This window comes from Tauraco erythrolophus, chromosome 5 (genome assembly GCF_009769465.1).
Source record: "Tauraco erythrolophus isolate bTauEry1 chromosome 5, bTauEry1.pri, whole genome shotgun sequence".
Classification (NCBI taxonomy): domain Eukaryota; kingdom Metazoa; phylum Chordata; class Aves; order Musophagiformes; family Musophagidae; genus Tauraco; species Tauraco erythrolophus.
In genome coordinates, this window is record NC_141469.1 from 82,033,430 (window position 1) to 82,164,821 (window position 131,392).

The following is a 131,392-nucleotide window of genomic DNA, read 5'->3' on the forward strand; positions in this document are numbered from 1 at the left end:
CAGCAGAATGAGGTGCCTTTTTGAAAATCAGTGGATAGTTTGGTTTTCTTCTCGTCTCCTCACATCCGTCAGTCATCGTAAGCCAAAGTGTGACTGAAATATAAAAATAAATAAAAAATCTTGAAGCCTTGCTTGAATAACTGCCCCATCTCATGAAAAAACAACCCAACACCAAACCCTATTGTTTTAACTTCAGGAAAACTGTGGCCAGCAAAACAGGGAGGGGAAAGCCAGTAATGATGGATACATATGTAATTATCCCTTGTCTTCTGTGTCATGCTAGGTTGGTACAGAATGCCATAATTACCAGCAGGCTTTAAACTCCAATAAATGCTTTTACATTGCAGCCACTAGGTCTCTCAGGCTAGTAGGTGCTTTCCTTTAGAAGGTGCATTTGGAGATGATGTGCCTGTATTTGGGCAGAAATCGTGCTATCACTTGGCGAGGTTGTATTGCACGTGTCCTGCAAGTGGTCAGGTCCTGGGATCATGATGGTTCTTCCATGTTTTCAAGGTTTTACAGAGCAATTGCTTAAAACTACTTGAAACGGTTTAAATTTGTTCAGAATTTAGGCCACTAAATTGCCATCTTCTATTCAGAGAGGTGTAATTGTGTACTTGGGTTTCAAGATGTATTAATGTAGTAAAGGAGGATTTGGCTTAGATAGCCGTGCAGCTAATAAAGCTGGTAAAGAGACATGATTGCTGCAAAAGTGTCATCACTCCAGTTACTTTCCAGGAAAGAATTGAAAACTTTAATTTCTTTCTTTTTATCATTTCACCTCACCTTCTAATAATCTGAATAGATTCTAGGTAGCTGTGAACCACCCAAACAAGCCCTAAAGGGAGTGGTTTCATCCAAATGACATGAAAGGAACGGAAATATCACAAAGCCATCGTTAGCACTACTGGGATGAGGACCAGGTTGGGGTGGAGCTGTAGCTCATTGAGGGTTTGGACCTGTGGGATGGGGTTTGTCTCCACACTGAGCAGCAGCAGGTGCCAGGAGACTGGCCTTTCCTGCCGACCGCAGAGTGAAGCTGTAGGAGCTGCCGAGGGCTCTCCACCACAGCGCACCTGGCTGCCACCAGAGTTACCAATTAATTTATTCCTTTTCAGTTAATTGCATCTGGCAATTTTGCAGGGTCCAAGACTTCTAATCCCTATTACACTTGGCTATGATCCCAAGGGATACCATGAAACCCACTAAAACAACTACAGAAATCCTTTCACTGGGTTCACCTGATTCTTCCCTTCTGAATGTGTCACAGTTTGTCTTGGATTGTTTGTTGAAAACAATTTTTTAGTTGGAAAACACTTGACATAGTGGATAGCAGCATAGTGATAAGTTTTCTTTGTAGATTTGGAGGTGACTGAGGCATGTTTATTTAATGTGTTCCTAATTTCCATGGTCAACACATTTTCAAAACATGCCAGCTAATCCTGCGTTGTCTGCAACCTATTCAGACCGAAAACATTGAACAGAGGTGAAAAAAGGGATGTGAAATTACCCAGGTTCTTACGGAAAAGGGGCTCAAAGACTATTTGGACAACAGGAAGGGTTGCTCCTCCTCCATTTTCTCCTACAGTTTGGACTGGGCAGTGCCTCTGTCCCTGAAGGTCGCTGTAGTTGTGTTGCTGTGAAGGCTCATTCCCCAGACTTGGGTTAGGACCACATCTCCACCTAGGTATGGCAAGAGATGCAACAGCTATGTCTTCCCAAGCCTTTGTAGAGTTTCCCGCCAAGTAGGACGGGCACAGCCACGTCACGTGTGAGTATGATGATGTATGGGATCCCAGAGATTCAGCTTTTGAAGTCTCTTAACTCTGCCCTTAGTAAAAAGACTCACATTCCCCGTACTCTTAAAGATGTGATTTTTGGGACCAAGTGTAGTTAGCATTTCTAACCATGTAACACTTTCTCCTTTTGTTTGTTCGGGAAATTCAGCTACCCCTTTAGGGGTAAGTAAAGGAGGATTTTTTTCTGACTTGTGAACTTAAACAAGGACATGGAAATCAGTACAGGAAGCTTCCCTTGATGCTTCCCGTGGTACACAGTCCTTGCTTGCTGCGTACATAACCAAGAGCTGGCACACATATATTTTGAGATGATAGTGGGAGATTAAATGCCTCTTGTTAGAACAGCTGTGTTATTGCCTGGGGTTCGGTTTTCACGCATTTAATAATGTGGATAATGACGTGAAGATTACATGTTCCTAGCTTCAGTTCTCCAAGGAAAACTTTCTAGGAACTTTCACAATCCACTGTTTGATGCATACATGTGCTTGAAGCCTTCAACATGTTTTTCAGGTCGCCTCAGACACAGCCAAAGTGTCTTTAAAACTTCCCACCTTAGAGCAACATCATTCTCTCTAAATAGATGGGATGTGTTGCAAATGCTTTTTTCTGTCCAGCCAAACCCCAAGATAATATCAAGAAATAAACCCAAACATCTAGGAATTATCTATAAATGAGAAAATGTGAGTTTCAGTGGCTGTTAGTGGCAGCACACGTGGGGAGGTGGAGGAGAGCAGGTCTTGTTGCCAAAGGCCAGGGTGAGGGGCATGTGGATGGAGCGAGGCAGCTCTTCTTGTGGGCTGCGTGGTGCCTTGAGTCAAGTGACCTGCCAGCAGTAAGGTCTCTGTCCAAGAGGCATCACGCCTGGCTGGCAAGTCTGTGCACTGTGACTACCCGGGAATTAAAGATGTAGAGAGGAGGAGGCTCTCTGAACAACCTCGGATCTGGATCTGTGCTGTAGTGATCTGAAGTCGGGAACAGCATCAGGGTTGGAGACCTGAACATCCTCACACCTAGAGTCCCACCAGGGATTGGTGCTCTTCTCTCGCTCGCTTGTGAAGCCAACTCATAGCTCTGTCCTGCAGCAGAGCCCAGAGTCCCAGCTCCATGTTGTAATGAGTTATGGCCCTCACCTGACCACAGGCTCAGGTTCAGATCACATTTGGGATTGTGGTACCTGTCTGAGGTGCTTATACTACAGACTGCTAGTGCATCCAGAGCGTTCCTGAACACAAACGCTGGATGTATCCGATGATATGCGAAAAATTGATGGAGAAAGAGCATATGCTTTCAGGCTTAGGTAAAAGTATCTTGAAATACAGAATGAAACTCTTTAAACTAGAAAGGAGGTCAGGAAAAAAAGCTGAGAATAGTTTTACTTGCTGTTTTGTGAAAAATGTTTTATGTGCGATCGTCTTACAGCTCATTTACATAAGTCTTGTCTTCTCATTTCTTCTCATTTCGTCTCATTTCTTTGAAATTTCCCAGTTTGGCTTCTTGCAGCTTCAAAGTCTGGGTTCAAATAACATATGAAATGTATGCGTGCACTATCAAACTTGAGAGCCCAGTCACTTTATGCAACTATTTGTGGATTCAGGAACGAACTTTGTGAGTAACACTGAGAGCTGAGTAGAAAGAAGCTAGGGAGAAAAATTATTTTACCCAAATAAAATTATGTTACGTCAGTAGCTCAGAAAACCTTGGAATCATTTTGCATTTTATGCCACCATTCCTGCATAAGCAGGATACTGAGAATCTGGGTCAAAAGGGGATGTCCATTACTTTCTGAGGACAATGATTGCAATTGTAGTGCTTTTTCCTTGCTGGGGAAATGTGGGTTAATATACTGCTCACATCTGTGTAACAGAAACCCAGAAGGCATCTTGCTGGAATTAGGAATGCCAAGCATTTTCCAGAGGCTTGTCAAAAGCTCAGTTCATTGTCAGTTGCTAATTTAAAGCTACTTATGCCCCATGGCAGGACAATCTTTTTCTAAAAAGGATGAGAACCTAACCTTAGAAAGGGTGCAGGTGCTTTATGGTTAATATTTCATGGCCCGTAACCGGTTTAATTTGTGTTCAGTGTGCTGCAAATGCCTGGTATTGATGGCTTCTTCTCTTACCAGCACATGGTATGAATGACCATTTGCAAGCCAGCAGCAGTTTCATCTTCCATCCCGTGTTGAGGCATTTCATCAACTCTAAAAACCAATACTTTGTCACATTAACACCTGAGACCAGCCACCTATCGTGGTCCAGGTTATAAATAGAGATCCTCTCCAGAAGCCTAATCTTACCTGAGACATCCATCTGCAAGCGCCACCAGGCGTGATCCTTGCGTGCCCGCTGCCGGGCGATCGTGGTGGATCTCTCCCGCAAGGGGAGGAGAGGTTGCGCGGGTTATTGCGCATGGCACACTCTCCCGGGTCAAAGAGGTGAGAGCACGTGCTCTGTTGGTTTCGCTGAGCGGAAAGTCACGCTCGGGTCATCTTTGGAGGACTGTGTGGAAGGAGGACGGGGCATGGGAGGCAGGCAACCATGCCGTCTTCTCCTGCAGAGCCTTCGGAATGCACCAGCCTTGTTCTGCCAGGGCGGTCGCTTTTCTGCGTTTAGACTGCAGATATTGCCTGGGTTTTTGCAAGGCGAGAGCAGTCGGCCAAGTAGCACAGTAGGTGGTATTAAAAACCCCTGCGTGACCGCGCCGCTTCCCCATAGCTATTTATTGTAGCATGGACTACAACAGCTGCGCTGGGCTCCCACGTGGCATACATGTCTGGTCCGTGCCAGCGTATCAGCCCGCCCGTCAAGTCCTCTTATTTATATTGCGACTTTCACAGCCGCAATCTCACCCCGCTTCACGTCTTATAATTAGACCTTGAAAACCAGTTCAGATAAACATAACTCAAATGTTAAAAATCTCCAAACTGATCGACATAAACAAGTAAGGTAGGGAGGGCCTGGGGACTTTGGGTTTGCTGTGTCTTTGCCAGAATGACTGTGGTGTAGTGGTCCAGCTCTATTTCGGGCAAAATACAGCTTTCATGTAGTGATGTCACTTTGCAGCAAAGAAGTTTTCCCCCTTGGCTAAGCCGAAGACAATGAGCTGTGCAAGGAAGGAATATTGCATGGCGTATTTGCAGAGTAGTGGCCATCTGCTATGGTTACATTACCCTACAGCAGAGCAGAGTTCACTCATGTTTATCTGTTGCGAAGTTGGAATAGCTCAGACCTTGTCAACACTATGGGTGTGCTCCAAGTTTAGCCACTCATCTAATTTCGTTGCAGATAGGCAAAACTAATTAAAAGACAGTTGTATCCTGCAATACAGATGACTGAAATATAAGCTGTAGCTGAACAAAGACAATTTCTATATGACCCGAGAATAAATCAGTGAGGATTTTTCTGGCTGAAGAGCAAGAATTAAGGAAATTGAGATGAGAGATGCAGACCAGATACTGTAAAGAAAATGGAGGAGACTCTTAGAAACATGAAGGTTTTATTGTTATTATAGACTGATTTGATTTCAGAAAGTTGAGAACCTCCTCTTCTGACTCAGAAATTCAATTTGCACAGTCAATGAGTCTGCTTTCTTAACCACTCCTGATAGGCTCTAAGATGTAATACCCAGAATTGGAATTTGGGAACTCTTGTTGGTCACCTTTATGCCTTGGCATTTCTCCAATTTTTACATTTAGTGCATGGATTGAAGGGGAGATGGCTTGTGTGTGGGCTCCCAGGAAATCCGAAGTTTGAGACAAGAAGTTCATGAGTGCTAACTCTCAACATCATTATTTTTATGAACGTTAAAATTTAATGAAATTCTTCCTTGCTTTGAAAGCATTTGACAGTCCGGGAGTCTGTTTGCCAGAGGTGGAATAAAAGCAAAAAAACATGGTCTGTAATCTAATGAGAAGTTTAATCCTGCATAAAAGCAAACCCCACCAATTTATATCCAGGAAATTTTAGTTATTTAAACCACATTTCTTGTCTATAATAACCCAGATCTTTGTACCCTTAAAAAAAACATAGATTGTCACTTTGGCCAGTGCTGGCCAAAGTAAATATGCTATACCTACAGAAGTAATTTTACTAACTGGTGTAAAAATTATATATTGCACGTGTATAAGTTACTACAAAAACCGTAAGAGCTTCAGGTACTAAGCAGAAGACTTCGCTGCCATATTTCTGTAGGGACCATAGGATCCTGCTCATAGTAATCGTCCTCGTAGTCCTGAAAGCCAGATACAAGTCACGCTCCAATGTGAGCAACAAACGTGCAGAGAAGCAAAGTGGATCACTCCAGAGCTGCAGAGGCCCTTCAGGAGCTGTTTCACACCCAGAAACCTGCCATCCGAGGGTTTCATGGGGTGCACCAATGTCAGATGGAGATTGGTGAGCTTTCACGCTTATGGTGTTGTTCAAAACTGTGCACAAAATCACAGCAAATATTGGAGATACATAGAAGTCCAGATGAGCTGCGTGGTTTGGTAAGGCCAAGCAACCTGTACCACAGCTGGGAGCAAAACTCGAATCCCTTTCTGTGTTCACTAATGAAAGTTTGCAAAGCACCAGCTTCTGGGAAGGAAATGGTATGGCAATGAAAAAAATTAATGAGATTGAAGCTATTTTTAAACTGATAAATCAAGCTCGTTTGTTTACGAAATGCTGCTGAAATTCATAGTTGTTTCGGTGCAGGTTTAATAGCAGTCCTGAGGCTAATAGAAATAGACTGAAATTCTTTAAATGAAAAGTCCATTGGACAAAACCACTCTGAATAAAAAATGCAGTATTGGTGTAGACATCTCAGAATAAAGTAAAATGTTTATCTGCTTCAGATAGCGAGAATTGTTTTGACTTCGGTATTGGTTGCATGTCAGAGTGTTTCTGGCAAAGCTGCAGGCAAAGAATTTACATCAATTCCATCTGGATGTAACAAAAAATATAGCCCTGAGAAGCTGGACGGCATTTAATCTGTGGCATATTTTGCGAGTGATAAAAATCCATTTTGATAAGAGATGCATGTTCATAACCATGTTCATCAAAGGAGAGCTGCACATCCAGCATTCCTTGGAGATGTCTCACCAGAGCACAAATAGGGATCACACTCAGCATCTCCAGAAAAAAACCTGTGGAGTCAGATGCGGGGGTGGAGGTGGGGGCGGTTTAGTTGATGCCAAGAAGGAAAATGTCACTTTGATTCTTTGTCTGATCTTACCCTCCCAAATCTGATCTTACCCTCGAGAACAGTTCACTCTCGCCTTTCTGGCTGCGCGAGGGGCTCAGAAGGTGCGACAAAAAGTATTTAATCTGTGTGCTGGAGTGCTGCTGAGAAATCCAGCTCCCTGCAGAGTGGTGGAGTCAGAAAATAAATTGTTCTTGTGGGAATCGTAGCAAGCAGGTAAGCTGCTGCATCCGTCACCCTTCTTCAGGAAAAATGCTGTATCCTGAGTGAAAAAATAGAACAAAGTACCCTTCCTTCTTGAGCAAGGAGGGGTACTCAAGCATTGCTAGACCAGATGGGAAGAAGCTCCCCTAAGTCAGCTATGTTTTTGCAAAACCCTGTTGCAAATCCTCTGTTTGTATGAGGGATTCTTCCCTGCTTATATTTTATTTCAAAGGTTTCATTTGGGAATAGAGAATTGTAATTTATTAATAGAGAAGAAAAAAGTCAACCTGCAGAGCTCGCATTTCGAATTCTCACTGATTTCACTGCTGAAAGACCCTATTCAGAGCCAGCTGAAAATATTTGCCTTTAATGTGTGTTGGGAAGAAACTAAACATGTCACTGAGAGATGCATATCCAGGAGTTTTTCTTAAACAAGCATTTCCATTTTCCAGTTTAAACAGGGGTGTGTTTCGAGCTGCCATCTTAAAAGCCCTGTGGCTGGATGTTTAGGTGAGAACATGAACCTCTCCTCTCCTTCTGGCAGAGCCACAGGCCTGCTGGGTCAAGGCAGTTTCTCTTTGCATGGCATTTCCCCATCTGTACGACAGGGATGGCAGCTCCAACCTTATCTGCTGAGTGCTGCAGGCTGGTGGGCATGAGCCAAATCATCACTTTAGAAGAAATAGTTACATATTTATTATATTTTATGTAATAACGCAAAGTGCTGCGGTCAGATATAGAATCATAGAATCATAGAATGGTTAGGGCTGGAAGGGACCTTCAAAGGTCATCTAGTCCAACCCCCCTGCAAGGAACAGGGATATCTCCAACTAGATCAGGTTGCTCAGGGCCTCGTCCAACCTGGCCTTGAACGTCTCCAGGGTTGGAGCATCCACCACCTCTCTGGGCAACCAGTTCCGGTGTTCTACAACTCTCATGGTAAAAAATTTTTTCCTAATATCCAGTCTGATTACCTCCCTCTATTTTAAAACCATTACCCCTTGTCCTATCACAACAGGCCCTCCTGAACAGCCTCCCCCCATCTTTCCTGTAGGCCCCCTTGAGGTACTGGAAGACCGCTATAAGGTCACCCCGGAGCCTCCTCTTCTCCAGGCTGAACAGCCCCAACTCTTTCAGCCTGTCCTCATAGGAAAGGTGCTCCAGCCCTCTTATCATCTTCGTGGCCCTCCTCTGGACCCTCTCCAACTGGTCCATGTCCTTCTTATGTTGGGGGCTCCAGAACTGGACGCAGTACTCCAGGTGAGGTCTCACGAAGGCAGAGTGGAGGGGGAGAATCACCTCTCTCGACCTGCTGGCCAGGTTCTTTCATATGCAAATGAAGAACCTCGTCAGCTGAATCAAAGCATGAGAAACAGGCTGTTAAAGGGGGGAAAAAAATGAAAAATCAGTTCTTTTAACCTTCCTGATCTCCACTCTGTGGCAACCCGCTGCTGAGGACAGCTGAAGGAGATGCACTGAATCAGCACGTCTCTCAGCTGCTTTGGCCACTCGCCCTCCTCGCCCACTCTCTGGGCTTCCCTGGCTATCGCTCCGTCTGTATTTATACCGCGCTCCTCGGATACTGCCGTGGTCACTGTGGTATAAATACTGCTGGGCAGCTGTATATCACTCCTGTTGCTGAGAGATCCGAGTATGGTACAAATACGAGTTAGCAATGGCTTTCTGTGGTGGAAGGGAGGGTTTTGGGCTGCTTTCTGACACCACGACTTCTTCCATTGCTGAACTCCCTCCTTGGGACTTTGTGCCTACGTGTACGTTGAGGGAAGTTGGGATAAACTTGGGGCAAACCTCTTTTCTTAATGATGGTGTTGTTTTGAGCTGTGCCACGGTAGGCACAAACTGTAAGGCTTGCTTGCTGCTCCTATAGTGTCTTTTCATTTTTTAAAATACTTAACGTTATGGATACTAATGTAAGTTCTTTACTTTCCTCGTTGGGGTAAAGTTAGAGGTCCAACTTTAAAATACAAAATCTGGGTTTTGTCAGATTATATGTTTATCGTGTGTATTGTTTCCACGTTAAGGTTTACCTTCCTTCTTGAGAGAGAAAGAAGACAGTTTCTGTTTTCTCACACCTCATGTAGAATTTGTTTTAATTCATAATGTTTTGGAGAACCAAGGTTTTATGTTTACTTGGAATAAATATTCCTTCAACTTCAAAAAAGAGCATGTGTGTGAAGGCTGGCCTTGCAGAAACTGCTAGAGGTGAAAGATACCTGTAGCAAGTCAATACTCCATCCCTGGAGGTGTTCAGGGCCAGGCTGGATGAGGCTTTGGGGAACCTGGTGTAGTGGAGGGTGTCCCTGCCCATGGCAGGGGGCTTGGAACTAGATGATCTTTAAGGTCCCTACCAACCCAAACCATTCTATGATTCTATGATTCATTGCAGGACAGCACAGGGCTTCACGGGTCTGCTAACATAGCTGTTTTGTTTTCAGACAAAAACCAGCTCCCCTCCAGGTGGTGCAGAGTGAGGGCTGGAGGCAGCCTTGCTTCATCCGCCTCCACTTCTGCAAGCCCATGCCTGAGTCTGAGCAGGGAAACCAGTTGCAGTCAGCCCAGGAGGGAGGTCACGGGCTGCTGGAGGGGTGATGGTGGTGGTCATGGTCAGGGTGGGGGGGCTTAAGCAGGGGATACCCTGCTTTTAGCCACATGGACACTGGTTTTCACACTTGGCAGGTTCAGGGCATGGAGAGATTTGTAGCATAGGAAAGTTTAAACAAGTAAGTTGCACAGCGCTTGTGTGCTGAGCTTCTCATCTTATTTTGTTTCATTTTCCAGAAAAACACCCAGCGTCTTTTTCCATTATGATATATGCGTGGGACTTGGAGTAGCTTTTTTGAAATGCTCAGGCTACTTCAGGAGTCTCTGCATAGGAAAATGTGTAAAACTTGTAACAGAGTTAGAGGAAAAGAAATAATACAGGGTTCTGCTTTGAATCTCTGGAAGTGTCCCCAAGGGAGGTGAATATAAAACACTGGTTTAATTTTGGAGGAAAGTTTCAACATCAGAGCTGTCAAATGCGAGAACTCAGGAGGTTGATTATTCCTTTATCAACTAAAAGCCTGAGACTCTCCCCTCCAACATCACTAAATTTGTTTGATTGATTCCGTTAATCTAGTTGAGCAATTACACAGTGCAAGCAAGGAACGGAGGCTATTTTTAGTGAAGCTAATTATTTGTTGAAAAAGCTAAAATTTCTTCTGGTGCTTCAATTATGAAGCCAAATGCAAAACTGCAGGAGTAAATCGTCTGTTTGGTTTTGTGCTGAGGCATCTGTGGGGCAAGTTGGAGAATGGTATTTTAATTTCTGCTCTCTGAGCTCCTTTGGGAGTGGTTAATCAGAAAGGCAAACATGGTCTTCACGAATGAAGGCACTTACTATTTTGTGAGTAATCCTGAATATAATTTTAATATAGTTACATGGAATAAGTCTAAAGGGAGTCGACGTAGAGTAGAGGTAGCAATGACAGTTTGTAATTTCTGCAGAAGGTATGAAAAGCATCTGAAAATCTTTCAGGTGAGACTTAAAGGCTCATCTACTAAGCAATTGTTCTGAACCCCTTCCCTTCTATGTAGGATAGCCTTGCAGCTGTCCAGATGGGCTGTAAAGGTGGCCTGTCACCTAAATTTAAAGACCAAATTTATTCTTCCGCAGCTGGGGTTAGCACATGATATCTGAAGCCAGAGGAGTTGAAAAATGCAACTGTCTTTCTTGGCAGGGCTTTGCCTGCCAGCCACAGAGTTGCCTGGTTTTTCTCATCACCTAGTCTGGATTTTTTAAATTTTCTTTTTTTAACAAGGAGAGAAATACAGACAGCATTTCAGCTAGCAGTTGTGCAGTTGTCATATGGCAGCATCCTTGCCTCATCTCAGCGTCTTATGAGCAGGAAGAGAAAAAAAAGGATGCATACTGGAGACCAAACACACGTAACGTGGCTGATGCTGTTCTTGACTTTGCATCCAGACCTCCGAGCCGCCTTGCTTTGGGCTGTGGGAGGTGAGTGGAAAGAACGAGAGGTTCAGAGGCACTTGGGGATTCGCCAGGGACTTCTGGTTTGCCTTTTTAATGAAGGGTGAGCAGCTCGTGCCCCTACATTCTCCCTGTAGGCAGGATAAAGCGTACCTTTCCAGTCAAGCCACTGTAAGTCATTCATCAAAACCAGTGCAAGCACCAGCTTTGCTGAGGAGAGGGAAATGCATTACTGTCTTGCTCTTACACATAAATTTTCTTGGAAGAAACTGACAGGCATTTCAAGAGGGTGTCCAGGAAAGAGCAGCGAGCGGGTGCCAGCGCGGCGTTCTCCACATTGCTTCCTGCCGGTCAGCGGGGCTCCCAGTAGCCTCTCGCTTTCCCTTGCTCCCCGGTAAAGGTTGCAGGGGTTGGCATCTATGGAGAGAGCCCAGGAGCTTTTCCTCCTGCAGCCCTGCAGAGTCGAGTTGGCGGAAGGGACATGTGTTTGGAGAGAAAGAGCAGGAGGAATTGGAATCAAAAAGACTTTTCAGCTCAGTCACAGCTTTACAGTAGAATACATCTTTTGATTTAAAAAAAAAAAAAAAGTGGTAACATTTTTTACCTCTTCTAGCTTCTAATTTTAGCTTTAAGAATCAGTCTTTTCCCCTAGCTGAAAAACATGCAGGCATTTTTTTCACATTGAAATATTTTCTTCCAAATGTCTTCCCACCAGTTCTGTTGCCTGCTCTGTGGGCTCACACTTTGTCAAGACTGTGCAAACATCTGCAGCCTCGCTGGTGTGCAAGTTGTGCACACCACAGACCTTAAAAAACAACCATGTTTTGGACTGTTAGCAGAGTCCAGGCCTTTTGAAACCAAGAGCAGGTTGTTCTCCTCGGCTCGTGTGGATACAAAGCATAAAACAACAAAACCAAAGCCTTTGAGTGGTTCCGTGGCACTAAGAAAATTAGAAGAAGTGAAGGAGGTGAGGGCAGAAAATAATCTTTCAAGCACACTCCTTTTTGATACTTTTTTTTTTTAAACTAAGCACCAGAAAAATATTTTGTTCCTTGTTACTTTAGAGTAGATAAAATATATCAAATTCTGAAATTGTTGGGTAGAAAAATCATGTGCAATTGATTTGTACTTTGAGATACCACATGGAGAAAAGAGCCTTTAAGTCACTGAAGCTTTCTGAGGTGAGCGGCAGGTGATGCTCTGGAGATGTGTTTCTATAATGCCAGCAAAGAAAAGATGGACAAGAGCAGCCCCAGTTACTGAAGCTTGCTGGGGGGTCTTAGGTGCTGGAAGCAGGTTGTGAGCTGGGGGGGCACGTGAGGGCAGAAAAAGGGTCAGGTGTTTTCTTCCAGCATAGGACATGCACCGTCAAACTTGGAAACAAACAGGCAGGAGCCAGACAAAATAGCGAAAGAATAATTACAGGGCAGATAGAAACTAAAAGTCCTGAAGAACGAATGATGGAAGAAAGCAAAAACCTAGAGTGGAGAGGGTAAGAGGCAGCAAAAAAGAAAGACCAGAGCCTAGCTGTGGTCCTAGCAAGCACTTTGTCTGGACTATATTTAAATAGCTTTCAGTATCTGTGGGTCATGGTATAAACAGCTGCTCCTCCTCAAGGCTAATGTCACTGAGGGGAAAAACAAAATGGGAATTTGTAAATGCGTGTCAACTTGGGTGTTCCTAATGCAACCTATATGTTAAGAGTATCAGATGGATTCGCTTCTGGTTTTGAGTAGGGATTAGTATTACCATTTCCAGAATGGTAGTAGGGAATATATATTTTCATTAGAATGAGAACGAAAATCTTAATCTTAGACTTGATTAAAATGATACAGCTCTGTAATCTTAACACAAAGCATGTCTGGAGCGGTACACAATCTGTGGTAGGGAAACTGGGCCTCCACTGCAAATTTGTAGCTTAGAAAATTATGTTGTATAGAAAAGAAGTCCCTATGTGAGCATATACATATTTGTGTGTCCAAGAGGTGGAACACACCAGCAGACAGGGGCCAAGGGAAGCTGTTTGAGGTAGATACAGGCATACTGGCCTGCCTGCAAGGTGCTGCTAGGGTGCTGGGCAGGTAGTAAGCTGGTGGGTATTTGGAACATGAGAATTTGCTATTTTTAGAGTTTACATGTCCAAAATGGACTGTGCCTTGGAAAACACAGGGACTACACAAAGCTTTATTGCTTGCATGGTTGGGGAGCAGGATGGGGATGGCGTTAGCTTAACACAAGGTGAAAATGGTGCCCATCATTCTCTGTGTCACACTGCAGAAGAGCCAATCTGGGAGGGACAGTCACTTTTAACAGATGGAAGCGACCCTCTTGCTTTTCTCAATAGCTGAAGCGTGAATGGCTTATTTCTGTTGTTTTATGGGCCGGAGCGAAAGGATGAAGGATTTCAGAATCGTGAGGGGGCCAGAAGTACTCGGGCTCCATCAGAAGCATGGTCTGGAGGCCACTGACGGCTGTGGTGTGGGGGAGGCAGAGGGTGAACACAAGAGATGTATGATGGCAGGGGGTAAAGCAAGCTGGTGAGACCCTGCTCGGCACTCGTTATCCCGAGCGTCCACCCATGCTGGAGAATTTCATCGTGGGTGGGTGTAATGATGCACAGCAGCACCTCAGCTGAGGTCCTTGCCCTGCAAGGAGAAAGCGAGGCTCAGTGTTCGGAGGAACCGTCTCTGGGGGTCATTTCAAACCAATAGCTGCCAGGTCTGTGCGTCCATCCTCCCAGATGCCACCGCTGCTGATCTCCCCAAGGATGGGGCTCGTGTGTTATTTAGAGAGCAGCGTATCGCCTTTCCTCAGAGCTTGGTCTGGCAAGGCACGGGAGGTGATCTAGCAGAGGAATTTCAGCCTCCAAGGCCTGTCTGCCCTGTGGGGGTATTTCTGTTTGGATGAACTGACGTACAGAAGGGTAATATTAAGTGTTGGCATATAAGCGTACATGTTAAAATGTCGTAGGAAAATTAAAGTTGGAAGGGGCCTCTGGAGATCATCTAGTCCAATCCTCCATCCATAAGGCTCTTGCCTACCACCTGTGCAGCTATCAAGGGCTCTTGTACACGTTTTTCAAAACAGTTTTTGTTGGTGCAGTAATTGTATTGTAATTATCTGATTATGTAACCATAAAAAGCGAGGATGATCAGAAAAATTGAGAGGAGCGAGAAGACAAAATGACATCAGAGCTCTTAACTTCTAATTCCCAGCAACATTTGAGTTAAACCAGAACTTTGATATTACCCATCAAACACTAATGTTACCCACTGCTATGTGCGGGTGTGCTTCTAATCTTTTGGTTAAGTATTCAAAATATGTATTCGAAATTAGTTACGTAGTCAGAAAGCATACTGCCTTAATGAGTTAAATAGTGCTTGTTCACACTGGATTTGCAGACTTTATTTTCCAAATAGTGAAGAGGATGTGGAAAAATGCTATTTTTTTTTGTGAGAATAGTGCAAGCATAATGGCAGAACCTTGCACCGTGAATAACATGATTATTTTTGGAAAGAACTGGGGGTCAAACGGCTCTTTAAGACAGGAAATGTGAGACAACAGATAACCAGTACTGTCCATAGTGCATGACACGGGAAGAACAAGAAAATATTATTAAGGAAGCCTTGCAGAAACTTCTTTCTTTCAACATAACACTCCTCTGTTTGTATACACGTATATTCACCCAGCCTTTTCTAAGACTCGTGTGTTTGCTACGTAGTACAAGTTTTGTTGCTGATAGAGGAAATATTGGGGAGTTTTTTATGCCTTGTACTCCATTGTCCATCACGAATCCTATTAAACTGACCGGGATGCCGACACATGAAGGAGCACGTTGCCTTTGTGTGTGGTGCAGCAGGGCTGCGTGGGATCCAGGGGCGAATAATGTCACGCAGTTTAATGCAGACATGAGTGCCCTGAGGAGCTGGAGCAGAAAAGGGCTCAGCCTCTGAAAAAATAACCCAGGCAACAACCAGAGGTAATTCAGACAAGCCCAGTACAGACCTTTGTGCTCCCCCAGTGGCTAATCCACTGCAGAGGTTAACCAGAGCTGCCTGCTTGCCCGCTGCCAGACTGCCCAGAACTGCCGCAGCAGGAGCGAGCATCCATCCACCTCAATCCCTAATGCGGCTCCTGCGTTAGATGCTTTGATAGCCCTGAGGCCAGCACATCAATTCCCTCCCTTCTGCATAGCACTATTCACTCAAACAGGAGAAATGTTAACTCCAAAAAAAAAAAAAAAACCCACACTAGCAGGGAGCACAAAGTACTCTCCTGGGAGCCGAAAGCGCGGAGCCAAGGAGGAGAGGGCTGCAGCCTTGCTCTCCCATATTCTCTCTTCCCTGCCCAACACCTCTATCCCAGTGAATATTTTGCTCCCAGAGAAATCAGGTTCAAGATGTAAATTAAAGTTTGGATACCTAATAGCACGTCATAGCTCCCCATGTGGCAAAGGAACACATAGTCTTGGATTTGGGTAGACAGCCATTTGAAAAAGCAGCACTGTAGTAAGCTCTGCCATGGTATCAGCAGGTAGCTCTGATTTATGTGTGACATAACTACTTGTGGTTTCTTCCTGGAGGGATATCTGCATCTAAAAATAAACGTGGCACAGTTAGTGTTTTTGGCAAGATGGCACAAATAGTTTTCAAATTACTCTGTTCACTAGAAAACAATTGCGCTTCGTCCTCTGACGGGCGCCGACACCTGCTGCCTTCTGAAGTTTATTTGCAGCGTGAATCATCAGCGGGGCCTCGAAGTGCCATCAGTCCATGTTAGGCTCTGGAGACCCGGAATGCACGAAGACCTGGCCTTTTATGGACTCCACCTGGAAGCCCTTCTTCTGCTGTAGCATCTGAATCTTTGTTTTGTTTCTCGCCCTACGTCCCTCCCACGGGAAGGGAATATAACCTGCATATCCAAACGATGGAGTGCCTGCTGCTGTGGTTGTGATTTCTGTTCACTCAAGGGCACGGGGCGCTTCGTATGGCTCTACCCGTCTAGATGCTGAGGACGCAGCTTTCCAGCTTGTCATCTCACTGTGCAGAAGCCAAGCACCAAGCCATCTTTGCCACCCTGTGTTCTGTAAAGGAAATCAATGAAATGTGATCATGTCCATGATCTAAAAGAGCAGTGAAAGGACACTTCTGTACAAAGACACGTAAGCTTTTCTCATCAAAAACGTGGCGAAAACGAGTCTGTCCTGTTAGTTTCAGAGGACTTGCATGTGTTACATTATTCCCCAAACTGCCAGTGGCTCTGCAGCCATAATCTGGTCTCTAATTCCTTCTGCATGCATTTCACCATATTAAAAAATTATTTACAACATAGAGTTATAAGGATCAGAAACGTCTCCACCTCTGAGTTGCAGAAACTCAATACTTCTGAATGCCCTTTGGGTGTGAACAACTCTGGACAGTAGGTACTAAATGGTATTATGGTAGCATTTACTCAGCTAGGCTGGCCTATTGAACCACAAGGGGCATGTTAAGAAATATACTGGTACTATGAGTTCCTTAGGAAAGGGAGCAGAAAGCAAGTCATTGATGTGGCATGGTTTCCCAGGCTGTAGGGAGAAAAGCTGCATAAACGCCACGTGTTTGTGTGCCTGTCTGTGGCTGTTTGCATTGGCAGTAAATTCTGGGTTTCCTATGAGTGAAGAGCACACATGCAAGGGAGTGGGGTGTCGAGATGCTAAAGTTACCACCAGATAAGCTAGCTCTGGAATCAGAAGCAATACAGCCACCACACCGAAGCACTGTGCTGGAGGTAACTGCCTGGGCTGAGATGCACGTGGTTACAGTCTGGTACAGTCCTTGCCTCTGGAGTCTGTGCTGCTGTACAGCAAGGTCGTGAGGTGGAGGTGTCTGTAAGGATCGAGGGGGTCTCACCCTACACTGCCTTGCACAGAGCAGGCATGTTCTGGGTGTCCTTGCGTACCTCTCGTTACGCACGCTCTTCCCGTGTGCGAAGCCAGAGCCTCTCAAATAGCTCCCTGAGGGCTGTACACGCACCCCGCGCTCCTGCACTGAGACAAGACAGCTGCAACTTGTCTTTCTTCCCCTTTGCCACCTATGGCTGGCAAGGGTTTAGCTCTCCTTAAAATTCCCATATGTCTTCTGCCCTGAATGAACGTGACTCATCTAGACCTCGATTAGACATCTACCGCCCCCGATCCTCTTGTGCGTGGCATTTCGATATGACTGACTTAAACCCCGAGGGCTTCAAACCTGCTCTTCCTGACATGGATTAGTGCTGCTAAAATATGGGCACAACAGATGTCTCTTCTGTCTCACAGGTGCCAATCTGTCCCTTAGGTGCCCCTAAGTGCATCTCCCTTGTTGCCATTTAACAAGAGACTCTGCAAGGTCCCCGCAGACGCTGGCCCCATCTCAGAGAACTGCTAAAACTCTGCAGTTCACCATTAGCTCGTTTCAAATGTGGTTACAGCAGGCAGCATTGCAAGAACTTGCCTGTAAAAAGCAAGCACCTCACCTGAACCTAAGCTGTAAGTTACAGCTGGGAGACAAAAAGGTGTTGGAGCAATTTCTCTGGGAGTTTCCATGGGGCTACCAAACCAGTTTGAAAAAGTTCAAATTAAGCAAGTCGCCACCCTTACTAAGCAAAAGCAAAAGGAGCCTGGCTTCATAGAAACATAGAATGGTTTGAGTTGGAAGGGACCTCAAAGATCACCTAGTTCCAACCCCCTTGCCATGGGCAGGGACACCCTCCACTACACCAGGTTGCTCAAAGCCTCATCCAACCTGGCCTTGAACACTTCCAGGGATGGGGCATCTACAACTTCTCTGGGCAAATTCTCATTGCAGACAAACTTCTACAACTTCTCTGGGCTTCGCCTCATTGCAGGCAAAAGTAGCCAAGCTTTTGGGCAGAGGTCACTTCTAACTTAGGACCAGCACAGCAGAAGGATAGTGACCAGCTGATGAAGGCTACTGAAGCCTCACTGGTACCTTCTGGCTAGAAATGTTTCATCTGTCCCTCCTCTGTGCCACTGCACAAACAGACCACCCGAAGGGCCCAAGCACAGCCTGGCCACGTTCCAGTGAGAGAACCAGACCAGCCATGCTCACAGTCTGCCTTGAAATGCAGAACCAGGGGCAATTGTGCTAATTGCCCCACTGCCAGGGGTGCACAGGCAACTCTGCTGCTCCCGTGCCTGCCAGTGTTCATGTTGACATGGGTCCTGCTACTGTTTGTAGATGCAGATGGGGTTTTCTAGATGAAATCCTTCATCATGGGAATGCGCAGGAAGCTTCAGAATCTGAGAAAATTGTATTTTGCCTGAACACAACATCCACTATCGTGGTCTGCTGCTCAAACCAGCAGAGAAGGCTCATTTTATTCGAGTGGTTTCTTTTTTCTTACAGGCTTAATTGAAAATGACAAAGAGAGGAACTGGGTCAGATTGATTAAAGCCAAATTTAAAATAAAATGTCCTCAGAGCTGCCTGTTTGATGCCAGGTTTACTCTGATGACTTTCTCTCCTTGCCACTTCCGTTTCAACGCCCCAGAGCTTTTGCTGGAGCTCTTCTGTGAGGTTTGGGCTCTGATTTTGCAGCACCCAGCCCAGCTGGGACCCTGTCCTGAACAGAGCCTTTGGCAGGGACCGCAGCACGGGCAAGGACAACTCCAGCAGGGCACCTGTTCTGCTTAAAACAGCCGAGATACTTAATTTCAGAGGTCTGCTAACATGTGATGTGCAGAAATCCTACATGAGTTTGATGCGCTGCCATTCAGGTTAATAACCTGGAATAAGTGTGGACAAAAAGGAACAGAAAATCCTATGTGGTGTTTTGCAAAATGCCAAGTCTGCATTTTGGGCGTCACAAAGAGCATTTGGAGCCAGAATTTTAGTTCGGTGCCTTTAGTTTGGCAGTAAAACTCTTAAAATTCCACTCCTGACCTGGGTCCTAGGAGGTGTTTCAATTTAAATCTTGAAATTCTGAAATCGGGTATCTTGTTCTAGGCTGCCTTCAAGTGCTGGAGGTGAATTTTTTCAGGATGCTGGTAAAGTTAACTGCTTCTGGCTCAGGGCTTTGTGAATGTCTAATGAAGGTCAGAATATTCTCCCTGATGGTTACCGGTGCTGCTCGCCAGATGTAATGGGAGATGAGCGAAAGCACAGGCTCTGTTCTGCTCCACATGCTAAACTGAGAGCAGGGAAGGTATTGTACCAGATATTTCCTCCCATCTGGCAGCTCTGAGAGCGCACTCTCTATGGAGAGCTCACTTTCCATATAGAAAGATCACATGAACTTCACACTTACTAGATTTTATTAGCTGTTTTTTGACATCCTTCCTCATGGCTCTACCACATGGCTTGCTTGAGCTCTTCATCCTTCATTAGCAGTGATAATGATGGTCATTTTCACTCGTTGCTCCCAGCCCCTACAAAAAAGCTTTGACCCTGTAGATGCCTGATGACTTCTCAGCCTGCACTACTTAATGCTTTTGTGCAAACATGGTGTGTGTACTTTTCCTGCGGATTAAAGCACTCTGAAATAACTTACTGCTTAGACAGTTCATCCTGAAAATTAGGCGAGTGTCTTTGGCACCTGTAGACCCGTAGTTCCTTTAGCACCTTTAGCACTAAATAGTGATAGGATAGTGATAGGACAAGGGGCAATGGATTTAAACTGAAAGAGGGCAGATTTAGGTTAGATATAAGAAAGAAATTTTTCACTCTGAGAGTGGTGAGGCAGTGGAACAGGAGCACCTCTGCTATGGAGACAGGCTGAGAGAGTTGGAGCTGTTCAGCCTGGAGAAGAGAAGGCTCCGGGCTGATCTTATTGCAGCCTTCCAGTACCTAAAGGGGCTACAGGAAAGCTGGAGAGGGACTTTTTACAAGGGCATGTAGTGATAGGACAAGGGGCAATGGATTGAAACTGAAAGAGGGGAGATTTAGATTAGATATAAGGAAGAAATTTTTCACTCAGAGGGTGGTGAGGCACTGGAACAGGTTGCTCAGAGAAGCTGTAGATGCCCCATCCCTGGAAGTGTTCAAGGCCAGGGTAGATGAGGCTTCAAGCAACCTGGTGTAGCGGAGGGTGTCCCTGCCCGTGGCAGGGGGGTTGGAACTAGATGATCTTTGAGGTCCCTTCCAACCCAAACCATTCTATGATTCTAAATAGGACTGGGTAAAACAAACCCAACTTCAAATATAAAACCAATAATTATGCTTTTATACTGACTTCACTGCAACTTGCCTTGGGAATATTTTGCAGTCAGATGCTCACCAAAATACGCCTCCTTTTGAAAGGAATACTTTGTGCTTACAATGCGTTTTAGCAAAACCCCACAGCTGCATTGTAACTTCACCATTACAGTGGTAGTATCAGTGCTGTGTTTTGGTATGTGGGTTATTTTTCAGTGTTAGCTTTTATTAAAAAAATTACCTGTCATTTAACAGTAGATTTTGAGAGTGACCAGTGGATTACATCTATCTACAGTGTTTTAAAAAATCTGATGAATTTGAATTTTCAATGTTTGGGATTGGCAATATGATTAACTTTTAATCTAGTGCCAAGAATTTAACATGTACCTTGTGTGAGGAGGTGTTGCCGTGAATTCTTGACGGCATCATGACTTTTGGCTTGCTTTTTCCACACTTCTATGTTTTAAATCAATATTGATCAAAGATGGAAGCAGCTTACAACAGTCAGACTAGAACAGCAATTAACCTAATTTGAGGGTGGTGAAACACTGGAACAGGTTGCCCAGAGGAGCTGTGGCTGCCCCATACCTGGAAGTGTTCAAGGCCAGGTTGGATGGGGCTTTGAGCAACCTGGTGTAGTGGAGGGTGTCCCTGCCCATGGCAGGGGGGCTGGAACTAGATGATCTTTAAGGTCTCTTCCAACCCAAACCATTCTATGGTTCTGTGATTCTAATGACCGGTGGATCCTCTAGAAAATCTGAAGATTCTGCATAATAGTTTTTTCTAATGCTTCAACTTCTCTAATGGAAATTTTTGCAAGTAGCCATTGAAGTACACGGCTGTTCTGAAAACATCTGTTGATCTTTATACGGTGCCTCTATAAATAGCCAGTGCAGCTACTGCATTCTCATCTTAACGCTTGTGTCAGTATTAATGTGACAAAAAAAAAAATTCTGTGGAAGATACCAGGTTCTTAAGGCAAAAAAAATTCAGATGTCTCACTTCACCTTTCTGTCTTCTCCTGAGACGTATTTCAGTCCTGTCCATCTGACAAGGGATGATGGGAATTATTGCTGTGGCACACTGCACTTAAAATTAAGCTGAGGAGAGCTGTTAAAATGCTTCTTGATCAATACAAATCCAGCCTGGTACGTTGCCATGCTCTTTTGTTTAGAAACTTGAAATCCTCTTCTGCTTTAGGGAGGTCAGATAATGTCCAGCTGGGAGGAAATACCCATCTTGTGCCTGGTGCAAATTCTGGAGCAGCACTGCAGGTTGTTCAGCAGGTGGAGTGATTCTGCTTTCATGCTGGTGTAAATCTGGGGATATGCTGTGAAGTCAACAGGCCAGCTGCTTCTCTGGTCAAAATGGGAGAAGGTTCGCCTTGTACTGATGTCAGGGGCACCCGATCAACGGGAACTGCCAAGATATTAGCCCAGGACCTGGTTTTATTTCTCTAGTTTTGCAAATAAAAAAACAGATGAACTTTTTGTTAAAAGGAAGTTGCCTCCTCTCTCTGTGTTTTCAAGAAAAAGTTCTACTTTGGACTTCTGCCTATGCAACCAATTGCACGTTATTTTAAATGTTGTTAATTTTTATTATCAAGTCTGCTCTTTTGTTCTGCATTGCTGACCAGCCATTACAAGCCACAAACTACTGACAACCACTTTGCATTTAGGAAGACTGGATAATCCATATTCTGGTGGGTCAGCTGATCAGTCAGGAAACGACAGCCTTATTTTCTCAGGGGTTATTGATATTCATATCCAGAGAAACACTGCACAGGAACAGCAGCAAGGTTATACAATTGCAAAAACCTTTATAATGCACTACCAGGAATATGACTAGCTCAGCTGACTGTTTTTATTGCTAATGGTGTTTTGGGTTTTTTTCCCTAAACCAAAGTGACCATATTTGACCTAAGTCATATACTGTATCATCTGCTGTTTAAGAAAAATCTATTTCTTGAATTTTCAGTGTTTTCCTTTTTTGGATGCTCTTTTAACACAGGTGTGTTTTCAGTATGTTCTTACTAAGTATTTGTTCACCACTGGTAGTACTTAAATTTGTAAACATGGTCTCTGAAAATAAAACCTGTGCAAAATGTAGGAGAAGACAAACATGCCTCCATGACTTTTGCAGCAGCGTACTGTGACCGTATTGAATTATCAGCTACCCGTTTCCTGAGTAACAAAACTTGGGGACCGAACTAATTTGTTAAAAAGGAGAATATAATGAACTTCCTCCACACTTGTACCCAGAGACCTCTCTGTGAAGGCCCAGTGTGACTCGTCTTCAGAGGGCATTAATGCACGCGGGGGCAGGAAAGCTTTTGTATGTGTATCTATGTCTTGTCTGTTTGGCTTTTGTGCCAACTTCAAAGCCATCTGCTCTGGGGTAGAAAAGCCTGCCTAACAGACGAAGGCAGCTGCCATGAAAGTTTTTGCATGCTGATCTCTCAGCTACTTCTCCTGTAACCTTGGATGACCATCTTTTCTAGGTAAAGAGAGAGAACATGAACCTCTGGGTTAGGATCTGATAAATCGTGCCTTTCCCCTAAACATACGTGATTAGTTGTATTGCTCCTGGTGAGCAGCAGCCTAAATCACGTAACTTGAGAGCCTGGCAGTGTACGTTAGAGATCAGCATTGGTCTGGTCAGCTCAATCTATGGGCTATACCCTCTCTGTCGCCGCACTGCTCTTCTCGGGTTGCCATCTTATCCCCGTAATTACTTTTTGCTGTATCTGATGACTAAAAACAAATGTGCAGCCCAAGCAGGATACGCGTTAACTAGGGCTTTATCGTCAAGCGGTGCTTGACTTTAGCTCAGATCGCACTAAACGCCCGCCCTCTTCAGCGAATTCATGGGAGAAAGTATGGAGGTTTCAGCTGAGAGCAGTGCTTTGTCCAAAAAGATAAGCGTGTGCTTCGTTTTATCAGCTGGCGACAGCAAATCATTACTCTGTGCTCTCTGCCTGCTTTATATTCCCTTTATGTGACTTACCACATGGAAAGTCAACTGTCTTGGACCGCTGGCGTACCAGAATAACACCTTCCTGGACTGGTCTTTTTCCAGCACGGAGATGAACATGCACTAGTTGAACACATTTGCACCAGGGCTCAGGAGTTCATTCAAGCTAAATATATCATTGCAGTGCTGTTCGAAGTGTCAAGCACTAAGCTTATACATGACTACCTTTTTTCCATATGAACCCATTTGAAGGCTTTGACACCATTCACAAAACCAGCACAAACTGGTTTTCACTTGCTTTCCCTTTAACTATATAGGCTCAGCGAGACCACCGATCCCAGTACAGATGGAGATACTCACCTGGCAGATCTTTTTACTGAAACCCAGCAGTAGGTTTCTAGTACATCATGTACCTCTCTGAGTCCCTAAAAAAGACTCAGGGCAGCAGTACCGCTGGAAACCCCGTTTGCTTTTCCTCGTAAATGGGGAGCAAGGCAATTATATTATGGCCAGATGGGGAAGTTTGTTCTATACGCCTTTATGGACCAAAGTGACTCGTCTGAAGTAAGAAGCTAATTACTGTAGGCTAATGAAAGAGTGACTGGGACTTTAGGTGGGTTAAATTCCCCCTTTGCTGGCTATACAAAGAGCCTGTGCTCCCAGTCTGAGCAGCTTGAACAAGTTCCTGGCACAAAGTAGGATGAATTACAGGTTAGTGAACATCAGCAATTGGCCAGAGAGGCATTAAAGTGGAGGAGTCTCCCTGGAGTCTTTTCCACCTTAAAAATTAGGCTGGGAAATCTCTAAGGGCATGATACCTCTTTGTTTTGAATCAGACGATTTTGGATTTAGGGGATTGGAGAGGTTGTTGTTGTTTTTGTCTTCGTTTTCTGTTCTTTAAGGTTTGGGGAAGAGAGTCTTATTGTGGGAGCATTTTCTTCCATCTATTCCTAGTCCTGGTGGGGTCAGGAAACAGGAATGAAAATACATAAAGTAACTGTAGGGGGCTAAAAATCCTATAAAGTTTCAGTTTTCCAGTTTTCTAAAACACAGAACAGCAAGTGAGAAACAGCTTTTATGAAAAAATCTAGGCTTTTTTTTTTTTTTTTTTTAGTCTTTTTCATATCACAAATGCTAAAACAAACAAATAAAATCTTTCTGACAAAGAGCATGTTCTTAGGTTTGGCCCTTGAGGGTCTTTGCTGTTGCGGAGGGGACTGTGCCGTGGTGATGAGATGAAAACGTTCACACACGGGTACCTGAAGATGAGATATCCCAGCCCAACTTCACCTCTTTGCCCTTGCAGATGAATGAATGGCCAGTATCCCCACTAGCCAATTTAAAGCTAGCTCAAGTATCTCTGTGCTATGTGCTAACCTCCAGCCACAAGCTAATAGAGTTGTTACTCGTGTCACTGCGTAGCAATCTTTTGTGTCATCTGGGCTTGCACCAATAGTATAAGAAAGAAAACCATTACTAGAGTGTGGCCAAATAAAATTTCCAGCTGGTTGCTTGTTTAGTGAATGCTTCAGAACTATTTGTTAATTTGGGTTAAATTCAGCAAATAGTTTAAGTTGCAAAGAGAGAGGAGAAAGGTGCTTGGTGTTTAAATTTTCTGAAACAGAGCGGGTTTTGGTTTCATTTTCTCCATCTTGATTCACAGGGAGGCTTGGAAACCATTCACAGACAGGTGAGGGAAGTCCTTCCCTCTGATCTCTCTCAACCTAGAGATTTACCCAAAGCAGAAGCCGATCCATGCTCAGTGGCGTGATTCCCTGGCTGTGGTGTGCCAGTGCGGGCAGAGGGCTGGGAAGCCGCCTGGCAACTGCGAGAGCCTATAAGCAGAAGAGGCTTGTTTGGAGGAAAGTGTTGCCTCCAAAGTGGAACCGTGGGGTCGGTTTGGCCCAGGGCTCTGGGGCTGAGGGAAGGGAAACACCCTGCGATGCCCAGCTGGGCTGTACGGGCAGCCCGTCGCCCCAGCGGGTTTGCACGCCAGCCCTCTTTGCTGAGGAGCTATATGCAAATGTGCTCTGGCCAGAAAGTGGACAAATGCATCAACAGTTTGGCAGAGTGGTCTCCAAAGCAGCTGGCATTTACCCCAAATTCACCCTGCCTTGTTACTGGGATGAACAATTTATTAATTGAGAACCTCCATGAAGGCAACACTGGAGAACGAGGTGGATGCGTGGTCCGGAGGGGAGGATTCTCAGGAGGGTATCAGGGGAAATGTGGTCAGCATCTGCCTGGCCCGGGGATCTGAATCACAGGGATTTCAGAGAGCTCATCGCTTCCCGGGAAGCGCTCAACACCTCGCAGGATCAGGCCTGCGTGCTCGGCGCAGGGAGCCCTACTAAACCCCGTGCTCCCGGGTGCTGAAACACCACCTGAGTTTTCAAAATGCTGCCTTAAAGAGAAGTAGTAGGCCTAGTCAGAGAACCTTGGGCTGCTTGGAGAGAAGAGGATAGACAATTTTTATGTTTAAAATATTCCTATTTTTCCTAATCACTGCTGATTAAAGGACCTGTGGGAAAAATGGAACCCAATAAGCAAAACTCCAGCATAGCTATAGATATTGTATGTTTTACGTAACTATAGATATTATGCTATAGCATATCCATATAGCATAGCTATAGATATTGTATATTTTGAGGCTGAAGCTTGAAATTGCAGTTTAATGGAAATTGCACTATGCTTCAGCATGACAAGAACTGCCCAGCTGATGAAGAATGTGTCCAGGGGCTTGTGGTCTTCTAGACAGTGAATTAACTCACTGCAAAAGGATTAGGACAAAACGAAAAAAATAACAGATTGGGTGTTGACACTGATTTTTGAAGAAACAGTATAAAGATGAGAGAGATTTTTATGTTGCAAATGAAAAAGTACTTTTGCTCTGGTTAGATACACAAGTGCCTATTCGTAGGGTGCACAGCTAAGGTTGTGCAGGCTATGCTTGCCTGCATCTCTGTTAAAAGTGTACATTTGACTACAAGCTTTTCTGGACTACAACAGAGAAATGCAGTTTCTTTAAGTTCAAACTGCGTTAAAGTTTGTGTAACAGCTCTTATTATTTCTGTTTCTGAGGCTAGCTATTAAGAATTGATGTTTTATATCTTTTTTACGAAGTATAGACATTAAAATTTGTATAACTTTCAATTACATACACTGCAGAAAAATATGTAAAACTTTTGGAAGATGAGATCACAGAATAATGCCTCACTTACATAAATAACCTTTTCTTACCTCAGTTGTTCAGCTGAATGTGGGGGCTACTTAGACGAGTAAGGATTTCTCATCTCAGTGAGATTTGGCAGGATCAAGGACAAAATTCAAAATAAAATAAAAAAAAAAAAGTAGTCCAATTTAAATAAATCCCTTGCTCTAGTGTTACTCAGCTTCAGCCAAGCTATCATTTTCCAGCCTCATAAAACTGTCATGTCATTAGCATTTTGGGATGGTCTCCTTATAAACCTGACCTTTACAATGGATTTTACACCTGGGTTTAAAAATCTCATTCTCACTTTCCCCCGCGGTTGCCTCGTGTACTGACTAAAGGAGTTTGTTGGATGGGAGCTGGTTGGATTTCTAACTCCTCGTTACGTAGCCAGCTTCTCACCTGTAATTCTTTAATTTGCAAGCTAAGTGAGCCAGTGGAGAAACATGTACAAAAGTACGTATGTGACCTTAATTCTGGACGGAGGGATCGCATGCAGTTCATAATGGTGTTTATTGAGCTCCCCTAAATATAGAAACTCCAGCCCGAGAGAGGCTTCACTCCCAGGGCTGCTTGATCCTCCTTTTCATCGCTAAGCAGTGGGAGGCACTTTAGCTGGCTTTTACTGTAAGCCTGGTGAGAAATATCCCCAAGACGTTTGCTGCACGAACTTCTGCTCGGTGACCAAACATAGGCCCCGTGGCAGGGAGGTGTGCATAACCACCAGGGATCGCTTTTCACGTGGCCCTCCAAACATTATTTATTGAACGCTGCGAGCAAATTAATCCCAATCCGACGCTGGCTGCTCTCCAAAGCATGGCAACTTCATGTTACAGTCTCACGATACCAGATTGGCAATTTACTGCATCTGTAGGAGCTCTTCTACGTCAACAAATTGTTGCCAGAATTCAAAGCACCTCTGGGAAGCAGTTGATTGCGTAAAGGGATGGTATGATTCAATAAAAAATCCAGCCTCCTGTTTGTGTTTCTAATTCTAAAGTAAGTGAAAAACAATGATACTGCTTTCTGTTTTCATGTGATGGCCCCTGGCCAGTTAAAAATAGATATTTTTAAAATAGATTAAAATAATAAAAAGACATTTCATAAAATCTATCAATAAAAAAATAATAAAATATGATTAAATTAATAAAATTGTTAAATATAAATAATAACATGCTCTTTAAAATATAATAAAAGCATAATAAAAACACAATAAAATATAATCCAGTTACATTCACATTGCTTCAAGAGACCATTTCTTGTTTTCCCATGTCCAAACACCCTGAACTATGAAGAAGACAGGCTTTGAGCCTGAACCTTTCAGCTCAAGTCTACCTCTATAAATAATCAGTTTTGTGTAATTTTAATGAATGGTCATAAATCAACTCTCTTGTCCCCCCACCAGCTTGGCTGATAACACCTCAAGGAAAGGTCATGGTTTCAGGTTTTATGGCAATCGTAGCCACAGTTCCAATAATCAGATGCATCTGCAGTTCTCAGGTTACCCGATAATACTGTACAAAGAATAGGGTCACTGAGGAAAGTTCATTTCCAAAGGCAGGCCCATGATGGGAGACTTGAGTGGACCCAGTGACCTGGGAGAGGTGCCCTGTGCAAGAGGGATCTCGAGAGACCTGGGGGAAGCAGCAGCAAAGTTGAGATCAGTCGGTTCTTGGAGAAATACTGGCATAAACGTGCAATCTGTAGGCCCTTAAAATATAATGAACAGATAATTAACTGCCAACAAGAGTTTGATAGGATTTGTTCCTAATGAGTCCCTCCAACTTCCTTCTAAAATAGGGCAATGGGCTTTGCAGAGAGATCAGAAATGGCGTTTGGCTTTGGTATGGCACGGCATGATATTCTTCTTTTAGCCAGCTAGGGAAACACTGTGCAGGTGAAATTATGAGGTGAGAAATGACTGCTTGGATCATACTCAAAGGTCAGTTACAAATGCTTCATCATTTGCATTAGTAGTGAACTTACAGGGGTCAACAAGGTTGCGTTTGTTATGTATTTTCATTAGTAACTGACGGATGAATGGAAAACGTGCTCGTGGTAGGGCCTGAGCTGAAGGACACAGTCATGCCAACATGAAAACGGCGGATGTTACTCAGGGGTGTGTGAGCAGGACACAAAGTCATCCCTCCCATCTTCTCACGAGGGGTGAGGCTCCACCTTGCATCTTGTGGCCACTTCTTTGCACTGTACACACCGACGTGCTAAAGAAAATCCCAAGTGCAGTGATGGGAGACCTTGCAGGTATATCCCATGGGTAAAGGTTAAATGAATTAGGGATTTCAGGCCTAGCAAAAAGATGGAGAGTGAAGGAAACCCACTGGTCACCCTTAAATATGCAAACAGCTGCACCATCGAGAGCGGGAATCACCTCTTCTTCCATTTGTGGCAAAAATGACGGCTTTACAGCAAGAAGTCAGATAGACCCGGGGACCGTCTTTCTGATGGTAGATGGATAATCAGGTATCAGAGGAAATGGCTCAGGGAAGCTGTGAAGTCTCTGCAAGCAGAAATTTGTCAGGTTGGGCTGGACAGGCACCTGTCAGGATGTTCATGAAGGCAGTAAAGTGTTTATAAATAGCCTTATTCAACATGTTCCCGCAGTTTGCATGTGCTATCGCTGTCTACGTGCAATAGCCACCAGAATATTCTCTTGTATCAGTGACACTGTAGACACTGTTCAACCTGACATATGCAAAATTCAGCAACTATTTATTTCGTCTGAGTAGCAGACTCCCCACATAAATACATGAACTCATATTTAGACCGTATTTGCAGCACGACTGAAAAGTGCTGGAGAAATCTAAACTCGTTCTGGGATTACGTTCCTGCCTGTTTGTTTTGGCATGGGATTTGGGGGTCTGGAAGAGAAGGATGGGTAGGAGGATCCGTTTTAAAAATACAAGCATCTTCTGCAGACCTTGTAAGGCATCCAGCGGGAGCCACTTATAGCGAGGGCTGGAGAGAGCCACGTTGATTTTTTGTTGTTGTTGTTGTTTAAGAAGCCCTTCAGCCACTGATTCTTGCAGGGGCTCAGTTACATGGGAGCGCACTGCAGAGCGTAAGGCAATGGCCAGAACATGATCCCATCTCATCCTGGAAGGAAAAGTGGCCTCCCATTCCGAGCGCCACGCCAAGGCCTTTGAATCCTGCAAGCCCAAGCATTCAAGTTAGGATCTCGAAATCCACCCAGCTCCACAGCTTTTTTCCCTTTGAAAGGTCTGACTTTCACTAAAAGGGAGAGGTCTGCCAGGAAGGAGCCCACGTATGGTTTACATTTGCAGTTTGAGTGTTTAGGAGAGCCCCTCAATCTCTCCAACAGGCTCAGGATGGAAAAGGAAAGATCCCCTGGGCTGGCGTAGTCTTCTCTGTGCAAGAAACGATTGACCCATCCAGGTGTCCTTTTTCACTTAGAACTCAGTACTTTGTCAGCCAGGCCCTTGTTAAATCCCAGAACAGACACCATTTTAGTGCAAGCTACAAAAAAATCTCATTTTACTTCCACTTGGGTTTGTTAGAAAGTTTCCATACCAAAGTGCATGTGTGGGTATTGTATTTCCTTTCAAAATATCTGGTAGTACTTCAGAGATTTACACCATGTGCTGGGCTTCACTGTTTATTGCTAAACCACAAGTCCCCTTCTCCTTTCCCAAAGTGGCTTTTGCTCCCTCCTTCTCGGGTAGTAGTCCTGAGGGCAAGTCAGGGTGCTGTTTTCAATTTTCGTTCTCCTTAACACACACACATCTAAACTCTAGCCGAGCGTTTGCTTTGATTTCAAAGACGATGTCTACCACAAAGCTCACTTTGACAATGTGCAATGTTATCAGAAAACTACTGAAATCAGCCAAAATTAAAGCTCCTTCCTATGACTGTATCACTCTTCATCTCTCTCTGAACCTATAGTGAAATGAAGTCTTTCGCTGTGTGCACCAAATGCAGCAGAATCCTTCTGCTATTCCCTTCTTTTCTGCAAAAGCCATCCTTTTTGTCCATGCAAGAAGCATAATCCCTCCTGCAGGCCATCTTTGTTACTGGAACCGCATCTGTCTTCTCTGTGCAAATGATATTTTGATTGTCCTTCTGTATCAGCCTGATTTTATTCATAGAATCATAAAATCATAGAATGGTTTGGGTTGGAAGGGACCTCAAAGATCATCTAGTTCCAACCCCCCTGCCATGGGCAGGGAAACCCTCCACTACACCAGCTTGCCCAAAACTTCTTATTAACTTCTTTGTGATTTTTATTCCTACTTTTTAAAAAACTGTGACTCAACACTGTAAGAATTGAAATGAGGACTTGGTATTAACGTTTCTTAATTAAAGTAATATTTTCCCTTTCCCTAGTCAGAGAAAGCTCAACTAAATCCCTCCCCTCCTGCTATTCCTCCACCAGTTGTTCACTTTTCTGTCCACATCTCAGTTGCAGGAAAAAAACCCTCTGCCTTCTTCTGCATGGTCTCCTATGCAGAGTATAGTTACAGTCTCACTAACCTCATCCTTAAGGCTTTTATGCTGCTTTTAAGTGCCCCTTCTCAAATCCCTTTTAAAATCCCACTTCCCTGCTACTTCCATGAGTGATGTGTTTTAAGGTACACAGACAATTCAGCCTATCTGAATTTTTCTCATCACTTTTACCTGTCTGATCTAACCATATATTAGCAAAGGGCAGGATGTGGCTAAATAGTGTGTTGTTATTTTTAACAATAAGAGCTTAAAAGTAGAGTACCTATTACCTTACAAAAGACATTAAACATACAGATTTTGTGTGGTTGTCAGGTCAGCCTCAGTAACACTTCACAACAGATTTGGATGCAGAAATCTTAGACATTGGTAGCTTTAGTGAGCGGGAGAGATTTAAAGGTGGAAAACAAGAAAGAGGAATTGGTGTTAAAGAACGCCTCAACTGAGTATCGCTAGGATCGTAAGGATGACATGCGTTAGTTACTGACAACCAACATTATTAAGCAAAATCACATTGATCTGATTCTCAATCAATGGAGATGTCTTGCCAGCTATTTGGAAGAAGGTGTGATGGAGCCACAGCTTTCCTGTGTACTTTTGACTGGGAGCAAACAGATCTATCACTTTTGCTTGCTGTAGGGTTTGTCTGGCAACAGTAATAGATACAGAAAAACTCGAAAAACAAAACATCCACATCTTTGCAAAGCTAGTGAAGAACTTTGATCCTTTGTAAGACAGCCCTACAAGGGAAGCAATCCCGGGGAGTCAGTCCCTGGGTTCAAGCCGTGCACCCGAGCTTTGGGTACAACGCATGGCGGTTATCCGGCACCTCCGAAACAGGCTCTACCAAAGCCAACACTAAGGTAGCTAAGTAGTAACGCTGAGGAGAAGGAATTAAGCTGAAACGCCTGTGGAATTTTGCACTTTGCTCAAGGCCGGACTCACAGCAAAGAACCTCTGAGGGGCTGGCACTGCGTCAGTGCAGAAATTTCTGATACAAAAAAAAAGGAGGAAATCCTTCTCGTTTTTTCCCCTTCCTCTAACACACACATACAGAGATTAGAGCACTTAAGCTGGATGTTAACAGATTCACTTTTTTCAAAGGGCATTGGGGTTTGGATGGCTCTGTACCCCGTAGCAACCTCTTAGTGCCACGGGAAATACACTGATCTGACTGCCTAAGGCATGCAGGCCTCCAGGCATAGCCATAACTGAAAGTGGGGAAGAACAGGTGTGGATTTTATGTATGTATTTTTGTCATCAGGGGCACACATTCCCTGTGGTGGAGGCATAGATATGTTATAAACATACATGTATGAGTGCTCCAGCCTCAGTTGTGAGAGTCGTCGCCTGGTTTCATAAGATTGAGTAGATTCAGTTCAAGATAACACCAAAGGAAAATAGCAGAAAAAAGTCTCTGAACCGTAGCTGGAAAATAGACCATGGAAATGGATAAATAGAGAGTCAAGTTTCGATGCTCATTTTGGTGGGGACCTTGTCTGGGGATCTTGGCAGGAGTATACAAACAACTGTTACAACTTCAAAAAAAGCAACAACACTTTTAATTGTGCAGGTATCAGGAGCAAAGATCTGATTTATTGCATATTCTTAACGCAGGAAAACCAAATGCTAGAGAGGAGAGTAAGGTGTGAGAGACTGACACCCAAGACCCTGGTTTGGGGGATCAGAGGATGGGGCAGTAAGAATGTGGAGTGGAGACCTTGTCTGAGAGGAGGCATCTGGTAGAAGACAGACAGAGCAGCACGCAGGGATGCTGCCTGTGTTCACCCAAGTACAGTGAATGATCAGGGTTTAAAACCCAGTACCCCTCTGCATCCCAAGCATTTGGAAAGGTCTGGATTCGAGGATTTACTCATGTCCCACTGCCAACTAAAACCAAGATGTCTCTTTAATAAGATGCCAAAACATTTTCTTTCTCTAGTTATGTCATATTTTAGTTCTGGCTGCTTGGGACAGGGGGGTAAGTCTAAAATGTGTGTGGAGGGGACACAAAACCTGGTGAAGTTGTGTTTAGTGAATGCTGATGCTATTTACCACGGCTCTGTGGAGAACTGCACAGTCGTCGTGCGTACAAGGGGAATTGAAGCTAAGTGAACCTGGGCTGAGGAAAGATTAAGGCTGGGTAAGCCCAGTATTCCTGAGAGCTGGTGCCCAGCTTCTCATTAAAAACGCACTGGTGGGAGGACAGCCTCAGCAGGGATGGGAACCAGTTAGCCCTGCTGCATGGGGAGAGCCTCACTGCGTGTGACCTGACTTGGTCCAAACCCTGCAAGTTTGGAGGATGTGTCTTTCTCTTAAAATATCACCTGGTGCTTCAGCAACAGTTTTCATGCTGTCAGTCTGCAGCCTAAGAAACTACCATGTGTCTATTTAAGGTACTAAGAGCTGGAGCCACCTCGCTTGTTTTCTTCCAGGCAGCAAAGAGACCCTTACCCAAAACGGGATGTGAAACCTGCCATGGCTGAAGGGACCCTCAGTAAAGGAGGGAGGCCACTTTTCTTGGAGGCAACAGGAACACTGCAACCCCACAAGGGAGGATGGCAGTGGAGCAGCCTGGCTATGGGGTGGGGTGAGGAGCTGGGAGCACTGGGAAACCCTTATTTTAACATGGACAGGGCTGGGGAGAAGTCTGAGATGGCATTTGCTTCGTGTCTAGGTGCTCGCTTTGGGGGTTTCCCCAGCCCTCCCCTACCTAATGTCTGATGTCATCAGTCCAACTTCAGCTTGCTCACCCAAGCATGTGGATGCTTACTTTTTTTAGGCTGTACATTTATGCTGTTACCTGCATTGTACACCTGAGGGCTGCTCCTCAACGTTGCTTGTTTTTCTCTGTTTCTCCTCCTCAGTGCCTTTTCCTTCCATGGCTTTGGAGTGATTTTTGGTGTGTCATCTCGGGGACCGCTCATTAAAGCCCTCAGCCACCAAAGGTCAGGTGTGCCACAGAAATGCCTATTAATAGGTCTTGGTTATGTCTAAACTGGCATTTCCTAGAAAAAGGCAGCCTGGGTCCCCCCGGCCAGTGGGTCTCTGGACTGCTGCGAAGGCGCAGGGCCAGGCTGGCATCCACGGGGTGTCCCTCTGGGGACACGGGGTGCAGGAGGGTAGTTTAAGGAAGAAAATAGCTCTTTAGCCCCTGCTGCATGCGGGACGAGGGTGCGTTTGGTGTAGACAAGCCTGCGTGCTCAGCCGGTGCCCTGGGAGCTGCCTCTTCCAGCCGGTGCCGCCGGCTCCCCGGGGAGCCGGGCAGCAGCAGCAGCATCTTCGCAGGCAGGGGCGGCTCCCCCCTTCCAACGGGTGTCCGGGCGCCTTTATTCCGGCAAAGACAGACGTTTAAAATAGGGTTTTGTTCAATCGGCATAAGTGACGCCGGCTCTATGTATAGTCCGCGCCAGGGACCGGCCAAGTGACGCCCGTCTCGGAAAAACCCGAAGCGACCTGGGCCCGTCCCGGGATTCCCCGCAGGGCGACCAGCCACCTCTTCCCGGTGACCAAGTGGGCCCCCCCGGTCCCGCGGCGGGCTGCGGTGCGGGAGGAGCCGAGCCCGGCCCGGCCCGGCCCGGCCCGACCCCTCCGCCCCCCGGCGGTGATGCCCGGCCGGGCTGGGAGCCGGCGCGCCGGGCGGAGGAGGGGAGGGACGGGGAGGGCAGGGGGTGGGCGGCCCGCTGCCCCCCCCGGCCCCGCCGCGCTGCCCGTCCCTGCCGGCACGTGCCTGCCCGCCCCCTCGGGCCACTGCCGCGCCCCGACGGCCCCGGCATGGACGCGCCCGGCCGGCCGCCCGCTGGCCCCCGAGCCGGCCCCGAGGGCGCGGCGGCGGGACGGGGCCCGAGCCCCGAGAAGGCCATCGAGGAGGAAGAGGAGGCGGCGTACGTGGAGATCCGCGGCTCGCCGCGGGGGCCGGAGGAGAGCCGCCAGCCCCCCGAGCTGGCCCCGGACGGCAGCGCGGAGCGAGCGGCCGGTCCCGCACCGGAAAGCGGAGCCGGCGGGAGCGGGGATGTCGGCGGCTCGGCGAGCGGCGGGGCTCCGGGCGAGGCCGCGGGACCAGCATCCTCGGACGGCGGGCGGGACCGTTTGCCCTCCCCGGGCGCGGCGGCTGCGGCGGGATGTGGCGCTGATTCCGGCCCGGGCTCCGGAGGAGCGACGGGGAGCGGCGGGCCGCCGGAGGCGGGAGGCTGCCCGGAGTCCTCCTCCTCCTCCTGCCCTTCGCCCGTGACCAAGGCGGGCGGCTTTCCCGCAGTGGGCGACCCGGTGTCGACAGAGGGCAAAACCTCCTCGTCCTCCTTCGGCTACGAAAGCGAGGAGGAGGACGAGGACGCGGGGCGCAAGGCGGCACCCCCCGCCCCCCCCCCGGGAATCCCCCCCGGCGGCGGCGGCCGCGACGAGGCGCACTATATCAGCACGCAGGAGATCCAGCTGAGCGAGGTGGACCACGACATGGACTTCGACGCGGGGCTAGCCGCCCGCTGGGACTTCGAGGACAACAACGTGATCTACTCCTTCGTGGACTACGCCTCCTTCGGGAGCGACGAGACCCCGGGGGACACGCCGACGGAGGAGGAGGAGGAGGAGAATAGCTGCTACCTCAGCACGACCACCAGCGACCCCAACAACCAGACGGACAGCATCGACAATACCAGCAGCACCGAGATCGTCAGCCTTACCTCCGAACACGACACCCCCGGCGGGGACAAGCGCGCCAGCTCGGGGGAAAGCCGGTCCAAGCAGCCCGGCCGCCCCGCCGGGAGCCCGGCCGCCCAGCTTCTCCTATCAATCAAAGCCGCTTCCCGGGCTATAAATGAGTCTAGCAACGTGCGCGGAAAGCAAAACACTATTTACGCTGCCAAGCATGAAGGCGACATGAGCCTCCGCGTCCCCGCGGCTCCTGAACGCAATGCGAGTTTAAAACCGGACGCGGTCCGCGACCACGCGAAAAAATTCATCGCGGTCCCCGCGCGGCTGCAGACCCGGTGCGGGGCCGCCAGGGCCGGGGAACACTCGAGCGGCGCCTCCAGCGCCGTCAGCGAGCTGGACGATGCCGACAAAGAAGTGCGAAACCTGACGGCCAGGGCTTTCCGCAGCCTGGCGTACCCCTACTTCGACACCCTGCGCCCCGGCTCCCGCGCCTCCTCCGCCTCCCTGCCCGACAATGCCCTGGGCATCAACCGCTGGTCCACCTACCTGGACCTCAAGTGCGGCAGCCTGGGGCCGAGAGCCGAGCCCAGCCTGCTGCGCTCCGGCCGGTCGCAGAGCAGAGCTCTCGAGTTCGTGGTCAGCAAGCTCGATGGGGAGATCGCGCACGTCGAGGCGCCGCGGCGGCTGCGGGCGGGCTCCCGGGTGGTGACCCTGCTGGACCTCGGCGATGGCCCCGGGGCCGGGCCGCCCCCCCCCGAGGCGGGCAGCGGGGAGCCGCCGGCGGCGGAGGGCGGCGGCGGCGGCGGCGGGGGGTCCAGCAAGAAGTCCAAGTTCGCCTCCAGCCTCCTCAAAAACGTCATCTCCAAGAAGATGCAGCTGGAGCACGAGTTCAAGATGGAGCGGGGCGAGATCACCGACACCTCCTACACCGGGCTGAGCGCCGGCCGGGAGCCGGAGCCCGCCGGCGGCGGCGGCGGCCGGGAGCGGCAGCGGGAGGGCGGCGTGCAGCGGCAGAGCTCCCGGCACTCGGAGGGCGGCTCGGACTGCACGGCGGCTACGGCGGAGGAGGCGGGCGAGGGCGGCGGCGGCGGCCGGTCGCCGGCCTCCAAGGCGTCGACGCCCCGCGAGGGGAGCCGCAGCCTGGACCGGGCGCTGTCGGAGGAGCTGTGCGAGGTGAAGCGCAGCGCCTCGGAGGCCATCAAAGCCACCTTCCTCCGCAGCCAGAACAGCGCCTTCAGGTCCTGGAAGGAGCGGGAGGCGGAGAGGAAGGAGGAGAGGGCGCCCATCGGCAAGCTGAAGCTCTCCCCCAGGCACGACTGGCGGGCCGACCTGGGCGAGATCTCCGCCGGCAAGTCCACCAAGATGTCCCGCCTGTTCGTCCCCGCCATTCAGCACAACCCCCGGGAGAAGGAGCCCGGCAAGCGGGCCACCAAGTGCTCCGCCGCCGCCCCCTCCTCCTCGCCCCCCGCCGCCAAGCCCAAAGCCCCCGAGATCAAGATCAGCCTGGGCAGCCTGCAGCAGCCCCGGGACGCCGCTTTCAGCATCGCCCAGCTGCTGACGCCGCAGATCGCGGGCCGGCCGCCGGAGGAGGGCAGGAGCCAGCAGCCCAAGCCGCTCAAGGCCGGCGACGGCCCCGACAAGGTGCCGCAGTTCCTGGTACGCGACGTGAGGGACGGCAAGCACCGAGCCCAGGGACCCCTCCACCAGGTGCGGGACGTCCGCAAGCTCATCAAGAGCTCCTACAGCTGCGACTCGGGGGATAACAGCAGCGACAAGGGCAGCGTCGCCTCCGACCAGGGCGGCGCGGAGCAGAAGCCCCGGCAGCAGCTCGTCATCGCCGGCGTCCCTCGGTCCCTCTCCCCTGTGGTCATCACCTGCCAGGCGGTCGGCCACGCCAGCGCAAAGCCCACCGAGGCGGGGGCCAAGGCGGCGGGCAGGGCTCCGGCCTGTCCCCCGGACGGCACCGTCCTGGTGCACCGCACGTCGGGGAGGCTGCCGGTGGCCACCATCGCCCCCAACAAGAGCGACCCGCGGCAGCCGGCCGTGCTGAAGATCGTCTCCAAATCCGCCGCGCCCTGGCGGCACCAGCCCCCGCCGCCGCCCGCCGAGAGGGGCCGGGGAGCGGAGGAGGACCCGCGGGATGAGGGCAAGGGGGCGCCGGTGCAAAACGCGCTGGAGAAGCTGACGGCGGCGGTGCGGAGCATGGAGGAGCTCTACAGCTTCAACAAGCGCGAGTGGAAACGCAAGAGCGACCCGCTGCCCATCACCGACAGCCACGTCCTCTCCCTCATCGCCAGCCAGGAGCGGGACGCCGCACCCCGGCCGACCCCCCCCGCCGCCACTGCCGCCGCCGCTCCGCCCCCGCCGCCGGCGGATAAGGCGGAGGAGCCGTCGGGCAAGAGCCCGGCCAGCGAGCGGCTGCCCCGCCGTCCCTCCAACAACGCCGCCGACAAGGTCTCGGCCAAGGCGGCCGCCTTCGAGAACCTGGCCCGGCAGCGACAGCGCGGCCCGCCGCCCCCCCGCGCTGAGCCCACCGCCGCCCCCCGCGCCCTCCTCACCCTCCGCGGAGCCGGAGGAGCCGGGGCCGGAGTCGCGGCGCCGGGCAAGCCCCGCTCCGAGGGCGGCCTGCGGGGCCAAGCGGCGCCGCGCTCCCCGCGGCTGCCTGCGGGCGGCGGCGATGCGGAGCGGGGCCCGGACTGCGGGAACTACCTGGCCCTGCCGCTGAAGGCTTCCGCCGAGCCCCGCTCCCCCCCCTCCCCGGTGCCGGTGTCGGGGGCAGGCGGCGGCGTCCGCCCCAGCCCGGTGTCGGCGGCAGCGGCGGCGGCGGCGCTGTGCAGCCTGCAGACCTTCGGCGCCGCCAAGCGCCCCGGCAGCCCCGGACCCGCGCCCGGACCCCAGCCCGCCGAGGAGCCCCCCCCCGCCGCCGCCCCGCCGCCCGCCGAGGGTCCGCCCGCCGCTCTCTACCGCCCGCCGCTGCCCTTCGCCGCCCTGCCCGGCGCCGCGCCGCCGCCGCTGCTCTGCTTCTCGCCCTCCGTGCCCGCCGCGGCGACAGCGGCGGAGCCCTTCGCGCAGACGCAGCGCAAGGTGCTGCTGGACGTGAGCACCGGGCAGTACTACCTGGTGGACACGCCGGTGCAGCAGCCGCTTAAGCGGCGCCTCTTCGACCCCGAGACCGGGCAGTATGTGGAGGTGCCCGTGCCCCAGCAGCCGGCCGTCGCCCCTGTCCCGCTGCCCCTCTCGCCCCTGGCCCTCAATGCTGGGGCCTACGGTACCACGTACATGCTCTATCCTGGTCTCCTGCCCGCTGCTGCCATGCTGCCTGCTGGTGCCCTGCCGCGCCCGCTGTCCCACCCGGGCAGCGATGCCAGCGCCCCAGCCGAGCCTGGCAGCCCGGCAGAGGCGGCTTTTGCTGAGAGCCCCTACTACGTGGCTACCGGAAAGGGCCCGCCGCCGCCACGGCACGGGGCAGCCGAGGCGAAGCCGGTCATCAGCATCACTGCGCCAGCCACCGGCCCGCGGATCGTCGCGCCGCCCTCCTTTGATGGCACCACCATGCGCTTCGTGGTGGAGCACCGGTGAAGAGCGTGGGTGAGTGGGTGCAGGTCGTTAGGCGTGGCGGTCAATAGGGCTGGTTAAGGGCCAACCGGGTTACCCAGCAAATGAGAGCTGTGCCACAGCTTCTCCTTGAGTGGGGTAAGTGATGGACCTGGGGTCCACAGGTGGGCCCTCACCAGAACTTAAAATATAGGCATAAGATAGAAACACAGAGGTTACGCACACCTGTCAGCATCGCTTGGAGCAGGTAAATACCCTTGTTTTTTTTGGCCCAGTGGCAGTTGCTTATCACGCAGCCTATGTTTGTGCAGCCGCATGGCTGGGGGACCCCGTCTCAGTGGGGTATCTTTGCTCCTGGGGAGGGGAATGCAGCTGGGCACCTCTTCTGGACCCTCCGTGCAAGCCGTAAAATGGCCTCTCCACCTCGGCAGAGCATCCCCCCTTTTTCACCTCTTGCCTCTTCCCCTCGAGGGGAGGTGGGCACCCATCTCTCTGCCCTGAGACTGTGTTTCTTCTTGGGAAGAGCAGGAGAGGGGTCTGATGGAGTCAAACCCTTATTTCAGTTCCTTCTTTTTAGTGGGATGAGGGAGCGGGATACGTGAGGTAGGGCCTGGTGCGCTCTCCCGGTGCCATGGGGCTGCTGGCAGGGGCAGGGGCGCCTGCAGGTGCCTGTGCTGCAGGAGGGCTCCAGCGGAGCCTGCGGGCACTGCTGCCAATCACGATTTCGCACGGCTGCTCGGAGCTTGTCCCGCCAGCGTTCGGTTACCTAGGGCTGTAATCCAAGGCCAGCCTCCGAATTGGGGTGTGCGCGTGCGGGGGCGTTGAGTGCCTGTTCTGGAGCAAGGAGGAGGGCACGGGACTGGGTGTACGGCACGCATGGAAACCAGGATTGCAGGGTGTCTTCAGTAGAATAACCACAGAATGAGGATGTTTTGTTTTAAAATACCTGAAATATTAAGAAAGTGCCTTCAGGATGGGTGTCCCTGCTCCTTTTGCTTCTTGCATTAAAACACACAGCTCAACTTGATCAAGTGCAGTATTGGGCAGGGCTGCCAAAGTCTTTTGGGGCTTCCTGAAGCCTCACAGAGTTCGTTCTTGGTGTATACCAAGAGGTAAAGAGAAACAGTGGTGACAGTTGGAGGTTTGGGTTTGTCACCAGTTTGCCCTGAGATTTGTTCGGTCGCATGCTTGAAGGTAAATTTCTTCTTCTGGTGTTTGGATTGTCTTTTTTTGCTTCCGTAGTTCTTTTAGTTCGCATCATCTACTACTGCGTAGTGGATTATTTGTTGAATGAAACCTTACTGAAATTATTTATATGCTTGTAAATATTTTATCTTGAAAATGCCATTATTTTATCCTGGATATAAATGAAGTTGTTTTCATAAGGGGCTCACTCAGGACAGGCAAAGTACTGATTCAGGTTGAGCTCTGCCATGCTACTTGGGTTGATTTTGTTAGTAAAGCCTTCAAAACAAGACTAAACCGAACAGTACCTAGATAAAATGCAAAAGGTATTTGATTTTTCCATTTGGTCTCAAGGCACGTTCAGACTGCCAGCACAAGGAACCAGTTATCTGCAAGACTTCAGTTTGGACACTTGCTGTTTTTGAAAAGGATATTTCTATCTTACAGCAACTATTTAAACAAAAAGCCTTAGCTTCTTGATCTTAGTTCACTCTTTAAAAGTGAAAACCATCATTATTTCCTGGTGTTACTCGCCCCTCGTTTCCCAGGGGATTATCCTGCCACGTCACGCAGGTAGCTTGCCTGAGATGCCCGGTGGATGATGCTCTCGGCAGATTGCTCTTTCTCATTGGTGACATCAATAACTGCCTCGATGCTCTGCTTTTTTGCATCATGTCAGAGCTCTGCCATTGTGAGACAGGTGTGAAAGCTGCCCCAAAAGATCTTTGTACTTAGAATCGTAGAATTATAGAATGGTTAGGATTGAAAGGGACCTCAAAGATCATCTAGTTCCAACACCCCTGCCACGGGCAGGGACACCCTCCGCTACACCAGGTTGCTCAAAGCCTCATCTACCCTGGCCTTGAACACTTCCAGGGATGGGGCATCTACAGCTTCTCTGAGCAACCTGTTCCAGTGCCTCACCACCCTCTGAGTGAAAAATTTCTTCCTTATATCTAATCTAAATCTCCCCTCTTTCAGTTTCAATCCATTGCCCCTTGTCCTATCACTACACGCCCTTGTAAAAAGTCCCTCTCCAGCTTTCCTGTAGCCCCTTTAGGTACTGGAAGGCTGCAATAAGATCAGCCCGGAGCCTTCTCTTCTCCAGGCTGAACAGCCCCAACTCTCTCAGCCTGTCTCCATAGCAGAGGTGCTCCAGCCCTCGGATCATCTTCGTGGCCTCCTCTGGACCCGCTCCAGCAGCTCCATGTCCTTCTTGTGCTGGGGACTCCAGAGCTGAACGCAGTATTCCAGGTGGGGTCTCACGAGAGCAAGGAGAAGGTTACAGAAGGTCATTCAGCAACTTGAAGACTTTCATCTTTTGCCATTAATGATGCCAGGACGCGTGTTGTCTAATACAGGCAGAGATGCCCCCTCCCTGCCCTCTCAGACTTGCTGAGGTAGGTGTCCTGCGTGTATAACAGATGTGGTGTGGGGTTTTTTCCTCAGCCTGTTCTGAAAGTCAGTAAAAATGTTAACTTCATGCTGCAAGACACGTTTGGCTTGTCGTCAGACTTTGGTTACCCATGTAGCTCTCAGTGGAAAATAAGGGATATGCCAGAGGGGAATCGCATCTATAGCCGCCTTCTTTCCCGTTATTCTGTTCTGTCCTTATACCTACTCAGCATTTTCATTCACCTTGATAACATTCATGTCCCTGTGGATAATTTTTTCTCTTATTCTCTTTTTATTACCTACTTTTTTTTTTTGTTTCCCCTTCTTTTCCTGTATCTCATCTGTCTTTCTCTTCCTAATTAAATGTGTGTGTTTGCTTTGGGTAGTGTAACCCCGAACAAGAACAAAAATAGAATTTCATATGAATCAGAAGGTGAACTGTTGATCATTTTTTCATTCCAGTTGCTTTCACATCACATCAGGGTTTTTTTGATTGCAGCAATGCTGTGCAGATCCTGAAATGGATTTTAAACCAGCCATATTTCATCACATGAGCATACGGTCTGAATAAAATACTGTCCTTTCAGGTCCCTTTTTTTTTACTAGCCAAAATAATATGAATGAATGCTCATTATTTCCACTTCTGTATTTCTCTCTGTGCTGCACATAATCTCTTCCTCCCTTCTTTACTCTTCCCCCCCCCCCCCCCATCTTCATTCACAAACTGTGTCACCGTGTCAAAGACTGCTCCATCTTGGTATCTGTCACGTCTTGGAGATCAGCGTGGTAGGGCTGACTCGAAGCTTTGGTGGTGCCCGTGGCACTGTTGGCACCGAATCCTCTGCACATCTGCTGCTCTTCCAGCACTTCCTTCTGTGGCTGGCGCTCTTTTCTGCATAATCAGTGGGATAAAATGGATCTTATCAGTTTGGATTCTGGCGAAATCCAAGATGCTGTTTCTGAACAATTATTAAATTTTTGATATACGCTGAATGTTAGAGAATGTGTACCTGTTTCTCAGTGGTATCACGAGGCCATTTTTCTCTCTCCTTCTTTCACAGTAGTTGGTGAGCTTTTAGCAGCATAGTTCTTGCCTGCTGCACTTCTTCCTTCATATGGAAAAAAAATGATGCTGATTTTTGGTTCTAGTTAAACTTGCTGGTCTGCCTGCATCCGAGCCTAGACAGCGCTGACCTGCAGTGAGCGACTGCCTGAAGGGAGCTCATTCCCAGCCTGAATGACTGAAAATGTATTTTTAACTTTTCTGTCTATTCCCACATTATACTTCGGGGAGTTTCTGCCTTCTGTTAGGTAAATAAATGAGAAAATAACATGTAGCAACATAGAAAGTAACTGTAGTAAATTGTACTGCCAATATTAGAAGGGTGTTTTTTGTTGCTCTTTTCAAATGTGCCTAAACAGAAGCCACCTTATAGTTACAGGAATACATGGGGCATTTATTTCTCTGGTGAAAGTAGGCTAAGTGTGAGCAGTTCTGTCACCAAAGTATGCAAATCTACTTATTAGTTGTTTTTCTTCCTACCTGCCATCAATCTATGCCTTCCTTTAAAAATTAATTTTCTGTGGATAGCATATACGAATGATTTTTTAAAGGCTCACAGACTGATATTTTTAACTCTGTTTCAGTTGTGCTCTCTTCAGCAGAATGTATATTCTACATTATTAAGTCAAAAAGTCAACTTATAGTGACATATGCAGTACATAGGATTTAGTTGTGCTGATGCCTTCACTGAGAATTTAGGAAAGCATCCGTCCAATTTTAGTGGGAAATAGAGGAATATTCCAAGAACTAGAAGGGCTTCAGCATTTGATCCAGTAAATCAGTCTATGAATGGAAACAAGCATGAGCTTGTGTTCAAATCCATAGCTACTGAAACTGAGGAAACATTTGAATAGTGCTTAACCTTGATACCAGTGAGTTAAGTGTGAGTTTAATTACTCTTCTTGCCCAGGATGCTTTCCTGGGCCAGTATTTAAGTCTTAACTCCACAAATCTGGAGCACACGGTTACTGTTCCTTTCACTTTTGCTTACCTACGCCGTGCTGGGTGCTGTGTTTGTGAGTAAAGTGCTCAAGTCTTTAACTTAAGCAGATGGATTGCTTAAATCCCAGCTGGATCACTTTGCCCTCTTTTTGCCTGTGTGTGTGAGGTTCCCTAGGACCAGTCTGTGGGAATCCACGGGGTGCTGCATGTTTTGCACCTCGAGCAGCAAGGATTGGTTCTGCTCAAAAAATAAGGCTGCCTGACCACTGACTCAGTTTAAAAAGTCAGGTGCTATTGCCTGATTCTTGGCAGGAGCTCAGGAAATGAGTAGTAAGAATAGTGGGACAATGAAGGCGATACTGTGCACTTCCCTGGAGTAGTAAAGATTGCTCTCTAAGGATTGATTGTGGCAGCTCTCTAAGAATCTACATTTTATTAATGATGCTTTTATGTTATTGTTTTTTGTTTGTTTGTTTGTTTTACAGGGATAAGGAAGAAGAATCATGCTCCTTTAATCTGAAATACACTTGGTAACTCTAAACATTCATCTTAAAAACTGCTTCTACAGTTTTCTCATTTTTTTGCTTCATCATACAAAAGAAGTGTGTAAGTTTCTTGTTTTCTCCTAAATACCCCCCAGTTTTGGACTACATCTACATTTAATTATGCAAACAACACTAAATTATTGTATTATTTTCTGCAAATTTGTTTTTATATTAAAGCAAAGCTGCAGGTTTTAGGCATTGCCTCAGTGCTGATGGCTGGTGGTAGTAGTGCCACTACAGCTGCTCATAAAGCGCAGGGTGTAAATGCAGCAACGTTTCAGTGTGGATCGACACACAGTTTCATCCAGGTCCCTGGAACGTCTTGTGATGATCCAGTGCAGCCCTGCAACTTTAAAAAAAAAATAAAGCCCTCAGCTGTCTCCCATCGCAGTGCATGAGGGTCTTCCCCGTAGATTTTGGTGACAATTTGCAATCAGATGTCTATTTTGTACTCTGTACTTCCGCACTTGGAATTGCAAAAGGAGAGATGTGTAGTGTTTAGGTTATCTTTAGTGTTTCTTTTTTGGTATGGTTCAAAACAGATTGTGTAAATGTCTGAAAACACATTTGATTGCTTTCGGTTTTCATTTGCTCCTCTGTGCTGTGTTGAACATCACAAGTTGCCTTAATTATGACAGTATTTAAACACTGGAAAGCCAGAAATTGAATGTAATATTTTTAGATCCTGGCTCTAAAGGAGAGGACAGCATTTATTTTTCTTTAAGACTGCAGTCTGTTTTTCCTTCAACTGCAACATTGCTGAAAACACAATCCTAGTGATTCCCCTGTGAGAGTTTTTTAATGTTACAGCCACAGTAATATGTAGTCATTTCCTTTGCCATTTTTGGACAGGTTTATCTGAGGGCTACATCCACACTATCTGTATTTGCTAAGAAAATATTTCTCCTCTGAACAAGACAATAAGTAATCTTATAAAAAGATTGCTCAAAATGCAGTGATATGTATGTCTATATATCAAACTTTGCTTAAACTGATGATTTTGTTGCCAGCAGCCAGTTTGTCTCAATAAAACAGAACTGTTATCATGAGAGTAAAACTAAACTACAATAGTGTGTTCCCTGCTCAAAATTTCAGTTTGGTGAAGCTCTTTGGGATGCCAATAAATGTAAAATCAAGCCTAAATTATTTAGCATAAAGCTTTCTTGAGGTAACAGGTTGGAAACTTAAAATCTAAATGCAAACCCTAAAAGTCTGTGTTTAAGCATTTACCCACAGGCAGGATTTGTTTACGCCTGTTCTCAAGGTTTCCTGCTGCTAAGGAAGTTTCAGGGTTTCCCATTCTTGAAGAAAGCCTTAGGTTTTCATTTCCATGAGTATCTCTTAGGATGCAGAAAACTCAGCTACAACTGTCTGTAACCGTACATGTGAGATTGTATTTCAACACAATTTATTTGTTCACAGGCACAAATTGAAATTACCCTCAGGATGAAATGCACTGCGAGTATACAGATAGTGAGTGATTTAACATACATCTCCTCATTTATCTTCACCGTTGTGGAAATACAATAAAAAAAAATACTATTCTAACCTTTTTAAAAGAGCTTGGCATGCCCAGCTAGAGCACAGAGCATGTAAGCTTAATCCCTGTGCTCTTTGGTTCTGTGGTCTACAGTTACAAGCTTGTAACTTCCTACTGGGATTTGGGCTGAATGCCTCTTAATGAAAATAAATGCTTCTTCACCGTTTTTATGACTGCCAAGTCCATAGAAGTTACAACTAAAGTATCAGTGTTAAACGAAACAGCACTTCAGGCTGCAGGACAGTGCAGGTACCAGAGTAGATCGTCCGCTGTGACATACACGCGCACGGTACGTACATCATAATACTAGCATCAGTGTTTAAAAAATGTTTCTGTCCTATCTTTCCCTATCTCGGTGCTCAGAGTGAAGTTTCACGATGCAGTTTACAAGATAGAGGTTTGCACACACAAACTCAGGGTTTACAGTTTCACCCGGTGTACTTAAAAGGGAAAAAAAAAAAAAAAAAGCGCGTAAAAACCAAAGTGCCCAGGATCTCAACATGTATTTGTTGGAGGAAAATGTTGCAGGGTTTTTCTAACTGCCTGTGGAGACGAAAGCAATGAAATGAGGCAATACCAACAGGTTTTTATTTTCTCAGGGGAGATTTCTTCGATGGAATGTGTCAATTCTAATGTCAAACAGTCTTTGCTTAATTTTGTCTATTACTAAAGAGGCTCCGTGTTTGCATCGAGGGGTCAGTTTTGCAAGGAGCTTCGCCTCACAGACCCAGTCCAGCAAAGCCTTCACGTGCATCTCTAACTTCAAATATCTAAGCAGGCTCCTGGGGACTTCAGTGGAAGCGCAGTTGTGGGGTTTTTTTTTCACCCATCAATGCAACGCTTTGCTGAACTCGGCCCAGAGCGCTCCGTGCCTTGCAGACCTGAGTCCCAGATTCTTCACTTTTTATGTATAAAACCAGAGCTCTGGGCTTGAGTCTAGCTGGACCCAGCAGATAACGCCATGAAAGGCTGCCAGAAAAAATCTGGTAATATGGTGCTCCTCCATGTATACCTAGTGGTGAATTTCTCCAGCTGGTAGTGTGATGTGTAACCACGTATCTTGGATTAGAGTCAAGCCCTCCCTGCTGGGGTCACAAGCTGCTGGTATTACGTGTTTTACGGTGCAGTCATAGTACCTTACAGCCAAAATTCACCCCGTGTGCAAAGCAGGGCAAAATCCTGCATGCTGCTCGGGTGCCCTCCCAGCCCTGCCATCAGGGTACGGGGTCTGCAGCACCCGGCCAGCCACGTTTAGGTCAGGAATCTGATTGAAAGTTTGAGTGGGGCTGGAGCGATGCAGGAACGTTGTTCTGGCTTTGTGCAGCAGGGATGGTTTCACTCAGTTAAAGTGAATCTTTGCTGAATCTCTTGGTGAATGATTTAAAATGTATTTATGGGTTGTGTGGGTTGTGGGTTTTTTTTTTTTTCCCTTGTCTGCATTCAAAGCTACCTTTAGTGTTGATGGCCAAAGTGTCATTCCTTATGCTTATCAATTACCATTAACTTGTGGCTACCCGAGAACACATACTTTAAAATGCCTGTGGTTTTTTTCCTCTTTTTCTTTTATTTTTTGTTTCCTTGTTGTTTTTTTTTTTCTCTTTTCTTTTCCTCCCTTTTTTAAGGGGGTGGGTTATCAGTGTAAAGATATTTAAAAGTGCACATGTGAGGTAAGGATAATGATTGTTAAGAGGATGTGGGTGATGTGTCCGATGAGAGAGCGGTGGGCTATAAGGCAAAGGGAAAAACGCCGTGAACGCATCGTTTTGATGATTGTTACCTGTGGGGGGGAGGGAAATAAAAAAAGAAGATATACAACTGGAGAAAAATGGACTCTTTGAGCTGCTCTCAACGTAGATGACACTTGGCAAGTGCATAGGCGAAGCCCGAAGTGATCCCACTGCGGAATACCGGGAGCCTGGGATTGAAGGATGGCAGGAGTTGCTCTGAGAATTGCACTAGCAGCGTGTTGCACGTTGGGAGCTTCAGTACGTCACGACTATGCGAGAACGGACTGTCTGAAACCGCTGAGTACCAAAGTTTGTAGCTGAATGAGTTAGCATTTGTATTATGTTGGAGGTTTTTTTGAATGTTACGATAAATAAAATGTATTTTTCAGTAAAAGACACACTGCAAGTAAGCCTGCAGTTCCCTGCTTGGTCGTATGTTTGCAAAGTTACCTTCGCTGTTGTGCAGATCAAGTGGTAACAGAGGCCATTACTTGGTTCAGCGTGTAAACAGGAACAGAAGAAAAGATTTCACCGGAGAGCAGATCCAAAACCTCGCACTCAAGAGCCTCCCCGAGTTTGTCCCAGTGTTGTAAGTCTCTTTCTGACTTGATCTCACTGTTTACCCTCGTAGGACAAAGAGGAGTTGGGAGCATTACTTCATTTGACACTGATTTTTTTTTTTTCCCCCAGATATATCTTGACTGAAAAAAAGAACTCCCCCTTTTCAGTAGACTAACTTTGACTGGTATATGGGTTTGGGTATCCAAAGAACTGCACCTTTGTCTGTTGTAGTGTGTTCAGAGAGAGCGATTGGTGGGGTGAATAGCTTTTTTCTGCTCATTCTTTATCCTCTTTCCATTGTCTAATATTGTGATACGATGAAAAATAGTATCACTTTATTAGTGGATAGCAGTATTGCTTGAATTAGTGCTGGGAAAAACCTTTTGCTGCTTTCATGTATTCCTTCTGCCCCAAGGGGGCTTGAATAGCTTTCTGATGTTAAGTCCAAATGTTTAAAAAAGCAGGAGTCAAACACCAAAAAATGACAAAATGAACTTGAAAACTGAAAGATTAGTTTTGCACTTTAAAAGAAAACTTTCACTTCCCAGTTTTCAGTATGTAAGGGGCATGTTATAATGATCTTCCTTTCAATTACATGCCCTAGATGCTTAAAGGAAAAGAGATTCCCACCTCATTATTTATCTGCAAATAATACAATATGAACTGCTCCTTTACTTTTCTCCAGGAAGAGCTCCTGGAGCCTGATTTCCGTGGGCCTCTGTAATGAGCCCTTCACAGCACTGCTCGTTTCTCGTGATGGACATTTTAAGCTGAAACCTTTACAAAAGAGAGGTCAAAAGTAAATATGCTGAGAGACATGAACTCTAACCTTTCCCTAAGGGGTCCAGGCCTGCAGCCAGTATTTGCCCAACAGCAATGCGCCTCACGTTCCAAGAATCCACTGAAATTCAAGTGAGAGGGTTTCTTATGATACCTTAAATTAAACTGAAAAGTCGGGTGAAATATGTCTGGGATTTTCAAGGGTCGGTGGAGAAAATCTTACGAGTTTCTGAATAGTCTTTAAAACATCACTGGTAGGAATGACAAGACCAAGAGGTAGAGATGCAGCCTTTTTTGTCAGAAGAAATGGGAGCAAAGCAAATTGAGAAGCGGGTAATTCCCTAATGTCGGATCTAAGCAAGCTAGCCAGGATAAAACGAATCACTTAAAAAAAAAAAAAAAAATAAAGCACCTATTTTGGAATTGCTGTCATCTTGGATTGTCGCTATTGAAAACAAGTAATCCGCTTGCCAAAGCCAGACTGTATCCCCAGTCTATCCAGCTGTTTTATTTTTGAGATACCTATCCTCTAGTTACCAAATCCAAACCTGACGCTGCAGAATAGCTCCTGCCAGCCCAGCTCTGCCGCTGCCCAACTCTCCATTGACCTCCGCTGGGCAAGGCACACAGTTCAAGTCGAAAACGTGGTTAAAAACCTTGCTCAACCAGGACTTTTGTTTATTTTGCTATTTTTAACGGATCCTGCTGTGTTCTAAGGCACAATTGCAGTGTGCATTACATGAGCTTGTAACTCCTAAAATGTATCTGTGTCTAAGGATTGTGGTTCCTTCTACGCAGTGTAGCCAGACAAGTTCTCTACCAGATAAGTAAGTTAGAGTTGACTTTATAAATAACATGGATTCATCAGAAATCTGGGCTAAGTAATTTACAACTTATTGCATGTGTGTTAACCCTAGAACCTTTCACCAAGTGTCAATTAATCTTATTAAAAGTAAAATAATTAAGATTATGATCTTGTTCCCACTAACACAGGGAAAGGAAGGTGCTGTCAGCGCGATTGCAGGCTGTTCTGAGATCATGTTGATTTACAGCCATGCAGCTCTGGTTGGTGTTCATTATTGGTATGAAAGAATGTATTTTACCATATTTATGGTCAAGTATTACAAAAATAGTGATATTAAGTCTCCGTATCTGCTGACCTGTACTGCACTGATGGCTTCATTCATAACCTCGTGAGTAGGTCTGCCTTCCAAACCATTGATCTTTATATTCCCCTGCGCTTTCTGCGTCACGGTACGTTTAGGAGTGGAGTGAGAAACCGAATCCTGGAATTTGAATGTTTTTTGAAGAGTATGTGAAAAATACTCTTTAAAAATTAGCACTCCTCAAAAGTTTAAGGGGAAAGTTTCAAATCTCGTTTGCAAGTGGGTCGCTTTTTGGACTTGGCTGGATTATCATTGCGCTGTTCTTTCTGTGGCTTCACTTAGACAGGACTGACCGTTTGTTTGCTTCTCCAAACCTCACGTATGACATACTGTTTCATTTACCATTGCCAATTATTTAAACATACACGCGAGAGCCATTGTCAACGATGTACATAGCGTATTTGCGAGTAACCCCCGCTGATGGGATAAATGCTCGTAGTGTTTGCTTTGCCGTAACCCTAAGTGTGTTTTCACTTCAAATGCAGGCTTAAGCAACGTATTAATTCCACCTTATTTTTAGAAGATTGTCAGTTTTGTTGTTTCCGTAGCTATGGAGCCCACATAAGGAAGCCGTGGCCTTCCATTACCCAGCTGTTGGACTAAACCCCGCCTGGAATCCCCATGATGCCCAGCTGTTAGGGTCAGATAGCTTCAGGAGCAAGTGTATCGCTGTGATACCAGGGGGTATCCACGAGGACACGTATCGCTTCTGAAGGAGCAGCGTGGACCTCAGAGGCTCTGTTTGATTTAGTTTCAAGGAATGTTGTCAAAGCTGTGGAAGCCCTGGAATTGCCCTTAACAGGCTCGTTGTCCCATTCTGAAAAACCTGTTTTCAATAGCCCAGATGGGCACATGATTTTCCTTAACAAGCTGTGCCAGGGCTCGATGAGTAAGTGAAAAAGCAAAACGCACGGATGAGTATCTCAGGGAGACTTGATGTATTTATGTTGAACAGAGCTGTGCGTTTTACATGAAGGAGAAGCAAACCTGGTGTCGTTGGCCAGATTCTTGGCAATAGCTGGGTTACCTTTTGTAATAGGAAGATATTTTATGTTGTGCTTTTTAAAAAGATGTTGCATTATTTTTATGTGCCGAAGTGTCTCGTTTTACAGGCACACCTTCAGAAGGTTCTTAGATTTGATGAATTTGAGAGGGGGTAAGCCCTGCAGTGGGACTGTTGATATCAGGCACAGATCATACAGATATGAATTGCATTAGCTAGAACCTTTTTATTCTGATTTTGGGTTGTGAAGTCATGGGCGAGCCTGGCAGACTGTCGATGCAAATTAGGATGTGGAGCTGATGTTGTCATCTGTTCATATCTTCATTCTCTACAAGTGAAACAGTGATGATAGCTATTTTTTTTGTGCCACTCTTTGTACACCTTCTATATTTAGGGTGTCAGATCACTGCAGGAGGAGACTGCCTCTTTCTAGGTGTGTGAATACGTACCTCTGATCTTATTTTTGTTTTATATGACACAAATAGGAAGTAGTAATAACAAATGTAAAAGCTCGCCTTCCGTTTCAGTTCCTAAAACAGTAGCAGAGGTGTCAAACAGTGTCTACAAAATAAAGGATGCAGACTTTAAGCATGGATAATGAGGGGAAGAGACAGCTTTGTGGGAACCTTGCTGAAAGGAGGACTGTGTATGGGGAGAAGGAGGGGAGGTTGGAAGGGAGGAAGGAGAAACTCCCCCTCCTTGAGGAAGGAGGAATACCAGGGGATGAGATGTTGCATAAAGTCTTCAGCAGGGGAGTTAACGAGGCTAATTAAGGCTGAGAATTAGGAGCAGGTTTGCTGGCAGTGCTGGCTGTGTTATTTTACAGGGTGGCATCTCTGCCAGCAGCATTGGTATCGCTTTGGCCATAACTTGTTTCTGGTAAGTGCTGATGCAGAGAGGGGTGCCTAGGGCTTACCTTTCCTCTAGGCAGAGTATTTGAGCAGGCATCTCTAGCATGTGGTGCATCTCGTTTGGGGTCTACACCACCCTCTGCAGATACCTCAGTCTCCTGACTAGAATGGGAGCCCAGGACAAGTGGGTTCCTACGTGGCGGTGAATTAAATGGTTCCTCTTGCTCCTATCAACACCTCTTCCCCAACAAGAGGCTTTCCCAACCCAGAAGGTAACGAACAAAAACCAAGACTGAAAACAAAACAATTTTTTCACACTGTATTTTAACCTGTTTTATTTATGCTTTGACTAGAAGTGTGTCAGCATTTTCAGGAAAGACAACAAGCAGACTCTTTCATCCCGTTAATAGTTTGATTTTTGCAGATTTTGGCACTATTGTTTTTTCACAACACAAAAGAATTTGGGATTTTTTTATTCTTGTAATACATTTTTTTTTTTTCATGAGTCTATGAGCTTTTCCTGCCTGGTTTTGTGTTTTTGAGAAACAATTGTTCCTGGCTTTTTATTTTACTTTTTTTTTTTTGTGACCAGCACTCACCCACTTTGTCCTATAAAAATTAAATCAGGTGGATCATGTCAGAGATCAGCTGAGCCACCATGAGGTATATTCTTTCTTAATCTGCAATGTTGTTGTAAATTGTAAAATGTGGTGGGTTTGGTTTTTTTTTACACATTTCCTATGAAGACACTCCTTGAATAAGCAAAAAGGTATAAGTCATTTAATTGGAGGACTTGTATGAGCAATGATTACTTTTTTGCATTGAAAAAGGAGGCTAACTTACCTAGAAGAAAAGGTTCTGGCTCTGCACAGGCTTTGCTAGACTGTGCATTCAAAATGGATTTCTTTCAGGACCTTTTCCTTCATTGTAGTTCAGAATTCCCTTAGTTGGTGCTCTTTTTTTGAAATACACCTGCCTTGATTGCCCACAAGGACACAGATTTTCAGGAGGCAACGTCAAAGAGCAACCAGTGTTGGCTTAACCCTGTTCCTGGTGATAACTACACAAATTATACCACTGATTTCAATGGGAACAGAATTAAGGCGACCATGATAACTTCTGGAAACGTTACCTCACATTTTTAATCAATTGTATTTAGCTATAGCAGTTAATAAAAAAACCGTAAAGATAAATAATAATAATCAAGCTCTGACTGCTTAAAAAAAAAAAAAAGAGAGAAAATCCTTTAAAATCATGTAAAATAAAACCTGCTTTTTTTGTAAACCAGCAATACTGAGTAAGCAGGAATTCATGGTCCCATTTAGATGTTAATTGTACTTGAATATTTGAATGAGGATTGGTCATAGGCCTAAACCACCTAAATACTTTAAAATATATTCATAAATAATCATTCTTTATACATCATAATTGTTCTTACGCCATGTCAAAAACATGGACTTCTGTATTCCCCAAGAAAGACAAATGAGGGATCATTCTTGCTTTTGGCATGAAAAAGTGAAAATAAAGAACTAGCACCACCCTTAAGGGAGTGCATGGAATACTACCAAGTTGGTCTTTATTTGCCTTAGCTTTTTTTTTTTTTTTTTTTACAAAAGTCTTAAATATAGGTTAATATGTAAACACTGTGCACGCACTGAGAGTTTGATCCTGGCCTGTTGGAATCAATGGCAAATTTCCCATTAACTGTAGTAGTGCAAGATCAAGCTCCAAGTTAGTATGGTACATACAAGCCTAAGAAATTGAGGGAGCCATGGATTCAGGAAAGCAAAAGTTCAGGTGCTTGTCTCAAAACCAGTTGCTGGAGGAATCGGACTTTGCGTCGAAAACCTTCCTGCACATGTTCGAGTTTTCTTGGTGGAGAGGGTATTCATTACCTGCCAACAGTTCTGCTTTCCCTCTCCTGGCAGTGTACCGTCTGCCAGATGGTAGACTTTCATACTTGGTCACGAAACGCCTGTAAAGACACAACATGGTGGTCTGGCATCAGCAAATTTCTGCAAATTTCTGCAGAATCTGTACCCTGAGGCTAGAGATATACACTTCCACAATGTGTAGGTATAATCAGAAGATGTTTTAGTATATGGAGAATAGTACCGTTTTCTTAGGATTTCCTGGAGATCCTCGAGTGCTTTAATTCCTCTCAGGCTTACCATCTTTTGGATCGGAAAAGCCTGAATGGAAATCTGGCACAGGCTCTGTAAACGTTATCGCCCTTTGGTCTTAGCAAATAGGGATTAGGAGGGAGTAGTACACCCAGCTTCCCACATGGCAATGCAATTACTACTCTTTGGCTACAAGAAAGCATCTTATTACCTTATTGTGTAGTTGCTTAGCTTTTGGGAAAGTTGGTGCCTTAATAAAATATGATAGAACATGACAGTTGCAAGAGCTTAACACATCAGGTATTTTTGTTGACACTAGTAGATAGCAGATGATGAAGAAAACTTTCCACTTGAGCTAGTTTATGGATATGCACTTCCTCCCTCAACAGTGTAATAGAGCACTACTGCTGGCAAAGTTTCAGGTCACCATCAGAACTGATCGTACACAAGGGGACCAGTGTCCTGCCACCTCCCTTAGTTTACTTGCAAAGCCAAATTAGAAAATGGGAATAAAGTTCACATTCGGAGTAAATTATGATCTTCAAAAAGGTCCTTTCTGAATCCCAGGGGTAAGGAACAGGGAAGAATGGGTTAGCAGAGAGGCTGATGTGTGTAACAGCCCACGCTGCACCTGATTGTGCTGGGCTGAAATTTAGCCTCTGTTGTTAATCTCTTGTGGCTGTGAACACCACAAGTTCCGGATTCAGCAGCTGGCTGGAAGGATGCCTCAGAAATTGCGTGCTCTTAGTTCTTACCTGAACGGAGACTCGACTCTGTCCATCTGCATACAGACTAAAAATGGATACTGTGAAAACTGCACCGTGGAGATGAAGTCTAGCGTCGTTTCTACTTCCAAAGTGGTTTCCATACCAGTTTTTACAAAGAAGGAATCCACCTCTGTGTTACCAGCTACAAACGTGGCTACCCTGCAAATAAATTCAGGTATTACGATTATTTCAAAACGCATCGAGAAAGAGGAAATTAAGTTGCAAGCAGTCCTACCATCCATACATAAAACCTGACCTCAAAGGAGCCTGTTCATTGAGTAAAGGTATATAAATTCAGATAAGACCAATGGGAACTGGTATTACCCAGGTGGAAAGGAAGAGAAGTACAGTCACCCATGCATGTAACTGTAATTTAATTTTAACTGCAAGGTTTTTAAATATAAATTCTTCTCATTGGGACTACCGGGGCTCAGGAGCCTGAGCTCTCTACAGCTATAGTAGGCGCTGGGAGTATCTCACCTGTTCTTGACGTTGGTTTTGGATTCCCTGTACCACAGGCTGAACTCCATCCCTCCTGAGATGTCGATGGCCAGGCCACCCAGGAACTCCGTGCTGGCCCTCGGTCCAGACTGCAGCTGAATCTCCTAGAGCCATCAGAAAGCACAGGTAACCCCTCCGTTACTGACTGCAGACCTCAGTGTTTTCCTTATTCCCTTTCGTACTGCAATCACTCCACTTGTCAGTTTGCAAGAACAAAAAGGAATGGAGGGCTTTTCTGAAAGGGTGGACAAAACGACCCTGATGTACCTCGCTGCCTAGAAAATGGGATGAGGCTGAGGTGAGGTGCCTGGCATCCTTCCCCACTCCCCTATGTGCCAGCTGGGATAATTTCTGCAAGGGGTATCATGGCCTTTGTCCCCAGGAACTACCAGGTGACCCTCACGAAGGCTCTGCTGGCAGCCCAGCTAAGTCAGGTTACACAACTTGCTGGAGCCCCAGCAATGGTGCAGCTTCTGCTGGAATGTGAAATGTGGCTTCTGCAGCGCACCCGAAGGCAGCCCCACACTGGCAAGAGGATGCGAAGTGCTGCAAGCAGTCGTGCAGTGTGTAGTGGCTCCCAACACACCGTGTGGCAGGAACTATGTCTTCCGTGGCTAGGTGGCCAAACCCATAAGCTAAAGCACCTTAATCGCCATTATGAATTTGTATTTAATGCATTTTCCATCAACCATCAACCGTGCTCATGGCTTCTTGAAACCTCTACAGCTGGACTGGAAACGCATCACGTAGAGTCCGTTTCGGAAGTGATACTATAGCTCAGGGTCGTGCCAGCTCTTTAAGTTTTGACACACAGCCAAGATTTTAAGGTTCACTCAGTTTGGCAATCTAACTCACTTTATATTGTTGACCTGCTTCCCTAAGAACTGGTGGATTAATTCACTGTTTTAAAAGAACCATTAATTTGGGAAAAGTTTATTTTGATCATGTTCCTTGCATACAGGGCACTTCCTCCTTTCTCCCAGCTGGTTTTCTCCCTCTTCCCAGGTTTCTGTGCCTGTGGTATTCTCAGCACCTGTAATGCTGCAGGCGTTTGTAGGACATGGGAACACCCAATATTCTCCCCCTTTTTCCTGTCCAGACATCTTAAAAGTCTCTTCTCCTCTTAGCTATTCAGTAGTCCAGTGGTTCCAGCTAATGCTCTCCCAAGATTTAAGAAAGCAAGTAGAGACAATCTGGCTTCCTAATTCCTGTAGCAAGGAGCAACATTTGGGGATGTTTTCATTCAGAGTATTAAAGTTTTCCTGCCATAATAGAGGACTTGGATAATTATGGTGGCTGTATATGGTTACTTCACCTTTTAGGGTAAATAAACAATCTCTGAAACAATCTCCATGGCTGAACTAACTTGGCAGTCAGTTGCTGCTGAAGTGGGCTTGAGATTTAATTTAAGAATGCAGTGGGCTGGCTGTGGTTTATAAATCCAGCATGCCCCCAGCAAGCGTGGTCATATCGTGATCTGATTTTGTGTTTTTACCCAAGTGAAAATCATGGATTGGAATTGCGGTCTTTTCTGAAATCAAAGGGAGTTTTCCTACTGACTGCCATGGGGCAAGGAATACTTCCCTTAGCTTTTAATTGGGACTGAATTGGTGGGTAGCTGTTAACGAGCGAGAAGGTAACAGTATACGTTCTGGCAGAGACATGTCCATACAACCAGAGGAGCGGATATTTTTAGATGCATTCTCAAATTGCACCTAATAATATGAGAGTAGGCTTGGTTTGCAATGGCTGCACAGTTTAAGGCTTTAAAGGCTACCTGGAATTAAGTCAGGTTTCTTACCAGCAGAGAAGCTAAGGAGCACTGGCCTTGTGTTTCACTCGCTCATCTATTTCCTTATTTAGAGCTCAGTCCTGTCCTTTGTCTCATGTGCAAATCCAGTCCAGGCTGATGGGAGGTGTAAATCACAGGGACCCAGCCTCCTCAGGAGCAGCATTTTCCTTTCCCTTCCTATTTTAAGCTTTGTGTGTCATGTGCAGAGGAAAACGTGATCCGAAAGATCAGAATGGGTAGTTTGTTATTGTTTAAAATGCTGAAACGTACCATGTTTCAATAAAAAAAGTTTCTTTATGTGCTGCACTTACAGTGCTACTGTAATGCAATGCAGAGATGGCTGGAACAGGCACGTCTCTGGGAATTGGCTGTCTTCCACTGGGGTCTGGCTTTCAAATGGTTTCTCTGACCTATTAATACAGTATTTCATTTCTCTGTGCTTCTGGCAGGTGTGTTGCCTAGGAGAAATATTAATGCTACTGAGCTTTAATGCAGGTGACTTAAGAGTCTCAAAAGCAGTTTTATGAGAGCTGTTTATTTTATAGTGGGAATTATAACTTCTGGACAGTTATTCTTAGCCCTCAAACAGCACTGTGAGAACTGGCAATGGCTGTAAAATACGCTCCGATTTCGGTTTGTGGATTTATGTTAGAAAAGATGTTGCAGATGGTGCGTGGGAGCATAAGTTTTAGAAACAATATTATTAACGTGGAAATCACCTCTCCAAAATGTGCCTGTTGTGATTACTGCAGTTGTAAAGTTAATGAAAGGAAGCTGTTTTCCAGGAGAGGAGTTATTTGGTAGCTTTGCCAGCACTTTGAGTACAACTCAGCTATGGTCTTTCTGTGCAAAATGATCCTTATAAACAGCAGTAGGGGAGCAGAACTTTTCTAATATTTAAAAATCACTTTTCTCAAAACCAAGCTGCACCGATGCAAAAATTGCAACCCAAATGTGACATAAGTTCTTTTCCAACTATTCAACTGCCCCATTTTTAAGCTCTAATCTCGGCTTCCAAGCCACCCTTTTGATGCTTGATCTCAGCTGCGCTGTCTGTATGTTAGATCTTGGCCTGTTCTGAAATCACACCATGGCCTGCGGTGCCACACTGAGTTCTGGCATCCTAGAACGGGCACTGTTTCCTGTGCCCAGTTTTCTTCTTTGAAAGAAGATAAGCCCACCTTTGGTTGGTTGCCTATAGTAGGAATTTGTAACGGAGCTTATGTTCTGGGCAAGGCCTGTCCATGCCGGCCAGGGGAAATGGAGGTAGTACTCAGCTATCAAGACTAGGTTAATTATGGCTCTCTTGCACTGTTTTTCCTCAATTCCAGTGTCACACCACTCACACTTCCATTGTGACAGTGTTTTCTGGTACAGTTGTAATCCCAGGTCAAGGACTTGACAGGTGAAAGTGTTTCTAATGAAGCATAACTGGGTTATGTGGAAGTGCCCAAACCGTGTTGATGTTGCTGTTGACCTGGAATGTAGCTGTAAAACCACCCTTAGAAAGATGTGCTGTGTTTAAAACACAACTTAGCCTGAAGCTGTGTTCAACAGTGCTTTAAACAATTTTTGCCTTTGTGGGGTGTAGAGGTAAGAACGAGTGCCTTTTTGGTTGTGAACACACACTTTTGGTTATGTCCACTGCTGGAGTCCCAAAGACCTTAGGCAGCAACTGTGCTAGTGGCAACCCAAGAGAGAAAGCAGGGTGGCATCATGTCTCATCACACTGCTGCCCAGACTTCCAGAGAGTCAGTCACTGACTAAAAACGTTACACTCTGATATTGTTAAAAATGGCACACGGTTCCAGTCCTGGTGTGCCCTAGACTTTTGTGAAGTTCTCCAAAGATGAGGACTGGAGAATTTGCTGGCTGGCAGAGCTCTCAGGGTGTCCGGCCAGCTGATTTAGCCAGGGTATGTATGGAGCTTGGTGCATGCTCAGCAGTTGGAAATATGTAGTTCTGTAAACACCATGCTCCTATGCTCAGGACTGGACGTGATTATCTTTCTCACCTCTGCAGTCTGCTTGTTAAATAGGTCACGGTAAAGTTTTTGCCCATAATCTGCAAATCTGTTGGAATGAGCTTTATTAGCTAGTTTATGCACTACATGGGAAGCCCTCTAGACTTATAATACCATTATAAAGTGGATGAGCTGGGTTCAGGATGGGGACAGCTGTTGTGTGCAGGGGGTGTTTCTGAGTGATTCTGATCAGAGTGGATTTTCTCATTATCTGCTTTTGGCATTTTCTTTTGTCAAGAATTAAAAGGGAAAAGTTCGAGCCTGCAGATGTTTCATGAGCTGAGCGCTGCTGTTTAATCCATAGGTTCTAAGGAGATCTCAGCTTGGGAAGAACAAAAATATCAAACCAAATGCCAGCCCTGCACTTTCAGAGAGATGTCTAGATTTTTAGTCCTCCAATAATACGTTATGTAGCTGGTTATATTTTCATATGAGTCTATATTTAAACATAAAATTAACAGACCATTTTGGGTGACAGTTGCACAAAAACTGTGTAATTTTCCTTTTAAATCCTGGTTTTGCCTAGCAACAAGCATTTGAAATTTGGACCCCTTAGCATTGTTCTTTGAAGGTTCGTTATCTGGGAAAATTTGGGTATCAGCAGTTCATTCATTCATTCATTCATTCATTCATAACCTGACAGTTATTGCCTAACTGGACATAAGGTCTCTGGACAACTGTGAAGAGGAAAACTTAGAGGGTCACATGAGACAATACTGTATTAGAAGAAACTGTGGGAGAGGAGGCCATAGCTGATAGCTAGATGAGTTTTCTACAGGAAACTCGGTCGGATTTGCTTTTATTCAGTGTTACTTTGTTTTCTAGAACAATATGTGTTCTCACCTTTGTTCTAGATTGCTTGTCATGTAATTTCATTCTGGTTTTTAATACCTGTGACTTTTCTTTTGCTCCCATAGTAAGAGATGCTTGTGTAACATTGATCAGGTTTATCACCATTGAAAAGAAAGAACATAAGATGTCCTACAGTAACGGTGTGGGGGAGGGAGCATCTGTACTTAAGAGACAGAAAAAGAAGCAAACAATGTGCTGTTAGTACCTGTGAGTAATCTGTCAGGAGGATAAGTCCTTTCACCACGTTAATGGGATCTCCGGTTGCTGAGAACATTTTAGACATTAAATCACCATAACCTTGGAAAAATGTAACTGGCCTGAGCTGGACATCGAACAGAATGGCTGACATGCCAGCAAAGGAGTCCAGGTTTTCCTCGCCTTCATCAGGAGTTGCAGCTATTATGGACTCCAGACCTTGAGCTTCAATCACTACCTAAGAAGCAACAGTGATACAGAATCAATGAAAAAAAGCTCTGTCTGACCCAGGCTGTTAACAACTTTACACATTTTCTTAATGCCTAAGAGCCTAACTCTAATTTATGTAGTTATGGATGAAAAAGTATGAGGTTAAGACTTCAGGGAACTAAGTAGAGCAGCTAGAAAAATGGAAAATAAAATAATCTCAAGGCATGGGGTGTTTTTTTTCCCTGTAGATGCAGGCAGAATTTGCCCACATGCAGATCACAATCCCAAGCCTACTTTTCTTTTAAACAAATTTTCCTGTATTCCTATGACTATTTTCTACAGACAATTGGGAGGAAAACCCAAAGATGTTCCACTGCAGAAATTTAAGTGGGTTATAATATTGAAGGTACTTGCCAACATGAAGAAAAGTCCCAAGCAGAGGCATCTCCTTTAAATCTCTTTGATCCGCACATTTGATCTACTCCTTGTATTTCCATTCTATGTTATACCCGAAACACAGGACTTGATTTTGCAAACTCACCAAACTTTTACTGATTACATCAGATAAACAGTATAGGCTTTAACCAGAGACAGAACTTGATATATAATACAGAACAAAACACCTGTCTTTTTGGCTAGGGTGAACATGTGCCTCATTGGCTGTTGTGAGTTTCTTTTTCCCGTTACTGGCTTGTTCTCTGCCCAGTGCAGCAAAAATTATGGTCTTAAGCATTAGCTGAATTGATTTAGAAGCTGTAAGCAAAGGACCACAGACTGGCTTAGTTTCTATGTACAGTGTGGCAGTTACCTGGCTGGCATGAAGTTCAGCATTTCTATCGAAAATACGGATGTTCATATTACTTCTCCTTAAAATGCCAGAGCCTGAATAGAGGATGTCAAGGCTGTATGTGGATGTTATGTCTGGACCACCTGAATTAAAAAAGAAAGAAGGTACCTGTGACTAAACTAGTGGATTAATCAAATGTTTGGGAATACAAACAGGGTTAAAAGTCAGTTTGATGGTTACATACGCATAAGATAGCCTGAGTAGGCAGAGGAAGAGCCCATCTTGGAGAAGCGATCGTAGTTATGAGCACGCATGTCCTTCAGAACTCGCCGAACTGTTTTGCTGTGGTATTTCAAAGCAATCAAACAAACAAAAGCACAGAGACACAAAAAATGTTACGGTACTGAATGTATTACTGTTCTGTAGAAATATCAAATTTGAGAGAGGGTGAATTTCCCAGTAGGAAAGAGGGTCTTCAAAACCCTCACGTTTTCCCACTAAAAATCTGCCCTAACCCACAGTTTCTTTTCCAATTTCAGCCACTCCCTGCAGTCATAAGTAGAAAGGCAAGCTAAGGTCTTGCTTGAAAATTAACGGTGTTGAGAAGAAGAGATTTTCTTTTTTTCTTCATTTTAGTGCTGTGATGTTTAAAAAATTTTCTTGTTCACTGGTTTTTAAAATGCAAAAGCAAGAGCCTCACTGAGAGAATTAAGACCAACAGATGACATTTCTTAAAGTAATGCAAGTTAGATGCCCAGTTCTTATTTGTACCTCTGAAAATGTGAATAGCTATAAAATGAATATAATTGATATGCAGAGGTTTATAATGAAATATCAATACCTAAAAGTGACACAAAAATCAGGCATCCTTTTAGACTCTCCTTAAATTTTACGGTAGTAATTCATGAGAACCTGTGTGTTCTTTGGGTTTCTGCAGAGAAGTAAGGATGAGCTGTGTTTATTTGTACTGAGCTTAACCTACCTCGAAGGCATTTCAAATTGAAGTATATCTCGGATCATGGAGAGCATGTACTTGTTCATTTCCAGAGGCAGTTCACCAATGGAGAGCAGGATGTTTTTCACTTCCATGTAGGATGGGTTACTGTTTAAGATGATGGCAGCTGCAGTGGTTCGCACTGTCTTTTCGTGGACTTTACGATTCTGATGGTATATCCTGTTCATTGTTTCCTTCACCTGGTCAGGAAACAGATTATTCAGTCAGTGCTCACACAGATGACTGGGCAAAGTACAGACTGGAATCTTGTTTATAACAGCAGCTTAAGCTAGCTCCATAGCTAAGGCTAATACATAAGGATATATTTTCAGCACCCTGTTTTTCACGGTCCTTTTGGAATGTATGAGACATGTATATAGCTCAGTGACCACATGGGCAAGTGGGGCATCTGTTATGTTCTCTCAGCCACAGCCCAAATACAGCCTTCCACACTGATTTTCACAGGGGTTGTTGTAAACCAGTAAGAGCGGTAAGATCAAAACACTGTGGCAGTGGTAAGATCGAGAGAGGTTTCCTTGACTGTTAAGGCAATATGTGCTTTAAGATCACAAGATTCTTGATTTTTTTTTTTTTTTTAATTTTCTAAATAGTTCCTGTGGTGGCCTTGTGTCCCTGAGAAGGTTGTGACACATCTTTGTTACAGCTAAGTCCATGGAGAGCCATGTAGCCCCACTGACAGACAGCCTCCAGCATGTTCATTACAGAGCAGCACCTTGACAACCTCAGTCACAGCTGCCAGCGGTAGGTATGAAATGGGATGCAGGGTAATGCAGCAGAAGCAGGACCTCACGTTCCGTCATTTTGTACGTCTTCTCTTACTCTTGGAGGCTGCAAGGTAAGATGCAGCTGTTTTACCCTTCTCTTACTCCCCAGCTACGTGGAAGCACAAGAAAGAACCGGGGTTAAGAGGTTATGCAGGTGCCCAAGTCCTCCTAATGTCTCCCGTACATCACAGAGAAGGCAGTGCTCTTGAGAAGGGAGCACAGTTTTCCTTGCAGACTGCCTGCCACCTTCGATGGCTGTGTGTGACTCTGGAGCCAAAGGCTGACTAGCACTGGGAACTGGGATTTGGAAAGCAGGAATGTACAGAGTTATCCGTCAGGAAATGAAGTGCGTGTAATAATTTCCTGGAGGTTAAAAAAAAACATGCGTGGGGCACCTTTAAAAGGAGTGGGACTGATAAATGAACTCTGTTAATTTATACTTTATGTTTAATATTGTCTCTTGCACTTCTTTTTTTTGGGCAGTATATTTTCTTACCTCTTTGGTGAGAAAAGAAGGATCATATCTCTGTAAGGCAGTGGCAGCAACATTGCTGATGGGCCCTTCTTCTGACTCGGCATACTTCAGAAGCAGGGGAATTGCTTCGGGAAGGAGTGCGTTCTTCAGTGCCAGCAGGTACATCCTCACGTTGTCATCTTTCTTAGCCTTCTCCAGTCTATTTAGAATCAGCCTTTTGGCTTCCACAACAGCCTAAAGAAAATCAACAGCATTTTTAAATGGTGATCATAAACCTACCTTTTTCCCTCACAGAAGTAGGAGGGGCAGGGCTGCGTTCTAGCATGTATTTGTTTCAAAGCATCATTGCACAGGGTTAGAAAAGGTGTCATTTGTAAACTGTATGTTGATGGCTTCCTTCAAGCATAACCAAAGTGGCTATAGCCACAGTGACACCTGGTCCATAGATTTATCATTTGTCAGCTGCTCCTGCCCTGATTCAGGGACTTCACAGGTCTTACTTGTGGGGCCAGCATGTGCCCCCAAAAAAAGATAAGGGAAGTGTTCTTTAGTTCTTCATAACATAATGTTATAAGAGTGCTTGGCAATTAATAGGGGAAGGAAAAAGGGATTCCTAAAGGCAATTCGGGTGCTTTTCAGCAATGTGCTGCAATCCTGAACAGCACAGATCCAGGAGGCAGCAGTGCCTTGTCTCATGATCCCTCATACTCTATCACCAGCATCTACTCAGTTCATGGTCGAGGTGATAGCCTCCTTCCCAAGTTGTTCTATGCACGTTTAGGGCAGAGTTGAGTACTTGAACCAATGAATTGCTTCACAGAGCTGAAATAACCTAAGGTGGTTGCAAATCAAACAGATCCTGGGCTTGCCAGTGTTTCCCTGAGTGAGGACATACAAAGCTTTTGGACAAGGGAGCACAAGTAGTGCTTCTGCTGACGGACTAGGCAGTGAGAAAAAGTTCTGTCAAACAAAGGCAAACTGGAAGAAATCCACAAAAATGGGAAGAGACCAGATCGAAGCCTAAAGCAGATGAAGTAGATGACATTATTAAAAAAAAAAAAAAAATCCTCTCTCTATCAAACATAGACATTTATAGGCTTATTTTAAAATAGGAGGGAACATGCTTCCCGTGTCTCATGCTCTCCCAGTAACATCAGCAGGGATCATTCACATATGTTGCAGACTAGAATTTGGCCAGCAGTGAACAGCAAATACCCACTGGAAGCTTGCAGCCTTCTCTGTCACACAGCTTTCTGATGAGTGCTCCCATGACAATGACAAGAGTTTCTCTGATTTCTTCATTTGCGATATCACTCTTGAACTTGGCCTGTTGTGCAAAAGCAATGCTATTAGTCTCTCTGTCTAAATGTAATGAACCACAGCCTGTAGTGGGCTGAATACCCTCCCTCATTTCTTGTGAACATCAATGAAATGCAAAGGCAGTGATAACCACGCTGGTCTGGGCTCAGGCTAAGCAGAGCACTGCTCTGTCATTACGTATGATAACTGACTGCCATTTTCTCCTTGAGTTACATTCAGTGTCTCAAATTGTAGATTCCTTTTGAAACTATGTTTAAAAAACCCCCACAAACTAGTAAACGCTTACAGGACTTTGATAAGGCAAGAGTCAAAAGATCCTCAAATTGTTTTGCTAACACTCAGGATTATGTTTGTTTTCCAAGTAGTAGATATTGATAACATTTTACAAAGTAAACAGACTTTCAGTCTGGACCTATGAATTTCTGCTGTTTCCAGGCTATATGCTACTGGCATACTTAAAGGAAACACTGAAAGGGAAAAAGAAAGGAAATTTGGGAACAGCCACAGTCATTTCTTCTTCCCTTTCCATTTGACAGGGATAAGGCTCAAGGGTATTAACTCCATCCTATTTATTCTGTCCTTTGACTTACAGTTAAAGATTTCAGGAGCTTTTCATTGGGGTGAGAAGCAAATCCGCAGGCATACAGGAATCGCTCCTGCAAGGCAGAAGTACTTGCATTCTTGAAGTCAAGAAACTCCAGTATGGCCTCCAGCGATGCTGGGGTCTGAGCTGAGGTTACGGCATCCACTACCTGCGGACTACAAAGAAGTGGAAATGAACATATCATTGCAATGAGCTAGAAAATACTGAAAAGACTCTGCTGCATGTAGAAAGAAAAATGCTAATCTGCTGAAAGATCTCTTCATTGCAGGCAAGAGACAGAATTTTTTACTCTTGCTGAAAAAAAATCTGTCCCTGAATTCTTTCGCCTCAAAATGGTACATGAAGTCCAGATATTATTCATATCCATGGTTAGTAATATTTGAATTTATGCAAATAAGGGACCAAAAAAGTATTAAAAAAAAAACCCTATCCAGAGTGTCCTAAAGTTTACAGGACAAGGTTGTAAATGGAAAAAAGTGTTTTATTTCTATATACACAAAGGAAACTAGAGAACAGGCTTCTAGGCTACCTGAGTTACTCTCAGGCTTATAGAATCATAGAATGGTTAGGGCTGGAAGGGACCTTCAAAGGTCATCTAGTCCAACCCCCCTGCAAGGAACAGGGATATCTCCAACTAGATCAGGTTGCTCAGGGCCTCGTCCAACCTGGCCTTGAACGTCTCCAGGGATGGAGCATCCACCACCTCTCTGGGCAACCTGTTCCAGTGTTCTACAACTCTCATGGTAAAAAATTTTTTCCTAATATCCAATCTGAATCTACCTCCCTCTATTTTAAAACCATTACCCCTTGTCCTATCACAACTGGCCCTCCTGAACAGCCTCTCCCCATCTTTCTTGTAGGCCCCCTTGAGGTACTGGAAGACCGCTATAAGGTCACCCCGGAGCCTCCTCTTCTCCAGGCTGAACAGCCCCAACTCTTTCAGCCTGTCCTCATAGGAAAGGTGCTCCAGCCCTCTTATCATCTTCGTGGCCCTCCTCTGGACCCTCTCCAACTGGTCCATGTCCTTCTTATGTTGGGGGCTCCAGAACTGGACGCAATACTCCAAGTGAGGTCTCACAAGGGCAGAGTAGAGGGGGAGAATCACCTCCCTCGACCTGCTGGCCACGCTCCTCTTGATGCAGCCCAGGATGCGGTTGGCCTTCTGGGCCGCAAGAGCACTGCCCTCTATTGTTAACAACTGCTATAATTTGTTTGAAAGATCCTGACTGTATGATGAGACTCAGAAATGCTTTCCAACTCTCAGTCTACACCTGCCTGCTGTTCACATCCAAACTCGAATATTAGGCCAATATCCAGGCACAAGCCATCCTCCTCTTTGCTGTATTTCTACTTGAAGGAAACAAATGGGCAAGTGAAGAACAAGTTATAGAGTGTTTCAGAACAAGCAGTCAGGATGAGAACCTTTGGGTAAGCTACAAAGTATATTTGCCTTGCATTGTAGATCAGTCTTGGTGGCTGAACAGTGTGCTGCAAGTATATTATACTACAAGAGCAAGCACAGCTTTAAAAAAAAAATAATCCTTTTCCTGTAGACAGTACTGAATATGCAATGGTTTTGCATTACCAGGACATCACCACTAGAACTGAATCTGTTTGAATGCAGTTTGCCCTTCTGCAGTTTTAAGCAACTTAAACCCTTTGAAAGCTTGTTCATGATGGCTTACAGAAGTTCTTTATTTTCACTTCTAATAATCTGCAGTATCTCCTCTTTCGTAGCTTTTCTGATGTTCTGAATGAAGTATAAAAAGCTTCTTGCTGCTACAGCTTTGGAAAGTTCTTCAGGATACATGTGTTCTCTGATGCTCTGCCAGTGTTCAAAAAGCTGCAAAATAATTCACATTATGTCAAATCTCTCAGATTGTGGTTTCAGTTCTCAAAATCAGATTTACTAAATGCAGATATGTGGGCCAGCTATTGCTTATACTATCTGAAATCCAATAGATTTAGCTTTAGGTGTTCCTTTAGCTAGGTATTATTTAGTTTATATGCCAGCACAAATATCTTTCAAACTTTTCTACAGCTGTCTCTTCCAACACTTTAGTATTTTCCTGATAATGTACATTGCCTTAAATGCAATCTATTTTGGAATAAAACATGATACTCTAACAGGAATAAGGTGAATTCTCTTCTCTTGTAAAGTTACTGTTCTTTCTGGCCAATAAAGTGTTTGCCTTCTGTTCCCATTTTCTCCTAAGTCATTTTTTTTTAAAGTGAGAGATACACAATCCCCAATTCACAAATTAATTGTATTTTCTTAGAAGAAAGTAATTTTGTAAGTGGTTAGTGTGGAACAGGAGTAAATGTCCCATAGTAATTTCCATTTCTTATTCATCAACCTGCATAAGGTAGGGAGGGATTTGTGGCTACTGTACAAAATGAAAGGTAAGACAGTATTAGAACAGGTATCCACTTCTTCATATGTTGTTGCTGTGTTTATTCCACAAACCCCTTTTTTGACCTGAATGAGCCAACATGGTACCAAAGCACCTATATCTGTCGGTCCAGATACACTCCTGTAGGACCGGTGCAGGTATTTTGACCTTTCCTCTCTCACTCGCCTTTGCCTCCGTTATCTCAAATTATCAGGAACATTCCTTGGTGAAAACTCAGCTGTTCTTTGTGGCAGTGTTTACTGCCATTTTCCTGAGTGGGAAATAACACTAGCACCCATTTGACCTTTACTAAAATACTTCCCCTCTTCATGGGTTTTGTGTTAGGCAATAACACTTGAACCTGGCAGCAAATAGAAGTATCATTCAGCAGTACAGAGTGCAACTTCCATCGACTGTAACAAACAATCATTAGGCAACAATGATTGAGACATAGGATATTTCCTGAGGATTAGTGACCAGCTGGGAGGAGCTTGTGTTCTGAGGCACAGATGGGTCTGTTAACCTCAACTGGTGATTAGTGCTTAGCACCAAGGTCAGTGTGGCTATTTTAAACTGAAATTGGATAAACATACGGGGTACTTTCTAGTCCCCCTGTTGAAATTGCACCATAGCCCAGCAAAAAATCTCTAACTTCAGTAATCCTGTATTTTCTCCTGTGCAGAGCCCAGCTATGTGAGCTGCTCTTAGTCAACTTAGTCCATTCCCTAGAGATGAGCAAGGTGGGGGAGATGTGAGCTGGAGCCATCTCAAGTGAAAAAGTAAGGAGACTGAGTCTTCCTCTTCGGGGAGGTGCTCTAACCAACTGCTACAAGGAGCAGCTGCCATCTCACGCAGTGACCATGACTTTAGAAAACAGCATTCACAATTGACTTTTGCAGGGGACCTCGTTCTCCTAAGGTGAACGTCAGGCAATTTGGATTGAACACCCCAAGGATTCAGGCACAGATACACGCAGTTCCACACGGCAACTTAGCTGAGCTCGGACATGAATCTGTCTCTCTGACAGAGAGATCAGACCAGAGGTCTTGTGGGCACTCTAGGAAAATTCAAGCCAAACTAAGAGGTCCTAAACTGAACAGGAGTTGGTTTTGAATGTCAGTGCCCAACAGCTGCTTTACCAATCTACAAAGGCTGGCTGCACAAGACAGAACAAACCCACCTCAATTTTAGAAGGGGCAAGCATCCATGAGCATAAAAAAATGTAAGAACCGTGAGCTTTTCTGAAAAGAGCAGGCTTTGTGATGTCTAAACACAGAAATATATGCCTACATTTAAATGTAAATGTTGGCCATAACCTCAGAGAAGCTAGTGCTGCCATCTGTGAGGTGGGGATAGTAATGGTTATTTTACCAAATTCATAAAGATAGAGGTAAGACGTGTTATGATTTAAAAGGAGTTTTGAAGACATAAAACTGTAGGGCATACCATGTCAGCATGGCATTAATGTATACTATGATATATAAGTACCAAATGTTATGCTGCTGCTTCGGATACAGTGTTCTGTTTATAGACTCCATCTTTTCATAGCAGTTACTGTAAAATACAGTGAGAAAGCAGGACTTCATTCTCATCGTGCCATTAGGTTTATAATGACATAGCTCAGTCCCCAGGCAGTGCTCTGGAATTATACCCTATGTTTGTTATCTGGGTCTGGAAATTATTTCTATAACTATTATGACAAACTCAGTTCCAAGTGACAAATTGGTCAGCACAAACCCTGATGGGCACAGTCAGGGAAAAAGCACCTGTCCCTGCTCTGTTTAAGATCCCTTGATGTTCCCTGCTCAGAACTCCTCCAGCACGCATGGAGCATCACTTCTATTTAATTTCCCCCAACATATTTTTTTATCTTCTCTGCAGCTCAACAAGCTTTAGACAGGATAAAGTATTACAGTGCAATGCTGCTTCCAAATAATTAGCACAAGTGTCAATATAGTAAGATATTTGTGCTCATAAGGAGTATCTCTGGAGAACAGAATAGAAGCAAAGCCTTATCTTGCTTACCAAAAACTGTCAGAGAATAAGAATCTTTAAATTCATGTTCCCATTCACTGCTAAATTCATTCCACAGTGGTAATAGCATTAAAACTGTTTGCTAACAATCACTGTAGCAATTTGTATTAGTTTATGATGAATAGCATCAGTAAAACAAAAGATGGTGCATTTACAGTACCAAGCTCTTAGTAGTCTTTAGCTATCTTAAATAGTAAAAAAACAGGGAGTTTTGTTTGGTTTTGGGTATGGTTTTTTTTTTCCCCTGGGGAAAAATAAGAACAGTATTGAACTTGCCAAGAATACTAAAGCCCCATTTTATACCTATAAAATACCTACAAAGTCTTTTAAATAAAATACTTCCCTCAGGGTCAGGCAGTAACAAAAGGCTAAACATATTACCAACAAATGTTTAGCCTGCCCAAGGAATTAACTACCTTTAATTTTTAGGAGCAGTTCAGTTCCTCCGTGACAGAATTGTTTATAAACACTGGCCACTCATCTTAAAAGTCATTTCCCACTCTGTTACCCAGAGAAAATCAGCTCCTGCCAACTCAATGTTGGCAAAGATGAGATAAAACAATAGTGTTGTAATTGCTAGTGCTCTTGAGAAGTACTGCACTCAATCTTTGAAAGACAGCAACAAGGCTGGTACTTTTAGAGGTAGATTTTAAAATACCCTTGTGTGGAGGAGCACCATTGCACCACTAGCGTGTGATTTATATTGCTACCTTCGACCTCTCCTAGGGGGTGACTTGGACAGAAACTTCTTTCACACTTGTTCTGCTCAGCTGACCCACTTGATGTCCAACGAGCCTGTGTTTACTTACTGAAGGACACTTCTTGCATTCGGATTTGACTGGCTCTGCTACTAGTGGTACAGCAATGTAACTGGAGTCCAAGGTCTTGATAACACTGGCGACTTGCTTCCCAGCCATCAGTCCAGGACCAGCTTGTATTGACTTCAACTCCAGTCTCTGCCTGTGTATCCATACAGTGAAGATGCTGTTAGAGCTCAACCATTAGAGCAGAAATGCAGAAATCATGGCAAGAGGAAACAAAAAAACCCTCCACAGACCAAAAATATAGAAGACAGACTTATTGAAGTCTTATTTTAAACTGTTGTGAACATGATAAGTCTGTGGCTTTTTTAAGGTAACAGAAGTCTCTGATACCAGCAGAATTACTGCTAGAGATATATGGCATAAAATACCTAAATAATAGACTTTCTAAAGTATGGATTTATAGCAGCTGGTAAACAGCCTTCAGTAACCATATACATTCTGATATGTCTCATGTATTTGTTTATAAGAAGATCTGGAAAGTGAGATTTTGAATGTACACTTTTTTTTTAAATATCGTAATACTAAGGAGATGCCTGAATCATTTATCTTGTATGAGTATCTCCAAGCTTTCAGTGTTTTAGAGTCTGGAGTCTAACACAGATTTAGGTTTCACAGTTGTTTCCTTTCTATGCAGCAGATTTTGTTTTCTATACCTCTGAACTTTCACATACAAGAAATGGAGATCCACTGGAAGTATTTCCTAAGAAATGAGAAGACACAGAAACAGAACACCTACAGAAGTAATGTGTTGCTTAAAATATTTTGGCCAATTCCAGCTGCTTTCATTTAATTTCTTATGAATGCCATTATTTATTATTTGCAGTATGGTAGATACCTTAATCAAAGCTGGACTAGGTACCGTATGGATACAAAAGAGACCTAAATCCTTACCTGGAGAGTTTACAGCCTTAAATCTTCATGCTATAGGACATACACGCATAACTTGCTAGTCCTGTTACCATCAATGACAGTCAAATTGCCCAACTTACTTTGAAACTATTTTGGCACTTGTTTTTCGTCGGGAATTCAGAAGCCAAACATAATTTTCTTCTGCCTTAATGGACTTAATGAAGCTGTCTTCCAGCACATAAATTGTGGCAGATGTGGCTTTCGTACTGACATCTAAAATCTGAAAATAATTAAGAAATAAACAAGAAAAAGGGCTGATCAATAAACAACAGAATAGGAAAAGAGCTCACAGTTCCAAATCAGGGCAAAACTCATAATGAAATAGACCCAAATAGGGAAGGTGCATGTGGGTTGACAACTTCTCAAACTAAGCTTATAAACCAGGTTCTCAAGAATTCCTTCTGCAACAAGAAGCCACTCACTTCTGCACCATGTGTTTCAAATTCAATACGTACCAGGGGAAAAAAAAGGGAAAGGGGGAGAGGAAGTTATGGAGCAGGCTGCAACTGAGAAAACGTCCTGTACTACATTCAGTTAAAAATCCACTTTTCATTAGATGAGAAGATTTTCCAGGGAAATATAGAATCATAGAATCGTCTGGTTGGAAGAGACCTTCAAGATCGAGTCCAACCATTCGCCCTGCACTGTCAGGGTCCCTAAACCATGTTCCTCAACACCAAGTCCACATGGTTTTTAAGCAACTCCAGGGATGGGGACTCCACCACCTCCCTGGGCAGCCTGTTCCAATACTTCACAACCCTCTCTGTAAAGAAATTTTTATTTATCTAACCTAAATTTCTCCTGTCGCAACTTGAGGCCATTCCCTCTCGTCCTGTCATTCATAACATGGGAGAAGAGACCGACCCCCATCTCCCTACAACTTCCTTTCAGGTAATTGTAGTGAGCGATAAGGTCCCCCCTGAGCCTCCTCTTCTCCAGACTGACCAGTCCCAGCTCCCTCAGCCGCTCCTCATAGGACAAGTTCTCTAAACCCTTCACTAGTTTTGTTGCTCTTCTCTGAACCCGCTCCAGCACCTCAACATTCTTCTAAAAGATTGTCATGTTCACACCTGGGAAGGAAAGCTGGCCACCTTGCTCGATCTGTTTGTAAACAAGATGAAGTCTTTATGGCAAGTGTGAAAATCAGGAATCAGTCGTAGCATTGAGGCGATTTGTTAACAGAGCGTGTGCTACCTCGGTACTTCTCTGAGCTGAGAAAGGCCAGTTTCTCACGCGGAGAATCCCAGTGCCTTCAGCATGTCTCCAGCCTGCACTCAGTAGTAACTGCTTAGAAATGCATCTACCATTAAGGCCCTAGTAAGGCTTCAGTTACCTCTATGGCATGTCTCCTACTTGACACCTGTGCATTAGGGAGGCCTTTGACATTCCGGGCAAGCCTGACCAGGCTCCATTCAGGAGTCAGCATCTTGCCTGGCATTTAATGTGTACACTATGCTGTGACTGAGGAGCTGGGAAAAGGTTGCTGTTGTCGCTATGACTGTATCTATTATTTTCCTCCAAAGAAAAAAGAAGCCTGACATCGATTAAAACTTCGGTACAGCCAGGACAAAAGTGCTGTAAATCTGCACAGAAACTAAAATATGTTCAGGATGAGATGCAAAAATATGCAAATTGGTGTGCTGTATTTAATGTCAGCTGAGCCATGGTGGTTTACACAAGAGGAGAATCCATTCCCTGTTCCCCCCATGAGTACTACATACGAAATTTGTACTGGTAATACTACAAAATGTACATGTAGAATTTGCTTTCTGTAATGCAAGAAAGGACGTTTGAGAAAATCAGTAATAGCTACTAAGAATATATTTGCAATAGGTAGATCAGATTTTATTTTGTTAAAGAAATCATACCTGGTTGTGGCTGGTAAATCCTTGTTTTTCTATTTCACAGGAGTCCAGGGCTTTTATTTTAGTCACATGATCTTGCCGCACATGGTAAGTCGTATTGCATTTCCCAGATATGTCCACCTTGAAAAAAAGAGTTAGGTTAGGACAATTTCTTCAATTTATCTTTGAGCCTCCAGAACAGCTTCCAAAGAAGAACCGTTTTCTCCACTGTTGGAATCCTGTACCTGAGATGCTATGCCATTTGGGTTTATTTACCAGTTTTGAAGGTATCAGTGTTTGTAACTACCTGCTTTGGGTAGGCAGGGGTACTTTTCATTAGATGGTATGAAGGCAAGTAACAATGTTTGTATAAACAAAAAATTTAGGAAACACCTGACAGCTGACCCTGTACTCCTGAATTCGAGTTAAATTCCAGCTTTGCTCAAGTGGATGGATGTAGAAATTTATCAACATAACGCAGGTTAAATGGATGCGGCTAAACCATTGCTAACTTTGTGTGGATACTCTGATTTGAAATGGCCTTATCCATTGAACTCAGTTTAGGAATCAACTGACTTTAAACATCAGTATAATCTTTTTTTATAGTGGCCTGGTTTAAGTTGGTTTATTTCCAAATGCTACTAAATTGATAAAAGCATTTAAATCAAATGGATTTCACCAATTCTATATGTTTATTGCAGCAACTTGACTCGTGTCACCAAATATTCAGAAGACTGTCTTTACGTCCCCAACCTCAAATGCCATCAAAGGGCTGATTTCTGCCACAGTTCATTCCTTCTGGAGTCAGTGGGAGCCACAGGTCTGCCTTTCAGAGCAGATCGAGCTCTGCCTGTTTCTCTGATGATGATTATCTTGCCAGATATAACACCATACCTCCTGAGAAGCACCAGAGTGCAGCTGTAGCTGGAAAAGGCTAGCCAGACCTCTCTTAATATTTTGAGTAAAACCAGGTTCATTTTGATACGAGTAGAAGTTTTTGACCTGTAGGAATAAAAAACAAGCATGTAACAAATCTGGTTAAATGAGAAAGGAATAGTGAGGATCCTCTCTGGAAAAACTTCCTTTACTTTTCTCTGATTGACAAGCTAAATTTGGACCTGTTGCCCTTATTTAAGCAAACTCCAGGGGCTGCAGGGCCTGCTGATAACAGTCCAAACGTGTTCCGGGCTTGAGCTGCACCTAAGTACAAATTAAGTGCAGTGAGCATCCTTCCTCCTGTTAATCAGAGAGAATTTAGAAGGGAAAGGAAAACGTCACATAATTTCACAAGTGACTCATTTTCCTGCATAATCCTCAGATAATCCCTCCCCACAGGGGCATAATATCTGTTGTACTTTAATCACAGGTTACAAAACCCCAGAATGAATCATAGGTAAATCATGTTAAATGACTTAAATGACGTGTCAAATACATCACGACCTTTGCACTTCATGGGTCAACTGTTGTGCTTGAGCCTCTCCTGCAGTAACAAGACTTTGCACCTCCACTTTGCATTCAAGGTGCTTCAAAAGTGCACTTTTTTCAGGAACTGTAAGTACATTCAGTGTGTTATCTCAGGGCTACCCTGGAAAGGGAAATCACTGTGCCAGGGATGAAAGTATGACACCACGGAGGAATCATAAAAGGAGTGTACAGACCCCATTATCTGAAAAAAGCCCAAGTTTGTAATGCTACATCTCAATCTTAGCATGTGAACTGCTTAATGTCTTAGGAGCAGATGTATTTTGACCGTGTTCTTCTGATACCTCTGTTCTCATTTAGAGATGTGTACAGTTGGGAGCCAGTGGTGTCCTGTTTCTTTTTATGTTGTGTAAAACTGATGACAAGGCTGCGCCTGAAAGTTACTGAGCAGGTCTGATAGCAGCTGCAGTTCAGTAGACTGAGCTGGCGGCCAGGGTATGTGCTCAGTGCCTATTTACAGCAGGAGGTAAAGATCCTGCCGGGATAGGGTGTCGCAGCCCTCACTCCACTCTGCAGAAGAGAAAAGGGAGTGTGACCTTCAACCTTCCTCCGTTCTCACCACCCTCTGCCCACATCCCACCTGCTGAGCATTGCTTGGGCTGCAGAGGGGAGAGCAGGGCTCTTGGCCTAATGCTACAAGCAACGAGAGGATGAAGGAGCATGGAGAGGAGGAAGGAGCAGCTATGGCTCAAGCCTTGCTGCTCCCTGGCTAGAGCAGTAGGCTGAGCACAAGGGCACAAGTGAGCAGCTCCCCAGGGAAAAAGAGGGTGAGATGGATTTACCTACATCTCCTTCTGAGCAAAACTAGGACTCTGAGAGCTACAATTGGATATGGCTGTTCCTGAGGTGGACAGTCCTTTGGTGCTCTCTCAGGGCAGGATATAAAACCCAGGCACACACAGAGAGTCTATCTGCTCACTGCCCCTTCTCTTCTGATTTTTGGAGGCAGTTTCCCAGTAGAGGAACAACATGAAAGGCTGTAGCTTTTTCAGCATCAAGCTCATTATCTTGAGGCTGTTGAAACAGCAGGTGACACTGAAGTAAATACGTAAGCCAGAGAGGAGGGAAAAGCAGTCATGCTAAAATACTTGGTAAGTGTTTCAAGTGATTAAAACAGACTCAGTAGAACCTCCCTCATGACAAACTGTATCTCCTTTCCTGCCCTCAGACCTTGGATAAAATCCTGGCCTCTCTGAAGTCAACAGCACGAATCTTACACAGCAGTTGTGCGTATATCTACATGTGTACCCATATATTTGTGGCCAATCTGCTGTTTACTTCCATACTGTATGGTGTTCTCAACACTCAAGAGGCTTGGGTTGGATTGGAAGGGCCCCCTTGTACAGGTAAATTACAGTCTGTTCTATGCTGTTGTATTTCTTATAGAAAGATAGGAGATGATGGCATATTAAGAACACTGAGGGGATAGTGTTTGGTAAATTCTCCAAGCCTATAAGAAAAGATTTGTCTCGGGTTTCCTCAGGGATTGAATTTTAAAAGACAGGGTCTTACTTTTCCACGGGCTAGCTCAAGAACTATGGGCCTCTGTAAAGCTTCCAGATATTCTTTCCCAATGATCTTCTCTGTGCTTTTTCCTTCAAAGACGTTTTTAGCAGCTGGACGTTCATTCGCATTTTCAACTTGAACATCTCTTATCTAGCAAAGTAAAAGCAGAGAAAATTTGTGTAAAGAGCAGCATAGCATTGGCCTGGGGTAGGCTAGATAGACTAAATCACCTAATATATCTTTTTTATTTCTTCATTTCTGGTTCTGATCATTAATCTTCCATGATTACTGTGTCTATGTTCTCAAAAGAAACCAGCACTCACCACTGGGGAAATAAGCAACAGAAAAACTCACTGTATAGCCAAGTACCAAACCCAGTTTGTATTTAGGAAATGTCATGATTTGCAGCTAAAACCAAGGACTTCAGACAACCTATTGCCACCCAGGTAGATGCTTGCACACCAGTTGTTTGAAGCTATAGAAGCTGCATGAAGCAATTTCAAAATACAGGAGATATTCTGAAGTTCTGGCTTATGATGTTAGATATATTCTTGCAAAGTCTTATTCTATAGGAATCAGCTTATCGAAGAAGCTCGTTTTAGTTGATGAGAATAGAGAAGAATAAAAGATTTAGCTCATCTTCTGAAAATTAGTTCTTCAAGATTAGATTAGCAGTTAGATAAATGCAGGAAAGATTTGGCATGTTTTAAGTTGTCTGCTGGCATTAATTACCGTAATTTTGATCAACTGGTTATCATCATTGTCAGGATTTCTCCATAAGAGGTTGACATCCACACCAGAAGAAATCCGGTATCCTGCACTTTTCTGCAGTGATGCTTTCACCCGATCAACATACACTTCAGCTGAGTAAGCAAACTTATATAGCTTGTCGTTATTTAAGCTTGGTCCAGTAGTGTGCCCTGTTTGGACAGCAAAAACAAACAGCGTTTTAGAATCGACTAACTCACACAATCTGTCATTTTCTCTAAAAAAAAAACCTTTAGAAAAATTAAAAATGTAATTGCCAACAAAAGATTTATGGGACTGATCCTGCTACCCTTGGTTACAGAGGCTGTCCCACTGGAGCAGCTGGGTTTTTTTGTGATTAAATTGACACTAATCTCATAGATTTAAGATAAGAATGACCACAAAATCCTTTGTTCTAGCTCTACACTTAAATAAAAGGCAATCAAATTCTTTACTTTGGATACGTTAGCATTAGAAATGAATCCAAAATGGTTTGCAATTCGAAATACTTTAATTGATCATGCAATTTATGTGCTTAGCAATTTGAAATGCACTGACATAATTTGTTGAAGCCAACAGAAATTGCTCTCTGCATCTTTTGCACGTGTATTGGGAATCTTTCCACTGAGAGCCTTGCCCAGGGGTGACATGAATGTAAAGAAGACGTGAAATATTTTTTAGATAATTAAGACCTCATTCTTTAAACTAAATAATTGTTCCCATATCTGTGCCTCTGCTGTTAACTGATGTATTTTAAGGGATACAAAAGCCAAATTCTAGCATAAATGCAACTAGCCTATGCAATTTACAGTGCCGTTTCCATCTGCATTAACGACAACTCAGACTGTTCCCTAGGGATTCAGTTGCACTATCATTAGTGTAAGTGAAATTTGTAGTATACAAATGACTTTCATTTTTCCTTTATAAAACTACTTACTACCACACTCTTTCCTATCTTATCCTTCTCTTCTCTCATGCACAGCCATGTGGGGAATGTGTAGCACCAGTCTCACAACTCTCTACCCAGCCTCAGGCACAGGAATTAAGACCGTGCTCCTAAAATCTGGGGCTAAGAAAAACCAAATTCTTCTTTAATACCCTTGAAATATTTTGTCACGAAAGGTCTATGTAACATCCCTTTTCACTGCTTTCAGGGGCTTCCCTCCTCTAGTGTGGATGGCTACAAAGGTCTCTTCCACGGAAGAAAAACTGATGAAGTCAGTTAGTAGAGGGAAGGGAAGGGAGGAGAAGCTGGCTGTACACAAAGTGCTCTTGCATCTGCAAAGCAAATACACATACAGTGACCTCAGTTGCTATCTGTTGTGCAGCACGACACTAGCCTCTGGAACCTGAATGCTACACCACTGAATCCATTGGGAATTTCTTCAGGAGGTACAGAGCAGACACGACAACTTCACAACAGAGTTAATGTAAGAAAAGCAAAGTGCTGTCCTCAAGGAGATGCATCTTAGTCTTATGACAAGTGCAGGGGAAAAAAAAAAAAAAGAAGAAAAATCTCTCAAAACATCTCAGACAAATTCTTAAGCACGTGGTAATGTAATCAGTGTAATCAGTGTGATCAAAGTCCCTTGCATAGAATCAACAGGCTGCCTTGATTTATGTCATGTCCCTCAGTGCTTTATTTGACTCTGCTACATAAATTTCAAGTCACTGCACTGGTGAAAGGAAAACCAAAGTCTTTTCTTATTTCACTCTCAGATTTTAAATCCCAACAAGGTAGGTGCACAATGTAGTTCCATTATGGCTAAATGGATATAATCTGCAGCATCCAAAAAACCCCTTTTTTAAGGTTTTGCTCGCTTCCTTCCTCTGTTCACTCAGATGTCACAGCCATAGACTAAGGTCAGCTTTGGAGAACCTTTCCCCGACGAAAACAGCGACACCACCAAGTTTGGTCTGCAAGTTGCATAAATTGGCAAAGCTACACAGAACTAAACTGACTTATGCTTTACGCCAGCTGGAAATGTGGGGCAGCAAGTTTGGTAATCCCAGGGGGAACAGCTTGTTTGCGTGTGAGAGCTCAAAGCTGTAACTATTGATTTTTTTTTTGCAGGGAGGCTGAAGCGTTCATGTTGGCACAACGTGGTGCTTCTGGTTTTGCAGGTCTTGTGTCCCTGCTTCAAAACAAAGTCACCAAGAGGCGTACAACCCTTCCTTCATGTTCACTGTGGATTTCCTAGCCGCTTCCCCAACGCCCCTCACTCCTATCAGCTTCAAAGCTACATTGCCTTTGAGAGCAGCAGGTGGTCAGTGCCTGCCCAGAGATGGTTGCGCCTTTCAGGGACTCTCCTGGTTCCTTGCAGTACCTCGGAGCTCGTTGCTTCCTGGTTCAAAATGTCTTTCATTTGCAGCAGAAATAACAGTACTAATGATTTAGTATCGGCTGAGATTTTACGATTGCCACCCACTAGGTGCTTTCTAAACGTAGAAGGTAACACAGTCCCATCTAAAGATAAAAAGTGTGGGAAAAGCATGTCCAAGGAAAATTATCTGAGTGCTGAAAGACATGTTGTATTAGTTAAGGTGGATGTTTGTGGTTTTGCTCTCTCTTTTCAGTTAAAAGCACCTTTCACCTATCCTCTTCCTTTCCCCACAGCTCAACCCACAGATCTTTTTTCATTTTGCAAGAGTTCCTTCCTTCTTCTTCCCTTTTAGCATTTGCTTGTCCCCACATACATAAGAGCTGTTCCCTGCTGAAGGAAACACAAGCAAATGACACAGCAGCTTCTTGCAAGTGTCATGGAAGAGATGAATCATTGCAAAGTATTTCTGCGAGCTAGAAGAATATTAGGTTCTGAAAGCTTTCGCTATCTCATGCGTGGAAAATACTGCAGGAGCTAGGGCAGAAGACACCTTTAGTTGCAAGACTGGTGTCACTGATGGAAAAGGGTGAGCCAGTGGTGGATCATGATAAGAGAAGCAGCAGGGATGAGGCAGTATTGAAGGCAGTCCCAAGGAGTGAGCACTTACCTTAGTGGAAATGGGGAAGCCAAGAGAGACAACTGGAAAGTGTGGTCAGTTTGAGAGGCAAGGAGGATATAAATGGCCAACACAGTGTCACTGCGCAGAACCAGTATTCAAAACAGCATAACTAAATTTTCATGCCATCTTTCCTGAAGAAAACACTGGTACTATTTAAAAAGGAATATTCCTACACCTTTCTGCTAGAAACCTTTCTTAAACCTCCCCCCCTGCCTTTAGAAGCTCTTTCCTTTGTATTCAGCGCAGCACTGGGATCCCTACTGCTCACATAGCTGTTGCCATTTCAGCTGATAGCAAATGTCCCACTGACTGAGAAGGGAGGAGAGACGGACATAAAGACTGCAATCGACCATGCTCTCTTGGGGTCAGAAGTGCCTGCTTTCAAGGTGGAGTGCATAACACATAGTTTGACTAGTAATGTTAAGTGTCTGTCATTACGGGTAACATGCCAAGTCTATAATTAAATCATGATACTGTATAATACAGAAGGTTACACTGCATGAGTAGAGGCAGCTGTCAAGTCCTGTGCCTTTTATTAATACACATGGCATGCACAGCATGTGCATCTCTATCTCCTTGCTGGCTCTACCTTCATAAATTATATTTGCCGCTGTTTCTGATACTGGATAGCTTTAAAAAGCAAAACCCATCCTCTTCTTTGAAACTGTTTTTCAAGTGGAACTGCAGTAGGAAACTTTCACGTGTGCTGATCTAGCTGACTTCAAAGAAAAGAATATTCCTTCAATATTTCCAACAGGCAGCGTGGCCTGATGGAAAGGTAAAACACCCATCCTAATAACAGCACTGTCACCGAGGCACAAAGTGGCCAGTAATTTAGCTCTCAATCTCTCTGCACAAGAGAGAGATGAGACCTGGCAGAGCTGAAGGGAAGACTAATTAATGAGAAAATGCTTGCTCAGTGCCCTAGGGATGTAAAGTGACAAGCAAATATTACTTCACATCAAGAAGGAGCTTTGCTTAATTGATATTAAGAAGAAGCTGGGAAAAGCAGACACCAGAAATGTGGCACATCAGTACCTAGCCATAAACATTAATTGGCAGTCTCATGAAATACACTCCTGGGTAGAGGAACTGCCTGCAAACCTCTCTGCTTTATAACTCCTGTTCCAAGGGGGTACGGTGGTTGCGAGAAAGGTTGCTGCTCTTTGCTTTTACAGACACAAGTGTCCTGGATCCCCTGCAGAGAGCAGGAGGAGGCACTCATGAGAGCATCTCTACAGCCTTTTTAACAGTTTAACCTAGGATAGTGTGTCCCCCTTGCTCCTCATCATGATGCAGACATCCTCATTAAACTAAAAACTAGGTGTCTGCTCATGTTTTAAGGTTGCTGCTCCTCTAAATTTAATGTCAGGTTGTACATGAAGGGCCACTACTAAAGACACCTTTCCGTGCTTCTCACACTGACACTGCTGAAGCTGGCAGTCTCCAGATTTCATACCCCTGGCCTTTGTCAGGACACCTAAGTAAAGCCCTGCTCCCAGGGCTTGTGCAGACATCCAGGTTTTCACAACTTAGTGCAGAGCAAGCTCCCCATGAAATCAATGGGATCCTTGTTATTGACTGCAGTGGTAGCTGAGTCAACTGCTCAAAAACTGAAACCTGGAGAGCTCTGAGCACTTCCTGACTCTCCTCCACCAGAGCACGTCTGTGTGTTTCACTTTTGAGCGTGTGGATAGTCCCTTTCAAGTCGGTGCCCCACAGCATGTCCTGACTAAGCAAGGTCAAGATCCACAGTCTGATGGCTCACACCGCTGGCCCTGTGCTCCTGAAAACATTGTCTCCTCCATCCCCTCTGCTGACATGAACATTACAAGCACTTAAGCCTTTGTAATTACTAAATGCATTTTGATCACGCGAGGACAGATGAGTAAAGATGATCGGTTTTGATGCAAAACAGATCTGCGTACGCACACGGGTTATGCCTTTGCTAAGCCCAAAGCTGAACTAAGCCCGGTACAGACCTACCTCTAACAGAGGCTGAGTAGGTGGAAATGATGCAAAGGAACAGCACGGTAAGAAGAATCATGCTGGACTCCCTGGAGCTCCTGACTGAAGCATGAAGTGTGAGAGCCTCCAAGAAGTGAGCTGCCGAGAGCGGAGGGACGCTTGCAGAGAGAGCTGCCGGGTCAGCCGAACTGTTTATCTGGATGTAGTAAAGGTCAGATTCCAAACTCCGCACTCAGGTACTAAGTTCATTGAAGGACTTCCAGTTAATTATTAAGAACTAAGGTAACTGGTGGCTTCTAACCCATTTTATCGGTTGACTCAGCTTTCATTTTTGACTACTGAGCCCACAAAGCCACATTTCTGAGCGGGGGAGCCCACCTCCAGCCCCAGCAGAACCAGGAGTTCCTGCCACTCCTCCTCTGTCTGAACGAAAGGGCATTCGGGTCTGTTGCTGCCAGGGGCCAGATCCTGACCACTGTCTCCATTGTCTTCTATCAACTCTGTGATAAACCCCGGAGGCAGATGTTTTTTTAACAGTTTTCCTGAAAGCAGAAGTACATGGGATTTATCAGTGCCACCCCAAAAAGTGACGCTACTTTGTTAGCGTGACTCAGATGCAATGTCAGTTCCTGCTATATTGTATTGTACCAAATAAATTCTCTTTCAACAGCTCCAGCCCATCACCTTATTGCAGTGGCAGAGGTTAGAGGCCGAAAAGATGAGAAACCAGCCATTCTGTCCCACCTCAGTGAAGAGTACCTGCTTGGCTAGGTCTGGGAGTGGGGCAAACCACGTCCTCCTTTTCACCCCCTTTTCCCCTTTTCTCATGCTCACTCCATCACTTACCCTGATAAGCCCCTGGCTGACTAAACCACACACTTCCCCATTTCCTCCAAGAGTAAATCCCAGGCCATCTCACACTAAGCTTGCTAAAGGAACTCCTTGTCCCTCAGGTGACAGTGGGGCAGTAGGTCACCCCCCACATTCCGCGGCACCCCTTGGATGTCACGGCCTGCGAGGAGGCACCCTCTTCCCCAGCATACAAAGCCTCCCGGGCTCTGCGAGGAGGGAGGATCTGGTCCTGCTTGGAGAGGAGGCACACCCATGAGCCAACACCACGCTCTTTTGCTCCACTTCCAGAGGTTGTTCTAACAAGACTGCGAGCTACAAACACCCTGAGTGAACCAATGCCACCCCAGGCTGTGTTTAGCTGCTCCCAACAGTTTCTACCACCAGCTCCTCTGTATTAGTAAGGGATTGTAAAGTGAGAACAGCCTTCGCCTTGAGTGGTACAAATGCTGCCTCTGTTGCCTTATGGTAAAAGAGAAGCTGAGCACTGTGGATGTCAAATGTTGCTGAGCAGTGAGTAACAACAGGTCCACATCAAAGCCCCTCACTCGTGCTCATCTCTCTGCAGCTTGTGGAAGTTGCCCCGGAGGTCTTCATTGTGTGTGCGCGTGTGCGTGCACGTGGGAGGGAGGAGATTAGTAGGAAAACCTGGGGACCACTACTGCTTTCCCCAGTTTGTTGTTATTTATGCTGCTTCCCCAGCGCAGGCTGTGACATGATCCTGAATTCAAGAGACTGAGGCAGAGGACTACAGCTGATCCTTTTGCTCCTTTTGGTAAACAAGGACCTTGTCAGGCTTTCTGTGCTTTTTTTAAAATATAAAGACACTCTCTGTGTGCAAAACCAGCTCTGGCTAGAGAGAGACCAGAGGTATGGATCCTGCTTCAGAAATGTGATGTTCACGCTTCACTCACAGGTAGGAGTTGATGTTGGTCTGAAATCTGGAGAAGAGTAATTGTCCTTTTCTTATGCTCTTGGGACACAGGAAATGTATTTCTTCCTTGAAATAGAGTTATTTAAAAAAAAGGCCTCTCTTAGACACTGGAATATCAGAGGCCAGATCCCCTGCTGAGTTAAATCAGTATATCTCTTTGGACACCAGTGTAGTAGTGCCAATTATAGAACTAAGGATGTAGCCAGGATGTAGAGAAATAGTGTGTGGAATATCCACCTGTGTACATATCTATAGTGCATACTTGGTATATTCTTCAAATGTCTAAAACACAGGAGGCCTGAGCCTCACCTCAGTTGTGCGCAGAGTAAATCAGCAGTGATTTCCTTGAAGTTGAATGACATCAATGAAATAAGTGTTGCGCCCACCAAAGTCCATTACACGCAGAGGCTGCAGGATCAGCCCCTGACATGCGCTTCATGCCATGCTGGCATATGTACTGGGGTCAAAGTGTTGCTGTTGCTGTATATTTTCCAGAGTCCAAACTATAAGTCTCGTATCTTTATATAACCTAATAAAACTAATGAGGTTTCCTCACATCTTCTGAGGTCAATGAAATGTTTTTGTCTTCTCTTCACAAGCGACAGTGTGAAGATCCTGGTTTTTGACTCAAGCTTTCAGCTGTGTGCATCAAAGTACCCAAGCTCATCTTTGCCCTTCAGCTGCTGCCTGCACGCCCCAGCTCCTGCTGTTTCACTGAATAAGACACCCCCCATTTCTGCCACGGAGGGCAGGAGGGGGAGATGCACAGCCAAGCCACTGGCTAAAGGTGGTCACTTGCATCCTAAGCCTCACCTCAAGAGCGCTGCAGCCAGACCTGCCCTGCAGAGAGCGATGTCTGTGTCCGCACACGAGCCTCTGTGGAGTATCTTTCTTCCTCTCTCTGTACTCTACCTCTTGGCCCACAGCGCTATTTGTACAAAACGCTTTGATATGCAGTTTTAAACCATGGGGTGCTTAGTTCTGTTGCTGGGAGGAACTCACCATTTAAATGAGTCATGTTATGGCTCTATCAAAATAATGAAATTCAGTTATAGACAGCTCTTTCTCAGTATCTGCAACTTCATTTTGCTCTGTCACCACTTGGCACTTGGCAGACTTCAGAAAACACTGCGTTACTGAACGTTGTTTGAGGACATAGAGGTCTGGATTAGCAGTACTGCTGCTTTGGAAAGTGCAATATTAGAAAAACAGATTTATAAATCAAAATGCCTAAGCAGTTTCTACATTCTAAGAAAAAGCACATCTGAATATTATGTGAATTTGTTAGATGCCCTTTTGCTTGTTTAAAAAAGCAAGCAAGCAAGCAAGCAAACGGGCTTCTATCAGTAACAGATCTGCAGCCTTTTAATGACCAAAGGAAAATGAAGGATTCTTTACAGGGACAGTGGCACATTTGGACTTGTGTGAGGCTGGTGTGTAAAGCTAGATATTAATAGTAACACAAGTGAGGTTTTAAATAGACACTAGCAAAAGCAAATGCAAATCTAACTATTTTTAAAGTAACACAGGGTATAGGAATCACAAATGAAATCAAATATTACAGCAAATATTAAACACAAACAGCACTTAAAGGTCAGTGTCCTACTATAGCGACACCATACAGTTTTGTGACTTCAACTTAGCTGTAGTAAACCTGAAACCAGCACTAAAACTGACAGACTGTGTATATCTGGAACCAATGAAACTTGAGATAAACACTGATGCAGATGAAAAGGGTACTATGGTAGCACGCACTCGTGTGTTTGCTGACTTCATGTGCCTCATTAACCTGGGGTGAATAGATATCTACATCCTTAGGCTGCTCAAAATCTGTTTTTCTCACATAGCATAATCCCAGTCTCCCCAACTGGCTCCTGCACCAGGGCAGCATTCTTTCATGAAGTTATCTGAAGGTGAAAGAACATGGCCCTTCGTCGAGTACTGACACAAGGGCTCAAGACGCTAATTGGCGGCAGCCTTTAAAAATGTGCAGTGTGAAGGCGCACACCCCTTCTTAGGGGGCGGAGGGAACACGGCATTGCTGGGGGACCTTTGGAGCTAGTAAAGTGCTCTGAGGAATGTCACCACTTAAAAATACTTCACTGGCCCCTGCGTGAACTCGGTAGTGTCATCAAAACCATCATCGGATAAAAATAAGGTTTTCTTCCTTTTCGCCCCTCTCAGTCCTGCGGAGCCGCCGCAGCCGCAGGGCGGGAGGAGCACCCCTTTCCTCAGGACGCGCAGCGGGGGCGTTGCCATGCCGGCGTCTCCTCCGGCCGATTCCACAGCACTCCTCGGGCCCTGGAGGCCCCCAGAGCCCGCCCGCCGCACCCACCAGAACACAGCCCTCAGTGTAAACCCCCTGTGCGCACCGGGACGGGGGCGAGAGCGGCTCCCCACCGCCCCGCACAACCGGCACGGACGCGTCCCGCCCCGGCAGCCGCCCGCTCCTTGCCAGGGGAGGGGCACGGGGCCGGGACGCGCCCGCTCAGCACCGGCATGTCGGGGCGGGGTCCGCCAGCGGCACGTGACCGCCGCCCATTGCCCGCCGGGATTTGAAGTCTCGGCGGGCCGGGACTCGCGGTCGCTCCTCCTCCTCCTCCTTCTCCTCATCCCACCGCTCTCCCCTTCCCCACCCCCGGCCCTGCGCCTGGGGCGGCTCGCGGGTACGTTGCAGCCTCCTCCGCTCTCCCCGCCGCGTCCGTTCCCCGGGGGGGGTGGGGTGGTTGTGCGGGACTGGTGTTCGGGCTCGGGTTTCCTCAGAGGGAAGGAGGGGAAAATGGCCGCCTACCAACGGCCCGCGGAGCGTGACCGCCCCTCTCCACGCCGTCGCACGTAACGCTCGGCTGCGGCTGCAGCCTGCCGGGGGGGGGGGTCCAGGCCCCCCGGGGCCTTGCGGGCGCGGATGGCCGGTCCTGTTGAGTTATGAGGTACTTTGGCGCGTGAGCCGAAATAGCGCGTGTTTCTATATCTATAACGTATATATAAATACAACTGTGTATATCTATAGATGTGTGTGTGTGTATGTGCCTATATATACATGCACAGATAGGCCGTGCTGGCTGGCACTCGCCAGCATCCCGACTCCCTGGGCCTTGAGTCTTGACACCCCCACGTAGGGAAAGCGGGTGCGTTAGAAAACGCGTCAGGTTTTCTGGCGTTTTGCATGTTTTCCAGCTTTTCTGTCACTGGAGAAGCCAGGGGAATGTTTTTCCTGCTCTGTAGATGCAGTGTTCTCTGGTGAAGCAGTTACCTTTGGAAAACTATACAGCTGTTGAGCACAAGGGAGCTACTAGTATGAAAAAATAACACTTGCCGTTCGAAAGAAAAGGGTATGACTGCAATTGATTTGAACACAGAACGTTTTTCTGAGTCATGCTTTAGTCTGTTCATCCCCTTACTTGCAGTGTTTTGTCCGCTGGCAGTGGACAGCATCAGTGATTGGCCAGTGTCTTTGGTTCGGAGAAGAAATAAATAAATCGATGTTGATGGGGTACGTCTTGTTCACATTTCCCCCTCTCCAAAAAAATGGCTTTAGGCGCTTTAAAATTATATTTCTTTAACATGCTGCCATAGTTATGTTGCAAGATGCCTGTTCGGGTCTTTGAGAATAGTTTGTGCACACCTAATAGTACTCCTGGTTTCTTTTACGTTTAATCCAGTATGATTCCCTACTTTTACGCAGTTCTGTTTTCACAAAGTTTTTAATTAGAAACTGTTGAATAGCTGCAGATGTAGCAGGCAGAGTTTTAGACGTGATCTGAATACAGGTTATAATCTCTCTAGTATTTTATGTGTTACAGCTTATAGAGGCACTAACCTAGCTTTAATAAAAAAAAGACTATCCCTTATTTATTGTTTTTTCTTTATTCAAGTTTACGGTAGGTGTAAAGTGATATTTGTTTTAACTGAACTTCTTAATAACAGTCATACTGTTGTTTTGTTTCTTACAGGATTGGAGAGGGAGAAGCTTGCTTTTAATGAAATATTTATCACATGTTGAAAAACAAGTCAGTAAACCTGGCCAAAAGCTAATGTCATCAGAAACACCAACAGAAAATACCATGTTCCCTGAAGTTCCTGATGTGGAAGGAAAGGTGGAGTCAAGTGGCAATCCAGTAGAAAGACAGGAGGCAGGCTCAGACCAAGAAGAATGCCTAGAGCTTATGTCCAAGAGGCAAAGGAAGAAGCTATTGAAGCAGAAACAGTGGGAAGAACAAAAAGATCTACGGAGGTATGGTTTGCAATATCACTTTCCTGGAATCATGTGTAGTATTTAGTGCTAATAATGATGTGTCAGCAGAATTTGCGTTTTGATTGCTTTAGCAAATCAAGGTAGTTGAACCAGTTTTCTGCCAGCCAGGTTTAAAGCAGTAGTCACAGGCTATGCCACTTGCATATGAAGAAACTGTAAAGGTAAGCATGCTCTCTTCATACTTGAAGTGTTCCTCAACTTGAAGAAGATTCTCAGGAGGGATTCAAACTTGCATGTTTTTGGTTTGTCAGAAGGTGAAGAATTATGTGTGGCCTTGTTCCGTTGTCAGGGGGCCGCCCTCTTTCCCTGGTGCTTTCAGACTCGGTGGATCTTAGAAAGACAGTGAATAAAAAAAATTATTTTGACACATGATATGCTGTGCTATAAGTTATGTTGACTTACAACCTGTTAAAAGTTTTGGAAGATGATGAGCTTCTGTATTATTCTTTTGTTGAGAGAAAGCATATCTGAAAATGGGCTGATGGTGGTTTATCCTTGTCCTGCTGAATGTGAAGCATTCCTTCCTGAGACAGTGACTGTTAAAGTTGCTGTCTCTGAAATGTGATCTCCCAACTGCCTGCTCCCATTGGAGCAACAGAGGGAAGTAACAATTGCTTCAAAAGCCTTTTGAAAAGCTGTTCACTGAAATAGGAGGTAAATTTGCCTTCCACATTCTGATTCTGATGCTGCAATTTTGGCAGTCTTTTTGGTTGTTCCTGTTATGACACCTGACTTGGAGCACCCTTAAATCCATGAGACTCCCACTATTGACTTAGTGAATTTTTGTCAGGTGTCTCTCTTTGTAGGTAAATACAGAAGTTCACAAAGGCAGAGTATGTGTTTCGTGCTGGTATCAGCCTAGCACAGATGCCAGCAATGGGATAAGTTCAAACTATCACAGTCATGAGACAACCGCCTTGATCACAGAAGTATGCATTTATGTGCATAACACATACCTCAGCAGATTTGGCTGCACTCTTTGAAGATTTGTTTGTTTATTTGTTTAGGCAGAAACGAAAAGAAAAACGCCAAAAGAGAAAACTGGAACGTCAGTCAAAATCCGACTCCAATAACGAAGGGAATGACAGCAAGCGCATGCGAAGGGAAGTTGTTCCTAGTATGCTTCGCCTCATTGTGGACTGCAGCTTTGATGACTTGATGGTGCTGAAGGTAAAAGAAATTTACCCATCCCATACAAACGTTGAGAGGTTCTCCAGTGACAGCACTGATGCGATGTCAGAGCACAAAAACTGGAGAGCAACTTTCAGAGGACAGTTAGCATGTTTAAGGTTGCGGTGACACCTAGACCTGCTTATGTCAGTTGCTGAATTTTTTAGGGTTTGGAATGTACCTTTGTATAATCTTGCCAGAGGTTTTGTTTGCCTTTATGGAGATGCGGTAAGTTGGTTTGGTTCCAAAAACAAGAATATAGGAACAGTTTGTACCTTGTGTTCACCATGAAGTTAAATGCAGTTCCACTTCAAAATGGTTTTGCTAGATGGGCTGCATGTGCCACATACAGTTACTTTCTCTTTTGAAGTGGACCTGAGGCTTTCAACTCTGTCAGTAAATATTTGTGAAAATGAAAATTATGAGCATTCTGAGGATACTGAACTTTTTCTGTCAGTCACACGAGGCAGTTGGGACAGGAGGACACTGTTCAGCCCGTCTCTAAAATTTCAGCATGGATGAAAGAATGGATGAGATGTTCACAGGATAAATAAACATGAGAAAGATCAGCATGATACCCAAGCCACTGGTCAAGATGCTTGGTATGGTGTTTTGAGATCAAAACAGCTTTTAGTCTATGAGGAAAGTATGGCAATCTGCAGCCTTTGGTTTCTGAGGCAGACCTCTTCCCTTTTACCCTGAGCCATTCTGCCTCTGCTTGGAACTTCACTGCCCTGCGAGACTGCTTGAATTCAAGCTTCTGCAAAACCCATCTAGCTGCTTGTTGAGTGTCATGCAAAGCATGTGTAACCCTAAAGAGAGGCTAGTGGTGCTCACCACAAAATTTTGTGGAAGCTCAAGTCAGAATTTGGGAGCTTGGTTCTCTGAGGATCCCTTCAGCAGTGCCCTAGAAGAGACCAGAGGACTTCTTCGATAGTTTCCAAGCCACTGGCTGGGCGCTTTCTGCTGACCTTCCTCCTTTGTAGAACACATTTCCTTCTTAGGTCAGTCAGAGCCCCTGTTAGGCCTAATATAAAATCTGGCCCTTCTGCAGGTGTTTGGGAGGGGTGAACTGTTGTAAGTGAAGATGGTTGTGGCCTTTAGCAATGAGGTTAATGAGATGCTTTCTCTAGTGTCTGCAAAAACTTGCATTGCAATGTTGTAGTAATAAAGTTTAGTTTACTTGAAATCCTACGGAGGTGTCAGAACGTTCTCAAAGCACTGCATGAATCAGAGCGATATGGTGATGTTTCATTTTAAAATGAGAGTCAGTTATATTTACAAATCACTGCTTTGGGGGCACTGATAAGAAAGTTATGTAATGTACCTCACAAAAAAACATTATCGACTAAAAATTCAGTCTGCTGCATTTTAAGTAGTACTAGTTAACTGTTGTCCAAATTGTCAGGTCAGAATGCTGGAGCCAGCCCCAAAATGATTTGCATTATTCTGGGATTCTTCAGGTTAATGATGCATATTTAGATTTCTTAAATATAAACTGTATATTCTTAGGGTTTTCCCGTGGGTGAAAGCCCGAATATTGTCACAGTGATAAATCTGCTTGATTCCTTGGATCAATTTTGAATATGTTACTGCATATAATTAAATCTCAGTGATTTTTTGTTTGTTTCCTCGAATAATGCAAATCAAGCACATGCATAGAGCTGTCTAAATCCACGTTTGTGGAAGATGCGTGTGTTTCCTCGTCAGCATAATCCCTTCACAGTGGCTGTTTTTTCTCTGAGTCTCATGTCCACTATCTCTCAGTAGTCACTTTTGCCAGTTAAAAGCTTCCTTTTTCTCTCTTTAGCTTCTGACTGGCTCATGGTAAAGCATTTTGTGGTGGTCTGTCTGAAGGACTATGTAAAAACAAATTGTGTTGTATACAGGATGTTAAGAAGCTTCACAAGCAAATTCAGAGATGTTATGCAGAAAACCGCAAAGCGTTTCATCCCGTGCAGGTATGTTTGAGCAAACTGAGCACTGACTTTTGAGAAAAGCATATGAGAAAGGCAGCTGTGACCCAAGGGGTGAGAGCTGTAGCAGAAAAAAAATACTTAAGCTGCTTTTTTTAAAGAAGAAAATTACTTCTGTTGTAATAGATTAATTTTCAACCCACATGTTGTAAAAACCCCTGTATATATGAAAAAGTACGTGCATGCAGATGAAGAGTGCCAGATACTGGTGTGCCACTAAAATACTGGTGATACTCAGTTTTATCTGTGACAGATTTAAAAAAAAAAAAAGTGAGTGTAAGCATGTATTTGTCTTTTAAATGTGTCACTAATGGTATATGAATTTGGTCTTAGTGCCACTTTCAGCTAAAAATAGTTAAAGAGTTTTAGCTAATAGTTAAGGGTAGAGAAAGTCTTCTACTGAGAGGAAACAGGCACACTAACATCTCAGTATTTTGTACCTCTTGTTCTTTTCAAAGTTTTACTTGACCAGCCACGGGGGACAGTTGAAGAGAAACATGAATGAAAATGACAAAGGATGGGTGAACTGGAAGGTGAATAATTGACTATTTCTGGAAAAAGAAATCTTGAATATAGTTGCTAACTAGGTTGTTAGTTGTGAAGGATCTGTGCTTTTTCCAGATGGGTTTTTCTAAGCCATCAGAGCAATTGCATATTACGAATAGTCTGACTCTGTGCTTTTAATTTATTTAACTTAAGTAGGCCAAAGGCTACTTGTCTTGAATCTAAATTTGATTTTTGCTTGAAAAACTCCACACATAGCCATTTTCACCTGTTTTTATTGAACAGATTCTGTTCCCTGATAGACTAAGCAAGACTACTTGGTCTGGACAGTTCTGACAGTTATCTGTCTTGACTGTGCTCCTTTTTTTTCTTGGTTAAAAATAAGACTTTGGAGTCATGAGGTGATTCCTTTTTGTGCACCTTCACTTCCGTTATGTCACCTCTCAGCACTGAAGCGTTCTTTAAAGAAGTAGCTTGTCTTATGGTCAAACTCATGTTGGTTTTCCTTGCAACTTCCTGTTAAACCAGTATTCCATCAACTTGAAATGAAGAGCACCTTGTGAAAATAAAACCAGTTCTACTTTCAGCACGTCTTGTGCGATAGCTGCTTTGCAAAATCATAGCCTAAACCTCTCTTATCAAACAAGTAATGTTACCTAAGCATTTACCTATGGTTTTGCTTTTTTTATAAAGGTGGACTTGAAAATTACTTGGATCCCTAGGAGAAATATGGTAACATTTTAAGGGAATCACAAGAACTTAAGGACTTGCAAAGTTCTTTTGGGCTTTCAGAAAATTTCCTGGTGATTTTTACAAGTTAGTGCTGTAGGGACTGTGGGTTATTTATGCAGAAATCAGTCTACACTGCGCTACGTACTTAAACATGAATGAGGGATGTGGAATGACTGCATACTGTTGGATTTATTTTTCCTAGTTCCATCTTGGGTCTGTAAAGCTTGCCCAGCAATTCATCAGTTGAATGTAACTTCTTTTAACTACCTTTTTTTGAGGATATCCAAATTAGAACAGAGCACTATGGTGAGCTAATAAAGAAAGAAGACCTAGTATATCTTACCTCAGATTCCCCACACGTTCTCAGTGAGCTTGATGAGAAGAAAGCCTATGTGATTGGAGGACTGGTGGATCACAATCACCACAAGGTAAGCCCTAGGTCCATTTCTTTACAGCTCCTTTTGTTTGGTTGGTTTTTGGCATTGTATTTGGCATTAAATGCTGTTCATGTGTAAATTGACAAAATAAATAACAAGAAAACTTCTTCAAAAAAGACTTACTTCAAAAAAAATTTGAAAAAATGGGAGGAAAAAAGGCTTGTGGTGGTAGCAGTAGCCTGTGTTCCAGAGTGCAGACACGCTGAGCTCTTCAGGATTTTATCTTTTCATTTTAAATATAGGGATGGAATTAATAACACTGCTCAGCTTACTGGGGCCATATTTTCAGACAGAAGGGTTTGGTTTCGGTTCATGCACTTGTGTGTGTGTGTGTGCGGGTGCTTGTATGTGCACGTGCCCAAATATAGATGAAGAGCAACACTTGAATCTTGGATGTCCTTTTTTAATAAGTTTCTGTGTCAGAACTTGGCTGAGTAACACACGTGCCTCAGGGAGCTGGTTCCATACCTGTACATGGGATTGTGCTGTGTGGACCTGAAATGTCCTAGAGAATCCTGCTGGGAAAGTAAAACACTGTTACAGGTCTGCTTCAAAAACACTCCTGTGTAATTTCTGGTGACATGTTTAATACTTCAGTGTGATGCTAAAAAAAGGAATGGATCTTAAGCCTTACCAAATAATATGTCAGCAGTTATTCCACAGTTCAAGGCTAGGAGGGAGCTAGAGCAGTTCCTTTATATAGTCATTATGATATAAAGCATTTACACAATTTTGAAGTGTTGTTGTTTTTTGTTTTTTCTCCCCATCTTGGATGCAGGAGTTGCCAGGGTTAAAAAAAAAAAAAAAAAGCTGCTTTATCATTTACTCTTCCTCTCAAAAATACTGAGTTACTGCAATCTGAGTAACACTGTACTTAAGCATAAACTGACCTTTAAAACGGGCTCTGGCTGGCATGTTCTAGAGCTGTAGCTGCATGACCAGTTTAATTTACAATCCTTTTGACCATACATCGCAGTGGGATGTATATTCAAAGTAGCAAGTTTTCCAAAGGTGGCCCTTGAAGCAGGTGCTGTCTAACCAGGGTAGGTTTCTTGTTGTAAATATCTCCTAAAGCAAGACCACAGCAATGCTGGCAAGTCTTGCCAGAAAATGATACTTGTAGTAACCTCTGTGGGCTGATCTGAAATGGTAATTCTCACTCCAGTTGTTTTGGTGTCTTTCCCACAGGGAATTACTTACAAAAAAGCTGTAGAGCAGGGAATCAGTCATGCACAGCTCCCGCTTGGAAACTTCGTCAAAATGAACAGTCGGAAAGTGTTAGCCGTCAATCATGGTAAGTTTTCAGTCACAAAATAATGATACCTGCAATACTCAGAACTCGAGCCCTCAAAATGTGCGTTGTAGTGCAGACACCTAATCTTATTTTCTGTTGATATTTCTTGAATCCAGTTGCCTTTGGGATGCAATAATTGCCCTGACCTTTAAATATTTCAGGTATGGTTAACTGTAAAAGATGATGTCTTAGGCAATTAGAAATGCACCTCCTATTGTGTTGATTTGTCCAGTGAGTAATTTTGGCATTCTCACCATCCTGGTCTTGTTTCCAGGCTTGAGGTTTGAGTGGGTAAAATGTTGGAAACTATCCCATGTGTTTTATCCCGGGGGAGGATAAATGTGTGTGATGTTATCACAGCTTTGGCCGGCTTTGTGCAGCATTTCTCCACTGCTGAGCTTCATAACTGTGTTTTTACCTGGTTTCCTGGTTTTGATGAAGTATACAATTGCTTAACTCAGTCTTGAACCCCACTCCTTTTCAGTTTTATTATTATATTATCTTTCAGTGTCATTGAACAAAAATACATGCAAAATGGAGCCCACTCAGACCTTTATGGTAATTTTTGACATGGCATCCGAGTCTTTATTTTGCCACACTTCAAGTTCTTTTATCTTACCTTGCTTTATTTCAGGTTTATTAGGTAGCACATTGCTCAATGATAACATTATTTCTTAAAATGCTGTTGATTGATGAGGTGTGTATTTGCATGATAATAAAGATTACTTAAATGTGGAGGAGAATATAGTATATAAGTGGAATTAAAAATTATCAAACCACATGTATTTGTAAGATTTTACATGTTTCTAAAACTTGATCTTTAAATGTTGCTTTATGTAGACAAGAGTAGGACTTTGTGTTACTCATCAGAAGTTACGATAGCTGTAGCTTTCTGCTGCAGTTTTGCTGCAATAATCTTACACTGACCTCTAGTGTCAACATTTTTGGAGGCTGTCTTCTACATGTTTGAGCCCTGGGTGTCAATTGGATCACCTACATTGAGACTTTCATTTCCCTGCTTTATGGTCTTGTGCATGTTTTTTTGTGCCACTTTTAAGCACTGATCCCACTGGAGTTGAGTTGCCGAGGTGTCATTTTGCATGAGCTTGTCTTCCCTTGCCCTTCTGAAACACTTCCAAATTGAGCGGCTGAGGGAGTTGGGACTGTTTAGTCTGGAGAAGAGGAGGCTCAGGGGGGACCTTATCGCTCTCTACAATTGCCTGAAAGGAAGTTGTAGGGAGATGGGGGTCGATCTCTTCTCCCATGTTATGAATGACAGGACGAGAGGGAATGGCCTCAAGTTACGCCAGGGGAAATTTAGGTTGGATATCAGGAAAAATTTCTTTACAGAGAGGGTTGTGAAGTATTGGAACAGGCTGCCCGGGGAGGTGGTGGAGTCCCCATCCCTGGAGGTGTTTAAAAACCGTGTGGATTTGGTGTTGAGGAACATGGTTTAGGGACCCTGACAGTGCAGGGTGAATAGTTGGACTCGATGATCTTGAAGGTCTCTTCCAACCAGATGATTCTATGATTTAAAGGCTCTTAACACACAGACCCTTTTTAAGGTAAAGTTTATACTATAGCGGTGTTTTGCTTAAGATTTTGGGGCAGCAAAACAAACACAACTCTACCACCAAAAGTAGAGGCACCTTCAACAGTTGTAATTGAGACTCTGGTGTTTATTCTAATCCTAATGGTTCACAGCTTAAATTCAAAAAGGCAGCTTTCACAGGAGATGCTGTTTGGCTTGAGAAAGGTGAACAGAATCCAGCTGCCTCTCAAATCTCATGTTATAAATTTGTGTAATTGTGTAATTGCTCACTCTTTCTGTTTTGATTTGGTTATTCTGGCTTCTGGGTTCTCACCCTTGGTGCAGAAGCTGAAGCTAGCAGAGTACAGTACAGAGCATGCCAGATGAGACTGTGGGACCTGCCTGGTCCCTGTGAAGCTACTTTTGATAGGTGTGAATTTGGAAAGTCCTGTAGGAGGAGAAACTTTCTGAACCATCTTGTCAGTCTTTGAAGCACTTTAATTAAATGGGCCCTCTGGTGGTGGGAGGTGGACAACGGCATCAACAGCGAAATTCACGTGTTGCTTTTTACTTATTTATTTGTTTCTAATACTCTCTTGGGATATATTTCCACAGGCAGTTCAGTGCCTGCATTTCCATGTTAAAAATGGCATGAGGAACACACACGTGTGAAAAAATTGATGCTAGAAAACTGACAAGGTGTAAGACCAGACTTTTTTTAAATCGATCTGGAATTTTAAAACTTGGAAGATTCGAGATCTGTGTAAACCACTGTATTGCAAAACACAACTGCAAGTGTAGCTGAGAGTTTGTTTCCTTCCGTTCAGGTTTGCATCCCAAGGCTAACATTTTGTAATGTATATTACAGGGACCACATTGCTCCATTCCAGTCTACAATGATGTCTACCAACTGTTCTGTCATAGAATCATAGAATGGTTTGGGTTGGAAGAGACCTCAAAGATCATCTAGTTCCAACCCTCCTGCCATGGGCAGGGAAAGCCTCCACTACACCAGGTTGCCCAAAGCCTCATCCAACCTGGCCTTGAACACTTCCAGGGATGGGGCATCTACAACTTCTCTGGGCAACCTGTTCCAGTGCCTCACCACCCTCTGAGTGAAAAATTTCTTCCTTATATCTAAGCGAAATCTCCCCTTTTTCAGTTTAAAGCCATTGCCCCTTGTCCTTGCATAATATTTTCGTTGCTGTTGCAGCCCATCATAGAAGCCTCTGTTCTTATGTGGAAGCTGCTTTTTTTCCCCATCAGTTCTGTTTTTCCTATGCAGATGAAGGAAGTTCCAAAACAAAGTAGAAGAAATGTACTCCTTGCAGTGGTCTTGTCTCTTATGCCAGCATTTTTGCCACAGATACTTTCTGCAGTAACTCACAGTGATACCAATATGGCCGTTTGAGAGCTCATACCTTCACAGTACGTTTCAGGTGAAAAACCTGCTGAGTAAAATGGCCAACTCTTCAATGTCAGTGTCACAGAGAGCAGCCGGCTGTCAGTAAACCTGGATCCAGGAAACCTTCAGTAAATGTGATGCTTTTCTGTAACTTGACTCTGAGAGTATGAGATCCATGCTGCTCCTCCCGTTCTGAATGCCTGCCTAACTCTCTGTAAAGTTTTTTTTCCCTCCACAGCTCCTTTGATCCTTTCTCGTATGCTGTCACTTGGCATCAAGAACGCTTGTGCTGGGTGCGTTCTTTGAAGTCAGCATTCTCCAGCAGTGTTAGCACTATTCCTGTAGCCCCAGGCTCGAGGAGCCACCCCCCTGTCCCAGATTTGTCACCTGTCTGGCTTACTCAGCAGTCCTAGGCCTTCCTCCTACTTTCCCTGCTGCTGCTGAGCCACAATTTGTTTTGAGAGGTTTTTTTGGATAGCCTAGGATTTTCCTAAATAAGAATTTGCTGATGAGTTTTGCATATATTGCAATTTGGAGCTATTGTCAATCAGGAAAAGTTGTGGGAGCTGAAACAGGAGTAGGGTGACTGTATGGTTAGCGTAATAGAAACAGCAAGAAAGGGTCACAGAACTGGAAACTAAAAAGGACTTTTGCTGTAAGCTCAGATGGAAATGAAAGAGAAAGCTAATTACAGAAGGTTTTAGGACGACATTGGGCTGTCCATATGTTAGGGAGGGGACAAAGTCATTGTTAAAGTGCATCCACGGCAGTATTCCTGTCCAACATGGGAAAGCATTGGTGTCTGTATGGAAGGCACAGGTGAGACCTGAAGTACTGGGGGGACATTTCTCTCTCTGTCCTTGAGAGAAATTAATCCCAACTGGAACTGCTGCAGAAAAGCACAGTCTTACAGCTGGAGACTCAAAGTGTGCTTGGCTTTAGATTGCAGCCGTAGCAGAATTGCTGTGTCTGCATCTGCCTGTACCATCAGCTTTACTCTGAAGATGCCACAACCAAATGCATGTAAACCTCTGTAAAGATGGATTTAGGGGTGGGTTCCTGTCAGCACTTCATTTATCTCCCTGTAAAAACACTGATCATCTTTCTTGACATTGCAGTGTTTGAGATCATCCTTGCCTACCTGGAGAAGAGAGACTGGAAGGAGGCCTTTTTCAGTGTCTTGCCACAACGGAAGGGGGCTGTTCCTTTGGGAGAAGCCAATGATTCGTCCAAATATGCTCTGTCTGGAAAAGAAGATAAAGACAATGACTCGGACAGCAACTAGGCTTCAGAAGGAGACGACAGGAAAGATAAGACAAGTCGTTCATGGCGTAAAACTGGGATGTGAATTAATTACTCTTTGAAGATCATCTGTTGCCCTTGTGATACTGAATTGTCTCAGTGCTCGGTAGTTTCATAGTTGACCCAGAGCTGTTTCTGGACACGAAGGATAAAGATAAATGCAGGTTTTTACCCTGAAACTTCCATGTTAATAGCTTAAAAAAAAAAATTAATGGAAAATGCAGAATTTATTTTGTTTCCCAAGGAAGCTATTTAATTTATTTTTTTTGAAATGTTATTTTTTTTATACATACCAAGTTGGGTGTATTACCCAAGAGCATTAGCAGTTACTATTTTAATGTATGTATTCCTCTCCATTTCTGCTCTAAATTTTCTTAAAAGCAGTGAATGACAAGCATTCCTGTGACCTCAAAACCTGTACCACTAGTGCCTGTTGCAAAGCATGCATGAACACTTAAAACAACAAAAAAACTCCAAAGTTCTGATTTCCCTGAGCATCTCAACAGACAATCACAAGGAACTGAACTGCCTTTATCTGCTGAGCCACACTGGTTTCTGTACTGTGTGTAGTTAGCTGCAGTCAGTAGATGAAATAGGAGTTAAGGCAATGCTTTATACTTTAGCTGGAGTGGGATGGGTGTCTGCACAAGTGCAAATCATGTGCCTCACTTGGCACATGGTGCATGTTGAGGTGAGGTTACACAGTCACTTTTGGTTACTTCTTGATCCTCTTAGCAAAATTTATCTCACAGCCTTGGAAAATACTGGGAGACAGGGACTGTTTCTTACAAGTCACTTACTCAGTTTAAGTATACCAGCTTTCACAGAATCACAGAATGTCAGGGATTGGAAGGGACCTCAAAGGATCATCCAGTCCAGTCCTCTGCTGGAGCAGGACCACTTAGATCAGATCACACAAGAACGTGTCCAGGCAGGTTTTGAACATCTCCAGAGAAGGAGACTCCACAACCTCTCTGGGCAGCCTGTTCCAGTGTTCTGTTACCCTTACTGGGAAGAAGTTCTTCCTCATGTTTAAGCGGAACCTCCTATGTTCCAGCTTATATCCATTTCCCCTTGTCCTGTTGTTGGATACCACTGAGAAGAGCCTGGCTCCATCCTCATGACAGTCACCCTTTCCATATTCATAAACATTAATGAGGTCCCCCCTCAGTCTCCTCTTCTCCAAGCTAAAGAGACCCAGCTCCCTCAGCCTTTCCTCATAAGGGAGATGCTCCACTCCCATAATCATCTTTGTGGTCCTGTGCTGGACTCCCTCAAGTAGTTCCTTGTCCTTCTTGAACTGAGGGGCCCAGAACTGGTCCACAAGTTTTATCACATGCTGTATGTATTATATTGTCTGTCAAATATTTTTCCTTTAGGAAAAAAAAGAAGTCATAGTCTCAGCCTTGGCTGGACATTCTGATTCAGCTTCTTTGTAACTGACTTAAGCTTTTGCAAAGTATTGAAATGGCTTCGCTTCGCCCCTGTGAGCCTGCACCACCTCTGTCTTCTGTAGGGACTAGCCAGGTCCCTGCAGCTTCTCAACGAGTGCAGCTATCTCCTAAGTCAGCTGGAGAGCGTTAAGAACATGTCATGGTAACTATTCATCTGCGCTGAGCTGGAATCAGAGGGCTCATCCAAGCATGACTTGGCTTGTAGCCATTTTTATTCCTCCCTCTGTTGGTACTGCTTTCAAATGGCGACTAGTCCCTGTGGTCTGTAAAGGGTTGGCAACCAGCTGGTGATGACTTTATACACTCAGTGCACTTCTCTCTGTGCTTATTAAACAACTACAGAAAAGTTTCTTCTGTTGAAAGTACGGGTTGTGGTTTGTCACTCAAGTAATGTGGGGGTTTTTGTTAGGCTTTACCAAAATGTGACTGCTTTTCTTCCCGAAGCTAGATCAGCTTTTTCGTAAAAGCATTGCTGTTTTTATTTCTGTAGCAAAAAGTGCAGCGTAAGTATACCCACCGTGTAATTACACTGGTTCTCTGATAGAAACGTGTAAAGCAGTGAAATTACAAGGAGTTACATCTTTACAGTTCTGTGTGTTAATGCACGTAGTGCCTTTTAAACCTGATTTAAGACTCTTCAGTCTCTAAGGTTTTCTTAAGACCGTTTCGTACACATGCCTCATTTACTGGGGCGTGAGAGTGCAAGAGCATGTGGCATAGACAAACCGGGGACTTGGGAGATGTTCCAAAAAGGTCCAAAAGCATCTTTTAGAGAATAGTTTTGCGACTTAAACCACAGCTTGTCTTACATCTTTACCAGTGAAATGAGTAAAACGCACCCGCCCATGCACATGCATATGGTTTTAAATCAAGCTGTTGCAAATCTGAAGCTTACATATGGAGAAATAGAAACTTTGCAATGGAGAAACAGACAGAAGAACAAGATGGTCCGACATGTTACTCTTGGAAGGCTTCTGGTGCGAACTCCACGATGTTGCAGCAGCTTGGTGACTAGTTGTTGGCTGTCGTATGCGTTGCTTGTCTCTATCACCTGTTCTGCTGGTGCCTTAGCTGGTAGTTGTCATGATAACCTAAATCAGGTCATATCAGGCTGAAGTTCATGCCTGTTGCCATGAGCTGTCCCTATAGGATGCTGCCCTTGGTATGTGTCAACTGGTGAGATGGAGCAGTGAGCAAGAGTGGACTGGGGTTTTGATGGGCACAGCCCTCTGACTACAGCTATAGTCCTCGGCCTTTCAATACCCTACAGTTTTGCAACCATCTAGAAAAGGCTGTTCTTGGTGGACCTGGACTCACACTGATGAGGTTTTTAACCCTTTTCTAAACACTTCCGATGCTTGGCTGTTCATTGGTGGAATCACCAGTGCTAGACATGATGGTACTAGTGGTGATTTGCATTCAGAGAGCTGTATTCTGCAGGCTGGAGCTATGCAGAAGTCCTCAGGGAGAAGTGACGATCCAGGAAGCCCTGAAGGGCCATCCTTGCAGTGAGGTCAATGTAGAGTTATTGATGAAAACTGTTCAATGGGTTGGAGCACATGAAAATCAACCCAGCATCAGATCAAGTGCAAGAAACTGAAACCTGTTTGTGAGAGAGTCTGAGACAGTAGCTTGTAAAAGAAGAGAGCTCAGCTATTTGTGACACTTCCAGCCCCTGCCATGATGCCACGACTCCCTCATGACAGACCAGGAAGGTAGTCCTGCTGTCATTCCAGCGTCTTTTTGCAGCGTGACAGTGGAGGCTGATAGGATACCATTGCTAACATCCCTGGGAAAACATCCTGAGTGGTCTTGGCTTTGTGCAGTATTTCACTCTGATCCTGAAATACATACTCTGATGTATTTCACATGTTGTGTCCTTTTTTTTTTTTTTTAAACTGCTGAATGTCCCTGGCTGCCTGTGTGAAGAAGAGCGTGGGCTTCCCAAGAAGTACGTCCCAGCTCTGCAGCAATGGGCAACTGTTTGGAAACAGTCAAGGGACCAGAAATCTGTATTGTGGGATTGGTGAGAAATGGTGAGAGTCTGAGTGTGGCTTTCAAGTTGATTCAACTGTAGTGAGGGACCTTGAGGCGTCCTGCATCAGGCATTTGACTTGTCAGTATTTTGAGTCTCTTCTTACACAGCTGTGTGTCTGACTGTAGAGTCAAGTCTGCACACAAGAGCTCTTTGTGCAGGCCTGGCTGAGTCATTGCAAAAAATCAACCTGATGCCAAAAAGTGTTGCCTCTCTCCTTTTTTTCATGTAGCTTATTTCTCAGGTACCTGTGCAGCACGATTTGGCTGAATCACTTGAGGACTAAAGAGAAGGAACATGGATTTATTTTAACAGGGAGTCTGAACAGCAATCTTTAAATTATGAAGTACGAAGAGTATGTGTTTCTGTATGGGAAGGGGACTGGGAGCCGCTTCAGTGGCTTTTAAGGGGAGGCCTCCCCTGGAAGGGAAGTATCTGTTGTTTGGTCTGGCTTCTTGCAGACGAGATTTCTGTTGGATCGTGAAGGCAGGACGGTCTCTTGGTTCCGTGGTCATTTCTTGGCCACAGTCCTTGCCCAGGAAGAGTGGGTCTGCTTGTGCTGGACGTCTCTTTCTCAGCATTTGTTTTTCAACCTTTGCATGATAAAGTTCACTCACAAATGCATTTTTCACGGGAGGAGAAAACCAAGATTTCTGATTATGAGGTTTTGCTTATCCCTAATCCTGGCAACCTCACTGCAGGTTTTACCTGGATCGATTCATTTCCCCTTGAGGACCTCTCCGAGGAGGAGGGTGAGGCTTTAGCAGCCTCTGGCTATTGATGTTCTCTTCTGTCCCTTCCTTGGAGTTCAGCACGCCTTTGTCAGTCCATTCTGAGTAAACCAGCCTGGGCACGAACTCCTCCTCTTAAATTGAATGTAGCAGAAATGTTATTAAAGTTCCCACTTGCTGCTCTGGATGTTTAGGGCTGAATTCAGGAATCTCTTTCCCTGATTCTCCAAGGGCTTAAGGACGTAAGAGGGACACACTTTGCTTTCTGCCTTCCCCCAGCCCACAGCAGCTGTGGCTACATGGCAGAATCCATGCATTCCGCAGTTCTTTTGCAGCCAAGCCACATCAAGAACAGTTTGAAGAACTGTGTTCTGTGTGTGTAAGTGAACAGTAAAACCAGAGCACAATCTTCAATATACCCAGCTCAGGAAGCAAAAAGCAGCATTTAGAGTGACCCCCAACCGCCAGTTAAAATAGAAAAGTTAGGAGAAAAGTTAATCCTTATTTTTTAGCATCTTTTCTACAAAACGTCTTCGCAGTGCCCTCTGCTGTCCGGTACCAGTGCAGCACCACTCGTGTTTCCTCGTTCTCAAGTGTGCAGTCCTCCTTGTGATAGGGTTTGTCATGGAGTATAACTTAGCCCTTGGCTCTCATACTGTCACGACAGAGGAGACGAGTAATGAGAGAGCCTGCAGCTTGAGACTAAAGAGTTACTGCAGAAAGAATCTTGTACTGAAATTTATGAACGCAGCTGCAAAGTTGCATCTAAACCCCAGCGTGCTGCTTCTGCAAAACAGTGTTAGTAAAAGGAAAACTGCTGGCAGTAAATAATCTAAAGAGTCTTCGTGTTGTGAGCAGAGGAGGCTTCTTCCAGCACTGCTTTGTTGTATAGCGTGACTTTTTTGCCCCAGCAGTTTGAAATGAAGTGAGTTTTATTCCCATCTTCATTGGATTGACCATTTTTCCTGCTAGCAAAGCACAGTGATGTTATAGAGCTGAAAGTGATACAGTTACAGGTTAGTTGTCACCCTGCTTGACACCATCTCCCTTCCAAGCTCTCCTGTTCTACATATGGGAACCTCACATCCCTCTTTTTGCTTTGCTGCTGTTGTCCTCCTCCTCTGTGCTTTCCTTTTTTGTTTGCCTTTACTACCTGACATAGTATATTCATGCAATCATTTGCTGGGATGACTAAAAGCTGAAGGAAATCCTGGCAAGTCTATGCCATGGAAGCATGCTTGGAGTGCTGCGTAGCCACTGCTGCAGAGTGCTGCTTATGGATGGAATAATTGCTGATAATTGTGAAACTATTAGATGTCTGGGGAGCAAATAATCTCTCAAAGCTGTAAGATGCGAGGGTAATTAGTGAGCAGAAATGTTGTAAGACGTGGTGACTGACACCCAGAAGGGCAGAAATGCTTGCCCTTGGGCATTCATTGCCCTGTGTTCCCTTTCCTTGGACCCGAGCTGTTGACGGCACAGTGCCCTGGCTGAGACCCAGCTGCACCTTTAGCAGCTCTGGGTGCTCTTCTGCTGCCGCCTGATCCGGCAGTCGGTGCCTCTACTCACGTGTCAGGAACTGGGAAGTGCCTGGCTCCCTTCGCATGGAACCCTGGAGCTTTGGAAGGTGGCCGCTGGCGGATGTGATGCCTGTGGTGGACTCGATTAGCGGAAGTCCTTGATGAGCTTTCTGCTGGGGGGTAGCTGTGTTGCCAGCAGACAGGCGTTCTCTTGGAAAGTTGTTTTTTACAACACAGACCAGAGTGTTGTTTAACCCTGTGCAAACAAACGAATGGATCCAGTTTTACTCCAATAAACGTGCTTTGCTGTCGTGCAGGCGGCCCCAGAGGGGAGACTGCACATCCATACTGTTCCCGAGAGGTCTCCTCCGTATTGTGGCTGTGACTCATCACAGCTCTAGAAGTGGGATTTCTTACTGAGCTGTGCATGCCGCTGACATGCTTCTCTTAGACAGCGGCAGGAAACGGGAGCAGCGGGTGCTTTTGGCAGAAAATTGCATTGTGCTCACATTTCTCCTGGCTCTTGTCAGGGCACAGTTGTCTATGCTAACTGTGTGGTTTCTCCACAGCTCTTACCTTGTATGTGACTGACCATCTTAGGATGGGGAGCATTCCTGGAGTAGTAATACTTTTCCCTAAAGCAGCTTGAGTGAGAGTCATGCCCTTTCTTCAGCCACATATTATTGTTGAACAGACAGTTCAGGTAGGTTCAGACACTACTTGAAATCAGTGTTTCTTGGGAACCTTCCTCTTCTCTTGCGGAGTGTCTTCCTGCAGAGCAGGTTGGCTCTTCCGCTGATCGCCTGAGGCCAAACGCTGGAATTGAGGCCAAGGGCAAAAATTGACCTAGAGAGAAAGGTAGTGGAAACTTCAGTTACTCTTTTTCTTGTAACCACGTTCCCTGTTCTTTTTAACCTCTTCCACATTCAGTCTGGAGAAGCTGTAAGCACAGGAGGGCGGAAGCAAGCTCCCTACTGCTGCACTCCTAAGTAGTTTCCTTGGGCAGCTCATGCTGCTTGTGGGCACTTTGCAGCTGCTTTTATTTCCGTGCAGTTCCTGCTCCGGAGCTCAGCTGCTCCTTGCCATGCATCTCTTTTTGGCCTCGACCTTTTTGTAGTAACAGAGTCTTTTGCAGCAGGGGGAATGAATTGCTTTCTGACTTGTGATGAGAAGTGCAGGGACAAGTGAGGATAGCAAAGAAGATGTCCAGGTTTTTCTGATTTTTGTCTTGCCTAAGGCTTGTGTGTGCAGAGAGGCAATCCCCTGTCTCTTCAGACTTGGTATCTCTTCCAGATTTTAGTTTTAGAGTTGAATAATAGACGAGTAAATGTTATTACCATTAACTTTTTTCTTTTCCTGTAGTAACAGTCAGTAGTGTTCCCAGTGTTCCTTGCCTCTGTCTCTTGCTTAGGATTCTCAGTACCATAATGTTTAAGGTTGTAAGAATGTAAGTTTAGTGAGGGCACCTTGCAAATGTCGCACAGAGAGTTTAGATAACCTATTTCGTGATGATCCAGAATCAAGTTCATCAAACCCAAGAAATTTAGCTGTAAGAACTGCTGGCTGTAGGAACCTGGAAGGGCTGAGAACAGAATAAGCATTTGTCAATCATCCGTTCAGGTCAGGAAGCAGCATATTTTAAGGACTATGCAGAGAGAAGAGGATTGGGAAAGGACAGGACATCTTTTTAAGCAACTCAATGTTTTGCAAGGTTACGTTTTTATTCTGTAAATACATCTGACCGGGAGCAAAACTCGAGTTGTTCTCCAACAATGAAGAGGTTAAATTTTGTGAAAGAATTGTGTGAAGGGTTTAGTAGGCTGTTTGCACATAGCTAAAGAAGGCAGAAGAGGATGACCATCCTTGAAGCTGTCAGGAGTGATTAGTCAAGAAAGTCCTTAGCGAGAGTTGACTATCCTTGAAAGGGGAACTTCCTGAAAATGTCTAGATTTCGCTCTCATGTTTTGGGTTGTCAGCATGTGCAGCAGTAACTAGGGGGAAAGGTGATTCCAACAGCGGGAGATCGCGACCACCGACTCATGGACCACCTTCCCGAAACGTACCCCAGACCCAAGCGAAAGGGCTGGAGGAAAAGGACTGAGCACGCGAAGTAATTTACATGTGAAGCAAGAGAAAATTAACCGATCGTTTAAGAGAATAATAATGAATACATGAACATGCTAATGATTTTGGGGAAATGTTATGAATATGTATGATTTCAGTGTATAACTAGGTTTCTCTCCAGGGGCTGGGAGTGCATGCCAGGTGGAGATATCCCCCGTGTACCCGCTACCACAATAAAGTAATGCTGCTTTCTAACACTACAAACTCTGTTGGAGAGTTTCTGTCCAGATTTTCGGAGACAGAGTGAACTGACAGATTTTGCAATGGGCACAGAATGTCAAGAGACGTGAGGAGGCTTGCCCATCTGAAAACAAAAAATGTAAATTCCAGAGTCGAAGGTCTTGCCTTAAGGTCATGCTGTGCCCTGACAAACCAGTCGAGGCAAGGTCAGTGTTTGTCGCCTGTGAATCATCACATTTCAGTGCACGAGGAGGCAGGGTGGAAGCCACAGTTCCTACAAACAGTTTGTAGCTCATGGCAAGCTCATCCTTCTTTTTCAGCCTGATGGTTTGAATAAACCTGTCTGCACTGAAGAATCTTGCTCTGGAAAACAGATGGCAGTGGGGTTGGTTTATCACCTTTCTTTGATTTCCTGATAATAAATTGACAGAGATTTGGAGTTTAAAATGGATAACCCCAAACCTTCTGCTTTCCCAGTGTGCTCACAGGGACTGGAAAAGGGCCAGATACATTTGTGTCATAGTTGGCCTCTATTTCAATGGCTTGAGTTTTACATGGTGGTTTTAAGGTTGGTTTGGTGTTGTCCCGTCCCGTCTGTGTCCCGTGCCCCCACCATTGGGCACTAAAATTTGTGATGCTTCTCTGCTCATGAAGAAAGCTATGGAAGCAAATTGTAGCTTGCTGTGAGGCAGGCATCTGCAGTCACTCTGTAGGACGGATTTTGAAAATCCAGAGTCTTTTTTTTTCAGTGCCTGGGGCTTGGCGTACATCTCTGCAGATTACGTGTGTGCCCCTCTTCTTACGCCGCTGTGTCTCTGCCTGTTGCCAAAGTTCCTGCCGAGTCTGTACAACACAAGCGCCCTTTTGATCTGCAGTCGGACACGCTACTGTTGCGCCACGTGGTCTGGGCAGTGGCAGCCCCAGCCTGCCCGCAAGAGCCTGCACGCCCCAACGTGCCCCCGTGCAGCATCAACGAGCCCAAACGGCCCCCCCCAGGCCGGGCTCCAGGGCTCTCGGCCCTGAGTGGCACCAAAAAATCAATCCGATATCAAAAAGTGTTGCCTCTGTCCTTTTTTTCATGTAGCTTACTTCTCAGGTACCTGTGCAGCACGATTTGGCTGAATCAATGGAAGACTAAAGAGAAGGAACATAGATTTATTTTAACAGGGAGTCTGAACAGCCTTCTTTATGCTATGAAGTCCGAAGAGTATGTGTTTCGGTATGGGAAGGTGACTAGGAGCCACTTCAGTGGCTCTTAAGGGGGGGCCTCCCCTGGAAGGGAAGTATCTGCTGTTTGGGGTGGCTTCTTGCAGAGGAGATTTCTGAAGGAGCGTGAAGGCAGGACGGTGTCTTGGTTCAAGCACGTTTCTCAGGAACAGTTCTTGCCCAGAAAAGGTGGTCTGCCTGTGCTGGATCTCTCCTTCTCAGCCTTGAGAACAACAGGCATTGAAAACAACAGGCATTCTTTTTGCATTTCTGGAAAAATTTTGAAAAAGCAAGCTGTATCATCTCAGGCTAGGCTTAGCATTTTGTTAGACTGGTTAGGTTTTGTTCAATTTGCAGCTGAGAGTACAGAAGCACATCCACTCTTTAGCAAGGAAGCCTCCTTGCACACCACTCGGAAAAGAGGAGACACTTGCTTTGGCAGTTTCTTCTTTTTGCTTCTTGTTCTTACTCAAGACGACTCTCCCCTACTCCTCCAGTAGAGTTGCAAAGACAAATAAATGCTGGTAGCATTAGAGCTGTTAGAAATGGCTTGGTTAAAATGATAACGTACTCTGGGACTGACTTTTTTTGCCTCTGTGTGCTTCCGAAGGGACCCAAAGACGTGATAGTGGTGGTTCTTGGGAGCGCAGGTATCGTTGGCTTGCCCTGACTGGGTAGAGGATGCAAAAGTGGGCTTTGGTAGCTGAAAAAGTCTGAGAAAGACCGATTTAGACTGGAAAGAGTGAGGGAGATATGTCAGATGAGGACGGATCCCAAGGTTCATGGGCAGAAGGAGCTTCAGCTTGCATACAACTTAGAGGAGGAGATTTTAGTGAAGAGATGAAAGCAGTACCTCTCGCTGCTGTGTTCTTTCTAACAAGAGGCAGATGCAGTTGTACTGGTTTCCCTCACCTTGCTGTATTTCTGAGCTGCACCAGTTAGGAGCAGACGCAACGTGACTGTCATCTCAATGATGCAGCAATTGAATGGCAGCAAGAATAGAGGGTCTTGGGTATCTAGTTCCTAGAGAACTTTAATTCAGGTTTTATATTTCATTTCCCATATGTTGACAGAATATGGGTCCTGCGGCAAAAACCAAAGTTAGTGCTTCAGAACATTCACAATCCTTGTGCTGTTCAGTCAGTAGCATCCTAGACACCTGGGGTCTTAACATTTATGATCTCCATTACTTACCCTGTTTGGGGTTTTGCCTTGCTTCTGCGGCTTTAGTTGAAGGCCTGAAGAAAAAAGAACAAATATCTGACTTTATAACTAGTCACAACTGTTCACTGTGATCTACAGGTGTTTTTTTCCCAAGGGGTTTCAAGTTCTCCTAACACTTGGTGCAGTTCCTGTAATAATTAAATTTGTATGAAAGAGCGTGAGGTTGTTTGTAGTTAGGAGCATTTTTGTTCGGAGCTGTGCATGATGAAGTTCACTCACAAATATGATTTTTCATGGATGGAGAACACAAGGGTTTCTGGTTATGAGGTTTTGCTTATCCCTAATCCTGGCAACCTCACTGCAGGTTTTACCTGGTGTGGTTCAGTTCCCCTTGTGGACTTCTCCGACGAGGAGGGTGAGGGTTTAGCAACCTCTGGCTATTGATCTTCTCTGCTGCCCCTTCCTTGGAGTTCAGCACACCTTTGTCAGTCCGTTCTGAGTAAATCAGCCTGGACACGAACTCCTCCTCTTAAATTGAATGTAGCAGAAATGTTATTAAAGTTCCCACTTGCTGCTCTGAATGTTTAGGGCTGAATTCAGAAGTCCCTTTGCCTGATTCTCCAAGGACTTGAGGACGTAAGAGGGACACACTTTGTTTGCTTTCTGCCTTCCCCCAGCCCCAGCCGCCCAGAGCCCCACTGGCACAGCACGTTTTTCCACCCTGCACCAAACCGGAGTGCGCTGAGGTCCGAGTGACTGATTTCCCTGTCGTGTCACCTTCCTGCTCAGCGCAGCCACAGCTGTGCCAAGCACGCTTTGCTGGATCCTATTCCTCCCACCTCAGCAACCCCACTTGGTTCAGGTCTCTGAGAATTCCAGGAGTTTACACAAATGTACAAGAGCATGTGCTTTTCCGAAAGGGATGCAGACACATATCTGTTACCTTCTTTACGTGCACTTGCGAACCATTGTTTGATCTCAGTAAGCGAATCTGTCTGTAGAACTTCACCGAGTTTATCCAGCACCTGGAAAACGTGCAAGAGAGTTATCCTGAAGGAAGAGAAGCTGATGGGCCACACCGTTTTTGCGTGTGTTTTAGTTTAGCTCTAGCTGGGTGAGCGTGCACTTTTCCAGCTGGGCAAATTCCCTAGCTACTATTATGCTTAGCTTTGTTGTGTTTGTCGCTTGTGATCATCTTCTATCTAAAAACATGGATGTTAACTCTGTGTCTTGAAAGCCTTCGGGAGTTTTGGCCGACTTTTGTCTGACATAGTAAGCAGGAATGCTTAATAAAAATCAAGGGAGCACAGTTACAGATGAAGTTGCTTAACTGAATTTTTTTAACTTTGTTCTTTTGTCTGAATAGTCTTGCTTAGCACTGTTAAGAATTGTGAGGTCTAACAGCCTTGTAGCTAAAGGAGCTGAAGCCTTTTGCTACAAGCTGCAAACTTCCATCTGGGAGAACTGAGCTGATGTTGAACTGTTGCCTAGTTACATGAAGGGAGGACCTGAGACCAGTGCAAAATGGAAGAGAAGGGGCCCACGATTGTCAGCAGAAGCGACTACTCGTCTAAATGAGAAACAGCTAACAGCCTGCCTGGAGACTAAGGAAGAATCAGTAAGGAACACAGAAGATCCCAGACCAAAAATTACTATTGGACCGAGAGGCGCGTGCAACACGTGTGAAGGAGGAGTGCGTAGTCGGTAAGGGTATAGGTGCCCAGGGATTCCTTTGTGCAGGGTCCCTCTCCAGAGGCACCCAGCTCGAGCTGTCGCTATTGCGGTAATACTCCATTAAAGTATTTGTTTCTTTCACCTGGAATCTGAAATTTGAGGCTGCTGTGGGAAACCTTGGACAAAGAATTTCTTGAACACCTCCTCTCTCCCTGGCTCTACCTCCTTCCCCGCAGGGGCACAGGGGGATGGGGAACGGGAGTTGTGGTCAGTTGGTGACACGCTGTTTCTGCCACTCCTTCCTCCTCAGGGGAAGGACTCCTCACACTCTTCCCCCGCTTCAGTGTGGAGTCCCTTCCCATGGGAGACAGGTCTCCACGAGCTTCTCTGACATGTGTCCCTCCCATGGGCTGCAGTTCTGCATGAACCACTCCAGCTTGGGTCCCTCCCACGGGGTGCAGTCCTTCAGGAACAGACTGCTCCAGCGCAGCCTTCCCACAGAGGCACGACCTTCTCTGGGCGCAGGTGGATCTCTGCTCCCCCAGGAATCTCCATGGGCTGCTGGGCTCAGCCTGCCATCTCCAGGCGAGGTGGGGGGCCCAGTACAGACAGCTGCCTGCACCTTCCCCCTCTCTCCGCTGCAGGTCCCGCATGGCACCGGCTTCTTTGGCCCTTCTGAAACACGTTATTTGCAGAGGCGCCGCTTGGCTCGGCCCTGGCTGGAGGGGGGTCCGTCCTGGAGCCAGGGAAGCTGCTGGCAGCTTCTCACAGGAGCCATCCCTGTAGCCCTTCCACACTACCAGAAGCCCACCACACAAACCCAAGCACGTGGCGTATGTGCCGGCTGGTTTTAGAGAAGAAGGTTCAGCCCCTGTGCCACCGGCATTGCTTCCCCAGTGATTGCCAGTGGCAACTTCCAGGTAGGTGAAGCAACTCCCAGTAAATGCTAAACACAACCTTCAGTCAGGAGAACCCGCACACGGGAAAAAAATAGGAGCAGGCCCCACACCATCCTCAAGACAAAGAAAAATATGAAACATGACAGAAAGCCATATATTCCACCTCTCATGTGTTGCCTTTATTTCCTCAACCAGGTAACTCAGCTCAGAATTGACCTTCTCCAGGATGTGAGGACTGTGACACAAGTTGACGATGGAGAGGAAGGCTGGCTGAGGGATGCACCGTGGATTTCCAGCCTAGTTGCAGGTTGTGCAGAGGCTCGGAAGCGTCTTTTCAAAAGCTTTTCCAAAATAGAAAAGAATGTGTAAAGAATTGGCATTGCCTCCATTTGAGCGGCGATTCAAGGCAATGCCGAGTGTATCGTTAACGCCAGTCCCCAGCAAGGGTGTGCAGCACAGAACACACCTAAACCCGTTATTTGGTTGAATGTGGCCACGTCTAGGTTAATTGTTCCAGCTTCTAGTATGTGGTCACCAAGACTAACAACACCTACCCATGGCGTGATGTGGAACGCTGGAGTTCTCCCTTTTGCTGAAGAAAATGGGTAGAATTATACACCGTGTTTTGCTTTGAAATCTTTTTGGAATAGCTATGTGTTTTGGAAAGAGGTGGATTTTGGTGTAGGAATGAGAGTGATGCCAGGTAACTACGAATGGAAATCAGATGAGGAAGGGGTTAAATCTGGGCCTCTGTATTCTGTTTGCTTTTCCATCCTGGGATTGCAGTGTGGTGCTGAGCCACTACTCTTCACTTCTCTGTGTGCAGGCTTCCCCAGCCTATTAAAGGCCCAGCAACCCAAATGGAATTGGCAGAAGGTTCTCTTTGTAAGTCCAGATAAAAAGCAAAATGCAATTTCCAGTTTTTATAGTGAGTGTGGTTATGTAGCAGGGAGAAAACAAGAAGGGCCAAAGCCCAGATAGATAGGAGTCTTACTGCTTTTTACTGCTGTAAAAGACAATAAAATATCACAGAGTCATAGAGTGGTTTGGGTTAGAAGGGACCTGAAGTATCAGCTATTTCCAGCCTCCCTAGATCAGATTACTCGAAGCATCATCAGCCTGGCCTTGAACACTTTCAGGGACAGGGCATCCACAACTTCTCTGGGCAACCTGCTCTAGTGTTTCACCACTGACATTGTAAAAAATTTCTTTCTTGTATCTATCCAAATCTCCCCTCTTTCAGTTTAAAGTCATTGCTACTTGTCCTATGCCTGCATGCCCTTGTAAAGAGCCTCTCTCCAGCTTTCTTATAGGTCCCCTTCAGGTACTGGAAGGCTGCTAGAAGATCTCCTTGAGTCTTCTTTTCTCCAGATTGAACAGCCCCAACTCTCTCAGCCTGCCTTCATAGCAGAGGTGCTCCAGCCCTCGGATCATCTTTGTGGCCCTCCTCTAGACCTGCTCCGACAGGTCCAAGTCCTTCTTATGTTGGGGTCCCCAGAGCTGAACAGAGAAGGGAACATGGGAGTGCTGGTCAATAGCTGGCTGAATATGAACTGGTAGTATGCCAAGGCGGCCAAGAAAGCCAACAGCATCCTGGCTTGGATCAGAGATAGTGTGGCCAGCAGAGCTTGGGAAGTGATCATCCCCCTGCACTTGGCACTGGTGAGGCCACACCTTGAATGCTGTGTTCACTTTTTAACTCCTCACTACAAGACAGACATTCAGGTGCTGGAGCGTGTCCAAAGAAGAGTTATGAAGCTGGAGAAGAGACTAAATCACAATTAAATCCTAGGAGTAGCGGCTGAGGGAGCTGGAGTTGCTGAGTCTGGAGAAAAGGAGGCTCAGAGGAGACCTTATCACTCAGTTTAACTACTTGAAAGGAGGTTGTGGAGAGGTGAGTATTAGTCTCTTCTCCCAATTAACAAGCAATAGGACAAGAGTAAATGGCCTCAAGTTGCACCAGGGGAGGTTTAGATTGGATATTAGGAAAAATTTCTTCACTGAAAGGGTTATCAACAATGGAAAAGGCTACCCAGGGAAGTGGGAACCTCTGCCATCCCTGGAGGTGTTTAAAACGTGTGTGGATGTGGTGCTTGGGGTGGACTTGGCAGTGTTAAGTTAATGGTTGGACTTGGTGATCTTAAAGGTCTTTTCCAACCTAATGATTCCATGACTCTATGGCAGTATCTGGCCATGTTGTAGTTATTTTACAGCCAAAACACAGTATGTGAAGTTTGAAGACGTGTTCTGCTTGTATAAGTGAATGGTAAAAGTAAAAGCGGTCTGAGACTGTCAGTTCAGGTTACAGTGTTCAGTTACTACCTGAGTAACCTGTCAGCTTCCTGGAGGAAACGTAACTGTGCTGTAGAAAGACTCCGTTAACCTGGTTGCCTTCATTTTGATTCTGCTCAGTCGTGAGCCCTTGAGGCCTCTGAGACGTAATTACGTTTTTCAGGCTCAACTCGGGCAGCGTGATGCTGAGAGACAGCTGATAAGAAACACTCAGTAGAGAAATTTATATGGAATTAAGGCAATCTGAGTATGGCCCAAAAGCATTTGGTCAAGTGTGTCTGGCCTGCTCAAGAAGTCATTACCGCAGCTCAGTCAGCGTGTGGTCACTCAACCCTGCTGGTTGGTTTCCAGTTCTCTTGGTTTCCAGTTTGGTTTCCAGCTGCCTTTGTAGGCTTTACACCTAAGGCACAAGGGAAGTTTCAAAGCCCTGCCAGCTCCTCTCCGACTCGAAGCTCCACTCCGTTTACTGCAGCCTGCAGGCTCGTACACTTGCACAGCTGTATAGAAATGCCATATCTAGGGAACTAGTAATCATTGAAACGATTTTCTGCGTCTGTGCTCGGAGTTGGCGAGTGGACCTGAGCAGTGACCGCTCTGGGTGACCAGCCCAGCCTTCGGCCGGCAGTTCACAAATTCTCTGTTGGTTGACCTGGGGCTACAGGTTAATTCTCGCTCAGCAGCTGCTTCATCCGGCGCTCTGGCACGGCTGGGCACGTGCGGCAGTGAGTGGGCACCAAGGGAAAGCAGAGCTGAGGCTGTCCCCTGTGCAGCTCTTTGTGCAGGCCTGGCTGAGTCATGTCAAAAATCAATCTGATGCCAAAAAGTGTTGCCTCTCTCCTTTTTTTCATGTAGCTTATTTCTCAGGTACCTGTGCAGCACGGTTTGGCTGAATCACTTGAGGACTAAAGAGAAGGAACATGGATTTATTTTAACAGGGAGTCTGAACAGCTTTCATTATGCTATGAAGTCTGAAGAGTACGTTTTTCTGTATGGGTAGGCGCCTGGGAGCCACTTCTGGAAGGGAAGTATCTGTTGTTTGGGGTGGCTTCTTGCAGTTGAGGTTTCTGCCGGATCATGAAGGCAGGACAGTCTCTTGGTTCCAGCCAAAGTTTCTCAGAAACAGTTCTTGCCCAGGAACAGTGGGTCTGCTCGTGCTGGACCTTTGTTTCTCAACCTTGACATCAACAGGCATTCTGTTTCCATTTCTGCAGCTTTAGTTGAAGGCCTGAAGAAAAAAGAAAGAATATCTAACTTTATAACTAGTCAAAACTGTGCACTGTGATCTACAGGTGTTTTCTTCCCAAGGGGTTTAAAGTTCTCCTAACACTTGGTGCAGTTCCTGTAATAATTAAATTTGTATGAAAGAGCGTGAGGTGGTTTGTAGTTAGGAGCATTTTTGTTTGGAGCTGTGCATGATGAAATTCACTCACAAATGTGTTTTTTCATGGATGGAGAACACAAGGGTTTCTGGTTATGAAGTTTTGCTTATCCCAAATCCTGGCAATTTCACTGCAGGTTTTACCTGGTGTGGTTCATTTCCCCTTGTGGACTTCTCGGAGGAGGAGGGTGCGGCTTTAGCAGCCTCTGGCTATTGATCTGCACTGGTGTCTCTTCCTTGGAGTTGTGCACACCTTTGTCCGTCCGTTCTGAGTAAATCAGCCTGGACACGAACTCCTTCTCTGAAATTGAAGGTAGCAGAAATGTTATTAAAGTTCCCACTTGCTGCTCTGAATGTTTAGGGTTGAATTCACGAATCCCTTTGCTTGAATTTCCAAGGACTTGAGGTCGTAAGAGGGACACACTTTGTTTGCTTTCTGCCTTCCCCCAGCCCCCAGCCGCCCAGAGCCCCACTGGCACAGCACGTTTTTCCACCCTGCACCAAACCGGAGTGCGCTGAGGTCCGAGTGACTGATTTCGCTGTCCTGTCACCTTCCTGCTCAGCGCAGCCACAGCTGGGCCAAGCACACTTTGCTGGATCCTGTTCCTCCCACCTCAGCAACCCCACTTGGTTCAGGTCTCTGAGAATTCCAGGGGTTTTCACAAACATACAAGAGCATGTGCTTTTCCGAAAGGGATGCAGACGCGTGTCTGTTACCTTCTGTACTCGCGCTTGCGAACCATTGTTTGATCTCAGTAAGCGAATCTGTCTGTAGAACTTCGCCGAGTTTATCCAGCACCTGGAAAACGTGCAAGAGAGTTATCCTGAAGGAAGAGAAGCTGATGGGCCACACAGTTTTTGCCTGTGTACTTGGTGAGAGTGCAGTTTTACAGCTGTGCAAATTCCGTAGCCTATGATGTCCCATCAGTTTTGCTACTTTGGACACCATCCCTTTTGTCCTACAGCCCTCATGTCTCACCTTTATTTTCTCATCCAGGTAACTCAGCTCAGAATTGAACTCCTCCGGGACGTGAGGACCGTGATGCAAGTTGACGAATGGAGGGGAAGGCTGGCTGAGGGATGCACCATGGATTTCCAGATTAGTCGCAGGTTGTTCAGAGGCTCGGAAGCGTCTTTTCAAAAGCTTTTCCAAAATAGAAAAGAACGTGTAAAGAATTGGCATTGCCTCCATGTTTTGCTTTGAAATCTCTTTTTTGGAATAGCTATGTGTTTTGGAAAGGGGTGGATTTTGGTGTAGGAATGAAAGTGATGCCAGGTAACTACGAATGGAAATCAGATGAGGAAGGGGTTAAATCTGGGCCTCTGTATTCTGTTTGCTTTTCCATCCTGGGATTGCAGTGTGGTGCTGAGCCACTACTTTTCACTTCTCTGTGTGCAGGCTTCCCCAGCCTATTAAAGGCCCAGGAATCAAAATGGGATTGGCAGAAGGTCCTGTTTGGAAGTGCAGAATTTGGAATTGCGAAATGCAATTGCCAGTTCCTACAATGAGGGTGGTTCTATAGCAGGGAGAAAACAAGAAGGGCCAAAGCCCAGCTAGGTAGTAGCCTTGCTACTGCTGTAAAAGACAATAAAAAAAATCCCAGAATCATAAAATCTGACATGACAGAGCTGAGGGTGGTACAGTTCTCGCTTCGTTGTCACCCTCCTCCATACCATCTCCTTTCTGACTGTCAGTTCAGGTTACAGTGTTCAGCAGTGAGAAGGAGAGTGCTGAAACAAAGAACTCTGTTTTTCCCTTACCTTTTCCTGTGAGGCGGTCTTATTTTGAATCCTTTCAGGAACATCTGTATGTCCTCCTGGAAATCAACAGGCAGAGCGTTTTCTCAAGTTGAAACATAAAGGCCGTAAGATTTGCCATGTGTTGTATCAAGGGGAGCTATTTTTCCTCACAGAAAGGGTACAAGTCATATTTAGATGTCTGGAGGGGGGTGTATTTCCTTCTTTTTTTGTTTGCTTTTACTACCTGACATAGTATATTCATGCAATAATTAGCTGGGATGACTAACAAAGCTGAAGGAAATCCTGGCAAGTCTATGCCATGGAAGCATGCTTGGAGTGCTGTGTAGCCACTGCTGCAGAGTGCTGCTTATGGATGGAATAATTGCTGATAATTGTGAAACTATTAGATGTCTGGGGAGCAAATAATCTCTCAAAGCTGTAAGATGCGAGGGTAATTAGCGAGGAGAAATGTTGTAAGACGTGGTGACTGGCACCCAGAAGGGCAGAAATGCTTGCCCTTGGGCGTTCATTGCCCTGTGTTCCCTTTCCTTGGACCCGAGCTGTGACGGCACAGTGCCCTGGCTGAGACCCAGCTGCACCTTTAGCAGCTCTGGGTGCTCTTCTGCTGCCGCCTGATCCGGCAGTCGGTGCCTCTACTCACGTGTCAGGAACTGGGAAGTGCCTGGCTCCCTTCGCACGGAACCCTGGAGCTTTGGAAGGTGGCCGCTGGCGGATGTGATGCCTGCGGTGGACTCAATTAGCGGAAGTCCTTGATGAGCTTTCTGCTGGAGGGTGGCTGTGTTGCCAGCAGACAGGCGTTCTCTTGGAAAGTTGTTTTTTACAACACAGACCAGAGTGTTGTTTAACCCTGTGCAAACAAACGAATGGATCCAGTTTTACTCCAATAAACGCGCTTTGCTGTCGTGCAGGCGGCCCCAGAGGGGAGACTGCACATCCATACTGTTCCCGAGAGGTCTCCTCCGTATTGTGGCTGTGACTCATCACAGCTCTAGAAGTGGGATTTCTTACTGAGCTGTGCATGCCGCTGACATGCTTCTCTTAGGCAGCGGCAGGAAACGGGAGCAGCGGGTGCTTTTGGCAGAAAATTGCATTGCGCTCGCATTTCTCCTGGCGCTTGCCAGGGCACAGCTGTCTATGCTAACTGTGTGGTTTCTCCACAGCTCTCACCTTGTATGTGACTGACCATCTTAGGATGGGGAGCATTCCTGGAGTAGTAATACTTTTCCCTAAAGCAGCTCGAGTGAGAGTCACGCCCTTTGTTCAGCCACATATTATTGTTGAACTGAGGTAGGTTCAGACACTACTTGAAATCAGTGTTTGTTGGGGAACCTTCCTCTTCTCTTGCGGAGTGTCTTCCTGCAGAGCAGGTTGGCTCTTCCGCTGATCGCCTGAGGCCAAACGCTGGAATTGAAGCCAAGAGCACAAATTGACCTAGAGAGAAAGGTAGTGGAAACTTCAGTTACTCTTTTTCTTGTAACCACGTTCCCTGTTCTTTTTAACCTCTTCCACATTCAGTCTGGAGAAGCTGTAAACACAGGAGGGTGGAAGCAAGCTCCCTACTGCTGCACTCCTAAGTAGTTACCTTGGGCAGCTCATGCTGCTTGTGGGCACTTTGCAGCTGCTTTTATTTCTGTGCAGTTCCTGCTCCGGAGCTCAGCTGCTCCTTGCCATGCATCTCTTTTTGGCCTCGACCTTTTTGTAGTAACAGTCTTTTGCAGCAGGGGAGTGGACGAGAAGTGCAGGGACAAGTGAGGATAGCAAAGGAGATGTCCAGGCCTTTCTGATTTTTGTCTTGCCTAAGGCTTGTGTGTGCAGAGAGGCAATCCCCTGTCTCTTCAGACTTGGTATCTCTTCTAGTTTTCAGTTTTAAAGATTGAATAAAAGACAAGGAACTGTTACTATAATTCACTTGATTATTTTTTCCTTCCCTATAGTAGCAGCTACTAACAATCTCTTTGTCTCTTGACACTTGCTTAGGCTACTCAGTCCCATAACTGGTGAGAAGGGGAATATCTGAGAATGATGTGTTGCCAGCAGACAGGCATTCTTTTTTGGAATAACTATGTGTTTTGGAAAGAGGTGGAATTTGGTGTAGGATTTCTCTATCTGAGAATGACCGTTTAGTGAAGGCACCTCTCAAATGTCACACAGAGTGTTTAGGTAACCTATTTGATGACGATGCAGTATCTAGTTTATCAAACCTAAGAAATTCATCTGTAAGAGCTGCTGGCTGTAAGAGCCTGGCTGGGCTGAGAACAGAATAAGTACTTGGCAGTTATCTACTGGGGTCAGGAAACAGCATATTTTAAAAGACTATGTGGAGAGAAGAAAGGGAAAGGACAGGACATCTTTTTAAGCAACTCTTAATGTGTCGCAAGATTTCATTTTATTCCCTAACTCCGTCTGACTCTGGGGAAAAACTCGAGTGAACTGACAGATTTTGCAATGTGCACAGAACATCAACAGACCTGAGGAGGCTTGCCCAGTTGTAAATAAAAAAGTATAAATTGCAGAGTTGAAGGTCTTGGATTAAGGTTATGTGTGCCCTGAGAAAGCAACTGAGACAAGGTCAGTGTTTGTCACCTGTTAATCATCACATCTCAGTGCACGAGGAGGCAGGGTGCAATCCACAGTACATAGAAGTGGTTTAAAGTTGAGGGCAAGCTCTTTCTTTTTTGCCTTTTTTCTTCTTTTTTTTTTTTTTTTAATAATAAGAGTGTATAAGTTCTTTTATGGGTTTATGATATGGTTTGTTATTTTAAGAACTAAAATTTAAAGGAAATATATTTGGTTTAGTGGCTAGAAATGATGAGATTGCATAAAAGCTGTGGAATGATAGATTAACTAGCACAATGAATTCAAAGTAGTAAATGAACGTCCTGATTTGTGTGTTTTAGAGAACCGTTTGACACTGACTCATATAGTGTACCTATGGGATTACGGTGAACTTTAAGTTTGTTTTTTTGTCTACATTGAGTAATGCTCAACTGGTCTGCACAGAAAGTTGAAAGATTAATTGAGTTCTGATTCCCTACTGTAAGAAAAGAGATTCTTGCTTTGTCCGTTTTGATGGATGCAAATTACAAACAATACGCAGCACCGGTGAGTGAGTCCTAATTTTACTTTAGCTAACATGGCATGTTCACTACAAACGTCAGATAGCATCTTCCTTTTGGAGCTACTGTGTTGCTGTGATTTCAGTAAAGACTATGTCTTCCATTTGGTCTAATATCTATCTTAAATGCATGTTGATCAAAACGTTTTGTTGGGATTGTTGTCCATTAGACATCTGTCTATGAACAGAGTGCTTTAAAGGCTTTAAAAATCATAGAATCATAGAATGGTTCGGGTTGGAAGGGACCTCAAAGATCATCTAGTCCCAACCCCCCTGCCATGGGCAGGGAAACCCTCCACTACACCAGGTTGCCCAAAGCCTCATCCAACCTGGCCTTGAACACTTCCAGGGATGGGGCATCCACAACTTCTCTGGGCAACCTGTTCCAGTGCCTCACCACCCTCTGAGTGAAAAATTTCTTCCTTAGATCTAATCTAAATCTCCCCTCTTTCAGTTTAAAGCCATTGCCCCTTGTCCTGTCACTACACGCCCTTGTAAAAAGTCCCTCTCCAGCTTTCCTGTAGGCCCCCTTTAAGTACTGGAAGGCTGCAATAAGATGACCCCGGAGCCTTCTCTTCTCCAGGAGGATGTGTACAGCAGTTTAATTTAGACCAGTCTTATATCTGACTGTGTTACTGGGCTCTCCAGAAAAAATGTCACTGAGGTCATTTCTTGCTTTTTCACCAGTTCCCAGTCTATACCCCGGAGGCATGTAAGTGTTGGTGTAAGGAACAGAAAGGCCTACCTACCTGAGAAGCAGCGCTGTAGAGGACCTCCTCCTGGGCAGAATCCCAGGTTGGTGGCACCTATTTTAGCAGGTGAGGTTCCCCCTGTTGCAGGGAGTCACGTCTTTCCTCGAGTAGGGCTTTGCAGCCGAGCGAGCAGCAGCAGCCTGGCTCGTCTGCTGTGCCGAGCAGCTGTGGCCGGCGCAGGGCTGGGACGTGGGGAGACCCTCGAACCGCCCCCGTCCATTGTGACACCACTGAGCCGTGCGCCGTCATGGCAGCGGCGCAGCCACCTCTGGTGCCTGTCGCTAGGAGGGAAGAGCTCGTGGGCCTCCAGTTCATCCCTTCTGGCTTTAGCACTCCTTAACATGAGACTCTTCCTCACCCGAAATAACCCGTGTCTGTAGAGAATTAATATTTGCGTGTGAACACAGAAAAAAAGGCTCTGCACAGGCTATAAAGTCACCTGCCCTTGGGCACTGTGTTCAAGAATATTCACACTTTTGGACAACATTTGCGGGGTGATTTTTTCTAGAGGACAAGTGCAGTGCTGCGTAGTTTCAACAGGTGAAACTGCCGTTGTCAAGGAGGGTTAGTGGGGTTACAAGAGTGAGTGTAAAAATGCGTTTTCAGGCATTGACCAGTGAGAATCTTAAATGTGGTGATGCGATTGCTGCTTGAATCTAGAACAGGAAGGAAATCTAGAAGTCTCTGTTGCAACATGGCCGCTGGTTATTGCCGGAGATGCCTCCAATGGTGCTGTGCCCACAAAAATAAGATTCCTGCTACACTGAGGTTGCAACTCCATACACTTTTCAGGCCTCCTTAGAAATCTTGAGTTTACAAGTGTTGTTATTAGACAGACTCAGACACTGAGTCGCAGGATATTTTGTGTGCCTCGGTTTCCCAGGCTCTTATTTCCTGCTCGTATTCCAGAAAGCACAGCTATCAGAGATGAGTTTTCCCTCCCTGTGGGGTGGACCAGAATCAGGGCTTTTGGTCCCACCTTGGAGCCATAGCAGGCATTAGCTCGTGGTGTCCAGGCGCAGCTATATCGGGACACTGCACCTGTGAGTGGCTGCTACGCATTTAGCTGTTTGTTGGTTTTGCAAGCCACCTTGGGAACCAAGAGGAGGATAAATCTTTGGCTCTGAGGTCAACATTAAATTAGATTGAAGTTTCTCATTGTGGTTTTAAGGTCTTTTGCAGAAAAATGGGGCACACTCTCTTTCTTTTTTTTACTCACCAGAAGTGGAAATCTATGGCCTTGTCCACAAGAAGTTGGAGAAAAGCAACAAATGGCAGAAGCGTGGGGAGTTTTTTTACGCTTGGAGGGGAAAGAGAGGAGTGGGACTGGTGTGACTCTGGCATTATGACAAATGGTTGGATAACTTACACGCTAAGGTGCTCTTGGATCTTTTCAGGAAGAGAGGGCAGCTGAACTTTCTAAGATAAATTGATGAAAGGAATCATTTGGGAGAACTTTGGTCTTACAAAGCAGAGAGATAGACTCATTGACTGGGAAATTCAAGTGAATCCTGTGAGTAGGGTGCCTATGGAGAGGTACTACTGCTGATGCTGCAAGACGACAATTCATAATGTGTTAAACATTAAAGACATGATGACATATATAAAAGGAGAAGGGGAGAATGGACGGAGTCAGGTGAAGGGCAGTAGCGTTAGATAACGAAGTTATGTGTTCTGTGAGGTTTGGCTACTGTGCAATTCCCTTGTTCAGCTCAGACTGTTGCCTTCAGTGGAGGGTGAAAAGATGAACTATTGTTAAGGTATGAGAATCTGCCAGTAATTCTGGCACTTTGCCTTGTCACACTTCCTTTTCCCCAGAGCTGATCCATGTTTCTTCCACTGTAGTGCTATAAAAATACTAAGATAATTTTTTGGATTTCAAAAGGAATAGCTCTTTTGGACATTGGTTTATTGCCTCATGAAGAACATTTTCCAAATGTTAATTGAGGTTGAAATTGGAAAACCTGGTTGAAATTGCACCTGGGTCCACCAGTTCAGACATAATGGAGGATCTTAAGTTACTCTTGAAACTTACTCTTCTCTATGTCTTTGCAGCAGTTCTCTATACCATCTTCACCTTGGACTGCTCCTGGGCTCAATGTGAAGTCCTGTTTTCAAAAACCTAGGTCTTGTGGAAAGCGAGAAGGATTTGGTGCATAAGCTAGGTGGATACCTAGGGAGAGCTCAGAGCTAGATTGGGAGAGTTGCATGTGCAGAATATCAAATCCAAGAGTTCATGCAATGCCCATCTGTATAAGAAAACAGCTAAGATGTTCTGTAGAAGTGTAAAACTGAGATGGACAATGAACTTTTTGAAGGTAGTTTATCTCTTGCATCCAGCTAGAACACAGAAGTTGAGAAAGATAGGGGCAGATACAGCAGAGCATTACAGATTTGTTTCAATTTTGGATCAAACAGCAACTGAAATCTTGAAATAAAAGGCTGGCTGGAAATGCTTTGGAAGTTTCTGATAAAAGTCTTGGTGAAAGATAATGGAAAGAAGTCTGGGTTGGTGGGTGATTCCAACAATTCCCTTTGGTTTCAAAACATGTTAATGTTTCTTAACGCAGTGGTTCTGGGGAGGGGGTATTCTTGTGTCCATGGGAGGGTGCTTCTGAAAGACTTCTAGTCAAAGCTGGAGAGACACAATATCTGTTCCAAAGAAGCATCCAACTTTTTAATTAAAAAAAATAGATTCTAGAGGAAGCAGCTTTAGTTATAATCTTGGTAGCTGTCCTGTGTAATTTCCTATGCAATTCAGAGGATTATGACCTACATAAAGATAAAGGTGTACAGTAAAGTAAAACCATGAACCACCTTGTTGTCCCCATTCCTACGATTGCCAACGCGAGCGCTATAGTGATACAGAAAGGATCATTCAGGATCATATTGTGGAGATACAAAGATGCTTTCTCAGTGCCAGATGTTCTTCAGGCAAAAGAAATACCATCTCTGTTATCGATCGCATTTGCTACAGTTGCTAGATACAATCAGTTTACAAGCAGAACAGCAACTGTGAGTAAATAATGACAAAACAAACACAAATGGTGGATAAAAGCCAATTTGAGAAAAGTCTGTGATCTTTCCCTGTTCAAATACCTCCAGGGTGGGAGGGGAAGGGCTGCTGAAACATGGTAAGATCTAGATCCTTTCATGAACTGCCAGCTGGAGACATTGCAAGGCAGTTATTATCAGTGCTTACTACTGATCAGGAACCTGCTTCCTCCTGGCTGAATTCCATGGTTTTAACACTCCTTTCAGGAATGGATTTCATATGTTCAATAATGCTAGATATGTTTGTTTAACAAGTAGGAACATGTATTCAGTGGTTAAGGGCCCCTCTTGGTTCTGATTTCAGGCTAAAATCAGGCAGTAAATTGCTTTGCTTCTCTGAGGCTTTTCTTTCCACCTATTTATTTTACTGATATTTAGACAACTGTAAATGCATTTTCTGATTCAAAGATATTCTGGCTTTGGGCATAAAGCTTCTCCACCTCCCCTTGTACAGCGATGCACGCAGAAAAGCCGAGGTAGCACTGAAAAGGAAAGCCAACGGAGCTCTAGAGGCACCACGTACCGGTGGCTTTGGAGGTCACTAAATGTACTGTTAATTTTCTTGCATTTTTATTTACATATGGCATGCAAGTTGTCACATTGGCTGGCACTCTGGTGTTCTAGCTTGTGGCATGTTATTTCAGGAAGCACTTTTATTCCTTGGTGGCAATCTACAGGCCAGGCTCGACATTTTCAAGATGGACACACTTCATCTTTCAGGCGTGGCCCACTGTCGCGTTGCGCTGGAAGCAGAGGTGAATTGCTGTGCTGTTTGGTAGTAGGAGAAGACAAGGAATTAGTTTCTGAACAGCAGTCAATGTTTACAGGCAGTGCTCTCAGGCGTTTCTTAAAGAAAGATTCTTCTTTCAGTCCCAGCTTCAGCTGTACAAAGTTAACAAAACTGTAGAAAAACAGGCAGGGAAGTTCTCTGCCTCACCCTGCTGTCCCCTGGGAAGATCAGCCCCGGCATGCTTCTCTAACCAGGTCTTACAGACCTCCAAGGTGGTGGTGCCACACCATCTCCAAGCGATCTGCCTTTTTTGCTATCTGTGCCCAGAGAAGGTTTTTTCTGAAGTGTAATTTGAATCTTCCTTGTTTCAGTTTAAGTCAATTTCTTCCCTGGCCACCACGGAGATGGAGAACAGAACATTAAAAAGAAAAGCTGCACAGAAGCTCCAGAAGAATATGATCAGTGTTTCACTGTCAGGCATCATCGCTCTGCTTAGGAAAGCTCTGATTTTCATCGCCGAGCTTTGTAAAGTTTTGTGTACTGCCAGCAATCCCGAGCAGCTGCTGAACAGCGGAATACAGCCAGGGATCTTTACACCCGTCTAATAAAACATTAGAAAGGCAATAATGAAGATATAGCTCAATGAACCTGAAAAGAAAGTCTCAGAAGCAGGAAACAGGAAGAGGATATGGCAAAAAGTCAAACCTTCTGTCTGAAAGGGACAAACTTTCTTCTAGCGGCCCGCAGTGGGGAGGTCACAGCAAGGTGCCCTAAGTAAGCCTGTTGTCTTGTTCCCTTCCCGCTGAGACTCAGCCCCCCTGGTTATGGGTGGGACGTGACAGGTCTACCAGATTTCTGAGGTCTGGGACCCCAGCAGCATCGTTCATCTGTATCTGTGTTGTGGCAATTTCTCAAGCACCGTACTACTGCAGGTCAGTATACTAGCCCCATGCTTGTCCTTGTCTGGGATTCAGGTCAATTTATCTTTGATTCAGCAACTGACTTCTTTTCTGTGTGTTCTGGGAAGGTATTGTTGTTTACTTCTGGAAGTCTTTGTTTATGTTCTCACAAAACTGGATGTCATCATCCCGTGCTTGCTTAATTCAGCTCCTTTGCCATGTCAAGCACAGTTGTGTAATCTTCAGCTATGGTTCCCTCAGCTGTTTGGACAGGTTTAATTTCACCTGCCCTGCATGCGAGCTCTGAGTCTCACCTGATGCTCCATTTTGTCTCTGCACTTCATACTAATGAGCACCTGCAGTGTTTCATGTACCTGATCCTTTGGACATCCTTAGACGTGCAGGTGAAAAATACAAGGGGGTTGAGCAGCCACAGCTTCTGTACCGTGTAGGGTGGGACTTCAGAAGCGTTGCGTTTTTTTCTATGTACCACTAACCTGTGGAGCCCAGAGCTGAATCTTTTGTGCTTATCAAGTTCTGTAGAGTTAAGTGACTCATAAAAGAGTAACTTGGAAATTGCTATCACACAGTAAGAAGAAATGTTGAATTTTCAACTTAAAGATGCTCCAGAAGGCTAAAACTATATTGAGTTATTTATCTTTTCACAGCTAAATCACTATCTGAAAAGAAACATACATGTACCTTGGTAAGCTTAAAAATAAATATTAACAGTGTAGAAGCAGGAAAAAGTAACTTATTTTAAAAAATGCATAAGTATTAGCTAATACAGGTTTTATTATTTATAGGGCAGAATGTATCTTTGCCACTAAAAACTGTGATGCATAACTGTAAAGAACAACCACCTTCCCCTACAAGTGCCTGTAGTCAAAAACTATGGCTACAATCTGCTGAGCATGGTCAGTGTTTCATGTCCTTTGCCTGAGTTACAGTCCCCAAGTAAAGTCGACCTGGAGTTGCATGAATGGGCCTTTGTTCGCTGCTCCGAACTTCTTTTGTGTGCAGGCTCACCAGGCATTAACAACTCCAGCACGTTCTTTCTCCTCTGCCTCTGTTGCTACATTTCACTGGGATCTGCTGGGGTTAATAAGTCACTGGAGAGAGAATATTAGTGCCACACGTTGAGTTGGACAAAGTGAGATAACAAGCTGATGAAGGAATTTTAATTGCATAAGAAGGCATACAATGTGTAGATAAGCATAAAGAAAACGTCTCTTCATAGTGAACTGCCCTGAAAGGGGAGAGGATGGGGTCTAGGGATCAGTGAAGTATTTTCTGGCAAGTATCGGAGCAAAGCGTTGAGCCTGAGGGCCTGTGTGAGCCAGTTGGAAAGGGGCAGCACTGTCGTTTCCCCGTGTGCCAGGGCGGCCGTACACCTGGAGCGCGGCGTCTTGAGCAATCCAGCAGAGCACGGCAAACAAAGCAGCTTCTGCAGCAGTTGCGCAAGTTGGCCCGTGTTTCACTGGCACCATGTGCAGTCCTTTATCTTGCCACCTTCTTCCTAAAGACCGTGCCACCTACTCCTGCACAGGCTGCAGACAGGATCGACTGCTGAGTGTTCCCATTTGGAGGTACCCACTCTGGCCAAAGGAGATGGTTTCCAGATGGCCTCAGCTCCATTCCCTGAACAATCCATTCGTGGACTTGATGTGCTGTTAGCTAAAGGGAGGAAGAGAGTTTTGAGGGGAAAGGAAGCATAAAGGGATCAGAGAAGAGATCGATAAGGAAAAGAGATGGAAACTTTAAAAGAAGGGAAGAAAGGAGAAAGATAACTTTCAAGGAATAGACTGGACTAGAAATATATATATGTATATTACAAGTTTTCCTTGGGTCATGACAACCCCATGCAATGCTACAGGCTTGGGGAAGAGTGGATGGAAAGCTTCCTGGTGGAAAATACCTGGGGGTATTGGTCGACTGCCAACTTCATATGAGCCAGCAGTGTGCCCAGGTGGCCAAGAAGGTCAATAGCATCCTGGCTTGCATCAGAAATAGTGTGGCCAGCAGGACTAGGGAAGCAGTCATCCCCCAGCTCTCAGCACTTGTGAGGCCACACCTCAAATACTGCGTTCAGTTTTGGGCCTCTCACTACAAGACAGACACCTATTTATTTTACTGATATTTAGACAACTGGGGAAGGATCTAGAGCACAAGTCCTATGAGGAGCAGCTGAGGGAACTGGGGTTGTTGAGCCTGAAGAAAAGGAGGCTCAGAGGAGACCTTATAGCTCTCTACAGCTACCTGAAAGGTGGTCGTAGTGAGATGGGTGTCAGTCTCTTCTCCCAAGTAACAAGCAATAGGACAAGAGGAACTGGCCTCAAGTTGCACCAGGGGAGGTTTAGATTGGTTATTAGGAAAAATTTCTTCACTGAAAGGGTTATCAACATTGGAACAGGCTGCCCAGGGAAATGGGCACCTCCACCATCCCTGGAGGTATTTAAAACATGTAGATGTGGTGCTTAGGGACATGTTTTAGTGATGGACTTGGTAGTGTTAGGTAAATTGTCAGACTCGGTGATCTTCAAGGTCTTTTTCAACCTAAACCATTCTATGGAGAGTCTTGAGGGGATGGGGACAGGAGCTTAGTGTCAAAAGACCAGAGCAGACTGTATGGATGAATACCCTGAGCTCTGCCATTGCCCAGATGGGAGACAGATCACCATCTGTGGCCTCTGTTAGCCTTTTTCCATAGGAAGCCTCAGGCCGGACTCTCCTTTTTGTTCTGTGGGTCTTTGAAATTGTTTAGCGGAGGCTCTTGACCTCTGTTCTTCTAGCCTGGGCCAAACACAGCTCGTGTCCCCAGCAGGCTGGAGATGCATCTCTGAGGTGACCAGAGCCCTGCTGTCCCTGAAGGACCTGCTTACATACATCTACCACGTTTCCCCCACTTCCTCTTCCTGTGCTCCTTAAATTACTTACAGTCATACAGGCAAACTTGAGAGAGTGCTGTGCTTAGTAATTACTGGTCAGATTTTGTGCAGTGTTTTATCTCTTTTCCCTTGTTTCTGCAGGAATAATCTTGATTTCAGAATGCTGGGCATAACTTGAAAATTGGTGAGGCTTGAAATCCACAGCAAGGGCATGCAGAGCTGACCTCTGCCCCATCCCATGCACCAGGACTTTGTGGCAGGAGAAAGTAGGTACGTGGGTGCGTGAGCAGTGATGGGGCCGGAGCTTGTGGGTGTTGATGGAACCAGCGGGTCAGGCAATCACTTGCAAATCAAGCAGGGTGCTGCACGTGGTAAGAAACGTGCATCTTCTTAGAATCATAGAATGGTTCGGGTTGGAAGGGACCTTGAAGATCATCTAGTTCCAACCCCCCTGCCATGGGCAGGGAAACCCTCCACTACACCAGGTTGCCCAAAGCCTCATCCAACCTGGCCTTGAACACTGCCAGGGATGGGGCATCCACAACTTCTCTGGGCAACCTGTTCCAGTGCCTCACCACCCTCAGAGTGAAAAATTTCTTTCTTGCAACGCTTCTTGCTGACTTGGTGATTTTTGTTTTCCCGTCAGCACGATCGGCATGTGTTCCATGGTCACTGTTCACTGAGAGCCATTCCAACAGATTAATGAGGGGCCGGAGTGTAAAACTAAGGAATCAGGAGCACGTAGAGCCGCAGCCCGACGGTGTATGTTTCTTCAGCAGCTTGCACAATAGCATGTTCTAATAGATCTTACGAGTGTCACCAGAGTAATTCAGCAAAGCCTTCATGCTGCCACTGCGTCCCTGCTGCTGTGAATTCCAGAGCCGCTCTCCCCTTTTCTCTTTGCACCTACGGTGCCAAAGGCTTGGAGGGCAGCCTCCCAGGGAGCTGGAAAGAGGGGACAGCTTCCCTCCAGCCAGGGCCTTTGCTTTCTTCCCATCATGTTGAGGGCAACGATGGGTGGGATGCAAAAAGGGTGAGGAAGAGCGTGACAAAGGTGTGAGGAAGACAGAAGCACTGTAAAGAGTGCGCTTTCAGCAGATGGGTGGTTTGTTTTCTTTCTAGCACTTTCGCTGCGTAAGGGGTGGGACTCCGAGCTGGGAGGCTTGGCTAAAAGGTCGGAGCAGTGCGCTTGTAGGAGCATTTTGCAAGACCGGCTTCCAGTGTATCAGGCAGGACTTGTATCAGCAACCCGACTGCTTTGCAGCCGACTGAATTCGTGGCACAAATCAGCGGTGGCAAGATTCGCTGGTCAACATGAGCACGGCAGGCAAAGTAAGCAAAAGTTTATCTGCGAGCAGTTTCTTTGCTGCAGCCGAGTAATGCACTTTTAAATGCAGTTTCTTTGCAGGGACACTGTGAGTACTGGTGGTAGAGCACAGATGAGAGTTTAGGAGGAAGGTGGTCCAGGAGAGCTGCCTTTACCTGCAGGCCGCTGTACTCTCGTAGGAAATGGTTGTTAACACTCTTCAAGGCAAGAATTTATTTATTTTTCTAAACACAGGAGCAACATAAAGCAACAGGACCAGAATAAGAATAACCTCCCCGCAGGGTTAGCAAACTAACCTCTTCACTTTAATCTCTGACTGGACGATTTAAAATATGTTACAGTGTTTTACAGTGTTAAGATCAAAGCTTTTATCAGGTGTATCCATTTCCATTCTGAGATCCCACAGTGGTTTTAAGTATTTTTAGCTTCTTTATAATTCCTATCAGTTTGTTTTCTGAAAGAAAAAAATACATACGGTGCTTATTGTATTAAATTTCAGGGTGTGATTGTGCTGATATTAGGACAGTCATTAAATTTGAATCTGCATATAACAAGGCTAAAATTTAAGTTAATGAAGACCAAAAATAAGGCAATGCAGTACTGAGCTGGGACTGAAATGAGTATTTACGACTTTGCTGGAAAGTAAATGGCTAGTGAGATGTAGGTTAATGCCAGTGCTGAAGTCAGGATATGTGGCTTCTTGCACTACCTGAGCGATGCCAACACGCACCCAGAGACGTGTGAGAGAGGTCGATGGACAGGAAGCCGTGGATGGAAGACAACTGAAGGCATGCACCTTGCTGGAATGTGCCTTGAGAAAGAACCGGGACGGTTCACCATGGCTTTGCCATGCTACAAACGAACAAAATGAGATAAATATGCTCTCTTTAACTCTGAGATACTGCCAGTGCAAAACTAATCATAGTTCACTTGTAGGTAAATTCACCAAGTTCAGTCCTCCGCTCAGCGCTGGACTGAGCAAAGTGTGATGGAACTAAACTGCCTCATTTTCAGTGTGTTTATCTTGGAGTAATCTGTGAGTTGCTTTATTTTTTTTTTCCCCTGAGAACCTGGCAGCAAACTGATCTTAAGTTGTCCCAGTCACGCAGGATACTCAGGCATGTGCTAAACTTCTTGCGGCGTGGACTCGATTCGCCTCCATTTCCCTCTCAAGATAAGGCCACCTGAGTGCTTGCAGTCCGTAGGACTTACTGAGGGCTTAATAGAGTGTCACCTGTAAGGGTGACATGGAAAATCATATTCCAGGGCCTGGAACCTTTTAAAGCTCGGGGCTGGGCAGAGACCACCAAGAAAGAACAGGAATGAATACAGGGACAGAGGCCCCACTACCTTTGAGTACATGAGGAGTGAGCTTGCAGGGTGGCAACTGGAGCTACTGGCTACCTTTTCTCTGAGTGCCTGGGGTGAGGAGTGGACAACACTCCCCTCTCTTCTGAGTGCATTTTCCTCTCGGTGGCAGGTGATCAGAGGAGCCCAGGGGCCCGTCAATGGACAAATGTTGATCTATCAGACAAAAAAAGCTATCTTAGGTACTGGGAGTAACCCCCTGCCCCAAGTTAAGTATCACGTTTGAGAAGAAGGTACCTTAGCATGGATAACCTTGCCCTAAAGGGACTGTTGCTTCTTCAGGATGACCTCTGCGTAGTGCTACATCATTTTACACAGGTGTCCTCTCAGCCATCACCTCA

The 131,392-nt window shown here is 45.2% G+C and overlaps 5 protein-coding genes across 5 annotated transcripts in view; 3 read left to right on the forward strand and 2 right to left on the reverse strand.

Moving 5' to 3' along the window:
• Nucleotides 1-34,784: 34,784 nt before the first annotated feature.
• Nucleotides 34,785-39,239, forward strand: C5H4orf54 (chromosome 5 C4orf54 homolog). The gene has a single exon (XM_086612540.1). The coding sequence runs from the start codon at nucleotides 34,785-34,787 to the stop codon at nucleotides 39,237-39,239; it is 4,455 nt and encodes a 1,484-aa protein (XP_086468666.1).
• A 14,540-nt stretch (nucleotides 39,240-53,779) lies between these two features.
• MTTP (microsomal triglyceride transfer protein) lies at nucleotides 53,780-82,190 on the reverse strand. The gene is made up of 18 exons (XM_009986961.2): nucleotides 82,130-82,190; nucleotides 77,126-77,313; nucleotides 76,400-76,543; nucleotides 74,300-74,407; nucleotides 73,430-73,546; nucleotides 71,642-71,781; nucleotides 70,638-70,788; nucleotides 67,087-67,244; nucleotides 65,388-65,556; nucleotides 64,697-64,804; nucleotides 63,499-63,711; nucleotides 62,206-62,417; nucleotides 61,468-61,565; nucleotides 61,245-61,366; nucleotides 60,237-60,464; nucleotides 55,344-55,468; nucleotides 54,852-55,022; nucleotides 53,780-53,948 (listed from the first exon to the last, which is right to left on the reverse strand). Exons 1-18 carry the CDS (start codon nucleotides 82,188-82,190, stop codon nucleotides 53,780-53,782), a joined length of 2,682 nt encoding a protein of 893 aa, XP_009985263.2.
• A 4,281-nt stretch (nucleotides 82,191-86,471) lies between these two features.
• Nucleotides 86,472-99,541, forward strand: TRMT10A (tRNA methyltransferase 10A). The gene is made up of 8 exons (XM_086612374.1): nucleotides 86,472-86,560; nucleotides 87,848-88,128; nucleotides 89,157-89,319; nucleotides 91,209-91,280; nucleotides 91,754-91,828; nucleotides 92,810-92,959; nucleotides 94,157-94,262; nucleotides 98,317-99,541. Exons 2-8 carry the CDS (start codon nucleotides 87,875-87,877, stop codon nucleotides 98,481-98,483), a joined length of 987 nt encoding a protein of 328 aa, XP_086468500.1. The 5' UTR covers nucleotides 86,472-86,560; nucleotides 87,848-87,874; the 3' UTR covers nucleotides 98,484-99,541.
• Nucleotides 99,542-109,281: 9,740 nt separating this feature from the next.
• Nucleotides 109,282-118,188, reverse strand: C5H4orf17 (chromosome 5 C4orf17 homolog). The gene is made up of 6 exons (XM_086612515.1): nucleotides 118,086-118,188; nucleotides 117,559-117,765; nucleotides 116,919-116,974; nucleotides 116,137-116,301; nucleotides 115,875-115,956; nucleotides 109,282-109,442 (listed from the first exon to the last, which is right to left on the reverse strand). Exons 1-6 carry the CDS (start codon nucleotides 118,186-118,188, stop codon nucleotides 109,282-109,284), a joined length of 774 nt encoding a protein of 257 aa, XP_086468641.1.
• An 11,482-nt stretch (nucleotides 118,189-129,670) lies between these two features.
• The window catches only part of LOC104370753 (alcohol dehydrogenase 1), an 11,832-nt gene continuing 10,110 nt past the window's right edge, over nucleotides 129,671-131,392 (forward strand). The window contains exon 1 of the mRNA XM_009990479.2: nucleotides 129,671-129,688. Coding sequence (XP_009988781.2) covers nucleotides 129,671-129,688 — 18 coding nt within the window. The remainder of the gene's footprint in view (nucleotides 129,689-131,392) is intronic.

Excerpts from the sequence above, each read along its gene's own strand:
- C5H4orf54 (XM_086612540.1), top strand. The coding sequence starts at position 34,785 with ATGGACGCGCCCGGCCGGCCGCCCGCTGGCCCCCGAGCCGGCCCCGAG.
- MTTP (XM_009986961.2), bottom strand. The coding sequence starts at position 82,190 with ATGATTCTTCTTACCGTGCTGTTCCTTTGCATCATTTCCACCTACTCA. Across the intron at positions 76,544-77,125 it reads ACCAGTTGATCAAAATTACG|ATAAGAGATGTTCAAGTTGA; the intron begins GTAATTAATGCC and ends TTACTTTGCTAG. Across the intron at positions 55,023-55,343 it reads AAAACCAACGTCAAGAACAG|GGTAGCCACGTTTGTAGCTG; the intron begins GTGAGATACTCC and ends ATTTATTTGCAG.
- TRMT10A (XM_086612374.1), top strand. The coding sequence starts at position 87,875 with ATGAAATATTTATCACATGTTGAAAAACAAGTCAGTAAACCTGGCCAA. Across the intron at positions 89,320-91,208 it reads ATGACTTGATGGTGCTGAAG|GATGTTAAGAAGCTTCACAA; the intron begins GTAAAAGAAATT and ends TGTTGTATACAG. Across the intron at positions 91,829-92,809 it reads AAGGATGGGTGAACTGGAAG|GATATCCAAATTAGAACAGA; the intron begins GTGAATAATTGA and ends CCTTTTTTTGAG.
- C5H4orf17 (XM_086612515.1), bottom strand. The coding sequence starts at position 118,188 with ATGTGGCTGAACAAAGGGCGTGACTCTCACTCGAGCTGCTTTAGGGAA. Across the intron at positions 116,302-116,918 it reads AGACCGCCTCACAGGAAAAG|CTTTTGAAAAGACGCTTCCG; the intron begins GTAAGGGAAAAA and ends ATTTTGGAAAAG. Across the intron at positions 109,443-115,874 it reads CGCAAGCGCGAGTACAGAAG|AGGAGGAGTTCGTGTCCAGG; the intron begins GTAACAGACACG and ends ATTCAATTTAAG.